The sequence below is a fragment of the Scomber scombrus genome, chromosome 17 (assembly GCF_963691925.1).
Source record: "Scomber scombrus chromosome 17, fScoSco1.1, whole genome shotgun sequence".
In the NCBI taxonomy this organism is placed as follows: domain Eukaryota; kingdom Metazoa; phylum Chordata; class Actinopteri; order Scombriformes; family Scombridae; genus Scomber; species Scomber scombrus.
In genome coordinates this window covers 11,322,907-11,467,085 of record NC_084986.1, presented here as the reverse complement: position 1 = coordinate 11,467,085, position 144,179 = coordinate 11,322,907, and the positions used below count along the sequence as shown (strand labels likewise).

General features: G+C 39.4%; 7 protein-coding genes and 1 long non-coding RNA gene across 11 annotated transcripts; 3 read left to right on the top strand and 5 right to left on the bottom strand.

Annotated features, from left to right (window-relative positions):
- Positions 1 to 2,977: 2,977 nt before the first annotated feature.
- Positions 2,978 to 10,210, bottom strand: LOC133997782 (uncharacterized). Its single transcript, XR_009927312.1, has 3 exons — positions 10,045 to 10,210; positions 5,621 to 5,822; positions 2,978 to 3,542 (listed from the first exon to the last, which is right to left on the bottom strand). It is a non-coding gene; the product is annotated as an uncharacterized LOC133997782 (long non-coding RNA).
- Positions 10,211 to 17,596: 7,386 nt separating this feature from the next.
- Positions 17,597 to 19,086, top strand: LOC133997605 (thyroxine 5-deiodinase-like). The gene has a single exon (XM_062437268.1). The coding sequence runs from the start codon at positions 17,615 to 17,617 to the stop codon at positions 18,419 to 18,421; it is 807 nt and encodes a 268-aa protein (XP_062293252.1). The 5' UTR covers positions 17,597 to 17,614; the 3' UTR covers positions 18,422 to 19,086.
- Positions 19,087 to 43,986: 24,900 nt separating this feature from the next.
- Positions 43,987 to 70,307, bottom strand: ppp2r5cb (protein phosphatase 2, regulatory subunit B', gamma b). Of its 3 annotated transcripts, none has more exons than XM_062436923.1 (16): positions 70,227 to 70,307; positions 69,632 to 69,691; positions 65,334 to 65,499; positions 52,667 to 52,866; positions 48,890 to 49,000; positions 48,678 to 48,770; positions 48,453 to 48,583; positions 48,291 to 48,350; positions 47,963 to 48,071; positions 47,777 to 47,830; positions 46,892 to 47,062; positions 46,636 to 46,763; positions 46,424 to 46,525; positions 45,819 to 45,891; positions 45,029 to 45,145; positions 43,987 to 44,131 (listed from the first exon to the last, which is right to left on the bottom strand). In XM_062436923.1, the coding sequence occupies exons 1-16, from the start codon at positions 70,251 to 70,253 to the stop codon at positions 43,997 to 43,999; spliced, it is 1,737 nt and encodes a 578-aa protein (XP_062292907.1). In that variant the 5' UTR covers positions 70,254 to 70,307; the 3' UTR covers positions 43,987 to 43,996. The 3 variants fall into 3 exon arrangements, with proteins under 3 accessions (XP_062292907.1, XP_062292908.1, XP_062292909.1); XM_062436924.1 differs by having other exon boundaries at positions 65,334 to 65,496; positions 70,227 to 70,306; XM_062436925.1 differs by lacking the exons at positions 65,334 to 65,499; positions 69,632 to 69,691; positions 70,227 to 70,307 and adding an exon at positions 57,485 to 57,645.
- Positions 70,308 to 72,833: 2,526 nt separating this feature from the next.
- hsp90aa1.2 (heat shock protein 90, alpha (cytosolic), class A member 1, tandem duplicate 2) lies at positions 72,834 to 79,225 on the bottom strand. The gene is made up of 11 exons (XM_062437211.1): positions 79,059 to 79,225; positions 76,775 to 76,924; positions 76,316 to 76,682; positions 76,065 to 76,198; positions 75,473 to 75,808; positions 75,211 to 75,376; positions 74,823 to 75,013; positions 74,252 to 74,399; positions 73,894 to 74,162; positions 73,430 to 73,763; positions 72,834 to 73,284 (listed from the first exon to the last, which is right to left on the bottom strand). Exons 2-11 carry the CDS (start codon positions 76,922 to 76,924, stop codon positions 73,172 to 73,174), a joined length of 2,208 nt encoding a protein of 735 aa, XP_062293195.1. The 5' UTR covers positions 79,059 to 79,225; the 3' UTR covers positions 72,834 to 73,171.
- A 354-nt stretch (positions 79,226 to 79,579) lies between these two features.
- Positions 79,580 to 84,630, bottom strand: hsp90aa1.1 (heat shock protein 90, alpha (cytosolic), class A member 1, tandem duplicate 1). The gene is made up of 11 exons (XM_062437212.1): positions 84,593 to 84,630; positions 83,078 to 83,227; positions 82,605 to 82,971; positions 82,357 to 82,490; positions 81,923 to 82,228; positions 81,665 to 81,830; positions 81,311 to 81,501; positions 80,916 to 81,063; positions 80,540 to 80,808; positions 80,098 to 80,431; positions 79,580 to 79,981 (listed from the first exon to the last, which is right to left on the bottom strand). Exons 2-11 carry the CDS (start codon positions 83,225 to 83,227, stop codon positions 79,872 to 79,874), a joined length of 2,175 nt encoding a protein of 724 aa, XP_062293196.1. The 5' UTR covers positions 84,593 to 84,630; the 3' UTR covers positions 79,580 to 79,871.
- A 2,948-nt stretch (positions 84,631 to 87,578) lies between these two features.
- On the top strand, positions 87,579 to 94,824 carry wdr20b (WD repeat domain 20b). Its single transcript, XM_062437498.1, has 4 exons — positions 87,579 to 87,835; positions 91,024 to 91,206; positions 91,308 to 92,735; positions 93,017 to 94,824. Exons 1-4 carry the CDS (start codon positions 87,587 to 87,589, stop codon positions 93,071 to 93,073), a joined length of 1,917 nt encoding a protein of 638 aa, XP_062293482.1. The 5' UTR covers positions 87,579 to 87,586; the 3' UTR covers positions 93,074 to 94,824.
- A 4,480-nt stretch (positions 94,825 to 99,304) lies between these two features.
- On the bottom strand, positions 99,305 to 102,769 carry mgat2 (alpha-1,6-mannosyl-glycoprotein 2-beta-N-acetylglucosaminyltransferase). Of its 2 annotated transcripts, none has more exons than XM_062437513.1 (2): positions 102,581 to 102,769; positions 99,305 to 101,128 (listed from the first exon to the last, which is right to left on the bottom strand). In XM_062437513.1, exon 2 carries the CDS (start codon positions 100,873 to 100,875, stop codon positions 99,466 to 99,468), a length of 1,410 nt encoding a protein of 469 aa, XP_062293497.1. In that variant the 5' UTR covers positions 100,876 to 101,128; positions 102,581 to 102,769; the 3' UTR covers positions 99,305 to 99,465. The 2 variants fall into 2 exon arrangements, with proteins under 2 accessions (XP_062293497.1, XP_062293498.1); XM_062437514.1 differs by having other exon boundaries at positions 102,524 to 102,581.
- A 3,395-nt stretch (positions 102,770 to 106,164) lies between these two features.
- Positions 106,165 to 107,243, top strand: rps29 (ribosomal protein S29). Its single transcript, XM_062437516.1, has 3 exons — positions 106,165 to 106,282; positions 106,729 to 106,828; positions 107,132 to 107,243. The coding sequence occupies exons 1-3, from the start codon at positions 106,221 to 106,223 to the stop codon at positions 107,138 to 107,140; spliced, it is 171 nt and encodes a 56-aa protein (XP_062293500.1). The 5' UTR covers positions 106,165 to 106,220; the 3' UTR covers positions 107,141 to 107,243.
- Positions 107,244 to 144,179: the final 36,936 nt, after the last annotated feature.

Below are 144,179 nucleotides of genomic sequence, written 5' to 3'. Positions count from 1 at the left end.
TCTCACAAGCAAGCAGCCAGACCTCCTGCACGCTCATTCACAAATCACACAACATCAACGGCTTACTGAACAACCATGAGCAAAAAGACAGAGCAAGAGAAGGTGTATCTGACCCACGTTTTCTGACATCATCTTCTGTCTGTCAATGAGATGAATGCCCAGTCCCAATTCCGCCCCTTGGCCTTACCACAGCCCTACCACTCCATTTTGTGTGCACCCACGTAGAGCAGGATGTCCCATTTCTGTTGAGGATCGAGGAGTAGTGGTCATTCAACCTTCCAAACAGAGTCCTGTCAGATGCAGGTTCCAAACAGCGTGGTAGACGGACTTTCCCAGAATCAATTGTGAACTGAGGCTGCTGGCCACTGTTGCGGGGAAAGTAGCCCATAAATATAAGTATATCTTTGCAAATAATCATCTAAAAAACTTAAAATCCATTAGAATATGTAAGGAACATACTGGGAACCTCTGTCAGGTACAAATTCATCGCTGGGGTGTTATGTTTGTGCCATCGTCAGCTACTGATGACAAAATGAGTGGTGTCCAATTTCCTAGTTAAAGATTTCAACCCCTACCCCTCGATTTGAAGCCAAACATAGTTTCTTTAAGAACAATGTGAAGCACAAACAGCTTAAACACACAGCTTTAACAAGTTAAACCTCTACTTTAGCTCAAATGATGATTGCTTTCCACATAAATTCACAATCCTACAGTACGTCTAGCCTAGATGTATCCTATGTATCCACAGTCCCCAATTGATGTACTGAAGGAGGACATGGCTAAGGCTAATGGGCTAAAATGCCATAGCGCATCTGACGTGCATCTTGCCAAGAATGCATCAAGTAGTGGCATAACCTAAATAAGAGGTTGCTCCTAACTGTGAAAGTGCTATGTGGGGGAAAACTATATAGCCTTTGACCTAAGCTTGTCACTATCCACAGAAATAAAACGTGTGGCATTCAGTGAACTCACTGTCACCTATCCACTGGGCTGTTACATGGTTGGATGAAGCTGCATGGTGACCTTTAAGAAGGAATAACATCATAAAAGGTTGGTTAACCCCCAAAGTGGTGATTAATGGTGTTCCGTTTGGTACATACTTGCAATATGTTTAAGTCTGGTGGTGAAGGGATACAAAAACAGGTAACAATGTACATACTGAGTTTTTTTTCCCCAAGACATTAGTCCATTAGTCTGCCTACCTGTGTATCATCATGCCTATTTTCTCTCCACATTCTGGGTATATTTATGTTCTACGTTATCTATGGGAGTTTATGCATACTCTGAATACTCTTTTTCTAACCCTTACTCGTGTGCTTATATCCCTTCCACCTCTGCTACTGCTCTGTGCCATCACTCACTTGATGAATCCTCATCCTTGTCCAGTGAGTCCAGGTACTAACATACTCTCTTTACCAGAGTCAGAATAGCGCTTGGTCATTTTGGCCAAGCATCCTTTGGACAGTAATAACATAACTGGAAGAGGTAGGTCTCCCATGGGATGAAACACAGCCCATAATTGTGGCCTTATGGCCCAGCTGGGACAAAGAAGATAAGTAGGTAAGTATATTTTGTGTTCCTCAGTGTTGTTATGATGCAGAGTTAAAACTTGAATAGGGCAATGCAGCTTAAAGAGAAAACGGTATGTTGCTTTCCTCGGATCCTAAACAGAAGTAAAACACTCTTGAAGGCCTAGTGCAAAAAATAGTTCAGTACAAAATTTATGTCACTGGCAAAGAGTTTGACACAGTTGGAGAGGCCCTCATCTCATATCATCCTGGTCTGACTGAGAAAGGCTCCCTCGCTGGATATGCTTGATGGAAAGCTAGTTTGAAGAATAAACTGGCAATCTATTGCACTCACCTAAGAAAGCTTTGGTGTCCTGAGATGACAATAAACTATCTCAAGCACAAACCAAAGGGCGACTGAAGCACTGCTTTAGGCGTTAAAAAAACATATCCTGCTAGGGAATCTGATAAGAGTCATGACAGTGTTAAAGTGGAGTTTTTTTCAGATGTTAAGAAGAACAACAGGAAGGGCATGAGAATGAAAATGGAAAATACATTTTGCATTTAAGAGACATGAAGTGGTTTGTGGCACATCAATGATAAAAGACTTTTCAGGCACGATGGCCAGCACTTGACCTGAGGTAATCGAGGCATGTGATTTATGAAATTCTACACACAAGGAGATGCATTATGAACACTGAAGCAGTCTGTTTGAAGTCTAACTGTTGAGCTCAGTTTGCCACGAATCTTAACATTTAGCAAAGTCTTATGAACTTAGATGCCCCTCCTTACATAAGATTATGAGAAAAAGTAATAAAATAATGACAAGGGACTTCTTATGGAATTATTCTGCCACTGTACAAATCTTTTTACTATTTGTTGTATTTGTATTATCTGTTGTTTTTTTTAAATAGTAGGACAAACAGGCAAAAACCTAGAGAGTACTGTGGCACACATGGCTTAAATAAACCTGCTTTCTGGAAAAAATACTGCATCATTGATCTAGCATTTGATTGAAGGAAAAATGGCTCTAATCAAACAACTCGGCCTGTTAATCCTCCTCGACTAGGATGATGACGCTGATTTGGGACGACAATGTGTCATCAAGGGACGCTGTGTACCTCAGTGAGGACCCAGAAAATCTTGTGTGAGAGTAGTGGTTATTATAATTACTGAGATTCAGTATGTCCAGTCTTTATTGTATGCTCTACAGTCTAGTTATTTAAATTACACAGACCGGTCAGCCAACTACTCAGATTTCAATATGGTAGTGATCTTAACAATATCAAAATGATGATTTCACTATGTGTCAATAACAAATTTCAGAATGAAACGGTAGGTAGATTAAATAATTTTATTACTTACACTTTAAAGAGCTGAATTGTTACATTAACAGACAGAATTAATCAGCAAATGCTTTGATTATACATTGATTGTTTCAGTTATTTTACAAATAAAAGCACCAAACATTTGCTGTTTCCAGATTTTCAAATGTCTATAGTTTGCAGAAACTGAGTGAAACATCCTAGCAGTGTCTTGTGACAGTCATCTGACAGTCTTTGCTGACTTTATCTTGACCTTTGAACTTGTCTCTTGCAGTTTCAAATTTCTCACTACAACTGATGAAATTACTGTGTGCAGATATTCTGTATAATATTCCCCGTACATATATTCAATGTGTTTATGTCATCTCATTTTGTTTATTTGGTGAATGTGCATTCTGCAGGCAGTGGATAACCCTCACCTAACCCTCAACCAAGGACCAATTGAGGAGACCAGTCAGAATATACATTTTCAAAAAGAAATGCAAGTGATAAACCAGACAACATCGGTATTGTCCTCACGTGCCAGATGGTGTTACAGTTGAGCTCATGTCTTGGTTTTACAATCCCATATTGTAATCGTCAATCATTGCTTGAGTAAGGGTAGGTGTAAACACTTCACTGGGGTCATTGGGTGGGCACCCTCCTTCTTTGGTTGATAGGCCCATGCAGCAACAGTACTTCAGGAGGATCAGTTGAGTCTGGGTTTCTTCTGTCAGTGATGGATAACATTGCATTAGTTGCTGTCATGTTGTTTGGCCTAATGTATGCTTTGAACCTAACTACCCTCCTGAACTCACATACATCATCAAAGTGTTTTGTAAGGTTGTCAAGGAGCTGGATGGCAACACTCTCCAAGAAAGCCAAGTCCTTAAAAAGAGACTTTATCAGTGAACTGTCGAGAATTACTGAATGGAGGGGTAGATTGGCCTCAGCACTACACCTTCTACCCATGGATGTAGAAAGACAACTAAGTACAGCATCACAGGCAGGGCCCAGTTCATCCCTATGAAATGGTAAATGGTAAATGGCCTGTACTTATATAGCGCCTTTCTAGTCTTTTCGACCACTCAAAGCGCTTTACAATACATTTCATTCACCCCATTCACACACATTCATACACTGATGGCAGGAGCCAGGGTGCCAACCTGCACATCAGGGGAAGCTAATCATTCATACACATTCATACACCATTGGCACAGCAACGGGAGCAATTTGGGGTTAAGTGTCTTGCCCAAGGACACATCGACATGTGGACTGGAGGAGCCGGGAATCGAACCGCCAATCTTCCAATTGGTGGACGACCGCTCTACCTCCTGAGCCACAGCCGCCACAGCTGAAAGTTGCTATGCTAGTGCTGTTCCTAGGGGGCTTGCTTCTACACCCCTTCCACAGATTATTCCTGGACATTCATCTTTGGTTTTGTGAACACGTTGCCTTGTTAAATATGCAGATTTTGTTTTTTAATAATGGAACTGGCACAGTATTTTCCCAACGTGTAGGGTTTGGGTGTGATTAATCTATTCTCTACTGAGAATACTGTAATGATGGCAGCAAGCCATTATAATTGTTTCAGAGCACGTGCACACATTTATGGGGCATTTATTATTAGAACATCTGCCTCCTTAGACTTGTAGAGTTCATCTCAGGTTGTATCTGTAATGGATTGTGTTTATTATACTATAGTGATAATGAGGCCAGCTTTATGGCTTTTCTTGATAATATTTGACCAATTGTACCTGCTGCTGTTACCGTACAGTGATATGACAGGAAGTACATAAGAAACTTCGCACTATGCAACTCTTGATTTTACCACTGTGGAGCACTCTCTATTGATGACAGTTTTTTGTTACAAAACAGATGTTTTAAAGGCCCTCCAGTGTTACATTAGGTTCCAACAGTAATGGATGTTTACTATTCACTGTCTTGATAACCTTAAAGTGCCTTTTCAAATAATGTTTTGATGTTAAAAAAGAGGGGTTTTCTGATTCTCTTTTTTTACTGCAAGAAGTTAATGATGGAGGTAAGAAAAATTCTAAACATGTTAAAATCCTGACAACAGTGCACTTTGGAGTCAATGGTAGTACAATATTGTCAGACCAAATACAAATATTTTGTGATGTGTGAAGAAATGTGTTTGTTTATTACCGCATTTGCTTCCTAACAAAATGTTGTAGATACAAGAGTAGGTATGATCAAGCAGAGGGACGTACAAAATACATAATTTAAATAAGAGAAATCAGCTTTCAAAAATAACATAACACATGCAACTTTTATACCTCAATAGTGTCAGAAAAAAGTGATGTCAGTTTAACTGATGACAATCAAATAAACTTTACATTAAAGAAAAGCTTTAAATGAATAGAAGAAAACCATATCGGTTTAACAAATAAACATTTAGTGTGTAAAACAATACAAAATTGTGAGTAAACATAATTTTAATATGTCCACCTGATGTATTTCTTCATGTAAATCCAACATGCTTTTTTTCAGTATGTGGCTAAAATTTAAAAAAGATCAGTAATCTACGAGTAATATTACAATTTTCGGAATGTACATTCTTGGCAACAGCATGCACCCACATGATATTAGTAAATGAAAATGATGACACATCAAAGAGGGACTTTTTACACTCAAACCAGCATTAAAGAAATGCAATTAAATACCGTATTGGCCTGAATTTAACACAACCTTAATTATAAGAGGATCTTCACTTTTTCCAACACCTCTTTTTTGGGAAAAAAATACTTCTTGAATAAAACTTACATCGTAATATAGTTACATACTCACACCCTATCCTGCCAGGCTCTTGAAAGCAGTCAAAAATGATTTTCTCCAGCAGTTAGTGTTTATAAGACTGCCTGTTTGTCTTTTTGAGCTCCTTTTCATCTGTGACAGTGGTATTTGGCAGCTTGACATTTTCTGCTTCTGCTGTGGAGACGTCGGAAGATGCTTTGGACTTGTTTTCACTCGTCATGAATTCATTTCCTCCCTTGCAGAAAAACACGTTACACAAGCTTTCAGAAACTCCTGCAGGTTAAACTGGATTAACAAAATACTAGGACTGACTGACTCTAGCACACTCACTATAAACAGACTTCAAGACATTCGCTAGCTTAGCAACATTAAGACCACAAACAATCCATTATGCAACACTCCATGTAGGTCTTGGTTTTGCACCAATACTTAATCCATTCAAAAAAGATCTGATGTGAACATGTATTCCTGGGGGAAAAAAACATCTTATAATCAGACCAACACAGTACTTACTAATGTATATATTTTTAAGTAAAATGAACAATTACAGCCAACAACGTTCAGCATCCTGCAAATTGTATTGTTTTACATTTCTACCAGCTGCTATATTGTAGGTATTCTACTTCATTGTCAAATTTGTTTCAATGTCTTCAAATATTTACAGCTCTGTGGACATGAATCTGCAGTGGCCTCTTCGGATTTAATTTATGAGAGAACCTGTCAAAGTAAACTAACTTTCAAAGCAGAGGCCGGTATACACAGACAGCATTGAAATATAGCTTCCTATGTCCAAATATCCTGTGTTTAGACAAGGGGGGCTCCTAAAGCTGGTAAATCCCAAAAATATATGGATGTATTAACACTTCATATGTGAATTATTGTAATGTTCTAGGCACTCGTCACATGTTACAACCATAGTTTCAGTGTAATGCTGACCACAACTTTATTTCACTGTGTTACAGTAAGTAAGTGTCAACTCAATTTAACAAACAAGCTAATATTGCATTGGGAAGAGGACGGGCCTTTCCTGTTTTTTATTAAATATATGTGGTTTTGTATTACCAATCAAAGATTTCCTAGTTCTGGCAATATACAAGGTCAATCATATACACATATTGGGGTAGCTCTGGCAGAATAATGGATCAGTCATTACTTTTTACAGCCTGTCTGGCTTAAATATGGGCCAGTTCTGGCAAAGCTGGCCTCCGGAGTAGGGGGGACTGCAGCCCAGTGCTGGCAGTGTCAGTTAGGTTTTAGCACCAGACTGGGACCAGCTTAGGTTAGGTCTGCCATTTTTGTTGGGGTGATTGCGGCACTATGCTAGCAATGTCGGTTCAGTTTCAGCAGCTGCACCCAGACGAGTGTACTTGAGCTGATCTGGGAACCATACTTGGTTTATTAATTTTGGTCAGAAACACATTTTTGTTTTGAGTTGTTTCATATTTTTTGTGCAATACTCTTTCTTGTTGAGTTAAATGGGATGATAATTACCACTTCCAGTAAATTTGAAGCTATAGTTAACCAGTTAACTTAGCCTAGCGTAAATACTTGAAGCACCTAGCCTGGCTCCATCCAAAAGAAACAAAATCAGCCAACCGGCAACTCTAAAGCTCAGTATCACTGTTATATCTCGTTTGTTCAAAAAGCAAAGTGTAAAAACAACACATTGTGGTTTTACAGGGGATTATTTATTAGCTGGGAGCAATAACCCTGGAGTGTTAGTGCCTACATCACATCCATCGAGACTCAGAAATCATTACAAACAACTGTTAAACTGTTGGTGTGACAATACTGTGGTTAAGGTCTGATTAGGTTTAGGCACAAATAAGCACTTGGTTACGGTTGGGGAAAGATCATGGTTTGGGTTCAAATTGTCAGTTAAATGATGAAAGTTACTAATTTTACTTCCTTAAAATTAGGCAACCTTTGTCATCATGGCAACATAAACACCACAACAAAAAAACAAAACAAAAAAAACATTCTGATTTGCATTTGGAAACATAACACTCGCGGTTGGAAATGGGAGGCGAACAGTGGTCTCCTGCAGCAAAGTCTATTTTCAGCCACCTATTTATCCAGCCATCCTTCCAACATGAAAATGTGTCCCTTGCATAGACATTATGAATGACGTCTGTCACTCAAAGCATAGACAAAATATATTTCCAATAGAAATACATTAGTTTCAAAGTCATGCTAAGTGTCATGAAAAAATGCGAAAATTCATGTCTATGTACACAAATCTATAGATTACATTTCGTGACTGTTTCACAAACTGTTGTGACAGTAAACTGTTATAAGCTTACAGTTTTGATAAGATTCTGCAAAGTAGTCTCCCACTTAACCTCTTAGCAAAGCACATTATGTTATTTATTTCACTTGACATCTCTCTTTATAAAGCAAGGAATCTCAACTGTCTGTCTGTATGTTTGTCCTTCATATGTCTAGAAAGTTCATTCGATCGTCTTTATACTTGGCAGATGTATAGCTGAGGACCCAATGAAGTGCAATGTTAAGGGTGAGGATGTTTGGATACGTAATAGGTTTAATTAATGTTTAAGTGAACAGAAAGCCACTCAGCTCTGTGTCTGAGTGCAGCAGGGGGCTGTTTGATAAAATCACCATCATATCACAACAGGTTGGGGCTTCTTGGATCAGTTAAACTGCCCGAGAAGTTTAGAGAAGAACAAGCATACACAGGAGAAAAATAGGAGGATGGAGGAAGTAAAACTAGCCACTAGGAGGACAGAGATGTTTGTTTGGCAGCGGAATAAACCAATGGAGGGTCATAAACTGGTTGTAGGGTTTAATCTGTTAAGTCTAACTGGTGAAGTTTCTGTCCTGATATAAAGTATTCAATTCAATTCAATTAATTCATCGTCGTTTTAATTGATACATTTCTCAATTGTTACATACATATGCAGTTCTTGAGAAATAATAAGCCCGTTCCGAAAGGCACGTTTTGAACAGGCACTGCTCTAGTGAAACAAATAAGATATAATCTGTTCATTAGTTACCTTTGGACAGAGACTGAAATGCTTTATGTTCATATGTTATGTATCATATTTAACAGACAGACTCTCGACAAGAAAGTGAACATTATTTCCGAATAAAATGACTCCCTTAAAAAATGATGTGATTTCAGTGTATGTCTGCATGTCTAGTGTGGTACAAAGCTATGGCTACATTATATAAATATGTAGGCCAAGGCAAATCTGTGCTGCTCTTAATCTAGACACACTATTTTTAAGATTGTTACTTCACATTCTTGCCTTTATTAGACAGCGAGACAAAAAACAGCACAAAAAACAGAGCACAGAGTGGATGAAAGTAAAAAAAAGTCCCAAGCCACCTCAAACACCAGATGTTAACAGTTCAGCATGGAGTAAAAGCAGCACTATATTTTGTATTTCTGCATTTTATGTTGAGAATTGGACCTTGTATTGTCACCAAAAATGTCAACAAGTAGCATGTGGGGTATGATTCTGTTGAAACTTGCCAGCTGTCTAACATTAAAGGGAATGACATGTGAATTCTGTTTTGGGGGATTCTTTACTCATTAATAGTTTTTTTTCCAAGTAGGTCAAATAAACACTCAATTCCAGGAAGACCTATTACAAGAAAGCCGCTGTTATCATGCCCTAATGACAAGCAGTCTTTGAAACACACTAAAAGATTGTCTTGGGGACTGTGGGGAGGAGGAAGAGGGGGGGTTGAACAAAACATGAGTGAAATTCCTGTCCAAATCAAAATCACATTAGTAGCCTTGCTGGATAAGAACTATGTGCTGTGACATTTGAGAATAGTGTCTCATTTTCACAACAATGGCGTATGGAACCTCGACTGAAGCACTGTGTTCCAGCTTTATCTGCTTAGTTTTGGTGGTGTTTTTGGCTGAAAAGTCAAAGGAGGCAGCGCGACTCATCTCTGAGCAAACTGATGACCGCGGCAAAGGAACACGGTGTAAAGCATACATATCTTCCGAGCACTGACTCTTTATCAATACAACAGATTAGTTGTTTTTCAGAGCTAAATGACCAGGCTGTGTGTGATGCCATAAAGAAAAGCCGCCCTCTCTAAAGACGTGCAATTTGGTGTATCAGCACTGTTCTCATGGACAAAGGACGCTGGTGATCCAAGGTGACGTATCAGTGTGCATCGAAGGCTCCATGCAGCCACAGCGGCCCAGACGGATTAGCCTGAGAGGGACTACATGACGGTTGCTTAGTAACTACAAACCTACTCAAATGCTTGACGAACATAGGGGACAGGGCTGTATTTTGACCATGAATAGTCACAAGTGCTTTTTATTGCAACATTACCTAACATTGAACTACATACAACATGATGTACAAAGGAGGTGACATACACATGATATATATGACATTACAATCACCTGGTAGCCATAAAAAAGAGTGTTGCAATCAGTGTGTGTGTGTGTGTGTGTGTGTGTGTCCTACCTGAGACGTGTGCATTCAATGACTCTCCAGTGGCCAGTGTACTAGTAGTGATTTCAGCTGGATCCCTGCCACTCTTAGTGCTTTGCTGCAGGCTCTGCCCGGGCTGTTTTTCCTATTCTGGGATGTCCTTGCATGACCCGCACTTTCATGCCAAAAACCGGGCTGCGTCTAATGAAAGTATGGTTCCAGCAGTTTATTTCAGGAAAAAAAGAATCTCTGAAAAAAAAACACAAAAAACAGAATCAAGGCTAGGGCCAGTGCCACTCTGCCAGTGCTTCATTAAGCCATACTTGTCAAGCCGGCGGTTGAGAATGGGAAAAGTAGCAGTAGCTGTGGGATTGTGGTGACAGACTAGGAGGTTTAAAGAGCAAGAGGTATTTACGCAATAATAAGGGAGCTTCTGTGGGTTTTTCCAAGAAAAGGAGACCTTCAATTCTTGTTTTTCAGAGGAAATAATGTGGTATAAGCGATAAGAAAAATCTTAATGAGCTACAAAACAATCTCTTTTTTATATATATACATTTTCTAATATCTTAATTAAGCCCTGTTTCAAACAAAAGTTCTAGGTACTTTGGACACAGAGGAACTAATACATTTGAAACTGTAAGTCCCTCTTGTGCAGTCTCATTTATGTTTCCACTGTATCTGAGGAACCAAGTAGATCATGGAAAATTAGACCCATTAGGAATTTTAAAAATTACAGTCATGCTTGAACCAAAACACAGCATTCACACATGAGGGAAAAAAAACAACAACATGTTCTGCGTATTTACTGCTGCGTGAATTGGATGTAATAAATGAATGAAAAAGAGAAATGCAGAGGAGGATAATGAAACTAAGAGCGTTTGTCTTCACAGTAAATCATCATCTGGGTGTTTGATGGCTATTTATTTGTGCTGTAGAACACAACAGCTGTGAACCAATCAGAATACAGCATTTTATTTCTCTCATTCACTGCTTTGTTCTCGCAACTGCCGCTCCCTCTCTTCATTCACTCTGTAGCTCAGTTGATCACCACTGTTCTCTTTCTCTCTCAGCTTGCTCACATTCTTTTTCTCTCTTTTTAAAAAGAGTCGGGAAGCCCACAACAAAGTCTTCTTTTAACTTTATCAAACAAAGAGAAATGGGTGCGTAGGTGCTCAAGTGGTTAGAGTGCGTGCCATATACGCAGCCAACCCCCGTTCGAATCCCGGTCAGAGATCCTTTGCTGCATGTTACTTAATTAAGACTCTGGTTCCTGTGATGGAAATGCAGATAGAGGACCTGAGTTCCTCAAGAGATTCTTAATATCTTGGGAAAGCTTCTGAGGTCGAAACGCAGCTTTATATGGTTTGTATGTTATTGTTGTAGGTATGCACATTCATGCTGTATTAATTAGACCCAAATAAAATTATACCATGATCACCTGACATCTTACTGTTAAAAACTGGAAAAAACTGGATGGTGAAGGTGTTTGTTAGTAGGGGTGGCGGTTGAAGGGTGGTAGCATAATCTAAGCAGTGAAAGTCAAGGTAAGTCAGAGTCCTATTCATCCTGCCACATTTGTAATCATGCTTAGTATGTACTAAGGAATCCAGCGGTCAAAGTGTGTTTTTGAGTGTTTCAGTGCTGACTTATACAACATACAACATATGAGCTTTTGGAAGTATTCCTGGGATGACCTTTTTGACTATTTGGTCACACGAGATTGACACCGAGCTGATCTTAGCATAGCTCTAACGATTATGAGAAAATCAGATTCAGCTCGAGAAACTGACCCTGGCCAGGAATTCTCCACGAGCCAGCACACATGCTCTTTTCTTCCTGTAGCCTGGGTGTAAACAACTGAAAGACGCCAGTGGTCTAATCCAGATCACAGCAGCCGTTTAATAGACTGGTGTGGCGAGACCAAATTCACAGGAACTCCTGATTATAGAGTGCAAAGCGTCTAAATGGTTTCTCTATTACAGACTAAGATCAGGCGCTTTGTACTTGATGGGCAACGTTTCGCACTTTTATGGTAAACCCCTTGTTTGGCATCATTTCAAAGATGTTAAAGACAAATTACACATATAAGTAGCATTTAATATCATGCATGAAAAGAAACTGCTCTTGGTGCTTCTCACTAAGCTTATTTTATTGTTTTATCTTTCAACATTCAGGATCTTCAAAGTGTGGATCTTACATCATCCACACAGCTCAAAGAAAACATTTTTTCAGTTTATTCAGCGGTCATGGATGCATCAAACACTGACAGCAATTAGATCAATGCATTCACTCTGTAACAAGTGTTTAAATTAATCAAGCCGTTTTATTACAGCTGTAATATGCAAAGCTTTTGTACACAGAACATGCGTCATCTTATCAAAGTCATGTTAAAGTCAATGAAATGAAAAATACATTTTCTCAGTTTTAATCACGTGTACCTATGTTTGATTTTTCCTTTATCTTTTGTTACATGCTAAATATATGTCAAAAATCTGTATCACAGTAATTTTACATTAAAATCCATCTTTTCTCTTCCTGTATAACAGTTTCAAATGTTCAGTGACTCATCCTGCGGTCAGGAACGTTTACAAAGGATCATCCAGTCAAATGTGACTTTGGGCAAGTAACTAGCCACGCTGGTTTTATAAAACCACACTTAACTGTTTGTGGATCGCAGTAGCTGACAGAGCAATATGGATAGAAAGAGATGTGTGTGATCAGTGGGCAAACATTTTGTTTTCATTTCCAAAACAATGTGGTGGCTGAGGTGTAATTCATTCATCTTTAACCTGTCCCCCACCTGATCTAACAACAGGTAAAGGAGGCGTGTGTGGAGCCAGTCCCCTGTGGCTGTTTCTCTCTGTAGTATGGACGGGTGGATCGATACTTAAATACTTACAAACTTCTTATTTGGTATTGATTGATTTAAAAAATATCAATAATAAAATTATATAAATACAAAATGTGGTTGGTTCCAAACATGTTCAGTAGTTTTGTATAATATTTGTGCCAATAAACACTATTGCACCTGCACTAGTCAAAAGCATATCCATGTACAGTAACACCATTATCAATTATGGTGGAGGTATGTAAAATTCATCGTTTATTAAATTAAATGGTATGAAAGTAATATTGAAAAATCACATACCTACTTAAGAAATGATCAGTATCAATATCAGTATTGTTAAAATTGTAACAAGTTAGTATCGGTGTCAGATCGAATTTAAAAATGTTGGTTTCGCCCATCCCCACACTGCAGATCTGTATCATACTTAACTGGGTAAGCCCCGCCGACTTTTAGTGGTCCTATCAAATGGGAAAGATTTGACTGGGAAATACATCCCAGTGCAGACTGGAATGATATGAATTAAGATTGCATGTCAAAGTTAGAATGATTGGTTTCATGAGACAGTATGTCATCAGATAGCTGGATTCAAGAGCCTGAGGGTGGTCCATTTGCTCATCAGCATCTGAGTCACTTCCATTTCAATAGAGAACATTCTGTTTGCCCTTCTTCAAAACCTTAATCACCAAATATAGTCTGTCTTTCGACTTGCACAACATATGTCAGATGAGCAAGAAAACATTTTACGGAGGTTTGGCACAAAGTTCTTATTTTCAGACGTCAGAAATGTTTTGTTCCACTCTGTCACAGGAAAAAAGTTAACGCACTTTGGCACACTAATTCATGACATAATGAAGAAAATCTAATGTATTTCATTTAGGAGAGTGCCCTTTTCTGTATGACATCAGTATATTGAATTACATTCTTATTTTCTCTTTTCCAAGTTATTAATGGTCAGAAGTGAATCCAGTGGGCCGATAGTCACATTGTTTTGATGAAAAGTATGCTGTAATCTAATTTAAAGCTCCTACATGGGACTTATTCTGTTAATTCTTACTGTATAACCATATATTCACATAATTGTACTGTGAAATGACAGAAACATTTGCCATGACATAAAACAGGATATGAATAAAAAGTATTGTACACACAGTGTTTTTTGTTAAATGTGTCATACTGGGTGGCTTTCCAGCTTCTGTTTCTGTGTAATGCATGATTAACTTCCTGATGCGGTGTCTCTTTGGATAAATAGTGCAAATTGATGGCGTTTTGCGGTGTATAGCACCTGGCATCTCACTACTTTATTTACTAAACAAACCAGCTTCACGTTGTTGCACATCTGGTTTGTCATGGCCATTTCTCATCAGGTTATCTGCTGTTCTCTTTAGAGTTTTTCAGGCACCATCAGAGGCCTCCTGAATCACAGCTGCTAAACAGTTCCAGGTGCCTCCTATCAGCCCGGACGTCTGTGTTGTGAGTACAGGTGTAGTTCTCAGAAAAAAATTCAATTTAAATGTAAGGAGAATTCTGGTTTATTACAACTTGAATCTTATTTACTTGGACAGGACCATCAGTTTCATCTAACATAATAACACCATATTCACCAAGCCTAAGTGCTGAGATTTAAAGGAAACACAAGCAGCCAGATAATCAAACAGATGTTAAACAAACCTGCAGGTTTGCCACATTTATTTGCAAGATGAAAGAGTGAAATTATGATCCAAACTGTCCGTTGCAAACATCTGTTGCAGGTTACAGCCCGTCTTCCTGGTTCAACTTTGAAATATTTTCCTTAGTTGTGTACAAACACAGTTTCCCTGTGAACTGAGGGATTAGTAGTGACATTGCAGGTGTGTTCACTTTTGGTTTCATCTGCAGAAAGGTGGTTCAGATCAGGGCACAGATCCAATCTGCTGCTAGTGGAACGAGTATCAGCCATCGCATGCTGATATACTGTACATTAAATATAGTGTCCTCGTCAATGCAGTTACACTGTAAAATTCAGTGTTTACACTATTGGTTACATTCATACAGCCATGGCAGGCTGCCAACTCAGTTTTTAATGACACAGCAAAGCCTGGCCTCATGTTGACTTAAGTATTCAAATGAGTTCTGTGCAGTAAAGTTTACCAGATGTTACATTTGCAAAAAGAGGAAACTGGAACTTTTTAAGCTGCCCTGAGTTGAGGAATCAGATTCTAGTATTGGGAAAGAAATGTTTTATCGTTACAGATGACTAAACTTTTGTTTTTTCTGGTCTGCTGGGCACTTGTGTTAGTTCCCAGATCTCAGCAATTACTTAACTGGAAATCAGACACAAGTGGTAAGATTTATTCTCAGGAGGAGTTGTTGTGTTAATCTTCACTGGTGTGCTGTGTAGTTTCTCAGCTATGTGGGAACTGTATGGTCTTCTTTTTCCACTCCTCACTCGAGTTCTCACATGACATAACAGTTGATTTCAAGCAGCTGAAATCTGACTAATCTTATGATTTATCTTTCTGCAGAAAATTTCATATTTCAAGGAATCTCGCAGAGGCAAACCAACAGTGAGATAATGCATAAAGCCAAAGTGTTTTTTAAAAATAAATCATAACAACTGATTCAGCAAGACAGACAAGAAACCTGTTTTGCTTCCTCACTGTGTTCCAGGTTATTTCTTCGTCTTGTCATTCAACTCACACTGTCTCATATGCAGAAGGTTTTCGTGTCTGATTTGAGTGTACTGATGAATCAATTTGTGGCACATTTACATAAGGCTCAGACATTTTTATGTATGAGAGGACTACAGCGCCTCTCCGACTATCCTTATTTTTTCTGCAAGGTGATGAAGGACCTCTTCAAGCTTCTGCCTCCTCTCTTTTCTCCATCTTTTGCTGCCTCCAGATGCCACTTTCCTCACTTATATAAATCATCTCTCCTCTTCATTGTCCTGCGCTTTGCATCTCCCATCCATCTCTGCGGTGGTTCACCCTGTAAGTATTACCTCTGCCGACTCCTAGGGTCTCCCGGTGTGCACAGCATCTCCTCCATCTCTCTGCATCATTCTGACGAAATGTGTCTGCTGATTTCAAAGCACTGATTGTGAGAATGTTATTCACTGCAAACAAAAATATCTGTGGCAGCGACTCATTTTCTGATCACGATGTGTTCTATATTTCCATCTGTTTGTTAGAGGAGGTGGATGACATGCAACACATATGGAGAGAGGGTAGTGATAGGAGGAAAGACAGAGGAAGGAGGGGATGAAGAGAAGTGGCACAGTAGTGAAGGAGGACAGGGGGCAGGGGTGGAGGTTGGGGGTGTTATAGATGATCTACAACACGCTGGCATGGTTATGGCATCAGAGAAACAGATCCAAACGTCACATGGACCCCACCTCGGCGCTCTGACACCTGTGACAATGTGGAACATTTGGAAATGATGAGACTGCAAGCTATAGCCAAAGGTTAAGATCACACTTTGCTTATTGACAGATGTAAACTGCAATCTCTTTGTATCTTAGTAGACAGAATGAGCCTTAAAAAGAAGAACACAGTAATAACACAGTAATAATTTTTTTTTAAATTCACTTTTTATTAGCCACATACATCCCACTGAGGCCGAAAACATGTTTTGTGAGGAAGTCCTTGAAAGCCGCAGACATGATCATACAAAAAAAGACAAGGAGATAAACAAAACCAACAAAAACATTAAACTGAACTTGAAACAATTGACAAATTATTTATTTACAATAGATTGTCTCAAATTTAGCCATAACTATCAGATTCCTCAATTCAATTTAGTATTGAAACACATGTTAAACTCACCTGCAACTGGCTCCGGAACATTCATTGGAATCACTTGTGTGTTGTGTACACCTGCACAATTTAAGACAAATTCATTTTAAAAAGTCTTGCAATAAATGCTGCCTTTAAAAAAAAAAAAAAGCTTTTAATGCTTTCAGTGAGTTTATCAAAGGGGTGTTGAGAAGTACAAATTATTGGCCTAAATATACTCAGAATGGGTTTTTAAAAAACACATTTTAATAATTTCTAAATATTTACATTTTTAAGTGCTGTTGGCAGATTATACAACGCCAGGCTTTCTATCGTTTCTCATGTTGTGTTGAGTGTTCAGGGGCCCAACCAGAGCAGAATGACTCATCCAGCCTACAGTCTGTGTGAGTCCAGCTCCGTCTAGTGGCTGCACAGCTTCCTACACCCGCTACAAGAACTGAGTTCACAGACTGTGAATGAAGTAAAGTCAGATGTTTTTTTTCCCTTTCTGACTTTCATGACCAACCGTGCGTTCAGCTACAACCAATTAAAACTAATCCAAGTGTCTGACATTGATATAAAAAACATCCATCCACTGTCATGTTTTGTCGACACGTGGATTGAAGACGCTGTAATACAGACTGCTTCGAGCGTCTCTCTCTCTCTCTCTCTCTCTCTCTCTCTCTCTCTCTCTCTCTCTGTCCCTTCTCTCTCTCTCTCCCTATCTATCTCTTACTCCCTCTGTCCCTCTCTCTCTCCCTCTCTCTCTCTGGATCTTTGAAGCCCAGAGTTGACGGGAGGTAATCCCCACCATGTGAGTGGGCGGTGCGGGTACCGGAGGCGTGTTTTTTCTCTTTTTTTCCCCATTATTCAAATGCTGCTGTACCTATAAAAAGAGTGCCTACGTGCGTCAGATAGTTTTCTCCAATGGGTAAAGGTGACTAAATAAGCTACTAGTAGTCTCTCTCGCCGGCCCAGTCGCATCCTATCGGAAGGGGAAGAGATGATGCACGACTCTGGCGGTGTCCAAATGGCGAGGGCGCTGAAGCATGCAGCCCTGTGCCTGATGCTGCTGCCCCGGTTCCTCCTGGCCGCAGTCATGCTGTGGCTCCTGGATTTCTTGTGCATAAGGAAAAAAGTGTTGCTGCAAATGGGAGAGAGGCAGAACAGTCCTGACGACCCGCCGGTGTGCGTCTCTGACTCTAATAAGATGTTCACCTTGGAGTCCCTCAGGGCCGTGTGGTACGGCCAGAAATTGGACTTTCTCAAATCTGCGCACCTCGGGAGTGCTGCGCCCAACACTGAAGTGGTGCTGGTACAGGAGCGTAGGAGGGTCCGGATACTGGACTGCATGAAAGAGAAGAGACCGCTCATTCTTAACTTTGGCAGCTGCTCCTGACCGCCATTCATGACGCGCTTGGCGGCGTTTCAGCGCGTCGTGAGCCAGTACGCAGACATTGCGGACTTTTTAATAGTATATATCGAGGAGGCTCATCCATCGGACGGCTGGGTGAGCTCGGACGCTCCTTATCAGATCCCCAAGCACCGCTGCTTGGAGGACAGACTGAGTGCCGCTCAGCTGATGCTCACCGAGATGCCCGGGAGCAACGTCGTGGTGGATAATATGGACAACTCATCCAACGCTGCGTACGGAGCATACTTTGAGAGACTTTACATTGTGAGGGATGAAAGAGTGGTGTACCAGGGGGGCAGAGGTCCAGAGGGATACCGGATTTCTGAGCTCAGAAACTGGCTGGAGCAATACAGGAACGATCTGATGAATTCCCAAACAGCGGTGCTCCATGTGTAGTTGAAGATGCTGAACTGCCTGCTGCTCTGCTCATTCTGCTTAGGTGTCCAACCCACAGTGCAAAATATTCAGATGCTGCTATCAGATGTTCGCACATGGCACATTATGTTGTTTTCCTTGCGTAAAGATATTCAGGACTCTTTGACATAATGTTGAAGCCTAAAGGCTGTAGGCTGTTATGTTATGCTTGTCTTGACCTTAATTGATTGCTCATAGCGATTTTTTTTGTGTATGGAAAAAGTCAGGTGAAACTGGATTAACTAGTGATCACAATTTTTCTACAATACTGGTGTGTGTGTTTGTGTGTGTGTGTGTGTGTGTGTGTGTGTGTGTGTGTGTGTGTGTGTGTGTGTGTGTGTGTGTGTGTGTGTGTGTGTGTGTGTGTGTGTGTGTGTGTGCGTGTATGTGTGTGTGCGTGCGTGCGTGTGTGTGTGTGTGTGTGTGTATGTGTGTGTGTGTCAGGCTAATATCTCACTCTGGTGTTTCTGTGAAGTTCGGTTTTTAAAAGGCATAGCCAGAAAACCGGCACTGATGTTTCTGACACCGGGAGAGTGGGTTCATATTAGCAGGATGCCTTCCTCGACGATCGACTGCCAAACGATGTAATGTTGAAACGATGTAAATGAACAAATGTTTTTAATAAATGTCAGATCACACATTGATTTAGTGTTGACTCAAAAAAAAAACACTTAAAGATCTTCCTTTTATCATTTTTCCACCAGGTAATGCACGAGAAAAAAAAGGAGGAATTCACCTTTAAACTAATTTTTGTGGACACTTGTGAGTTTGCCCCCATATTTAATGACGCCATAACTGCTTCTTATGCACCTTTATCAGATGTTTGTCTACACTTGTATGTGATTGTTTATCTTACTGTTGTGATGTTTTTTGCAGACTTAACCCTTCTCTGACTGCTCTCCTCTAATCAGGCCAATTCAGGTCAAAGTGACCCACCGTCAGCACAGTAATTAATATTGTGTCCTCGTGGCTAATTAGTAAATATTTTACTATTAACTTACCCAGCCATGAAACATGAGAAATATGGGGCTTGATGTCACTTTTGCATGTGCAGGACAGAGGACAAGTCATGTTTATTTATACAGCTCTAAAGAAGTGGGCCAGTGAATGTGTGAAATGGTTAATCAGATGTGATCATGACTCATGAAAGCAATGTGATTATCAAGTGAAAAGCAGAGGTCAGAAAAAAGCCCCAGAAGAATTTCCAAATTTTACAAAAAGTCCTTTGAATTTTTTGGGGTAAGGGTGTTTTGAATGTAATGTCATTAACTTTATTGAATTTAAATGTAGCTTATTTGGCAGCTAATTTGAGGAATTGAGTCATTACTCATCCTTGTAGCTTGGTTTTCTGATTCCGAAGAGTGAAAACTGTATATTCTTGCCAAAAACAATATGAGGACTGCATCATGTGTGGAGGAAAGCACACTGTCAAAGAGTAGATCATGAACGTGCTTGTTAGAAAAACGTCTTTTTTGATCAAATGTTTTTTTTTATGTTAACACGGAGCCGTGACATTTTCTATAGAGAGATCAGTCTGAAGAAACAATGGAGAGTTGAGCTGATTAGGTGGTGTGATGCAGTGATCAAGGCGTTTCACATCTTTAATCTATCTATCTTTATCTCACTCACTTTCTCATTATTTCTGGAATCTCTCATTTTCACTCTCTTCCTTCATGCCTCTCTCTTACACACATATATATATATATACATGCACACACACACACACACACACACACAGGAATTCACTCGCGGACACATATAATTAGGATTAGAGAGCAATGTGATTACTGTAGATCCCACGTGGCCCAAGTCTCTTCTGTGTGGTTTAATGTATTCAGGTTTCTTCGTGCCTCAGTTGATTCTCATTATATCACCACATGCATGCACTGTATGGCTGCATGTCCTCATGCATAAATGTATCGTGCTGCAAGGGTGAACTGAGAGCAGGGGAACTTACATGCCCCCTCTCCTACCTTCCTGAAAACTCCTTCACTGTTTCTATGCCAAAAAAAAGAGAAGAAAAATAAGCGTCCCCGTTTAACCCTCCCCTTTCAAATCAATTGCATCCCTTCAGGCGCAAACATAGTGATAAAGTGATAAAAGAGGGCAGTCAATCAGTGACATCTGACTAAAGAGCTTTTAAAATTACAGTGGTGACCTGAGACTGACTGATAACATGAGAAGGGGGGATTGGGGGGAGCAAGCACAACGAACCTTTGACACTCTGCAAAAAACATCTGTCTTGACAGGTCATTTTATCGGAAACCTGCTTTCATCTCTCTTTGCACAAGGAAACATTCTCAAAAATGTTGTCGCTACCTTGATTTTGATTTTCAAGTCACCACTCCTTGTTTCAGGAATTTTACAGAGGTTTGTGTGTGTGTGTGTGTGTGTGTGTGTGTGTGTGTGTGTGTGTGTGTGTGTGTGTGTGTGTGTGTGTGTGTGTGTGTGTGTGTGTGTGTGTGTGTGTGTGTGTGTGGAAACCCTATCCAAATGTCCAACCCGTGTTCCCATTTGGTAAAAGGCTGATTTTTGGTTAAGTTAGATTAGTAGTGATTATGATTACTGTTATGGTAAGTCTCCAGCAAATGATTGTAAAATTATGAAATGTCTGTGTGTGTTTGTGTGTGTGTGCACGCGTTTGTCTTCACAACACACAAGAAAGAGGATTATTACACTCTATTTGCATTTGCAATAGAAACAGGTGAAATAATAAAAGAAAATCACAGTTTAGAATAGTGACACCTTTGGTACATGCAGTGCGGCATATATGAGCCATGTGGCCGTCAGACTGAGAGGCCAAACACTGATGATACAATACAATATGTGTTATGTGTTTTATTATATCATGGCACTGAGTCAAAAAACACGGTCTTCTAGGAAATAGCCTATTTTCAAGTAATGCTCTAGTATAAGAGCTCCTTCTGAAAATAGACAGAGATATAGTGTGTGTGTGTATGTGTGTGTGTGTGTGTGTGTGTGTGTGTGTGTGTGTGTGTGTGTGTGTGTGTGTGTGTGTGTGTGTGTGTGTGTGTGTGTGTGTGTGTGTGTGTGTGTGTGTGTTTGTGTGTTTGAAATGTGACCGACGTGCCTATTCGTTCTAGTCTTTGGTCCATGACAACTCTGCATGACAGATTTATCATAACCTCCCATTTATTTTACTTTCCTTCTTCCTTCTTTCTTTCATTCCTTCATTTTTTTTTATCTCCCTCTGTTTTTTCCTCATGTCTTTCTCTCATTTCTCCCTAATTTCATTTTCTTCTTCAACTTAGCTAATATCTTGAAAACAGATGTATAATAAAAGTTTTATAAATTCAACTTCTCTTCTCAACAATAAGACTTGAGCATATTTAACCTACTAATAATTAATTACATAGATGTAATTAAGTTAAAATAAGAGTTTTAAGGCATTTACTTGTAATAGAGTTTTTCTGCTCACATCATTATAACTTTTACATATTAAATTATCTGAGTACTTCTTTCATTATTCCCATTTAGAGTCAAGATGTCTCACTGTCCCAAAAGCATGTTTGATGTTTTTGCTATCATTATCTGTCAACAACTTTGTGTAATTTTGTTCAGCTGTGATAAGCTCCAATATCGTGAAATGTGATTTGATTCGGAACAAACTATTTCTTTGCTGTCTTGGCGGGCACACAACAGATTTCTCACTGAGGCACTTGCTGGTTAAATAAAGTTATTAACTGTTGGATAACAACCTTCTCCTCTCATAATCCTTCTTGTAGCGAGCTGAGAATTCCACAGAGGTTCAACCTGGGACTCACGATTTACAATCTCAATTAGCAGATGATTTTATCCCAAAGCAACGTACATCTGAGTGTCGATACAACACAAGCCAGGATCTAGAGAGGAAAGAACAACTTAAGTGCCATAAAGCTTAGTTTCAGTTCAAGACTTAATATCAAAACAAAAATAAAATATTACTGTCACTGCCTGAGGTAAGATGTTCTAGCCACAAATTGGTTTCTCTTTTAGACTCTCAGAGTGTAACATCTTTTGATTCAAAGTCCCATTGCATCCTATGCTGTTATGTTATGTTTACATAACATTATTTGTATTTAAAGCTGTACTTGTTAGTATTTTTATATAAACAATGGGCCTTTTGTAATATGAAACTAGCTAGTCACTCATAGTGACACACATTATTTTGCTCCATGTCTGTTGGATGTTTAAATAATCAATTGTTTGCTTATGCAATGTGTTCACTATAACAGAGTATAACACATATATCTGTGTTGTGTTTATTGCTACTGTCCCAAAAAGTGCCAAATCAGTAAGCTTATTTGGCATTTCTTTATAAAATATATAAGGTTGCAAAGGTTTACATGTGAAAGTATTGGATTTTTGTCATTTATTTTAATTTACTGTGTCCCATAGGTTGCATTTTGGATTTTTGTTTTATTGTATTTTGTTGTTGTTGTTTTTGCTAAACTTTGCCTCCATGACTCCACCCCCTGCATGCCAGATTACCTGCAGACCCCAAGAAGCCTATAGCAGTCACATTTTGGTGCACCCCTCACTGCTTTGACCCAATGCCCTAAGTATTGATCTGGCACGAGTAAGGGAGAAAAAAATCTGGTGGTGTGTGCTATTTGTGACAAGGTACTGCTCGGAAGGACATAAACTTCCTTGTTGAAATGATATCTCTTCATCAAACCAATCTCATGACCTTCCATTTAGCTGCAAGCCCTTGAAGTCATATGATGTAGAAAACAAGGTTTGTAACCATAGCAGAGTGTAACAGTGTGGAGAGTCGCTCTATGACACACTCTACAATTTTAAACACCCTGACCTCAGCAACCCACTGGGTAACTTTACAGTTTTATAACACCAGTTTTTGATTTGGTGCAAGACTGAAGAAAGGAAAGGCTTCAGAGACAGGTTCATCTTATTCACAAAGGAGAATAAATGTACATGAGGTATTATTTTGCAGGCTATACAGGCTCATCATTATAGAGGCTTCTATAGCTGTGAGACTCCATCAATACAACACACCTCTACCAGTACTGAACAGGACAGAATTTTATTAGAAATGAGTCTGAGCCTTGAGAGGCAGGCATATTAGATCCTGAGAGTAAAGTGTCACATAGAAATTTGGAAACAATATAATGTACCTTGTGAAAACAACATCTATTAATAATAAATGGGAAAGACGATGTTATGCTGTACACACAGCATAAGCAATAATAATAATATGATGGAAGAAACACAGCAACAGTGAAGAGTCATTTCCTGTGGAGAGTCGACCAGAGATTACAGTATGTTATGTGATTTTAATATAAGTTTATAAATGTGGTAAACTTCTATGTGTAGAAGTTACAGTTTTCAGTTTGTGACTGTTATTTGACTTTCTTTTTTTTAAATTGATAAGTTGTGATTCATGCATGTTGATATTAATTATAATAAACTTAAAAGATGAATAACAGAGAAATAATATGATCTACATTATTTAAATAATTTTAAAAAACAGGGTCAAGATAAAACGTTTCATATTGTTTTTAAGAAGTGAGGTGAAACAATCAATGGCTTTATTACACCGTCAACATGTTTACTGTTTGTTAAAAGGTGACCCCTGTCCCTATAATAAATAAATAACAATAATGCAAAATATGCACTTGGGTGGTTTCACTATTTAGCATCAACTACAAAATTGAATCTCTGTTATATTTTCCTTATGTCTTTAGTATACCATGTATGTAAAATGAGAGTAATAAATTCTTTTTTAAGTAACTGATGACAGACTAATGTCAGTCAGAAATGTATTGAAAGTCCTAAAGTAGCATATATCTTTTAGTCATTTTTTGTATGAAGTATATATAACTACAAGTGCAAGAATAAAGTTACATCAACTTAAGCATCTCTGATCCATGACAAAGAGGGTACATTATTCATGGTGAAAGGAGGTTGCTTTGGATAAAAGGTAAAATGTAATTAGAGTAAGAAGAAGCAGCAGGAGGCTAATGATGGAGACAATAATTTACGGATGGAAACTGGATGAATCATTCAGTTATCTTTTTTTATTTCTTGTCAGTCTGGCAGTTAGTCACTCTGCATATTACCTCAGCATGGCATCTGTATCCCGGTTGCCATGGCAATCCGGTTGCTATGAGATCAATTTATCTGGAGATCTGGTAGTTGCAGATGTCACTGGGTGCTTCTCTTAATAACAAAGCCTTGGTCAAATTACAGACAGTTAAGGCTCACACTAATTTCTTATACTGAACCCAACTGACAGCAGAGTAATAAAAACAAGCTTTCGTCATAGCTTGTTTTGACAGTTTTACTACTTTGACCTTTGACCTGTATTCCCCTTTTGACCCTTCTCCCCCATCACCTCCCTCCTCCTCCTTGTCAGGTGTGACACACTGACAGGTTTTCACTCCATTCACACACTTTAGACCTATGAAACAATAGGTAAAGCCAGTAAGTAAGAGGATGTCTTATTGTATATATTAATTCATAAAGGTTAAACAGCACTGACTGGTGTCGGCTCAGGGAGAGTGGTAGGGAGAGAAAACCACTTAGAGGTAACTATGGGCTATTAAAAATAGAAGATGGAGAAAAACTAATGAATGAACACAATAACTATTAAATACAATTGTAGTAGGGAGTGGAAATGGTCAAAAGATGTGGAGAATAAAGAATTGTAAAAATGCTAATCCTACACACAAACACACAGACAGATTTAGAGTTACATTAGATGTAAATGGGGTTTATGACACCAAAATAAGGTCCTGAGAGCATCAAAGGGTAAAGTGAAATAGTAGTTACCTGTACATAATTCCACTTTTATGAGTACGTGTGGAGCCCTCTAACGGGCTTCGATATGACATCTGATGACATCTGTTTGTGCTGAAAGATGAGGCTCTTGCTGTCCGCCAAGGCCTGCCTATAGGCCCACTGTACGAAACCAATAAATAAAAACACTCACCTTCACATTTTCAACTAACCCTGCAGTTGCCTGGATTACTGCTCTGCTACCACCACATTTTCGTTGCCATTTTTCCCCTAAGACTAGTCTGTATTGCCTACACACAGCTTTAATCTCAGACCACACTGATAAACATGGACGTGACCGGGCAGTAATGGCAGCAGGGTAGAGGCTCAAACTTGTGATTTAATGAGCAGGGCAACACCCTCTATTGTATAAAACTCATTGCTGTCTCTGGCAGGAAGAACATGCTCAATACCCCTGCCATGACAAAGTTCGAGATGGGGTGGTGGGAACAGCTGGGCAAGCTCGAGATGGCTCGTGCTGGCAGGTAACCTGTCGCAGGGCCTCTCCCCAGAGCAGTCACATCAGCAACGCCTCTGCTGCTGGTGCTGCTGGTGGTGTTGCTGGTGAGGAAGAGGCTGCTGGGTTTGGTCGCAATCCTTCAAAGTGGACAGGCCCAGCCACAGGTGCCTCTATCCCACCTGACAGGCACACACAGTGTGGCCACACTCAATGGCAAACACCTGGGACATGCAGAGGAAGACAGTGGCCATTGTCTGCCCCTCCACCACAAACTCAGATTTCTGGTGTGGACAGGTACAGGGATGCACAGGAAGGCCATATTGCTGGACCTTGCTACCGACTGGGATGCACCGAAATAGCAGGGGTCATAGAGGATGGCCGTCACTATGGCCCTCTTGGACGGGAGCAACAGCCGACCACCAGGCCAGAGGAAGGCGTAGGGGAAGAGCCATACCCTGACAGTATCCTCGATAGGTGGCACCCCCCTGTCCCTGTGCCAGCCCTCAAAAGAAGAGTACAGCCTGTTGGGCACAGCTGGGGCCTTGGCAGTGAAGTTGATGTTCAAAGTCATGGAGGACAGCAGCAGTGGCAATGAGGTCCCCATCTTCTCTGCGGCCAAGGCACACAGAAGGGCAGGTCGCCCAGAGGGACGAGGTGGGCTGCTGGTGGGTTGTCTTGGAAGAGGGAAGCAGAATCTTCTTCTTCTTGTCAGACCTGCCTCCTCATATGATCACGCTGTTCTAAATGTGGGAAAGAGGTCTTGGATGATTGTCAGAGATGTAAGAATGCCTCTTTTCAGATAGCAATTTTCCAAAAACAGTCTTTAATGGCCCATGAAGAGTAGAAGCAAATTACAAAACATAAAAATATTTATCACTTTCCCAAGTGATACCTAACAATGCAAATCGTTGTGTTTTATGTGATAATGATCTGTCCAATACAATGTTTTTTGTCCATGGTGCTCTAAGCATTAAAACTTTCCATTTGAAAAACTGTACAGCAACACAGAACTAACCCAGTTATTAAGCTCAATTAATTTACCTAGCTGCGGGCAGTTTCTGGGGAACTACTTAGTACTGTATAAATAGTCCAAAATTACAATAATGTACAATGAGTGATAGTTAGTCTTTTTTTATGTCATGGTTTAAAAACATTTTCTGACAATTATATAGAACATCTCATCAACACGGATAGCCTTGGATGCATTTTGACTAGCTACAGCTCTAATTCATGCTTATTTATAACAACTGCAGCCAAGACTCATGGATATTGCAGTGTTTAGACCAGACTGACAGGGAAAAGCATGATTATTCTGAAATAAAATAACAATATCTTTTAAAAATGGTTTTAGTAATATAAACCTCCCACCACCCCTAAGCCTGCTTAGAGAACAATGACCCTCAAAAATTACCAAAGATGTTGTAGCTATCATCACTCATTTTCCAGTTTGCTTGTTTGTTTGTTTTTTGCTAACTTTACTCGGCCCTTCTATGTGTTTATCCTGTACCTAATTTTACATTACCAGACCTGTCTCCACATTACAATTGTGATGTTCCAAGTGTGGAAAAGAGGTTTTGGATGATTTTCAGACATGCAAGAATGCCCCTTTTCAGATAGCAATTTTCCAAAAACAGTCTTTAATGGCCCATGAAGGGTAGAATCAAATCACAAAACATAAACATATTTATCACTTTCCCAAGTGATACCTAACAGTGCAAATCGTTGTGTTTTATGTGGTAATGATCTGTCTAATACAATGGAGGCAAAAATGTTTTTTGTCCATGGTGCTCTAAGCATTAAAACTTTCCATTTGAAAAACTCAACAGCAGCAGAAAACTACACTAGTTATTAAGCTTTATCCATTTGCCTAGCTGTGGGCAGTTTCAGGGGAATTACTTAATACTGTATAAATAGTCCAAAATGGCAATAACGTACAATCAGTTCTATGAAGTTTGTCTTTTTTTAACGTAATGGTATCAAAACATTTCTGGCAAATGTACAGAATGTCTCATCAACACAAATAGTTTTGGATTTGTTATTTTAGTGGTAAGCCCAAAATGAAATCATGATAATAATTTTTTCATTTTATTTTATTCTCAGACTTTTCAGAAAAGTGTACATAAAGTTTTGGGGGAGAATAAAAGTGTATTACATATCCTTTAGTTTGCTTTATTCCTACCCTTTAAAGACAGAAATCTACAGAGTTAAATAATAGTTATTTACATAAAAGGTAAGTGGAGGGGGGGTGACTACCTAACATCTTCAGTTCACAGGATTTCTCATACTGTCACCCGTCTTTCATCATCTCACCCCTCAAACTTTAAGGTCACTTCATCAGTTTACAGTTTTGCGAAATGCAGTCTACATTTATTTTTTTTGTTTAAGAAAACAACAATATTCAAGTATTGTCCAAACTGTAGGGTAGGAATGAGGGTTTTTCTGTTTGTTTTATCATGTACCTCATTTTACATAGCCAGATTTGTCTCCACATTATAATTGTGCTGTTGCAAGTGTAGAAAAGAGGTTTTGAATGATTGTCAGACATGCAAGAATGCCCTTTTCTGGATAGCAATTTTCCAGAAACTATCTTAAATGGCCCATGAAGGGTAGAAACAAGGTCAAAAACAAAAATATTTATCACTTTCCAGGGGATACTTAACAGTGACCAAAAGACAATATTTTACCTCCTTTAGTCCTCAGCAACTGCTCATCTCTCAGCTTCAAACTTCAGTTTGCCTGTGTTGGTGCAGGAGTGCCAGCCTTTTCTGTCACCTGCTTCTTGGTGCTTCGAGTGATTATGGATGACAGCTCATGATAGCATCTGCTTGAGCTGGTCTTTGAAGTGTTTTCTGGGGTTCCTCAATTGTTCTTTCCTTTGCTGAGTTCGCCAAAGAAGACAGCCTTTGGCATTTGAGAGCTCTCCATCCTTGAGACTTGCCCTGCCCACTGCAGCAGGTGTTTCAGTATCATGGCTTTGATGCTTGGTAAATATGCTTTCTGTAACATCTCCTCATTGGAGCTGTATTCCTGCCACTTGATGGTGAGAATGGTGCATAGGCATCGTTGGTCGAAGCACTCTTGTAGACACACCTATTTTCTACACAAGACCCTTGTCTTTGCTCGTGGAGGGCACAGAGAGTGGTCTTGCCACAATCTCTTATCAAGGTGCCCAAAGGAGCTGTTGGCTTTTGATAGGTGGTTGTTTAGATCTTTGCTGGTTGTGGCATGGTTGGAATGACACTGCCCAGATATGTGAAGTGCTCCACTGCACTGAGCTAGGTGCCATTAATGGTGATGTATGGCAGACTGTAGGGTTTGCCAGGTGGAGGCTAGTACATCAGTGCCTCTCTTTTTCGGGCTCATTGTTAGGCCAAAAACCTTTGCCACCAATGCAAAGCAGTTAGCTATGCATTGTAGTGCCTCCTCTGTATGAGCGATCAATGTGCAGTCATCCACGAAAAAGGAGCTCCAGGACCAGCTGCTCCAGGGTCTTCATCTTGGCAAGCAGACGCTATCGGTTGAAGATGCTGGTGTTGGTACGGAAGTGGATGTAGATGCCATCTGCTGTGTTGTCCGTGGCTATGTTGTTCTTGGCTTTGCAGAACAGAATACTAAAGAATATGGAGAACAGTGTTGAGGGAAGTACACATCCCTTGTTGACACCATTGGAGATGGGAAAGCTGTTTGAGAGGAAGTCTGTTTGCTCGACCTGCCCCGACCAACACTTGTTTTCATATAATAATATTGTCTATATACCGACGAATAACATCAGGGTTGTTTTGTTGTTGTTTTTTTGCAGTAAGACTACAGCAGATGCCGCACAAACGTACACTGGTGGATCACGTGATATGAATATTGCCTTTAGTCTTACAGTTTCCTGGATTTTTTTGTACTGTCACCTCTTTTACTCTAACTTTAAGGCCTCTGCATCAAGTTACAGTGTTTGTGAAATGCAGTCTACATTTGGTTTGTCCTGATAAGAAGCGTTTCAGGAGACACCTATCCAATTACTGTCCAAACTGCAAGAAAGGAAGTTATCATGTACCTAATTTTACTTCACCAGACCTGTCTCCACATTATAATTGTGCTGTTCCAATTGTGGAAAAAAGGTTTTGGATGATTTTCAGACATGCAAGAATGGCCTTTTGGACAGCAAGTTTTCCAAAAATAATTTTTAATGGCCCGTGAAGGGTAGAACCAAATCACAAAACATAAAAATATTTATCACTTTCCAAGTGATACCTAACAGTGCAAATTGTTGTGTTTTATGTGGTAATGATCTGTCCAATAAAATGGAGACAAAAATGTTTTTGTCCATGGTGCTCAAGTATTAAAACTTTCCATTTGACAAACTCAGCGTCAACAGAAAACTACCCCAGTTATTAAGCTTAATCTATTTACCTAGCTGTGGGCAGGAACTACATAATACTGCATAAATAGTCAAAATGACAATGAATTACAATCTGTTCTTTGAAGAAATAATTGGAATAAAATCACCAATAACATAAACCTATAAGTGTGTTGCATTACCAGGTAGAAACTGGAAACTGAACACAGAAAGGTAAAAAAAAAAAAAAAAGACATTCTCAACTTCTTCCAATTCAAAATTTTAGGTATGTGGCTCACTTTGTGAGATTTATAATGAAAGAATGTTGGTAAAATTATGATTTTAGATAAGAACATGCTGGTTTTTGACATTTGTTAATTTGACATGGGGAGCAATTGAATACAGAGGTCTGCTGAAAATTGTTTATGCAATTATAGCTGCTTTTTTAGGTTACTTAGATTTATGGTCAAGGTCCCTCAAGGTAACCAATTTCATTAAAATGTCCTCACAAGTATAGTTGTGCAGCTTTGTGCAATTGAAATGAAGGAAAAGGAGACTGAGTGGTTAGGGTTCTGAGTCTACAGCAGGCTGAGTGGCGTCCCATTAGTGTTGACATTGTAGCTTGTGAACAGAGGCTGAGCTTCATTTAGTCATGTTAGCTGGTGATAGCCTTAGCACTGTGTTTATGGCATTATTAGACTCAATTGGCTTCACTTGGAGTGTAAATTAACCCATAACTGTCATTACCACACCCTCAACCCTGTTATGACATATGGCATCATATGAACATTATTTCTAACTTTTGAAATGCTATTACTAGACACAACATTAGACAAAAATGTTTTTACTAGAATTCAATCTGATACTGCTGTAGCTAAATTTAAGGAAGCAATTCCATCAGCATTGAATTCAATGCCAGGTCTCAATACAACAGAGTTAGTTGTGCTAACTTTAGTCCCTCCCAAATTGATTTCCTTGTTTATAGTGCCGCAGGCTTACAGCAAATGACTCTCAACTCCATTACCCCTTTATGATAGATGAAAATAAAAACAAAAGAGGTTAGCTCCATGGTATAACCAAACCCACAAATTAAAGCAAACATTTTCAAAATTTGAAAGGATATGGCATTTCACCAAACCAGAAGAATCTTGCTAAGTCTTGAAAAATAGTCTTAAAACGTATAGGTAGGCCCTGTAGTGCCAGAGCTGCCTATTACTCATTAAAAACACCCCTACCTTCCTTTTCAGCAAGAGTCGTAACTCCATTGATCCATGCAGTCATATAGATAGCAGTAGTAATAAGTTCATGAGCTTTTTTAATAATAAAACTATTAAAGACAAAATTCTTTAATATCCTCCTGATCCCAACATGCACCTATTTATCCCCAATCACAGGAACCCTAAAAACAGCTGTAAAACCTGACATATATTTAGACTGTTTTTCTCCAATCAACCTTCCTGAACTAGCTTCAATGATTTCTTCATCTAAACCATCCAAACTAGTCTGCTTAATAAAGCTTGCCCTTAGTTAGCATTTACTTACTATATGTGCTCAATCTGTCTTTAGTAACAGGCTATGTATCACAGTCCTTTAAACTACCTGTAATTAAACCACTTCTTAAAGAGCCTACTCTTGTTTCAGGCCAACCATAGACGTAGTCCAGATCTAACCTTCCTTTTCTCTCTAAGATCTTTGAGAAAGCAGTCTAAATTCAGATATGTGACATTCTGAATAACAATAGTTTGAGGATTTTCAGATAGGATTTAGAGCACATCACAGCACAGAGACAGCCCTGCTGAAAGTTACCAATCACCTCTTAATTGCATCGGACAAAGGACTCTCTGTACTGGTCTTTTTAAATCTTAGTGCTGCATTTGACACTACTGACCACCACATCCTATTACAGGCTTAAGCTGGTTTAAGTCCTGTCTATCAGATCAATTTTAGTTTGTACGCATTAACATGGAGTTCCACAAGGTTCAACACTTGGACCAATACTATTCACCTTATATATGCTTCCTTTAGTTAATAATATTCAGAAACACTATCAAATTTCATTGTTATGCAGATAATACCCAATTATATTTATTAGTGAAGCCATGAAACCAACTTAACTCAAAGCATGCCTTTAGGACATAAAGGACATACATTTTCTGCTACTAATCTCAGACAAAGCTGAAGTTATTGTGCTTGGCTCTAACACCACAGAAAAAAAACATTATCTAATGATATAGCTACTCTTGATGGCATTACCATGGCCTCCAGTGCCACTGTAAGGAATCTGGGTGTTATCTTTCTCAGAATATGTCCTTCAACTCTTACATGAAGCATATTTATTAAGGACTGCCTTTTTTCACCTACAGAAAAACTAAGTTATGCATGTGTTACTTCTAGGCTGGATTATTGAAATTTGTTATTATCAGACTACCCTAAAGACTCTCCAGCTGGTCCAGAATCGAGCTGCACGTGTATGTGACTAGAACTAGGAAAAGAGATCCTATTTCTCCCATATTTGCTTCTAAGCACAAGCTTCCTGTAAAATCCAAAATAGAATTTAAATCCTTCACCTCTCCTACCAAGCCATTCATTTTCAGGCACCATCACATCTTAAAGAGCTCATAGTACCCTATTACCCCACTAGAACACTGTACTCGCTGAAAACGGCTTATTTGTGGTTCCTAGAGTCCCCAAAAGTAGAATGGGAGGAAGGGCCTTCAATTGGGAGGCAGGCAACCTCTCTATGCTTAATAGTAGGTATAGTAGTAGTAGCTTAAAACTTTCCTTTTTGACAAAGCTTAGCCCTGTAGTTAGGACGGGCTCTAACTTGCCTTGAACCAGCCGCTAGTTCTGCTGCTCCAGGTCTAGACCACTGGGGGATGCACTGAGCTCCTCTCTCATCCTAACCCTTTTCATCTGTACATATTAATTTACCATTAATCATGTTACTAACTTGCCATCTTCCCTGTAGTTTTTTTGCATTCTCATTTCACAGGTTTCTATGGGTCATGGTCGTGGAGAGCCTGGTTATGGATCATGGGCTTTTTAGGATTGTAGTTGTGGAATCCATGCCGCCGTGGTCCTGCTTAACCCATGCCTGCTTTTATTATTATTTATATCTCTCTTTACTCTCTCACCCTCTGTCTTTCTCTGTCAAAACAACTGTTCAAGGCAGATGGCCACCCACCTAGAGCCCAGTTCTGCCCAAGGTTTCTTCTTGTTAAAAGGGAGTTTTTCCTTGCTGCTGTAACCAAGTGCTTGCTCATGGGGGAATGTTTAGTCTTTGTAAATTAAAGAGAGCGGTCTAGACTGAATCTATGGGAGAGGGGGCCTGAGATAACTTCTGTTATGTATAAAAAAATGTACTAGAATTGAAAATGTAATGTTTTTTCTTTTTACTATAATAAATTGGCGACAGACTTCTGGCTCAGTGATTACATCAGCCATGCTGCATGTATGCATCCAAATTCCCAATTGTTGAATGATTCTATTTTTAACACAATCAAACAACAATTGCCTCCAATTAGAACCTGTGGTGTAGCGCCTTTGAAGAGACAGCTGCAGAACCTATCCACCATTCATTTAAATCCTCATCATCCTCATCTCTTAGCTGCAGGTGCCAGGTCAACCACCAGTTAATGTTTGGATTCACAACATGGTGAAACTGGTGTTGTATTTACTGTGCAAATAGCATAATGGAGTGCACTATAGAAGCTGAGATTGTATATTTTTCCAATTGACATTGGATTCATCTCGCACATTGATTTGGCAGTGTTTGGAAAGATTTAGGTGGAATTGACAGCTACATCTGATCTATGGATGTTCTGTTGTACTGCTCATGGAAACACATGCATTGTCAAAGAAACTGCTGACCAAATACCAGACATGGTTTTTTCTTGAGGTGGTAGTCCAGCAAATAAACATCCTAAGATTGATATTTAAAGTTTAAATTAGTAAAAATTTATTTTACAGCACACATACAGATTTAACCACCAAAGTTCTGCATTCTTTCTCTAACTGGATTTAATTTTCAGCTTCTGATGACTTTTTTCCTGGAGGTCCTTGAAAATCTGTTTATCTTGCCTATCTAGCAATGCTGTTGACGTAACTTTTTTCAGTTTGTTCACCTCCTTTAGGGGGACTCAGGACAAATATATCCAACGGGCCCCCATACTGTACCAGTGGTCTATTGGTAAACGTTGTCCAGTTGTCCTCGATTCAACCCCCCTTGGATAACCATGACCTGGATGACTAAAAATCTTTACAGGCATGCATTGGAACATAACATCATATATGCTCAATGGAGCTATCAACATAAAGGCCATGAGGCCATAAGGCCACAGTACAGAGTGTGCACACCTGAGGCTTTAGAGCACAGATGTACTTGTTTTTTAACAAAGTGTTCACATGGACATGGTGGCCATGTATCCTGTATTATGTTAGTGCAATGACACAGCACGATGATGTTGATGAAGATGCACATGAACATGAACAAACAAAATCGCAATTGCAACAATAGCAGGAGTCTTGGACGCTTGTCTGTCAGGATCTCAACATTAACACTGACTGTACATAGTATACCTCTTAAGTGTCACCTTTATGTTCACAAAGCCAAAGTTCTCAGGGAGGATGTACAGTGTTAGCCATTAATTATCCAGCCTATTTGTGGATATATGTCCTAATCCTCCAGGTACTACTCCTGCCTCATGCATTGCAGCCGCTTGTCAACATGTTGGGGGAAAAACAATATTGTGAGCCTACCCAGCCTCATTTATCAAACATAATTTTATTTTAACCTTCTGGCCTCTTTTCTGACCAATCTGATATACAAAATCAGTAAAAAAAAAAAAAATTTTTTTTTTTTTTTTTTTTTTTTAAAATTAAAAATAAATTTTAAAATAAATTTTAAAAAAGGAAAAAGAAAAAGAAAAAAAGAAAAAAGAAAAAAGAAAAAAGAAAAAAGAAAAAAAGAAAAGAAAAGAAAAGAAAAGAAAAGAAAAGAAAAGAAAAGAAAAGAAAAGAAAAGAAAAGAAAAGAAAAAGTAACAAATAAAAAAAATAAAAAAAGATGTTTTACTCATTTATTTTCATGTCAACAAGCTCTTCAGACCTCAGATGCACCTTAAAGTTGCAACAATGAAAATCAAAAACAGGAACCCTCCCTCCCTGTAACTCTAGTACCTGCTCTGACTCAGCTATTACTCAGCCGTGTCCTCACATCCTCCTCCAACTCATCTCACAAGACTCCTGAGGTAACCTGAGGGAACATTTTTTCATGAGTGTTTTTTCCAAGTCCACAAAATATGCGTGCAGGCAGGTGTTGCAAATGACCTTGCCCTGTAAATTATCTTGAGAGGGTAGAGAGCTGGTGCAATCAGGACAGGAGTCCACATCCTTCCTCCTAAAACTGGGGGTCAACACCCGGCCGGATTATCCCTCCCAGCAGCTTGGTCAGAAACGACAACAAAATCAATAAAGAGTTCAGATTTTACTGTTTTTGTATGAGACAGTCTGAGCCTCACTAAATCAGCTTGACCCCACTTGACTGCCAGAGATCAGGCTAACATTTCAATTAGATCCAGCAGAGGAGGCTTCGCTCTCTGATGCTCTATCAATGGAGTGCATCTGTTAAAAGATCTCGTGTGGCTGGCATGACTTTCATGGACAAAATCATATCTCAGTTGCAGAATGTACTCAGTGTAATCATGTTTGTCATTTCTACTAGCTTGCATGCTTGTTCCTATTTATAACATTTGTATTCACAGAAATGGATGATGAACTGAATTGAAAATGTTTGTTTACATCCAGCAATAATGTATGGGAGCTCATGCTGATAACAGGCCTGATAATGAGCTTGCAATAGGGTCTGTTTGCACTTTAAGGACACCAGTATACATGAACGTGTATGTTTTAAACAAACATTGCAATCTATAGATTTTAGTCTATAGAAAACTGTACATAGATACAACCTGCTTAGCATACCACTTGTTACCTGCAAAACACACACAGCCCACGAATGCATCCATGCACATGCTAAGAAAATTCATTCACCCATGTTGTTTCAAGTCTCTCATCTGAACATCCCTCCTGCGAAAGGTTGCCTCCATCAATTTCTGCACATCCGTCTATCGTTCAGCCAAATGGAAAAAGAGCATAAGAGTGTGAAAGACCTGTGTGTGTGCGTGCGTGTGTGTGTGTGTGTGTGTGTGTGTGTGTGTGCATGTGTGTCTTGCTGCTCTTCTGCTTCTCTCAATCCCTCAGTCTTCCTTGTCTTATTTCCAAATACAAGCTAGTAGTCTGCCCTCTGTTTTCTAGCCTTTGTGTTTCTCAAGTGTGTTCTGACCTTGTGCAGTGAGAGGAGCAAGGCTCCAGACGGTCAGGTAAGGATGCCGCTTCCACCCTGCTCTGGTTAATCTGCCCCACATATAGTCAGACAATTACCTGTGTCCCTTGTACAGACCAAATGCTTATGTGTCTGCATGGCTTCAACAGACAATGGGGTTGTCCCCAGGTGCCCCAGATACTGCAAGATAATGAAGGTTTTTGTGTGTGTATGTACCAGGCAGTCACAGTAAAGGAGCGTCCTGGTACGGCTCTATTGTGCCCAGGCTGACAGGCAGCGGGATTACTTCTGAAGTAGTTACCACAGCTTTATCTCGCAAATGCACGTACATGTGCACACACATGCACGTAGAGCAAACTGGCACACACACAAACACAGTTTTTTGGGGAATGGACTAATAATGTCCACAGTTTTTACACTTACTGCATATTGTTCAGTTTTTAACACAAAAATGATCAAGAAAAACTGGCATTCAGGGTTGGATGTTTCTTTTTGATCCAAAACCAAAGCTTGTAACCCTATCTGACCCGAGCTGGAAATGCTGTTCTGCTGGATTATTATGCAATGATCTTAGCCTTAAACTTCTAAGTCCTTTTTTTGAAATATGTTATGTTTATTCTTAAAGGTGCACATGCATAACAATGCTGAAATTATGATAAGATCAAATTAAAATCAGCACTCCACAATATATTGTGTGCACAAGATAACTTGTGATCAAAACCATAAATACGACAGGCTTCTAACTAAGTATTACTGGTATCTTAATTATAGAGTAATTTGCTGTTAATAATTCGTTTTGTTCAACTAAAGACTAAGAAAACCAGAAAATATTCACATTTATGAAGCTGGAATCTGTGGATCTTTTGACATTTTTCCTTAGAAATTATTCAAACGATTAATCAATTATCAAAATTGTGGCAGATTAATGTTCTGTTGATTGATGATCTAAAATCAAGAATATGTTGTAAAGTAAAAAAATAAAGTAAGAATAAGCCTGAGGGTAATACTTGAAATGTTCATCGGTATCATCTTTAAACTCTGATGTGAAATGCCATGAAAAACCTCCACATTGATTCTCCACATCAACTTTACAAACAGCAGGACAATTATAGAATCAGATTCTCATCCTGGGTTAACTTTAAACACACATTCAAATGTATGGTGCTGTTGGGCTTCCACTACTGAAAAAATAAATCAGTTTCAGCTTTTCTGATGATACTATTTTACTGCATCTTTTCTTTCCAGAGCAACTTCATTCACAAGTCACTGTGTTAAGTTCACATGTGAGCAAATTGAGCAGCACTTCCTCCAAGCCTTGTGCAGAAATTATATTTCCTCTGTTGTCTCTGACAGTTTCGACTACCTCTGAATTTTGCCCTCCTCAACTTTATTCCCACGCTGCCAGCATCGAGCTGTCTGTGGAAAGTGGAATTGACATGACATGACACAGTCAAACATAGATATGTGGAACATCATTGCCCTTAATGTCCTTACTTAATCTTCACAGTCATTCATGTCTGCAATCAATCCCTCCCCAGGTGATTGCATCTCAAGATTTTGAAGCATCAAAGGTCTTGACAGTGATTGATCATTTCTCTCAGGATTCTTGTGACATCTGCAACTCTGCAGGAAACAACTATAAAGAAAAAAATAAAACATAAACTGTTCCACAAATATTAAAATAAACATGCACACTTTATATAATTAATTTCAAAGTGATTTAGAAATACTCCCAGTCTAAATCTGCGCATTATTGGTAGGTCAAATTACAGAATGAAGGTAAAACCTATGCACTTTAGACTAATTATTAATCCACTTGATTACAAGTCAACCCTGTAGCTTCTCTTCATTTACTATCTACTAAATTTTTTCTACTTTTGTGTAACTTCATTTCTGCATTTCTCATGAGGAAAATACTTCGTTTTGAGCTTCATTTTTTGAGCCGTAAAGTGTAATTTATCTAACTTTGTCTTGTCGTGTCCCCCTGTAAGGAAGTTAGCCTTGTTTAAGCTGGATGATACTAAAGGGAAGGCATCTCTATTCTCCAGGATTCTGGGCTGCTCCTGGGCCTGATCCCAAGTCCCCGGCTTTGATGCTGATGACTTTGAAGCAGAGTGTCAGGCATCAAAGAAACAGGGACTGGGCTGTACCCCAACACCGCGTTCCTCAAGGGAGAACGGTTGAAGACCAGGGTGCGACTCTGGTGACACTGCTCGAGAGAACGTAGGTGCTCGTAAGATAAAGATACAGGAGAATGAGAAGAAGTAACATTTCTGCAGCCCTGCATCTCAGAGCCCCCAGGGTGGCGTGATGAGTCACTTTCTGGCTTCCAGTTCCCCCCAACCACACAAACACACACTCACACAGACCAAGACAGAGCCAGGTCCACACAGATGTACCCGCACCTCGCTTCAGAGTAAAGTAAAGCTTTTCCTAAAATCTGATTGGATGTAGTTACAATGGGGGTTGACGCTCAAAACTTTTGAGCACTGTTTCCATGGCGATAGGTTCTGACATCTCCTGTCGTGATGAGATGGGTTTTTTTTTTTTTTTTAGGTTGCAAGAACCAGGGGGGAGTCGCTCAGCAAGATTTTAACACTGACAGTCAAAGAAGGCTGTCAGCAGCACACCATATTTCAAGTAGAGCGGTACAGCACAAAAACAGTGAACCCGAGTGACCTCATCTCAGAGCAGAGAGATATACAGACTCTTTTAACCACCCACAAAAACCACTGACGTATTTTCAGTGACGCATCAGGCCCAGAGCAATATTTCTTTTTAGATAATTGGGATACAATGTGTTGATAATGAGGCAAATGGGTTTTTTTGTAGGAGATAATATGCAGTCTCATTAGGGCAGTAATTACATTTACAGACAAAGGCTACTATGCTACAATATTTTGCTCATTCGCAGGTAATAAAGAAATGCATGTTTGACCCTGGAAATACGTTGTGTGAAATATGATGAGGGTGAATCCATGAGATTAAAAACACAGTAATGAAACATTAATGAGATCAACGAACCACATACAGATCACTAATTGATGCAATGCTTCTTACAGCGTGTCATCATCATTGTCACAGCAGCCCCAACATTTGCATGTGAGAGATCGACAAGTGTGTTTGTTTTCTAAATCTAAATCCCCGCGAGTTCATGTGGGTTCAAGCGCAGATCCCAGCAGGGGTGCTAGACACAAGAGGGTGGGCGAGTGCCAAAGCTCACTGTTGTCTTCAAATGAATGGGAGAACTTAAGTGACGTCAGACAAGCCAATTTAAATTACCGTACAATAGACCATATCTTCACCCTCAGCACCCTCATTGACAACCACACGAACAGAAAACAAAAGCAAATTATTCTCCTGGTTTGGCAATAAAAATGTCTGTTTCCCATGCCAATAAAGCCCTTCTGAATTGAATTGAAATGGCTGATGGCAGCACCTAGCAACATCTCCTGCAGAGAAGCAAGCAATGTCCTTCACATTATGATTGTATGAAAGACAACTTTTGACTGTGACTATTTAAAACACAATATCAATGCCAGTTTAGTCAGTAATTATTAATGTGCCCTAATTCAGTATTGCAACATAAAATGATGCTTTTTTCTAATAATGGTGTTACATGGTCAAATAAATTCTTATTAGACCTCTACTGTGTTAATAATCAGTATATATACATATCAAATAACATTCAATTTAAACAATTATTTTTAATAATACAAATGAAAGAGCTAATGAAAATACCAAAATTGCAGTCCAACTCAACACTGCAGTGATTAGCTATATGTGTGATTAGGGTAAGCCTCTTGAATCATCTGTCTCAAGTTTCAAATGTTAAATGTTTACCAGTTTTGTCCAGCAGGTGGCAGCAAAGCCTTTTTATTTCAGTTTGTCAGATTTAGGTTCGTCAAACACAATACTTTAAGGATTAGGATATTTGGTTCCTTATACAACTGTTTAATTACTAATGAGTAATAAGTTAACAATGCAAGTTTCAAAAAATAATGTTACATAATATAATTAATTTTAATGCCTGTGCTCGAATTATAAGACTAAAAGGTGAAGGAAGAAGCTGTCCAAATGTATGCTAATGCTGCCATGTTATCTGTTTACAAATGTCAGAATTTTAAATGTTAAAGTGTAACTTAATAATGTTTCAGATTTAAAGGCAGGACTAAAAGTGTGAGTTATTTTGCTTTATGGGAGGTGATAAAGTGAAACTGATTTAACTGATTTTTTCGGACTCTTTTTCTTAAGAGTTGACGTTGTTGATGTGGACCAGACTTTGTATCCTTTGTTCATTCTTGACACTTGTAACTTAATAATTTTCTTCAAAATAAGAGACTGTGTTGGTTGCTAACAGCATCATTAGCTTCACAGGTGGAGGCACGGTGAAGAGATAACATGCTAATATTTACCACAAGAACAGCTGCAGTGTCTTTTTTTAATGAGCATTTCTCCTTTTTGCTTTTTTAGATTTTTTTTTGACATTTTTGCCTTTATTAGAGAGGAAACAAGAGGAAAGAGAGACGCATATGACACGTAACAAGGGTCCCTGGCAGGAATTGAACAAGGGACATTGCAGCTATGTGTCATGTGCAGTAACCATTCAGCTACCTGGGGAATCCAGCATTACTCCTTTTCTAAACTGCCACCTCTCCTATGTGTTATGGAAACTGATGTTCATGCTAACCTGACAAGTGGCAACATGTCACCTCTATAGAGAGAAACATATGGCTGTTTGATTAGAACCCCTCTAACAGGTCTTTGGGGCAGGAGGTGGGATGGTGTCCACCAAACAGAGCTGTAAGGAAAAAACGAAAAAACAGACAGCTTGAAAGAGACAAATGACAAAGGTTGTTGTTGTTTTTTAGGATGAAAATATAAAACTCACATGTTCTCTTTATTTGCTGTATATAGATAGATGTACACCACTGGAGATTTGGATAAAAGCACACACAAAAAGCTCATGTATGTAGGATCTCAACACATGTCCGGAGGTGGAAATGGAAAAAAACGGAAAAGATGTTGGATTACAAATAGATTTTTAAAAAAACTATCCAAATTCTATACGGTTTCTAAATGCACATAGTCACATGTGTTAAAGTCTGTGCCACATATCAACTGTCTGCAGTTGCTAATAACCTCTGTATTCTGTACATGGGGGTATTTTGTACAAAATATGAAATCTACCATTTAATAATAATAATAGTTATAACATAAAGTACAAGTACATTATATGTACAATATTAGATGAAGCCATTTAGTATGAGACATATACTAAAGGACACTTGCAATAATCATCCTTTTCAAAGAAAAAGAAAACAAAGCTTATGTGAAATGAAAAAAGCTCCAAAGAAGCCAATATTAAAGCCATTTCAAGAAGAAGAACAGTCACCAATGGGACACCTGCAGCAACCGACAATCAGAGGATGCAGATTACTGAAGGGATGGAGTCGGGTTTTTTTTCTTTTGTCAAATCCACTGCAAAAGTCTTGGTGAATGTTGTTCTTCAAGATAAACATAGAGAAAACATAACGACGTGGCTGCAGTATTATTTACAATTTGCACATTCAGTTGAAACACTGACAAGAGGTTCTGCAAGCGAAAGAAGGATAAAAACCACAACAGAAAAATAACTTGCAAGCATCCAGAAGCAGATCAGACACGTTATGTCCAAAATGACAAGCCCTGCACAGTAGTAGGCTTTTAATTGGAGGAGTAGGGGGCAGGAGTGGGGTAGGGTGGGGGGGGGCAGAGGGAGACAAACAATGTTATAAATCTTAAATGGAATGAGACAGTGGGGCCACAGAATGGAAAGTTACAATGGGAGGTAACTTCCTCTCCTGCGGAGGCTCGTTGTTATCAACAGGCACCCAGGCGAGGTGACCTCACACACCAAGACAGACAGCATCACGGATTTCTATTCTTTACTATTTTGGTTTTTTTCAGTTGTGTTTCTGTTTTCTTTCAAGTTTAATCAGGAAGTGCTTCGTTGCTGAAGTGGCTGGGGCAACCACTCTGCTTCTCCTCTCGAGCTTTTCACTACAAACCGACTTTGTAGCTTCAACAAGGCATGTGCTGGAGTCTTGGACATGTCTTATTTTTTATGGAAACTGGATGTTACGATTTCAAACACTCTGCTGTTTAAGTCACCGCTGCTACTCGATTCTCACTGGAGCAAATATCCCCTTAGACTATAAAAGGCACTGTGAAAAGAAAGGCTCATGTTGGACCTCTTCTAACCAAACACACCTCCTCGATGAAGCAGTCAAATCTCTAACAAGTGTTTTATAAATAAAAGGGTCTTGCTTGAGAAGAGTAGAAAAAGCGATCGCTATCAGCACAGTTCTCGTAGATTCTGCCCCGGTCTGACTTCTCTCCAGTCACGTTGCGTAAATCCCAGACAAGCAACTAGATCTCTCTGAGCTCTCCTGAGCCTCACATGAATGACAGTGACTTGTACTGAATGCTAATGACCATGTTTAACACACTCCTACAAAGTCTGGATGTACACAGGCAAACAAACATAAATCCCACAATCCCATTTCATGTCACCAGGGTGGCAAACCAGGCTTAACCCGTACTCAATGAAACGACCGACCGCTGTTTAAGCCACTGACACACACCGCAACCTGTGTTAACTTATTGCCTAAACAATTAAAAAGATAATTTTTTAAGGAAAGGAACTAAATTGAAGTTGGCACCGAACTAGGTTTCTACAAAGGATCTGTTCGATTTAATTAAAAAAAAACCTGAACCTCTATCAGGCCAGCACTTTGATGAACACAACTGTGCTGTAATGCTTTTAATCTGGACACACGCTACCAGCGAGTCCTAGATGACACAGGATGATCAATGAATCTTCACAGCGAATGGAAAATGAACAGCAAGCTCCAAACCGGACAGTTATACTGATAGGAAGTGCGTTTCCCTCCGAGAGGAGCTCCTAATATACTATGTAGGAAATAATATAAACAGCTGTCTAGTTTCAATGCTATGAGAAAAATAGCCAATATTAAATATATAGAAACAACTGACATTTTCTCATCAATGAATGTTTTTGTTGTTTTTAAATTAAACCTTTTTAAAGTCCTCTGTAGGGGTTACAGCTGGGGGCTCATATTATTTGTACAAGCACCTGACATCTATAAAGAAGAGGCAAGAAGAGAAGACAGCTCACACACAGAAAAGAACACCTGAGAGAGATGACCAGAAGGGGGCAGCATAGCCCCCCCGAAAAAACACAAACAAGTTGAGAGGACAGAAGAGAGTAAAAAGAGGGGTGGGGCGGGGTTGGGGGTGGGGGGGACACGTTCGGGGCACGGTGCATGTCGTGGTCATGCAGGACCGTCCAGCACCACACACATCTCTGCTGGACAAACAGCAACGTGAGGGAAAGGGACAGTGTGACGGGGTGGGGGTGTCAGTAAGGACAGAGCACCGCTTGTCCTGACAGGCTTAGATGTGCGGCTTTAGACATTTTCTGTGTCAGGTGGAGGTGGGACTGTTCAGTTCTGTGTTGTGCTGGACTGCACTGAGATACCAGAGTTCGGTTGTGCTGGCCTCTGCGGGCCTGTGTGGTTCCATTGTGGATGCTGCTGCTGCTGGTTTACGGTGGATCTGGGGTGGTCTCTTAGTGACCGTCGTGCGTTGTCATAATTTCCTCGGCTCTCCGGTGCAACTCCAGAGCTGTGACAGTGGAGATGTCCTTGGGGAGCTCCGATTTCCTCCGCATCAATGGGCGCTCTCTACGCTGATTTCTCTCGATCTAAGCACATAGAGGAAGTGGGACAGACGGGATGAATAACATGCAGCACATGCAACTTCTGCACAGTACAGTACTGCGTATGATAAGGAAATAATTGCATGGCATGAATAAAAACCAACGTGAGAAAAAATCATTATGCGACATTCAAACTGTGCAAAGGAACACATTTATTTGCAAAGGTGAGCAAATTATTTTGAGGCAAAAAGACGTAATCCTTAAATTTTTCTGCTCTGTCATTTGTTCCACTTAAAGGATGGTAGACAGCTTGGCTGGTACTTTGTGAATTGGAAGACCCATGTGTGTTAGCGCTGAATAAGCATCTTGGCAGAATCAATTATTCAAAGGGCAGAGTGGAGGAGACTGCTTTTCATCCAAATGTGTAACAAGACCTGAAATATCCTGAAATGTGTCAGCTACAAAAGACACTTAACTTGGGAAAAATCGTTTAAAGCCTTATTACATAGTGTGATTATTAAAAAAAACATAAGTAAACTTTAAAATAAAAATGTACATAATTGACTTAAAACTAAAATATCAATCAGTAGATATAAAATTGGCCTACAATAATTTGTAGTAAGGGATATTTAAACTTAGAACACCATAAAACATCTGTAAGAGGGCACAAAGACACAATTTAAGCTGTTTTGTAAGCACTTCATCAAATTAGAGACATGATGCAGCTTCCAATATTTATTATAGACAAATCTTCATTGTGTTAGAAAGACTTCTGATGTGTAAACTGAAGCAAAAATATATAAAAATAAAAGTAAAGATGTCTTCTCCTCGATTAACAAAAGATGTTAGTGGGCAAGCGTCTTTACACACAGCCCTCACAACACCTACCTCATACAAACATGCATATTTACTGCTATCTGACACAGATTCTCCATGCCTTACCTGTGTGGCCTCCTCCTCTACTGTTTTCTTTAGCAAGTTGACGTCTTCTAGCAGTGGCCCGTCCGTCTCCATGTCCATCGGACTGCCTGAGCCTATCGAGTCGACGTACACCAGAAACTGCAAGAGGACAAGAGAAGAGGAGGAAAGGTTATAAAGTATCATTGATATGACTTTTCTAGCATGTACAGAATTTAAGGACCATTTAGCTGGTTTTCTACCTTATCTCTTCGATAAGCTATTTGAATTAAGGATATAATGTGAAAAATGCCTGCAGTCCACTGTCACTGGGCCACAGCTGCAAAATCTGTTGTTCCTGTGGCACCAGCGCCGTCTTTTGGCATGTACAGTGACATAGTTGGGGGCAAGGAAGATCTACAGGCTATTTCAGCTTGGATTTCTAGTCTCATCTGGATAGCCAGCTTGCTTGCATTGCAAACTAGCTATGTTTCCAACAGTGAAGATGGCATTGCAAAATATGAGTGCAGAGGATGTTGTGGACAAGGATTCATTTTGCAGTGTTTTGACTGACTCGGATATTTATCCCTATTTTTTCGAGCCAGAGTGGGTTTAAAGTGTCAGAACCTCACACGCAATGCATCCTGGTACATGTAGGGCACCGCCATTAAAGCTCCACAAGCAGGACATTTGAGCTTTCTCAGTCAATATCACACAAAAGGATTTAATTGCTTTAATTGACTGCATTTATCACCACCACTGATTGGACATGCACAGAAAACATGGCAGATAAGCACTGGCCAAGTAGGAATTGTGTTAAAATCTCTTTGCTCACCTGCGGGTTTGACTTTGCTAGATTCTCAATCTTGATCCATGCCTCTTCTCTCTCTTTCCATTTGGCTTTCTCTCTGAGACACAAAACAAAACAGGACACAGTCATTAGAGGCAGCTTCAAAAGGAAACAATTACTCCAAGATACAGTGCCATCATGCATCTGTTATAACGAAAGCATTTCAGGAGTTTGTGGTCCAGTTTACTCAGTCGGTGTACTCATTTTCTTTAAGCATGTTTTATGTGTTTGGTCATTTTTTCCATTTCCCAGTGGGACATGTGTAACAGTGTAAGACCAAGATTAACACCAACAAGAAGACTAAGACAACAATAAGACCAAGAGAGGCATAGCTACACTGGAAATAAGATGTGCTATCTCATTGTCAGGCAAGAAATGAGAGCAAACAAAACAACAAATTAGGTCCTGGCATGCAAGGTCCATCATTAACAGATAAGGACATGGAAGGAAGTGTTTTTTCCATTTATTTTTTGATATTTAAGCTCTAACAACAAACCAATAATGTGTTTTATGTCACAAAAAGACAAAAACACAGAATGTAAACACATACAAACATATCAGTTAGCAGCACCAACAGATCTGTGTCTTACTTGCTTTTCTCTGCCCTGAACTGTTGGGTGCAGTCATCAAACAGCTTCTGGTTCATCTCCATAAAGAGCTTCAGAGCGTTGTAGATCAATCCGTGGATCGTCCTGCAAACACACACAAACACACACACATTACCACGGGTCACTTGATTTATGTACTTGGTATCATCACAACCCATCATCAGACAGAGAATGAACAAGTGTTGTTGACTCACTTGTTCCAGTGGGTCTTGGAGTTGCGGTAGAGGGCTGGGAACATGATGGGCAGGATCTTAGCAGCGTTGTCACTGATCAGACTCATGATGTACTCATTGTTCCAGTAGTACAGAGCTCGCTCTGCCACCTGACAGCACATTATAACAAGGTTACATGTGTACACAGAAAACTTTTAATGGAAAAAAAAGAAATACTCAGATACCAAGATTACTGCTGCACATGTTTACAACAAACATACTATATAATATGTCAGACCTGAAAGTGTGGGCTGGACACGCATTTGGCCAGCTGTCTGAAGAGGGGCTCCATAACTTTGACGAACTCTGAAGGCTCAATGACGTCCAGGATCTCCTCCAGTTCATTGAGAAACATAACTTCTTTTGGACTGTGGGTCTTTGGCCAGTACTTTAACAAAGCCATCACCGTCTGCACACACAGGACAACAGGCTTATTTAAGAACAATATTTGTCCCAACTGTTGATAATAGAAGCTAACTTTTTAAAGAAAAGTTTAGTTATTTACTGCACAGGAAGCAAATCTTTCTATAAATCTTTCTTTTAATCACATTTTATCTTTTAATTAAAATGATTCAGTTGCATTTCCTCTGGGCTTCATTAAGATTTGAATAAAGAACCACGCAGGCAATCCTAAAGAAATAAAAGAATCAAGAGTGAATGAAGAATAAAAGAGTGCTCTGTCTGACAGAGCAGCACCAACAGTGAGTGCTCAGTCTGTCTCTGTGGCCACTGGCTAGACAGGGATTTTATATTGGTTTATATGAAACATTACCATGCAGAAACCTTCATCAGGTCATGTGGGAAAGTCTATTCATGAGGGCTTGGAAGAAAGCATTTTGACGCTAAAACACACTTACTACGACCAACATTTTAATTTTCAGATTTGAATGAATATGGGACACTAATGTAAAGCTAAAAAAAAAACCTCATATACAACATATTTCTGGTGGTCACCAAAATATACTGCACATGAGCAGTTGAAAAGTCATAGTACAACTCAGCATACTAATGAAATATCAAAGAGTAGACGCAGACATTAACTAATCTAGAGCAGGTGGGATGTTTAGGTATAATTCAATCAACAATATTAATAACATAACAACATCAATAAATCTAATCTTACCGGTTCTGTGAGGGTGCTATCCTTCTCTAAGAACTGTACCACACAGTAGGCCAGCTGAGAGAGAGAAAGACAACATAATGTTACCACTTCCAACACAACTGCAGCATTATAAACACTGATGTTAAATCGTCTTGTTTATTGCAGAGAAAAGTGTGACATGATATTTCAGACTGACAGAGTGGTTACCTGTGGGTGATAAACGCTAAGAGATTTGACTTTGTGTAAAGGCAGCAGAACTTTCAGCAGGAAAATCTTGTGCTCTTCTTTCAATGGTAATGCAAATCCATTGATTATACTGTAAAGAGAGAGGAGGCTATTAGGAAAATCGGTGGTACAGTTATACTTATGAGCTTGACTCAAACTCACTCTAGAAACACCAGAAAGGTAAAACAAGGACTATACCTATTTATATCAATACAAGTGTCAAATTAATCTTTTTACAACTGCAAACTGTATTCAGATACACATAAAGCAAAAATATATTTTGTGGTTTCACCTCTCAGGAAAACCTTACCTGCCTAATATTTCCAGTAATTCAGCTATTCCATTATGATGTTCAGTCTCATAAATGAACCTGAAAAACAGCAACAGCAGAAACATGATAGTAGTACTTTAAACAAAATACCGTCCATCAGTCACAAACACACTCATGTACACAACTTAACCACGCGCTTACCTATAAAATATGTTGTTAATCTGTTTCCTAATGTATGCTCGCAGGCCCAGGAACTTGCCATATATGCGATGCAGAGTAGTCTTTAAAAAATCTCTTTCCCTTGGGTCTTCACTGTCGAACAGTTCTAGGAGCTGTGCATAAAAAAAGGTTATTAAGACATCAAATAGAAAGAACATCTTAGGTTTTTATCATTATATATTATAACATTTATTACAATGTCTTTACCTGCATTACAAACTTCTGGTCAATATACTTTTTGGCTACGTTTGGTTGAAAGTCAGGCGACTCTAAGAACCGTAGGAAGAATTCATAGACGAGCTGTGAAAGAAAAGCAGATGTTTAAAAACTCAAGAGTAACAGGATTTATAATCATCAGCTTGTAGACAACAAGCAATATTTTTTCGAAGAGCGTGAGTGTATGTGTGTGTGCTGTGCACCTGTAGATGTGGCCATGCAGCCTCTAGCGTGGGCTCATCTTCCTCTGGGTCAAACTCAGCACCCGTGGGGTTTGATGATGGCGGCAACGCCCTAAACATATTCACAGCAAACTGTGGACAGACAGAGAAAGGCAGATCAATCCACTGATGATTCACAGATTTTCAGTATTCATGATATCATGCTTCAAATACAGACACAGATGTAAAGAAATATAAAATATACATAACAGAAAATTCTCTTTAGTCTGTTAACCAACAACTCAATGTGCCTCAAAAAGGGAGAAAAGAAATCAAGTAATCTGACAACATTTACTGTGGCTTAACATGAAGACTTCAGAGTTCATTTTACTGATGAAATCCAAAGAAACAAATTCCAAACAAATGAAGATCAATGAGACCAATAAAAAGAATAAACTATTTGAAATACAACAATGTTAACATGAAAATACAAAATACAAAATTCTGCCTCCATCAACCAGTCAACCATGTCTGTCCATAATATTTGTAGCAAAGACTTTTAATGAACTTAATAAAAAGGTATTTAGTGTATTTTACTTGTATGTATAAACCAATAAAGCGGATTCTGATTAAACACACAATTGTAGCCATGACAGTAGATGATGCTTCAGATATAGATGTTGCTCCAAATAAGCTACTAAGTCTAAAAAATGCATGCTTCACACTCATCTTCAACCTGGTAAATAGTAAATGGACTGTACTTATATAGTGCTTTTTCTAGTCTTTCGACCATTAAAGTGCTTTTACACTACATGTCACATTCACACACACGATTCATACACTGATGGTAGCGGCTGCCATGCAAGGTGCCAACCTGCTCATCAGGAGGAAGCTGACTTTCACTCATACATTCATACACCATTAGCTCAGGCATCAGGAGCAATCTTGGGGTTAAATATCTTTCCCAAGGACGATCCGCTCTACCACCTGAGCCACAGTCGCTCCAATACGGCAGCACTCAAGATCTCTACAATCACCACAGTTTTAAGGTGGACACCAAGATTAGTGTGACTAGTTCAGGATCTGACCAAAAGGGCCATCTGGTCACAATCTCCCCCTCTGTTCCTGAGTTGAATAATGGTCATGAAAGTGTTTTTGAAGAACATTATAATGTCATAGTCAATTTTTACCTTTGACCTTTTGGATATAAAATGTAATCACTTCATAAATTTATACTATTTCAACTTTGTGTAAAACTTCACCATAATCAGTGTATAAATTCTTGACTGATTGTAATCGGTGGACGTTTGTGACAAATTTAAAATTCCCTCCAGGTGTTCATGAGATATCACATTCACAAGGATGGGACGGACAAACATATACCGCACAAAAAAACGTCTTAATGTATGTCCGGCTATTGTTGCTCTCAACAGGTGACTGAGCATCCTAAGTGTGTATTTTAGTGAACACACCTCCTTTTACCCACAATCTGTATTGACATACAAACACCTTTTCTATAGTGCACAGAAACAGCTGCTATTGCCAAACCCTTGTAAATATTAGCTCTGGCTGTAAAGGTTGTCTACTCTACCTGTCACTTTGACAACCAACGCTTGCTTCGAAAACAAATCTGACAGCTGAAATAATGAAGCTGATGGAGAAACTCTGAAATCCATCAGCCGCAGTATTTGACAAGCAAAGTTGTTCATCATCAATCACTTATCACACAATATTATCTCTAATAATCAAAAAGCTGTGTGAGGCAATTAATTATCAAACAAACCTCATTGCAATTCTGTTGAGGACTGAATCAAAATGGACTAAATTAGTTATGCTGGCTGTTTTCCTACAGTACAATAGTAATAAATACTGGTACAATGTTCTGCTGCCTATGCAAACTGCTTCATCATCAGATTTTAGTTTGTCAAATTTACATTTACCTTATCTTAACCCATCTTAATAATCTGTCTTTAAAGTGTTAAATAAGAAAAATATATTATTTTCTTAAAATGAAACAAGAAAGAATGGTGCCACTTGCAATACCATTCCTCTGTCTGAGAAGGATCCATCTATTTTCCCTCCAAATCTCACTTTCCAGAAAGCGCCTCCAGCGTTTAGCTGGCCAGAGGTCAAAACACACTCACTCACCATCATGTTTATATTCTTAGTAGAAACCATTTCTTTCTTCCCCCCCAGAGAGAGACGGGACTAACAACAACTGCTGTCGTGTCATCCAAAGTTCTGCGAAAATATTGTTTCTAAAGCTTCAACGCTGAGGCATCAAACATGTCCTGAAAGTGCTCATGGGTGGAAATAATGTGTACAGCCTTAACATAAGAATACACTCTCTATGGCTATAGAGGAGTTTGTCATGTCAATCTCCACACTTTGATGATGAAAGCCATCAGTGGACTTCAAAGAGTCCTTGTCTTTAAGGGGGCAAGGGGAAGGGGCTGCCTGGAATAAGGGCATATTTTCATGCTGATTTGGCAGCTCGGTTGCATTTTCTGCTGCATTGATCAAATAAAGCCACGACAAGGAGGATGGGGGTAAATTTGCACCTTGATCAGCTGCAGTTTACCATGTGGCATTGAGGCAGGGCTTTGATTAACATCAAAGGCTTTTTTAAATTTGGCTTGGGAGAGCGTACCTGGCACCGTGAACACATCCAGGCCACAACCTGAGAGGGACCAATCTCTAATAAATATACAGTAGGAGCTGAATTACAGCCAAAAGCCCCACTGAATGGGACTGTTTCAGCAATCTTCAGGCAAACACCACTAAGTGACCACTTTAGGGAAACAAAAATAAATGGATCACTTGCTGGCTTATCAATGATTGAAAGAATAACAGAGTTAAGTTTTTGTGACATGGATCTTTGGGTTGAAACTGAGGTCAGTGGTGCTCATGTGAGTTTCCTATGACTCAGTCAAGAGCCAAAAAAAGTCTAAATAGGTCCAAAAACAGAATTGAATTAATTTAGTGATGTACATTGGAGGCTTCAAAGCTTCCAAGAACTGAACGGACGATAAAAGAAAACTCATCTCACCTCAGTAAGACATGACAACTCATGAAAATGTAACTGAGGAATTTATGCACGTTAAAATAAGACACTAGTAGAAATGCACAATATGTTTCATGGAGTTTTATAATATTTATATTATTATATCAAATAGGCTAACCCCTGCATCATAAGCCCATTTCATCCATTATGACGACTATGGCTGCTAACTTACTTATTTACCTTTCATTTGTAGGCTAACAGCAATAGTATGAATAATGGCACAAGAACTTTGAGAAATCACGGCTATTTTGGGAATGTTTAATGCACATTTTATGATGCTATCTGATATGCAATGACACAAAAATCCCATCATGATAGTGCTCTATGCAGGGCCAAAGAGAAACTTGCAAATGATGATTTTTATTATCAACTCGTCAATAAATGTTAAATTCTATACGATTCTTGCTTTTACTACGTTTAGATGAAAAAGTGCTGCATTGAAAAATGTACTTCATTCATTAATAAGAAGATATGTATGTGAGTTAAATCCCTAGACAGAAAACAAAAACAAACTATCAGATATTTGAGCACCTGCCTAAAAAAATCAATGATATAAAGATATTTTTGAGAATTTAAACTGATTGCAAAGTCATGTAATGGGGTATTGAAACCAACACGTAACCACAGGGTGTAATAAATAAAAGAGGCCACATGTTGCTTTAGAGAGCTGTTGTTGTTGTTGTTGTTGTTGTTGTTGTTGTTGTTGTTGTTGTTGTTGTCGTTGTTGTGCTCATTCACAAAAATATTATACTGACCATGTGAACCACCTCTGGGTAGATGGGTTCGGTGATGACATTCCTGTTGTGGGTAATGTACTCCACCATCTCGCTCAGCGCCGCCCGTTTCACCTCCTTCCATTTCAGGTCGCTCAGTGGGTCCGACACAAAATCGAAGAGTACGCAGCACTGCCGCAACTTCTGGATGAAGAGCTTCTCCTGCTCTGCAGGGGGAACATCTAGCAGACAGACAGAAAGGGAAGGAAGGTGGGAATTAACAGGTCAGCCATGTGTGAAGATTAATTTTTGTTCTCCTTCATCAATGAACAGACACAAACTCTTCATAGGACAGAATATTAATCCTTCATATCGCCTGAGAGAGCAGCTGTGCAATTATTCACTCAAGGTGATAGCTTTGTCTGTGAAGCCGCCATGGAACAACATGTTATTATCACACACTGTGAACTGGCAAAACAATCACTCACTGATCAAGTATCAAGTACATCACATCATCCGACTGGCAGCTGAAAGGTTATAGCTACAATGAAGAAGTAAAGTCTCAGGGCTAAAAAAGGGAATTGTTGCTTCTTTATTTTAAGCACTTTAAAAGGACAAGTCGTTCAAAAAATTTCCCGAAACACCATACAAGACTAAAACAAAAACAAAACTATGATCGAGAGAAAAAGTAATGCAACAGAATGAGTCACAGAAAAATCACAGAAGTTAGTTCAAGCTTACTTGAGCGTTTTTAAACAATGCAGTAGTGTATTTAGATTACTAAATCTCTGCTCCACTAGTGCAGTTAAGGACTTGTATGGTTTGAATCTTGGTTCATTACTACAGTAATCATTGTCATAAATCAGTATTAAAATCTTTTTCTTTTTTCTTCCCCCATCCTCTCTCTAGAATAGCCACTGATAATTTGTTTCAAAGCTTCGCGAGGTATTTGGGTTCATTATAGCTTGACTTCACTTGAAGACTTCATAAATCAATATAGTCTTCTTTTTTTTTTTTGGGTAACTTGTGCAAAATTACTGTCAATGAGCCAACATCTGTTCTGTGCCAGCGTGCATGCATCATTATCACAGCTGTGTCATATAAATCAACCGACGCCAAGTTTTAAAAAATCTGCAAAATACAGAGATTTACCTGGCAGTGATGGGCTGAATCAGCATTGTGTGAGCTAATTTGGCAACAGACAGATGTTCATTTATATGTAAAAGTTATTCTATTTCTAATTATATAAACAAATCATTAATACTATAATAATAGCGTGTTAGATAGGTTTTGAGCAAAGGAGCATTTTTCTGCAACTCTCAGATTCTTTGATAGTCAGAGTCAACAGCAAGGAGCACAGCAGCTAAATAAAGATGCACCAGAGATTTTTGTTCAGCACTTTGGAACAGTTACAAGTCTACTCCCACAGGACCTGAAGGGCTTTCCCAAGTTGTACATCAAAATGTTTCAGAGCCATATTCAGGTTTAAGGCCATGTGGTGTTTCATAAACAAGTAAAAGAACTTTAAACGTATGTGCGCTCTCTCTCTCTCTCTCTCTCTCTCTTTCTCTCTGGTTCTTGTCAAAGCTCAGGCAGCAGCAGAGTCTGACTGAAATCAGTCTATGTATTGCTCCAAGAGAGATGTAATAATCATACACACAGCAATGGGACATGCCGACACAAACTGTTAGAAATGACACAAGCTGTAGAGAAACAGCTTGTCCTGTAAATAATGTTTCATTAGTTTGTCAGATTGTTTCGATACAAAATGTTCCCTCAAAACCAAAAAGCATTGCGACGGTGCTCATTAGTGACTTAACACAAAATGTCACCTTTATAAAGCACACCTGTGGGGCAGCATTAATTCGTTCGTCACATCTATGATTTTTGAGCCAGTCTCGTCTCCACATTAACAATCTACATGTGTACATCACCATGGTGACCCTAGGCAGAGACAGGACTTTGGACCAGGGGGGTGACCGCTGCTTAATCAGAGATGCATGCAAGCTGCTTCTGTGCTGGAGTCATACGCGGCTGATTTGCTCAGACAAACAGACCTCGTAAAAAATGTGGAGAATACAGACAAAAATAAACAAAATAAACACCAAATGAATCAACACCTTTTCTACAGCACAACATTTATTTAAAAGATGCAAAAAGTTGATTTTGGTGTCTTCAGGTAATCCATTTTCTGTAGTGAAACATGATGTTCTTGCTACATTTAAGAAAAGATAATATATTCACTGGAGGAGTACATCACACAACCCCAACTATACAGAAAGCTTGCACGAAACTTTAACCACAAACAAACCACCAGCAACAAACCAAAAACAACCACCCTGTATTCATCAGTTCTTCTACAGGTACTAATACTTAACGTGGGAACAGATACTTACATATTTACAGATATAGTTTGAACACTCCAGTTATCAGAAACATAATACAGAAAAATAACAAGTCTCTTGCTGATATTATGGGTAAAGTTTTGTTGACTATTTAAAAATAATGAGACAAAGTATCAGCTATCAGATTTATCTCAAAACATGCAAAATTGCAATGAAGAAATTGCAGACACAAAAATGTCTAATTATTAGATTTGCAGCATTTTCAGAGCAGCCCTCTTTTGCATATTGCATGTACGGCATACAGAAGCAGCTGGTGAAAGGTGTAATTACTCAGCACTGGTATGGAAATAATCAATTTAAGTCAATTCGTAGAGATCCTGCACTGTTGGTTGTCCAGACTCCCACACAGGCTGGAACCTGAACCTGGGTCTGGCGGCACCATCAGATGGACTTTCCCTACTCCTCTACGTTTTTGAGTCACAGCAGATCAGCGCTGCTAAGTATTCACAACACTGTAACCTGTGTGCTACCTGTAAATGATGTCATTTATACTTTTTGATTTCTTTAACCACAAATATTATACATGGATCACTCCCAAAAAAATACTAGAGTTTCTTGAGGTGGTGGTTGAGGTGTAACATTACTTATTCTTACTGAGCTTAAATCAGCCGTTAGAACTTCTTCAGGGTTTGCTTGTGAAGTATAATACCTCGAAAAAAATGGAGGAGTCAAGCCAACTTCTTATAAAACACTTTTGTGGCTATATACAGACTCTGTGAAGAATAGTGAGAATACTCTAAGTAGCTCTGCAGTAACATCAGTCCCTCTATCCAGTCTACTAGCCACAAACAAAATCTAATCGACTGCATCAAAAGGTCAAACAGCTGGCAATTTGCTTTACTCCTGAGCTTCGGCTACCACATCCGCAGAGAACCCTAATGGGGATCTGTTCAATGTTTCTGTGCTGTGTTTATGTAAGAAACACTGAATTATATATTCTTCTATTCTGTGTTCTTTTCCAAGAAGCTGCATTTTTTTTGTAAACTGTGGAGCAGCTGCAACAGGAGTCACATAACAATTTTTGGGGGAAAACTTCCTACTTCCTTCGGCGTCAATTACTGTGTTATCGGCCCTGCCTGCTCCCTCTTTAGCAGCTCTGTAATGTCAAACTGGACACACACACACACACACACACACACACACACACACACACACACACACACACACACACACACACACACACACACACACACACACACACACACACACACACACACACACACACACACACACACACACACAGAGGAAGCTCTTCAAGTTTATTAAGTAATCGAAGGATAATAGGTCATTTTAAGTTAAATCCAGGACCTCATCTCATCCCCTGAGTGTCAATAGGTCTACCAGCTCCAGTTACACAACAGCACTAGGGTTTCTGAACAGACCTAAAATATTAAGAGACATGCTGTGCCACTGAAGACTACACACACAGGCTTCTCTGCATGGATGGGAAAATAACCTTTACTCATCTGAAGGCTCCAGCTTGCACACAGGAAACCGGTTGCGGACAAAAAAGATTGCTCCGAGGTACAAATCCTGAATCACACAATGTTAAGTTTGGCACCGGTAGAAACTGCTTTGTACATACTAAAACCAATATAAATGTATAAATGTTGACAGGCATCTATCAGCTGATATTTGGCCACCATAAATCAAATTATTTTAATCATCATGTAGTATTTAACACCTCACAAGTCACAACATAAGACTAACATTTTGGTGCTAGTAGCGAGTGTCTGTTACAAATGCTTCATGTTTGCATGTACATGTTGCAAGTTTGATTGCAGAAAATAATAATGCAATATACAAAAGAAAGATTAGCCTTGAACTGGTGACACTGCAGCATTTATACAGGAAGCTTTCGTCTAGTGATAGTTTCTGTTTTCCCTGCTTAGTCTGATACAGTTTAAAATGCTGCATGTCTGTGTGCTGAGACAGTAACTCAGAAGCCTGCTGGACATCCAGCAAAAAAACAAGTAGTAGTATTTCATCTTGTCAAGTGACACCAGATACTCAGGTACAGCACAATACAGACACAAACACACCAACAACAAGCTTTGACCTCACTTCCTATGACATCAGCAGTCTTGATGGGGGGATGGGAGACTCAAAAACTAGCACTCCTTACTCTCTCGCCCTCCCTCCTTCCCTGCTGAGGCTAAACTATGCGATGCCTTCGCAAAAAAACCTTCCTCGTTTGACACACAAACACAATCCCGCACTTCCTCTTCCAAAACTACTCCTGCCACCAACCGGTAAGAGGATAAGCACACTCAGTCTTTTGCAGGAACTTTTTCAGAAAAGTCAGCTGACGCAAAGATTTCCTGCTCTCTACGGCGTTATGATTCGCAGCTGCAGTTACTGAATGGCAACAACATTCTTGCCCATCTCCCCCTTGAAACACACACACACACACACACACACAGCAGTACAGGAGGCAAATTTCCTACTCTCTCACCTCTAAAATGCATGAGGGCCACAGGCTGGAAAGGCCCATTGGAGCTCGGTGCATCCAGAACCATCCCACTGGCAGCTCTAGTACATGCCAACATCAGTGAGCTGAGGCAGGAGACAGGGGAGAAGAGGGCAGCCCAGGCTAAGGCGAGGAGCCAGCCTCCATTTTAGCACGAACACTCAGAGCAGAAAATGAAGCTCCCCTGCTGCTGGAGGGAACCAGCTAGTTAGTGATGTCATCCCCCACAGCAGCCGCCTGGTTGGCTGGCCGCACTCACATGGGCTGGCTGTCAGAATAAATAAACATGAGGGAAGGGATTGGCTGGTGGGCTGAAGGGGGGAAGGGGGTGGGTTTGTTGCTGTGACTGGAGCAAGAGACAGCTACATCTGTCGAGAGTTTAAAAAAAAAAAAAAAAACTACAGATCTGGACGACTCGATCGGTTCAGCTCGTCAAGAAAAGTATAGAAATAAAAAGGAGGAGGAAATAAACACTGCTGACCAACATGCAGGCTGTTTGTCATTTCTCATTCACAGCTTTACACCCAGCAACAAACCTCAAAGCCACTCTCGAAATAACAACTTTGAACACTCAAGAGCAACGCAAGTTTAATATGTTGAAAATAACACATCTATAACCACAAGTCTTAAACATGTAAGCCACATGAAAAAGTGCAGACAGTGATGAGAATTTCACTTTAATATAAAAAAAGCACCTGAACGTAACAGGTGAGCTAGAAACCTACTGCTTAGTTTGTGCAAGATAACAGACTGTCTGACACTGCTCATCAGATAAAAGCCCTTTTTTTTTTTTAACTTCTACAACCGTCTGTGTCTGTGCATATGTGCTTGTGTTTTTTTTGCATGACAGATGGCTCTCAGCCTGAGCCCAGGTGTATGTGACAGAAACAGGAAGGCAGGAAGTCTCAATGTGAGCAACACAGGATGTGCATATGCAGTGAGCAGCACTCTGTCTGTCTCCACAGCGCTGGGGACAAAACCTTGCACTGTAAGGGCTGTACAGGAAAAGGGCGAATCTACAGTCATGCAGACAGCTCAAGGCAATAAAATGAGACTTTTGTCTGATTAAACAAGTCCTTCAAATAGAGATAAGACATATTCATAAATAAATATCAAGCAAGTAACAAGATAATTCTTGCATTGCTCTACAAATCCTTTAACCATTGCACCCAGTTAGGCAGAAGGGTTGAGTCATAATGTGCATCTAGACATTGCACAGTCATGGCAAACTACATAAAATCACTTAATCACCAAACCCCAAGTGTACACTATGTGCCATCATGCTGCAAGGATGGTGAGAAGTAGGGGCAGAGGCACAATGGTTTCCACGAATGCCTTCTGCCTCTTCAACTTAGTAAGTTTATCTGTGTAGTACAGTTCAACAACAAGGCAATTTAAACTGCTTTACATTTAAAAAAGGCATCAAGACGATGTAAAAGCAACATGAGGTACATAAAAAGGCATTTAAATACAATTAAAAAGAGTCAAATTAAAATAAAGACAAGCTAAAATAGAAAGTTACAGTGTAGTAAGGTATTAATCTAAAGGCAGCGGCAAACAGAAAAGTCTTCAGCCTTGATTTAAAAGAACTTGAGAGTTTAAGCAGACGTGCATTTTTCTGGGAGTTTGTTCCAGTTATGTGGTGCACAAAAACTGAACGCTGCTTTTCCATGTTTAGTTTTGACTCTGGGGACAGAAAGCAGAGCTGTCCCAGATGACCTGAGAGGCCAGGATAGTTCATAACACAGCAGAAGATCAGATATGTATTTTGGCCCTAAACCAATCAGAGTTTCATACACCAAACAGCAGTACTTATTAATAAATCAATTCTTTGAGCAGTCTTTTTACATGGATAAACAGCTAAATCTTTTTTGCACAAAAGACGTTGCTGTACAATCATAGCGATGCGATTCAGGTCCAACCTCCTCCATGTGAACACCAACTTTATGTAATATGTTTGGGAATAATAAAAAAAAAAAGCTCTATCTGCTGCGTCTTTAGAGAGCACATCTGTTGTATCACGTAAGAACGTGTCACAGCTCCTCCCTGTGGTTTGTACTTCTGCTTTGGAGGTGTTGGTGCGGTTCGATAGGAGATATAACATTAGCCTGGAGCATCTAACTCTGCCTGTGTCGGCTAGTATAGCTGCTAATCCCCTACTAAGCGTTAATTTCTCATATATATGCATGATATAGATTGAGTGCAGAACTGGGCTTTATTTTTTAGTTAGTCTACACTTGAAATCATAAAAACTGATGCTAGAGCTAACCTTTCCTTGAAATTGTGGACTTCAAACTTTAAAAAATAAAATAAAATCTAGACAAGAGAAAGAGAAAGAGAAAGTCTGACTGTCTGACTGACTGACTGACTGACTGACTGTTAACACTGAGGGTCTAGTCAGAGTGTATAAAGGGCTCTTTTCTTGTCATTCTGCTACCGAGTCATGAGGCAACCCCCAATCTGAAGATCTGTTGTTCTGACCAAGACAAGACAACGCTAAACACACCCACTCATTACAGATACTCTCCAAATGCTTCTTTGGCACGTGCATTCATCAGGCTTGAGCTTTTCGCTGTGTCTGTGCTATTTCTGGCAGTGGAGAGAGAGTGAACTAATGAGGCATCATGAGTCTGTCCGGGATGGGATGGAGAGCTTGCTTGTGTTATAGCTTTAAAGCTTTCTCTAAATTCACTGTTGGGTGCTTCATGTAAGTAAAAAGGGTCTGCTGATCTTCACGTCGCAATGCCGTGGTTTGCTGTAATACGCCGTAAGGCTCGAATCTATTTGGAGGAACAGACCCATCTTCACAGTTGAGGGGACACGCTCTTTTAAACGGCAGCAGGAATTTAATTTCTCCTTTAGCAGCTTCCAAGGACAAAAATGTAGCTGTAACTGTATTTTAGATTCATTTTTATTCATCTGCTTACTTATGAGTGATTTATTCAAATTAGTGAAGTCATGTTCATTATTGCTGCTCTGTATTACTTTAACATAGAGTGAAGAAATAAAGGGGCAGCTCAGATTCTCAGCTGCTATTGCTAATTTCATGTTGAGACTCGGCCAATCACAATCAAAAATGTAAAATGTGTTCAAGTACAAACACCTGTGACCACATGACTGCTGGCAGAATACACTCACTAGAAATTAACACAAATGGTGCCACTGTGTTACTAACGGACAGTTTATCATAATTGTAGCCACTTTTAATTTGGGTGATTCTAGCTAGTGGCAAGAGGGTTGGACTGTGTGTGTCTGTGTCTGTAAATGAATATGTATTAGTTTTCATATACAGTGGCCTATTGTGGATTACAGATTAACTACCTCCTTACCTATCATGCAATTTTAAACTGATAGCTGTGCTTTCAACTCTCTACAATCAGACAAAAATGAGAGTGAGATTAACACAAAAATCTTCTTGGGTGGGTACAAACCTTCCTCAGCAGGCCAAGCAGATAATGGGACTAATGCATGAAATGTTTTGGGTTAATTTACGAAATCTTTCCTTTTATTCAGTCTGATGAATGCCACCTGTTCATAAGGGGATGCACCTTACTTACTACGTATTCATCATTAGCATAATTGACAACTCTTCAACTGCAATATACGGCTAAATATAGATATGTTTCACTTCAATTGTGTAAAATTTTCATTCACAAAAATTGTGTAAAAAGAATTTCACACCACGGATTTTCAAGTCCTGCTGCCAGAAGTCAGCAGACAAAATCACAACAAATTCGCCAGTGCCAGTGTCAGTATTCAAGTGTACAAGTGACCTGAAAAAGTTACAAAATAGTTATAGCTGAACTACAACGATGCATCATTACAGCAGCGCTGTACTGTGACAGAAATAAATATGGAATATGTAGTCTGATATGAAGTTAGATACTAAAAACGTCTTGCTATAGCACAGTGGCCCATGACTAATATGAGAGGCAGTCAAGTGGGAAGTGACAGTCACAGAGATATTAGACGAGAGAATATTAAAGCATTCAGTAGGTGGTGTTACACTGTTGTAACAGGACAGAAACCTGCATTAAGATGCGGAGGAAACAGTTGTAAGTGAGAGAATTTTTCTAACAAGTATTAAAATGTGCTGAAATATGCCAATAAAAATCATAACATCTCCAAAACATCTCACAGTAAATTGGCAAAACATGATGATGATGATAATACAGTGAACAGAATATTAATTATACATTAGGTTTGTCTTAATTATATATTTTACTTGAGTTAATTTCACTATCATATTTTAACACCATCTTCAATCAAATTAAGGCAAAATTATTTCAGGTCAAATTAGTGTTTTTTTCAGTGGAAAATGGCACACTGTCTCTACAAGACTGGACGACTTGAAAATGTCGATTTTACCAAAGAAAACATTTTAAATATGATGAAATTGGTACAATGTCACAAATTCTCTTGAAGTTCTTGTAACATGCAAGAATGAATCTGTCAGTACAGAAAGTTCTTGCATGAAGCTCAGTGAATTTGCATTTGAAATGCTGTTACTTTAACATTTGCATCTCTTTTGATTTTTTATGACTGCTGTTTTTCATTTTATGTGTATATCTATGAGCAGAATCATGCAACAAAAAAGAAAAAGTCTTTACTGTCCTAAAATCACTGCACGTAATTTCCTGCATCTAAAGCTTAATTAAAACTTGTGAGTTTTGTTTATTTATTTTTTTTTTATATTTTTATGTAAGATGTGTGACTGGGGAATTCACTCTCATAAGGGTGTAGAAGGCTTTTCCTCTACCACAAACACCTGTGTGCTGTAGAGGAAATCCTTCCCTAAAACCTGCTGGAGGAGGATGTGGATCTTCCTCATCTTGCTTTCTGTATCTGTCGACTGTATTAAAATAAATATCTGTGTCAGTGATCTTAACAGTGTTCCTGTATAAGAGGTTTGCCGATGCTGATACCGTTGCCTTGACATACTGGTTTGATACACGTTAAGCAAAAGCGATCACACGCTCACTGTTTCAAGCAAACAACGTTGCACACTCTTTTTGTCATGTTGTGTAATCTGTAGTGCCTGATGCAATATGGAGATTGTTTCCTGAAATCTTTAGTATTTCTTGAAATGACAGCTGCAGTAGAAACTACCTTTTTTTTTTTATATCTTTCTCTTGGTGGGAAACATGTCGGCAAATTCTACATGTTGATTGGCCTATTAAACTTCTACACACAACCACTATGAAATAATCTGCAAAAACGTATTAACAATATTAATAAGAAACTATTTCACCTCCCCCAATTAGTTTTGTTTGTTTTGTATAACCATAATATCAGGTGCAGGTTATATCATTACTGTCTACAAAATGTTTGGTTCTACTGAACCAACATTAACTCAAATATTTCCCACTCTAACCAGCAGATGGCAACAAACCCTGAGAGAAGGAGAGATGCTTCATGCAGGATAGCTCATGCTTTAAATGAGAACACATACAGAGGCAACAACTGTTGTTCTGAGCTTCTTGGCAAACACGTTTACACTTATAATTAGACAAACAGGCAGCTGTGGTGCATATACCTCCTGTTTATAAACTGCAGTCAAGACAATCTCCAACAACCACTTATTCAAAACACACATTTCTTGATTTATGTATTTTGGTCGTCCCTTTTGACAAACATATAGGCAAAAGCAGCAGCTCACTATAGGTGGCCTTCAACAGGAAGCATTTAAACTGCTGTGCTACTGTGTGCTTGGACATTTAAAATTAGCTCCAGAGAAGCAACACATAAAGACTTTGTATCGGGGGCAGCTTCAAGGGAATAGCCTGCTTACGGTCAGGGTTTTTCAGTCTCGCCTCAACCTTGTGGCTCTGCAGGACAGGCTCTCGGACATGTGTTTCCATCAGGAGGTGGTGAACATGCCTGGAATGAAAACAGGCCAAGCAAGGAGCCTGTTTGGACAGGACTAAGTGATAACATCTACCGGGCCACTTTGGGATAATGTTTTGCAGAATGTTATCGAAGCTCTCAATAGGGTGTATGTGAAGTGAGCAGCTTTATCAGAAATGAAGGTGCACTTATTAGTTTCTTGACACAGTACGTGGGTAATGGCTAAGATAATATTACTGGTACATATAAAATAAACTCCTTCATGTGTTTGTTAATTCTAATCTCACAGAAAAGTCTAAATGGTGAACAAATGGCACACAATAACAAAACTGCAGCTGTTGCTTAAAGTCCCAGATAGTTACTCCACTTTGTCCTATTACTCAAGTCCTGCAAAGACAGAAATAACATTTGTAAACTCTCCCAAAAGAGGAATTCTGCCTTTGCTCTAGTGTGTAATAGCCAGATGCTCACTGACTGCAAGGCAAGTATTCAGACTTAAAGAGTGAGAAGAAAAACAAAACCAAGCCATTCTTTTCTAGGAAAAAGTATTTATATATAAGTATTATGAATGCAATCCACCTCTTTACGAAACAAGATGATATTCAACAGAAATCTGGTTTATGACAGCTCCATACTCTTCATAATAATTTAATTTGTATCGCACTTTTCATTCAGAGAGAAACTTGAAGTACTACAGTATCAGTAACCCACAACATAAAATCAGAAGAATGTATTTTCCTCTGAAGCCAGGCAAAACCTACCAACATCAAAACTTTCTCAGAGCTCTTGTTTAGCTTATTAAAATGTATGATCAAGATGGGAAAGTTCAGTTTCCTCCTAAAAGGCTTTTAACTTTCTTCAATGACAACACTAGATTGATTTTTTCCTCCATTTCTCTTATGTTTTGATCATTTCCAGACACAGAAATGTTTCGACTTCATATTTTGCACTGATAAGCAACCTTTTATTGCATTGCACAGAGCAATTGTCTCTCTTGCCATCTTTTTTTTTTTCCACCACCAGCGCCAGAATCATTTTTTTAAACGTGTATTTGTACATTTAATAAATAACTTTTAAGGCAGTTATGTAGTTGTTGTTTTTTTTCAGTACAACACCAAGGCAGATAACTATTTTCAATACGCTGGGGAAAGGCCGGGGACAGCGTTGTTCTGTGTATTCATGCATGCAGACAAACAAACATGCATGGACAATACACCCAGAGGCTTAACAGCAGTGACCACTTCTTGATTTTCCATCTGATGCTATGCTGGCACTGGGCTTTGACATTAAACGTCAGTATTTTTGCAAAGATCTGCCCAAAAATACAACCTTTTCTACCAGGGGGACGAGGGGCACAGGAAAAGTAGAATAGCTGACAGACATTTCTTATCTAGTCACTGGCAACATCCTGAAACACAAGGACCATGGAATTAAAGCTTTATCTCTGGATTACCACTAAATATAGACGCTTGGGTTAAATCCAGCGCAAAGTCCATGCCATGTACGTCCTCTGTTTGTTTCCATGTATTGCATAATGTCATACTCGCCTCAGCTATTAAAATTAGGGTGATGCAGCAGGGGGGATGTTTGTGGACGTTCAGCATGGACACAGTGAGTGAATAACTGAGTGTGTATTTGTAAGCATTCACGTCTGTGAACTCTCTGCTTATCTGTGTCAAGATTACAGGCATTTCTTACATATTACAACACAAGCAGGCAACCCATGTCTTTATTTACCCCGTACAAAAGGAACATTATGCTCTATATAAAGCTTCTGGGTAATTTATGATATTAAATTCAGGCTTCAAAATGTTTTTAATTCATCATTTTTGCCAATAAAGTTTATTAAATGTATCTACATGGTACTTTTGTATATGTATATACTGTATGTGTATACAGCAGCTCCAAAACCAACTCTGGAGTACTGGGTAGTTAGGTCATTATGTGATTAGGTGAAAGGATTTTGGGTTGTTGTACAGGTAAATACCTTTGAAGGCAGGCAGTTTCTGCAGCTCCCTGTTGTTGCTCAAGCTGAAGCGAGAGGAGCTCTGCCTCTTGTCCTTTTTGACAGGTGTCTGGGAACCTGGCTGCTTCCCCTTTAGCAGCTGAGTGGTAGGAGGAACACTGTTGCTAGTCTTCCTGTTAGAGCCCTGCTAAAAGAACAGAGAAACCGCATGTAAGTTACAGTGATGCAGAACAAGCACATGCGTGACAGGCTCTATAGTGGTGCACAAAGTGTGAAAGACAGGGCGATTACCTCCTTAGGAATCTGATAGAAGTGCAAGACTGTAACCACCAACAAAGCACTCTGAATACCATATGTTAGATGGGTACGTCATCTTTTACTCAACAAGATAGTCTCTTTTATCATGTATCTAAGGTCACAACTCACACGGATACTATATATAGTAATACATTTGTGAGCTATAATTTGACACTGAAAAAAATCTAACTATTAGGGTTTTCTTAGCTTCAAATCACACACCCCAGGTGTGGGTCAACAGATGTGATAAAAGCCAGATCTGGGTCTACAGAATGTGTCAAGTTTCTCACAGCTGGCTCCACCTTCCTGGAGGGATCCACACACACACACACACACACACACACACACACACACACACACACACACACACACACACACACACACACACACACACACACACACACACACACACACACACACACACACACACACACACACACACACACACACAGCTGTGAGGCTGTATCAGTCTGAGTCACATGGGATTTATCAAATTCATTTAAGACCCAGCTCAAGTTGGCCACAGTCTGCAGAACTACAAGACAGGAGCTTAGAAACTGGGCCACGAGCAAGCTGTCTAGTGAAGTGACCTACACTAAATATTCATGTAATACAAAGATAACTCTTCTTCTGGTCAGCTCATGAACCCCAGTGAAGCAGAATCTGTCATCTATGATTTTCTAATGAGGCCCTCCTATGTATTATATACATATGCTCTACTACGAGACAAAAGGAGAGGCACGGGAGTGACACAACAACAGCTCACAGTGCAGCAATTTCAATTAGACACAAGGTTGTTGCATTAGTAGATCTGTTGCATGGATGCTGACACACCGCAGCGAGCAGGATTATTACTCAAAAGGTGGACACAACTTAGGGAAACAAAGAATTCATTAGGTTGACTGGGTTCAAATCTCTTGACTCAGTCTGGCTAATAATGGTTTCATCTTAACTGGGATCCAAAATTAGGAAACTGATATCCTATTTAAGATTTAATATTGACAAGTGTGTAATTTTATGTTACAAAGCACTAGACTGTGAAAAACAGCAGCCACTGAAATCATATTATAAAAGTTTTATGAAACTACAATAAAAAACTAAAAAACAGGTGGTAAACAGACCGTACAGCATGAATATTATGTCTGTAGTAAGCTAAAAGAGCACCTTTTGCTTTTCAAACAGCTGTCTGCTCTCATTCCAGAAATGACAATGAAAAGCCTTCATTTCTTTAAAGAATGAAGGAAGTTGAAATATTTCCATAATGGCTCAGCGATGTTTAGACATACCGATTGTAGAGGTCAATGAGGAAGTCCGAGTTATTATCTGTGTTTGTTGAATTAGTTAACAAGTGCAATTTATCTTGGAAAAAAAGGGAAATTCATGACAGAGAGAGCAGACTATTTAATGTGCACCTGGCCCCGATGCACGCTGGTATTCTTATTCAAACACAGTATATGACCATACAACGCAATAATCTGACGCAATGATTCACACCAGATGCCTTTGCTCTTACACGACCAACACAGTGTTTAACACTTCAGAACGTGGAAACAGGGGGTCGCCTTTGACTTTTCCAGATGTGACCCAATCCATATGCAAGCAAAAACAATCGAAGGCAAGCTGACCACGTTACTGTTTTTTTCCCCCATTGATTTATTACACACCTTCACAGTTTAGGTAGATTAATGCATTGGATTTTGATACAAATGGTTTCCAAAAGGCAATTTTATTTCAAATCCCAATCCTGTGATGCTCAACACATTTTTTTGTTGACATTATGGCAGAGATATTGAATCTAGTGCTACAGCAAACAATTACACTCATTATCGATTGATTCTGCTGGTTATTTTTTCAATTAATTAATTGTGTAATCCATAAAATGTCTGCAAACATATAATAAAAAACTCTTGACATCCTCAAATACCTTGTTTTTTTCCTGACCAACAGTCCAAAACTCAACAATATTTGTATTACTATCCTCTATGACAAAGAAATGCTGCCACTCCTCATATATGGAGCTGCAACTAAAGGATGTTTGGCTTTTACGCTTGAAAATAGGGCTGGGTATCGATACTCGATATCTTTAAGGTATCAACCGAAATAAAGTGATTCCAAGTAGTATCGAAACGTCTCCCGTCAAACGATACCTGCAATCAATCCTTTTTGCACCCAGAGCTAGAAAATATGATTGTTTGTATAGACTTCTTCACAGCCAATCGACGCAAGCGTTCTTCAATTTAATGCGACGTGATTGTCTGAAAATCTTAATAATTTAAAGTCTTGACTTACAGTAATTAGATTTTTACATGCATTTGTGTAAAAATCTAATTATTTATATGTGGAGGAGTGCTAGCATTTTATGTCATTTAATGCTTCTATGCACTTGATGGGTATTAAATGAATTACTTCATTGGTATCAGTATCACTTTAAGGGTACTTGGACTGGTACTAAAATCATCATTTTTTAACGATACCCAGCCCTATTTGAAAAGTCACAGAAACAATCAATTATATAGTTCCTGATTAATCATTGCCCATTTTTGTGACGCAAAGACTACCAGTCTTCTTTGCCAGTGCATTATTTTTCATTTATGACATATTTTGTCAGATGTTGAAGACTGTTCTATTTCCCACATTGAACTGTCAACATAATAAATCATCTATTTTGAATCTATAACAATTGCACAATTGTTCAGATGAGGTCAATCTGGTTTCTGTGGAACTCTACTGATTGCCTCATGGATTATGGGTAGTAAAGTAGTTTAACAATAGCATTGTATGTACAAAGACTAGCACTGACACTAACTTCAAGTATGTTTAAATAAATATCATCAAGGAGCTGGAAAGTATAATAATATGAATAAACTGTATTATTTATGAGCTTAGTATGACCAGTCTATGATCCAAATGGAAGAGTGGTCTGATCAGCCGGTACCCGAAACTTCAAGTAATTTAGCACCAGGTTAACAACAAACGGCCGCATGAGTCATGAGAGTGCTACAATCCAGTCCTGTAAATGAACAGCTCCACTCACCAAGAGAGACAGGCTATCCAACCAAAGATCTGCAGCATGTTACCCTAGCACGAGATACTGATTTAGAAGGGTTCAGCTGTAATTCTACTTATTAAGTGGCCTTGCACAATTGGCTCATCAACCAAGCATATACATAAAACATCTAAACCTTTAATTATTTTCTTTTTTAATTTCTCTACTGCACAAAATTGCAAATGCCACCTCACCAGCGGGGCATACTAACATGTCTCACAATGGTCTGAACATCAATACTTGGTGACTTCTCTACAACAGACAATAAGAGCAGCTGTGATGATCAAGGAGACATAACCCGACATCACTATACCTCAAAACGTGACCGCACCAAATGAGTTATCCTATTAAATTATTCTGACCTCTCTGCTACTAAACCAATATGTTCAATAAATCATGAGGCCAAAATTGAAGCAAGCTTTTGTCCCTCCACTCCACGGTTGGTCTTCTGTTCTCACTACGCCCCTCGCCTCATTTGCTACTTGACAGGCGCACCCACCCAAGACACACACACTCACCACCTGTCACTATCACAGGAATGGGTCATACCAGGCAGGGCCCAGCACATGTCAACAGAAGTGAGGGTTCACTTGAGGGCTCTCTGTGGAAAAACTACAAGCAAGAGGAAGCACTGGAGCAAAAACTACAGCCTTGTACCAACACCCCTATCACTGTTTCAAATAAAATTACAAATATTAGCCATATCTTAAGCTAAATCACATATTTAAACTATGAAAAGTATGTGATACAATATTGTGTGGCCATATCACTCTTGATTTCTCTTCATATTTTGTATGGTTTACTGGTTTAAGGGCATTATCTGATCCCATCTAAGCATAGGCCTTTAACTGCAATGCATACTACTATAACGGGGCCCATTTATTTTCAAACAGATACTGTCATATGAACTTCTGTGTCAGACAAAGTCGTCCTGTCTTCCAGGAAATCTCTTAGAGGGTGTCCTGGGTTAGCCTACCTCATGCTCTGAATTCTCCTGCCCTCCACTCTTGCCAACTTTACCAGACTTAGGGGACTCCTGGAAAAGAAAAGAAAAAACTTTAAGTACTTAAAGTGAATGAGACATTAGCAGATAAGGAGGTTGACAACACATGTATGTAAGCAGACTACCAGTAAATGCTGACATGCTCAAATCCTAGCCAATTATAGCACGCCTGCTCACCTAATGTTAGTTTACTGTTTGACTGTCTGCTGCTAGCTAACGTTACTAAATATTCGGCAGCCGGATTTCACCTTTAATAATGAAACGAGAAATGAGTGCTTACAATTAAAGCTAAAAACACGCCCGTATCGTCCAGCAAAACGTATTCATTCAAGCTATATGCTGTGCTGTCTCACTTCTGGATAACGGTGCTTCATTTAAATGAACCGACTGCTAACATGTTGGCAGGATAACGGCTAAGTTAGCTGCTGCTGATAATTGCAAAGGTTGGCTAACATTAAACGTGATGGGACGCTAGGTTACTATCATTAAGTAAACTGAACTGCAACCCCCTTCTTAAAACTTTACCCACAACCTCTTTAAAATCCCTTTGGCGTATTCTGAAACTCACCTTGTCTTTTTTCGTTTTATTCGGCATTGTACACACACGTAGCCGCCCTTGCTCCCCTCTCGAATACTCCACACAACCAAAACCTTGACAACTCTCAGGGCACCACACACTGCAGGTCGTGTCTACATGGTAACGCTAGATATGTAAAACTCTCGCGAGGTTTTCTTGAGAATTTTTTATAACTTATCAAAATAATTATGTTTCATGATGCGACAACGCTTTTAATTATGGTCTTTTTAGATTCAAGGCACAAAAACACCTCATTTGGGTTAAGAAAATATCATATTTAGGGTAAAAATTATCACTCTCGCGAGATATTTCGCAAATCTAGGGTTACCATTTAGGCAGACTGCAAGGCGGTTCATCCTGTCCTCGGCGTGTGATTGGCTGCTGTCAGTCAGCTGACTCTTACGTCTCAGAATGACACACTCATCATTGGAAGGCACTAAGCGCCCCCTGCTGTTGACATGCGATATTACAACACAACCATGCAGTACCAGGGGTGTCAAACTCATTTTAGTTCAGGGGCCACATACAGCCCAATTTGAATAAATAAATAAATGTGACCGTAACTGCACTGATCTCATCAAATTCAAATCTCTTCTCAAAACCCACCTTTTTAAATCCGCTTTTAATGTTTGATAGTTTTGTTGTTTTCTTTTATTTGTTTTGTTTGATTCTGTAAAGCATCTTTGAGCATTGTTAAAAGCGCTCTATTAAATAAATGTAGTATTATTATTATTATTATTATTATTATTATTATTATTATTATTATTATTATTATTATTATTATTATATATTAAAACGTTACTATAATAAACTATCTATTTACTAAACAGATGAACAGCCTGAGATGTTTTAAGAAAAATGAGTGCAATTTAACCATATTATGTCTCTATTATTATGTTACTTACAATTATGTCTCTCTTTTACAGATTATTTTGCACAGAAGCTGATGATAGACAACATTTTGTACAATGTTCAATATATGAATGTTTCAAATATGACCACAATATTATATCATTATTATTACTATTATAAATATTATTATTATTATTATTATTGTTGTTGTTGTTGTTGTTGTTGTTGTTGTTATTGTTATTATTATTATTATTATTATTATTATTATTATTATTATTATAATTATTATTATTATTATTATTATTATTATTAGCAGAACAATTGAATTTTTTTTTTTTTTTTTTTCAATTTTCATACTTTGCAAAGTTATCCCGTGGGCTGAATTGGACCCTTTGGTGGGCCGGTTCTGGCACACCATATATTTGACACCCTTTAAATGGTGCATCCATGGTTTCAACACATAATATAGCAGCACATGAAACATGTTGGACTGGCTCTATTATAGACCCGATCCCAATCACTCTCTTGTCAGTTATCTCTAACTAAATTGTTTATTTTAAATACTAACACTATAATAACAATTCAAGATTCAAGATGTTTATTGTCACTTCGATTATACATGTGTGAAATAATTTGGCTGGGAGACTCCATTACAGTAAGAATAACTAAGTCTGTTCCTTGATGTTGTTGTATATCTCCTACATTCCTCTGTTAAACTTGCATATTAATTTATTGCAGCCATAATTAGGCCTACAGTTTCCTCTTTTTTTTTTTACAGTGACTGTTCCTCAAATTATATTAATTCACCCCAGTCCCCAGGCCTCCAAAAAGTCCAACAAGTATTTCCTGTATTTATCATAAGGCTAATACTGTATGTCCTGGTAATGTATTATGAATGCTTGCTCATTCACTGTCACACTGGCTTAATGGGGCTCTTGAACAGAATGGAGCCACTGTGTTCTCCTTACTAAAACAAGTCAAGTAGTCTGTTGTGAAAAAGGTCCATATGAATTGGTCTTGGATGCTATAAACTCAGTGACCTTTTTGGAATCTCAAAAACATTGCCTTTCTCCTCTTTTCATCATGATAGCACCTCTTTCTTTTACATTTTTTTGTGATACTTGTTTTGTGAGTCTGTGCCCACACTCTTGAGTGAATTGTAAGAGGATATAGGGGGTGATGTCCCTTAAAGAGATCCCCCTTTTCAGGAGTTGATTCATTTAACAGAAAAGAAAAGCAAAAGAAAGCTAGGTCATGTTACTATGGCTACAATCTTAGAAATGTCACAGTACTGTAATGTTTATGATCCATCAAACATGTTTTCCCATTTATGTCCTTGAATGTGTCTTTGGAACCATGAACTGTATATTAGCCAGTTTTTGGGTCAACCATGATGTTCCTGGTCAATTGTGAAGTGCCCTGTCGTGCTTAATGTAGACCCCACCAAAGAATATGTGTCTGATTTATTAAATGTATGCTCATTTCCTCTCAAGGACGTAATTAGTAATTACTTCCTGCTCATCGATCAATTGTCGTTACGCCCCATTCACACCAGTTTGAAGTTAATTACCTACAATTGACACTTATCTTTGACTAGAAATTAAAAACTCTCTTGTCGCAATTAACTACTCAGGGTAACAATAGCCAACTACTTTGTTATAAAATTATCAGATACTGTGTTATATTTCAGCTACTTTAAAGATCTTAGTACAAGTTAACAAATCATGACTGGTTAATAAGGTAAACCTTTATTTTATGGGTCCCACCGTTTCAAATAACAGTATCAATTTTCATATATTTACAGTTCAAGTAAGAACACACAAAGAACATTGGAATGTCAATAAATACAAAACAAATGCATTAATACAACTTAAGATACAAAAATGGACAACTGAACAAAAAAATATAAATGCTAAAAGGAATTAATCTGAACTGCAAATGGTCAGTGCGGGGGGGGGGGTAAAGTGAACTTGGTCAAAAAAGGGGTCGAGGGGCGACATTCCGGGCTCATTTACAACATTAAACTTAGATTTTTTTATTTTTTTATCACACAACTTTACTTTTTTAGCAGGCAATAAAAACATCTAGTCCACTTCCTCCATCCTGGATGTGTCATCATCGTCCCCTTCAAGAGGGGGCATGTCCTCAGTGGGAGCAGAGATAGTCTCATCTGGAGTCAGATCATCTTCATCAATACCTAGAAAAACAGAATGTGGATTGTGAGTCATTAAAGATGTTTTGCAGAGTAAAATTATCCTACTGAATAAGAATATCAGTATAGCATATTCAGACAGTTATAAGCATAGATAAAAATGCTATGACAGCTCTAATAGTATACCCACCAAGACCCAGCTTGATCATTCTGTAGATGCGATTGGAGTGAGTCTGGGGGTCATCCAAGGAGAATCCTGAGGACAGCAGGGCCGTCTCAAAGAGCAGGATGACCAGGTCTTTCACAGACTTATCGTTCTTGTCAGCCTCTGCTTTCTGCCTCAGGGTTTCTACGATGGGATGCTCAGGATTGATTTCAAGGTGCTTTTTAGCGGCCATATAGCCCATAGTGGAATTATCTCTCAGAGCCTGGGCTTTCATAATCCTTTCCATGTTGGCCGTCCAGCCATAAGTACTAGTGACGATGCAGCAGGGTGATGAGACAAGGCGGTTTGAGACGGTGACCTGTGGAGGTGAACAAATATTAATGCCATATTCTACCTTAAAATACCAACACTGGAATTTACACCATTACAAACTTAGTAATGATTATCTCAAGATTATCTAATGTGTCATGGGTAGTTTTTGTGCTCACCTTCTCAACCTTCTTCTCCAAGATGTCCTTCATGATCTTGCAGAGACTTTCAAACTGTGCCTTCTTTTCCTCCTGCTTCTTCTTCTCATCCTCATCCTCAGGCAGCTCCAGGCCTTCCTTGGTGACTGAAACCAGGTTCTTGCCCTCAAACTCCTTCAGCTGCTGGACGCAGTACTCGTCGATGGGCTCGATCATGTAAATGACCTCTAGGCCGGCTTTGCGAAGGCGCTCCACAAAGGCAGAGTTAGCCACCTGGTCCTTGGTCTCACCTGAAGAACAGCAACATCAGCTATCTCAGTTCACTTGATGTTAAAATTCTTTCATTTAAGTTTTGTCAGTTTATAGATAGCATCCTCACCTGTGATGTAGTAGATGTGTTTCTGGCTGTCCTTCATACGTGTCACATAGTCCTTGAGGGAAACCACCTCGTCTCCAGAGGCTGAGGTGTAGTATCGCAGCAGCTCAGACAGCTTCTTCCTGTTCTGAGAATCCTCATGTATGCCAAGCTGTAAAACAAAGAAAACATTCATATAACTGTCTGGCCAACATTATATCCTTGTTAACTAGTGCCTCCAATTAAACAGAAGGTGGCAGTAAATAGCTCCAAACAAGGCTCAAAGCTGCTTTTCATGGGGACAATATGGCCAAAGGATCAGACAGATGGCTACTGCGTACAAGGTCAGAGGAACAAACGATAATCATTAACTAAAATTCCAAACGTTCTTGTAAGGCTTTACATGTGTTAAAGTAAGTCTGTCAACTCCAACCTGCCAGGATTCTGACATTTTTCGAACATTTTTGGCTTAATCTGTATTGACATTTAACGAGTATTACAACTAAAGCATGAGGGCTTAATACACTGTGGCTGCCAAAAGTTTGAGAGTGAGAGAAGATTTTAAGCTTGCACAGTGCAAGGTGAGGGCACAGACCTTGATGTTCTTTGAGAACTGCTCGTAGTACTTCTTGTAGTTGTCCTTGTCCTCAGACAGCTCAGTGAAAAGCTCCAGGCACTTCTTGACCAGGTTCTTGCGGATGACCTTCAGGATCTTGCTCTGCTGCAGCATCTCTCTGGAGATGTTCAGGGGCAGATCCTCAGAGTCCACCACACCCTTGATGAAGTCTGACAGGAAGGATAAAGACAACATGGTCAGCAATTCACCAGAATTAAATTACCGAGATAATATGTTTGATATGTGAATGATATAAACTGATCATTTAATTGAGATTACTTCATTCATTTCTCGAAGCTACACACATGCCACATCTCTGTCTAAGCTCTTAGATTAGTAATAATTCCCCGTTGGGGTTAATACTCACTGAGGTACTCAGGGATGAGCTCATCGCAGTTGTCCATGATGAAGACCCTGCGTACGTATAGCTTGATGTTATTCTTCTTCTTCTTGTTCTCAAAGAGGTCAAAAGGAGCGCGTCGAGGCACAAAGAGCAGGGCGCGGAATTCCAGCTGTCCTTCTACTGAGAAGTGCTGCGGGAAAAAAACATGAGTGAGTCAGTTATTGATCTTGATTATATTACTTGATTTAAATATATCTGCTTTGGACAAAATATGCAAGAGACCAACCTTGACAGCCAGGTGGTCCTCCCAGTCATTGGTAAGACTCTTGTAGAACTCTCCATACTCCTCATTAGTGATGTCATCAGGGTTACGGGTCCACAGAGGTTTGGTCTTGTTCAGCTCCTCCTGATCGATGTACTTCTCCTTGATCTTCTTCTTCTTCTTCTTTTTGTCGCACTTGTCATGGTCATGGTCATGGTCGTGCTCGTCATCGGACCCTATGTCCTCAATCTCAGGCTTCTCCTCATCCTTGTCCTCTTCATCTTCCTTGTCTTTCTCCTTGTCCTTCTCCTCCTCCTCTGCCTCGTCATCACTCACCTCCTTGTCCCGCTCTTTCTCCACCTAAATTAAATTAAGTAATTAGTCACTGACCAAAAAAGAAACCAAAATGCCAGACTCCTGCCACCTGTAGTCCACAACTAAACCATACAGGTGAGAAATTCATCTTTTCGGATTATTCTATTAACATTAACTGATATGATTTAATTCAGAAGTCTACTGTGCAATTTAATGCCATATAACACAAAACTGTTGTGATTTAAAATGCAATTGTCCTATTGAGACACAATATCCATCATCAATTTCAATGAATACTCACAAAGAGAGTGATGGGGTAGCCAATGAACTGTGAGTGCTTCTTCACAATCTCTTTGACCCTTCGCTCCTCTACGTATTCTGTCTGGTCGTCTTTTAGGTGCAGGATGACCCTGGTGCCGCGTCCTATTGGCTCAGCTACATGATGAAAAAAGATGGGTCAGTGCATGTTACATATGACACCTCCTGGTATTCCTTTACCAGTAAAACTTAATTGTTAATTAGCTGCTAAGAAATGTTATTTACATTACTTACAGTTATCTACTTTGACTGTGAATGAGCCTCCTGCAGAGGACTCCCAGGCGTACTGCTCATCATCATTGTGCTTGGTGATGACTGTCACCTTCTCAGCCACCAGGTAGGCAGAGTAGAAACCAACGCCAAACTGCCCAATCATGGAAATGTCGGCTCCAGCCTGCAAAGCCTCCATGAAAGCCTTGGTGCCAGACTTGGCAATAGTTCCCAGGTTGTTGATGAGGTCAGCTTTGGTCATGCCGATACCTGTGTCAATCAGGGTCAGCGTGCGCTCCTCTTTGTTGGGAATGATTTCAATCTTGAGGTCTTTGCCAGAGTCCATCTTGGTTGGGTCAGTAAGACTCTCATAGCGGATTTTGTCCAGGGCCTGTAAAGGAAATTTTTAGGACATATTTAACAAAAATAAATAATTACTGCTAATAAAACACCATAAAACATTAAGGATAGAGACAAACTTACATCTGAAGAGTTGGAGATGAGCTCCCTCAGGAAGATCTCTTTGTTGGAATAGAAAGTGTTGATGATCAGGGACATCAGCTGAGCGATCTCAGCCTGGAATGCAAAGGTTTCAGCCTCTTCCTCCATCACTTGGTCGTGTGATTCAGGCATCTAAGCAGAGGGACAGTGCAAGCTTATCATCATGGAATATACACATATATATAATACGTTAGTCCTATCAGCTAACAGCAAGTTTCTCTAAAGTACAATGTATACAGGCCAACTAAATTATTGAATGAATATTAGAGAGCTATTTCCATTAAGACTGCAATGATTATTTTCCTTATTAGTAAATCTGATTATTATTTTCTTGATGGATTAAATAATTATTTGTCTATAAAACATCATAAAAGTGGTGATAAATGCTCATCACAATTTCACAGAGCCCAAGGTGATGACATCAGATTTCTTGTTTTATCCAGACAAAACTCCCACACCCAAAAATATTTTATTTACTATAATGTAAGTGAAGGAAAAGCGTCAAATTCTCACATTTGAGAAGCTGAAATACAACCTGAAATATAGAACCTGGAATAAAATGCTTGAAAACTGACTTAAACAATTAATCGATGATCAAAATAGCTGCAGGTTCCTTTTCTGTCAATCAACTAATCCATTAATCAAATCATCAATGCAGTGCTTATCTGTATTGCCACAAGAAATAATACAGCACACTTTCATGACACTCAAATTTGATCCAATATCTTAATTTATTCTTAATTTTCTGAAATGAGAGCCTGTGTGTGTGACAATGTTCAGCAAGGTGAGTCACTTCGCTGGCAGACCTACAACAAGCACTGCCAATCACCTTCAGGTAATGAGGGAGTAATAAAAGTGATACCCAACAATATAATGGAAGCAACATCGCCAGTCTCAAACACTTGACACAGTTTATTACATGGCTATTATGTTATACAATAAACTTGTGTATCCTTTAATATGGTCCATAACCTTTACATGCAATTCTTAAAACCCTCACCAAATCATCACTTGACAGTTAACATCCTCGCCAGATATCCAAGGGATATGTGTGCATGTATGGTTTGTGCAGACAGGTGGTGTGACAGACTGTCCGTTCCACCTGTCTATAATCCATCTTTGACAAATAAGACTAACCCCCTGCTTGCAGCTGCCCTTAGAGAAGTTACATAATATATTTTTTATTTATTTCAGGAAAGCTGCAAATACACAAAAATGATAAAGGCAGACAATGCAAAGTTAAAATGGATTTACCATAAATGTCTCACGCATTTAATTTTAATCAAGAGACCTCAGCAGAAATGGAAAACAGCCATTAAAAACTGTCTTCAGCCCACAAATGTGAATAAATGATGACAGTAGGCTAGTAAAACATATAAGTTAACTCTTCTGCCATTATAGACATGATTAGTTATTGGTTGATCAGCACGTGGCTTGAAATGCGTATCAGCATAATGAGCATAAATGACTCCACCTGCCGGTTTCCCAGGCGAAATGCAAGTTTCTAGAAGGTACCAGGAGGGCATCAGGACTCTAGCAGTTTCCATAGAAATCGAAAGCTTATATTCTTGTGAATGATCGTCTGCACTTCACAGATCTTGCGCTGGAAACACTGTGAGGTCCATCGCACGGACACAAAATCTGAGAAAAATATCTGCTTCGGAAATCAGATTAAGGTTCATTAGGAAGGAAGGCCTTAACATAATTCCTGTTTGACAAGTGCACTACCAATTAACCATGTGGTCTTTTTATCTGCTGTCTTTCAGCTTTGAGTAATGCAAGGTTAATGTGGGCAGGATGAGTTGCCAAGATAATCCTGGAAAAGTTTTGAAATGTGCAAATAAGGCTGAAATGCAAAACGAAGATCTATGACTCTGTGGCAACGTTATTTTCTTTATGTAAGTTAGTTTATTGTATGCTTTTAATGCAAATTAAAGGTGATGCACAAATTAAATGTATAGTTATTAAGTGTTATTAAATGTCATGAAATGGCATTGTAGTTATTGCACTGTCAAAATCTATAATTGTAATGAGATGTAACTGGTACAATGCATCTTTTGCCTCCACTAAAATCATCACAATTTACAGCTAGATAGTCAAAAATATTTAATAGTTTTGTTTTAAGACACACATTTAACTGGAAACGGATGTCACCGAGCTTTGTAACAGTTACGCTAACGTAGGCTATTAACCACGGATGCATGTCAAAATATATACATTATATCAGCTGACGTGTACCGTTATAAATACGATGTCATTCATTTACCTTGGTCCTTAATATAGCGAAAACTCCGATTTGAAATATATGGAAGTCGTTTCTGCAGCGTACGGGACCCAGCCACTAACACCTCCAGTAGACACCGGCGGATTCAGGGAAGCTAAACGGAGTTTATAACCTCTTCGAGTGTTCGAGAAATCCCGAGCTGAGCTTCCAGAACCATCTGGAATCTTCCTCGCTACAGCTCGGAGGTGGCCGCTGATAGGCCTGGCGCGCTGTCAATCGTGAGACGTGGACACGCCCCTCATGTAACACTTGGATTGGAGGGGGCGGGGCGGGGCTTAAATGTGACGAGTGAGGAAAGCACGCAGGTCGAGTGTGGAGTGAACCATGCGTTGTGTTCACTGAAAATTCTAGAACATAAAGTAGGAAGTTTATAAATTCGTGTTAATATATAATTATCATGCTCCACTTCCTATAGAATATAATCTTACAACCAATATTATGATATTATACATAAGTATGCAAGGATTACAAAGACTCAAGAGATTGCAGGTCTTATTCGTAAATATATTTTATTACAAATTTGAATGCTTTTCATAAAAAATGTTACAAAAAGACACATATATCAAATTTCCAGTGACTTTATATAACTCCCTTTGGTTTCCAGTAGTGTTACATAAGTAGCTGGTACAATGTACGCTAAACCACACTGTGGGCTACATTCATTTTGTTATCATAATACCCGTTAATATAACTGTTTAAGAAATTAAAGTTGTGTTAGAGTTAAATGTCTGTTTGAAGAAGCAATAACTTACAAAAATAAAAATTAAGAAAGCAGGAAAGAGTTAACTAAGTAGTTTAGTCAACTTCCTCCATTCTTGATGTGTCATCATCTCCTTCCAAAACTGGCATGTCTTCATCAGCAGGCTGAATGAGGTCTTCAACTGCAGAGTCATCATCATCAATGCCTGTGAATGAGAAATGCATTCATTAGTGACATTTTAGCATTTTATTAATGTAAATAATATTCAGACCACTTCCTGTAATGTCTGTAATGCCAACAGTCAGGGAGATGAAAACTTACCAAGACCCAGCTTGATCATTCTGTAGATGCGGTTGGCGTGTGTCTGTGGGTCCTCCAGTGTGAATCCTGAAGACAGCAGGGCAGTCTCGAACAGAAGGATGACCAGGTCCTTCACAGCCTTATCGTTCTTGTCAGCCTCTGCTTTCTGCCTCAGGGTCTCAATGATGGGGTGGACAGGATTGATCTCAAGGTGCTTCTTAGCTGTCATGTAGCCCATTGTGGAGTTATCTCTCAGAGCCTGAGACTTCATGATCCTTTCCATGTTGGCCGTCCAGCCATAAGTACTAGTGACGATGCAGCAAGGGGAAGAGACAAGGCGGTTGGAGACGGTGACCTGTCAAAAATGAATATTTGTGTTATTGTTATAATCAAAACACAACAAATCCAACTTTATTAGTGTATTCATATTGGATAAAAATAATATATTATTGAGTAATATTACCTTTTCAATCTTCTTGTCAAGGATGTCCTTCATGATCTTGCAAAGGTTCTCAAATGTATTTTTGAGTTCCTCCTGCTTCTTCTTCTCATCCTCATCCTCAGGCAGCTCCAGGCCTTCCTTGGTGACTGAAACCAGGTTCTTGCCATCATACTCCTTCAGCTGCTGGACGCAGTACTCATCAATGGGCTCGATCATGTAAATGACCTCTAGGCCGGCTTTGCGAAGGCGCTCCACAAAGGCAGAGTTAGCCACCTGGTCCTTGGTCTCACCTGTCAGCATAATTTAAATTTCATTGGATCAATATCTTCATTACTAAATAACTTTTTGAGAAAACATTTAGCAAAAGTCTGAGAAGCAAAAAAAAAATGAAACTAACCTGTGATGTAGTAGATGTGTTTCTGGTTTTCCTTCATACGTGAAACATATTCCTTCAGGGAAACCACCTCGTCTCCAGAGGCTGAGGTGTAGTATCGCAGCAGCTCAGACAGCTTCTTCCTGTTCTGAGAATCCTCATGGATGCCAAGCTGTAAAATGAAGAAAACATTCGTACAACTGTCAGCAACATGCAATTGCAAACAAAGTTGCTGTTGACATTTAATTCCAACAATTACATTATATCCTTGTTAACTAGTGCCTCCATTTAAACAGAAGATGGCAGTAAAGAGCTCCAAACAAGGCTAAATATTTAAAGTGAACCCAAATCTGAAATTCTAATCTTTCATCTGAAAGAATCAGGGTTAAATAAGAGGGAACTCAGGTGTATGAACTGACCTTAATGTTCTTTGAGAACTGCTCGTAGTACTTCTTGTAGTTGTCCTTGTCCTCAGACAGCTCAGTGAAAAGCTCCATGCACTTCTTGACCAGGTTCTTGCGGATGACCTTCAGGATCTTGCTCTGCTGCAGCATCTCTCTGGAGATGTTCAGGGGCAGATCCTCAGAGTCGACCACACCCTTGATGAAGTCTGACAGGAGACAATGAAGTCACACTTGTCAGCCATACACAGGATAAATGTAAAAACTCAATAATCTTATTAATAATGAGAGTGCATTAAATATATGGTCATTTATAGTTTCAAGGCAATTAATATCTTAACAATTCTCTTACGTATAAAATGGATTACTCACTGAGGTAATCTGGAATAAGCTCCTCGCAGTTGTCCATGATGAAGACCCTGCGCACGTACAGCTTGATGTTGTTTCTCTTTTTCTTGTTTTCAAAGAGGTCAAATGCAGCCCTCCTGGGCACAAAGAGCAAGGCACGAAACTCCAGCTGACCCTCCACTGAGAAATGCTGCAGAAAAAAGAGAGAGTTAGGAAATTAGAAGCTTTAAAATATGACGTTCTGCAAAGAGAGTTGGGTAATCATCAATAAATTTAGCTTACCTTGACAGCCAAGTGGTCCTCCCAGTCGTTGGTGAGACTCTTGTAGAACTCTCCATACTCCTCGTTGGTGATGTCATCAGGGTTACGGGTCCAGATGGGCTTGGTCTTGTTCAGCTCCTGAGCATCAATGTACTTTTCCTTGACCTTCTTCTTCCTCTTGTTCTTGCTTTCCTTTGTGTCCTCATCCTCATCAGAGCCTACATCTTCAATCTTAGGTTTGTCCTTGTCCTCAGCAGCATCTTTCTCAACTTCCTCCTCCTTATCTGCATCATCAAAGTCCACTTCTTTCTCCCTTGTCTTCTCCACCTTAAATATATATAATATATGAACAGGGATTGAGGATTTTTTGTGTTAAAGCATGCCAATAACATTGGTTGTTATTAGGTTTTAAGTTGGCAAATTCTTATTGCTAATGGGTGTTTATAAGGACTTACGTAAAGTGTAATAGGGTAGCCAATGAATTGTGAGTGCTTCTTCACGACTTCCTTGACGCGCTTCTCCTCACAGTATTCTGTCTGATCTTCTTTGAGATGTAGGATCACTTTTGTGCCTCTGCCAATGGACTCTCCTAAAAGTAGCAATACAATCAATCATGATAGTGTTGCCAAATAATTAATCAAACTGTATTCATCATGTCAAATATTGATTTGAGTGCTATAGTAATGAGTAGAATAAAACTTACCGGTGTCAATTTTGACTGTGAATGAGCCTCCAGCTGCAGACTCCCACACATACTGCTCGTCATCATTGTGCTTGGTGATAACTGTCACCTTCTCAGCCACCAGGTAGGCAGAGTAGAAACCAACACCAAACTGACCGATCATGGAGATGTCAGCTCCAGCCTGCAGAGCCTCCATGAAAGCCTTGGTGCCAGACTTGGCAATAGTTCCCAGGTTGTTGATCAGGTCAGCCTTGGTCATGCCAATACCTGTGTCAACCAGGGTCAGGGTGCGAGCATGCAGGTCTGGCGTGACTTCAATTTTCAGGTCCTTGCAGGACTCAAGTCTGCTAGGGTCTGTCAAGCTCTCGTATCTAATTTTGTCCAAGGCCTGTCAGAAAAGGATTCAGGTGTTAAAAGTGCTATTTGTCTGTTTACATTATGAGGGAACATAGGGGAGAAAGTGCTCAATTAAACTATTTATTTAGTTTACTTACATCTGAGGAGTTAGAGATGAGTTCTCTGAGGAAGATCTCTTTGTTTGAGTAGAAGGTGTTGATAATGAGGGACATCAGCTGAGCAATCTCAGCCTGGAAGGCAAAGGTCTCCATGTCCTCCTCCATGGTGTGTCCAGCGCTCTCAGGCATCTAAAGAGAAGCACATTTCATGTTATGTTTTTGGTTTTGAACAAGGGGTCTTTGCACACCTGTACACCGACAGCTGAGTCTGAGATAACGCAATGACATCAATTGGCTTGTGATTCTGTGTGTTAAATGCAGGCTTTTTTTTCATTTTCTGTGAGAAAGACTTGATGTAGGTAAACTGAATAAATGTATATGTGTTGACAGTATGTAGGAGCCAATTCTTGTTTTGAGCAAATGTTTAATGTTTTTATCATGAAAGGTTAAACAAAGATAAAGGATAAATGTTATAAGTATTAGCTAAGCTTTTATAATTTCTTGTACTTCTATTGTGCGCTGCGTGGGCATTTCATGCAACAACATTTTACCATATGTACTTGTACGCATATGTGACTAATAAAATCTCTTGAATCTCCCAATCTGAATTAATAATAATCTGTAATATATTTCAACATACAATTTTGCTCTAAAATAAAGTTTAAATTTATGCACCATGCTTTTTGGAATTGAGTTTTTGCTTTCATGTTATATTTGAACACTATTTTCCACCCTTGATATAGAGAGCCATATGGCTGAAGAGGGGAGTGGGGGGATGTTGCAATTATGGGACAAGACCAGCACATGTTCTCTCTGTCAATCAAAAGGCTTGCCAGTTGGGGAATGGGTGGAGTTCTGATCCTTTTCCCAACCCCCAGTGGCTTCAACATGTGTCATTTGACACCTTTATGTTAAAGGAAGGAATAGTGAGATACAAATCAAAGATGGAAGAAAAATGTGATTTGGTGTTTAACTGTAATACATCAATTATCTGCTGATTCTATTCATGAATGTGTATGTATTTAAAAGAGAACAGGTCTGACCATAGTCCTCAGTAAAACACATTTGTGACCAAATAGGCCCTATAAAGATTTGGATCCATATTATTCCATTGCATTAAAACACTACCTTTTTTTACTCTTTCTTTTTAAATATTTTTCTATGCCAAGATGTGAATCACCTATGTCTATATTTGTGCCAACCGGCTTCGCTTCTCATTCGCCATTGCTCTCACACCCAGGGTCACCCTCCATGCCATGTGCTCCTTGCATGCATGTTAGTCTTACAAAGATGGCAAAGGGAATATTCTGTCACACTACTGACTAACTGAGATCAAACATCTGAATTAAATATACTTTAATTTATGTTTGAGCTGTATCATTGAATTTTTTTAATGTAATCTATGAAATAGTGAATATTTGTGCCTCTCTTCCTATGTTATTATCATTCAGGCATCCAATTTACAATGAATTTTACTAATGCAATAATAATTGTTTCTTTTAAATTGCAATGCCGACACAGTGCTGTATTTGATTTGAGGTGTTCCAATCTTACCTTAAATTTATATTCAGTCTTCTGCCACTTCTTGAGGATAGTCGTCAAATGGGTCAATGACCTTGTCTTCTCTTCTTAAAAAGCTCCAAATCAGCGCTTTGCTGCTGCTGCTGCAGTCAGTAAGTCTCTCTTGGCGTGTTCAAGTGAGTGTCCTTTGACTCTATGCAGACCCCTCGAAACGTCAGTGTCTTTTTATACCTAAGGGGTAGTTTCTAGAAGTTCCCATTCAGAAGCTTCCAGAAGATACGTTCACTACAGTAAGGGGGGGTGCTAAAAAAGCCCAGAAAGGGGGTTGGCGAATGAAACACCAGAGCCCTAAATTTTATGTGCCCTTATAGGGCTGCGGAGTCACAAGGAGTGCTTGTCACTCAGGATGAGAGCTTTCCTGATAGCTTGTCTGGCTATTAGGCCCTATACTCCTCTGCAAGCGTCACAGCTGTGCATTGCATGTGCTATCAGCTGCTGTCGAGGTGTCCCATTGGACACACACAGACCATAGGGATTCCTATAGACAGCAGGCCCATGTCTTTTTTTGGCTGGAGAGATTGGGGTGATACTACACGTTTCACATATTTAAAGCAGTTTGAGAGACTGGTACAACTCATGCAGAATGATGTTCCAGGGTTAAAGGCCCAAAATTGCAAACGCTTGGACTCTAAAATGTCTAGATTTATATTGTGAGATAATCAGCAGCCCTGATAATCTGATGGCCACTGGGAGGGAAAGTAAAGTTGAGCAATATAGGTTCTCTGGGACTTGTAATTTTGAACTCTGAAAAGTCAAACAATCTTCTTGGGTATCACGTGTTAGAACAGGGAAACCTTGGGAATGCTTTTAAACAGTGAATAATAACTACACATCATTATGATTAGTAAGTTTGTAAAATATACGTTTCTGAGAGCTTTGAGAACCACGGCCAAAAGGAAGGTTGCAGACTCACAAACACACACAGCATTGATCGACCCCCTCACTGTCCATAAGATTTGCTATGTAGCATAAAGAACCTCAATATGAGACTACATTGTAAATACATCTTTTGTAAGATAGAAGACTAGAATTCTCTAGTCCAATGTAGCTGTTAGTGCCTTCAGTTGACCACAGGATGGCAGTGTATTACACTTGCCACAGATCTGTTACATAATCTAAACGTTTCCAGTTGATAGCAGACACTACTAGAAGCTGAATGTCCATGTAACTGTAGAAACATGGAGAACTGTCGCAATCACTGTAAGATGATATTTTCTAACATAGATAACCCCGTCAAATATTTTTCAAGAATAGATGGTGAGTACATGCATGTGCTAACTAAGCAGTGTAAAGAAATGTGCTCTTCAAAAGTTGGATGGTGGAAGTCTATATCCTGATCACAGCAAGTTCAGTCTCAGTGTTGGTCCTGTCTAGAACATGTTATTTTAAATCTTGTGTCCCGGTAGGTTTGAGTTATTTAACTGAAATCTACTAAGAGGTGTTTTTACATGATTATATCCACAGGTGGATGCATAACAAGTCACTTAAGTATCTCACAAAGGGCTGTAGTACATCATGCTATATGACCACAACTGCAGACAATTTATTTTACCCCATCTGCACCCTATCCACCCCCAGTAACTCTGCCACCATCCCCACTGATGGGACAAAATAATTCTACAAAGAGAATATTATAAGCACCAGACTGGTGTTTTTCAGTATTTTTGTCCACACAAAGGATAAAATGTGTATTACTGGAGTATTATCTCTGTGTAAAGAAAACAGTTTAAAAATGTCCAAAAATCATTGCTGCTTGGAACATGATATTTCTGGACTTGTTTGTACTTTCTACATACTAAATACCACATAGTGACCTGTTTATTTAATTGTATTTTTTTTTATTGCACAATCAAAAAGGCACAAGACATATTCAGAAGATTGCACGATTCAACAAAAGAAGAAAAAAAGACAAAAACGGAGCGAGCAAATAACAAAAAACAAAAACACTAAAGGTCAGTCAGGAATCAAGGTATTCATATAGGTACAGGGCTTTTTTCATTTTAAAACATTGTACATATTTTTAATAAAATGTTAACTCATTTAGATATGTGTCAAATATAGGTTGTTAAAATGACATTTGTGTATAAGATATTTTGCCAAAATAATTAAATTATTATTCTTAAATTCTATTTTTTTCCCCTTCAATTGGAGACCAGATTTTATATTTGCATAGGCTAAAATCCAAGTACTTTGACCATTATAGATTATCCAATATTTAAAAGCCTCCCAAAAGGTCCTGGTTAATCTACAACAGAAAAAAGGATATTCTACAGTTTCAATGAATTACAAAAAGTAGAGATATTTAAATGAACTTCTTTAGTCTTAGGTGGAACATGGGGAACACATTGAAGTGAGAGTACTCCTTTATAATTTATTATTGAACTATTGAATTGTATTATCATTAATTTCTTGTGTTGGTTATATCCCAGTATTAGGCTATAGACATATTACAATAGGATAGAAGTTTTCACATTATTCTTTCAGCTCATTTTAGAACCTAAACACAGATAGTGAAAAGTCGTAGATATATTCATTATACAATATAAATCCGTTCATAATATTTGAAGCCGATTTACATTTGAAGAATACTTTGTTTATTTTTCTAGTTGTGTCTCACATGACTTTACATTTCCCCGTACGCGTGACTTCTGTTCGCCAACAGGGAGCAACACACGGTCCTCCCTAAATGGTAACCCCAGACTTGGCTTCCTTTTAAATAGTATTTTCTCGCTATTTTATGCTGTGACAACGCTGAGATTACACTAAGGTTAAATCTAAGCACAAAAAACAAAGGTTATGGTTAGTGTGAGATCACGATTTGAAATATGTAGTAGATTAAATTGACTACTTCCGTACAAATCTCGCGATAGTTCCGCAAATCTAGGGTTACCATTTAGACAGGACCGTGACACATGCGCAGTGAGTAACATCCGGGGGGTCGGACAAGGATGAACGCCAATTTCCAAGATGGCGGCGGAGGGAGGAGGGAAGGAGATGAACGAAATTAAAACTCAATTCACCACACGGGAAGGTGTCTACAAACTCCTTACTCACTCCGAATACAGCCGCCCGAACAGGGTGCCTTTCAACTCGCAGGGCTCCAACCCCGTCAAGGTCTCCTTCGTCAATGTAAACGACCAGTCCGGCAACGGCGACAGGATCTGCTTCAATGTGGGCCGGGAGCTCTACTTTTATATCTACAAAGGCGTGAGGAAGGTAAACAAATACAGGCTGCAGCCGCGAAGCCCGCACCGACACGGAGCTCGGTTTGGCGTCTTTAAAACGTGTCGCACCCCGGCTGTCAACTCTCCCGGCGTCTGTCATTGAAGTGCGCAGATTGTCAAGACAAGGCCATGTAGCAGACCGAGCTAAGTTAGGAGCTAATTAGCATTCTCAGCTAACATCGCCACAGTGTTTTTTTTTTGTTTTTTTTGTTTTTTTGCCTTGGTGAAACGTGAAATGTACAGTTCAAAGTCTGCTTAGCATCTCGGTTTTTGCTTGAGTTGTCAGTCAGCGACATCAGATTTTTCCCAGTTGAATTGTATAATCTGAGAAATGTCTTGTCATGTCTTGTCTCATTGATGTGTTTTGTTTATTTTCTTCGCGTCGTGAAGACTTGACGTTAAAAAGTTGAGAGCAACACTATCTTTGGTCTTTTTTATATGAAACAATTGTTCACGTCGCCAATGAGCCTGAAAGTGAGGAGTGTTTTTGGTACATCGTGACGCAATGATGTGTGCACTCCACTGTCATGGGTCTTTAGATGTGATGCAATGTGATAGCACTGTTTAGTTGCTCACTATGATGATGATGATGATGATGATGTCATTGCAGTAGGCCAAGGTTTGGTCTTGTTTTTAGCAGGGATGGTGACTGGCAAGGGTGATCATGTTGATGATGTGGTTGTTCCTGAGGCAGCTACAGAATATACAATCTTAACAATGGCAGAGGAGTAGATGGTTATTTCTTAAAGTGGACTCGGTGGTCTCTCACAAGCTCACAGGAGAGTAGAAAGCATAGGAAGAAGTGTAGACAAAGATTCAAAACAGCCAAAGACATTATAAACACAGCATTTGATTTTTAAATAGGCTAATTAAACATGCAGCCGTTTATCAGTCAGTATTACCTGCATTTAGCTTATAGATAATATAATATTTTATTGCTAATAATTCCAGATTGTGACTTTTTGCGTGTGAATTTCAGTATTATTCAATACACAGTTTGGTTGTCAGGGTATCAATGGAATTAAATGATGCTTCCTATGCTTCTCCTAAAAAAATGTTGTCCCCATTAGAAATGTATTTTCATCTGGAGTGAAGTAGAGCCCTGATAGTTGAAGAATAAGAGCAGAAACGATTAATACTTGATTAAATGATCTATTAGGAGGTAAAAGTGAAAGACTTAAGCATGTATTCTTAGATCAGAGTAGTTTTTTAAATTGTCACCCTCATATGTAGATTGTACATACGGTTATCTGTTAAACGATGTACTAGTATGTACAAACCTAAACACATCACGGCAGTAAGAGTATAGCATAGAGGTGATGTGTTGGAGATTTGCTCTAATTGTAATAACAAGTGCCTGTTGACTGCAGCCCCTAATCTAACTAGCTCACTGTGACTACATCCTCTTTTACCTCTCATCCCTTTGCAATATCTTCCATTTGGTCAGCTGACAAAGCGCGTGAGGGAAAAATGTCTACATCTTGAAGTACACTTGAAGTCAAAGTATGAGTGAGCGTGGTCATTAACATCTAAGGCTTCATCGCAGCTCGAGTAGCACGGCAGAGAAAACTGTTAAGCTGTTATCTGTTAGATGAAAGTAAGAGCACCATTAAAGGAGTTGGAGAAGTCATGCTGGTTGATGGTGATTAGAATACAGGTTGGCCACAATAGTTGGTGGTTCAAGTCTGCCTTCTTATCTCAGTAGGTGAGGGAACACTAAATAACTATTGAGTCTGCTTGTCTCCTCCATAGATATATTTTAATTGGCTCCAATACTGACATTAGAGTTCCCCTGCTGAGTGGATGTTTAAAATGTAACTGTCATACATAGAGCCAGTAGTCTAGACTTAGCCTGTGTTTTAAATAATTGTGTGGAGTTTCATCGAACTTGGCTGGAAATATGCCACCCATCTCTCACAAAAGTGTACAGAGAAGATCTACACCCCGGCAGGTTTTGTGTTGTTAATATTTATACCTCTTTAGATTGTTGTCTCTTGTGGTAGCCAATAGGGCAACATTGTGGTACTTGACATGACAAAGTCTGCCAAACATCTTAATTTCATTAAGAGCCGGCTGGCTTACTGACATCTCTATAGTTGCATTCAATAAGCTTTCTCTATGCGTCCTTTCATGCACTCAAATAGACCACAAGAGATTTAGAACAATAAAGCATAAATCTGTCACAAATAACAATTAAGCACTGACCCAGTGCCAGATGCATTCCTGCCTTGTTAGCAGCTTTGTTCATCAGTCCTATATTGTCATTATTATTTTGGAGTGAATATAGTTTTAGTTAGGATTGTTGTACATTTGTCTTAAGTAATTAGACACAGTTTTCAGTGATGAATAGGGTTGAATTGGGGAGTTAACTTGCAGTAATAAAGTTATAATGAGATAATGAATGGTGGTCATCATGACTGACTGCACTCATTCGTTCTGTGATAGTTTACAAACTTGTGTCACATGCTAATGGAAAATAAACATTTGACAGACTTAACACCACATTTTAATTTCATGGAAAGTTCAGCATCACGCATGGTTGGTTTAAATCACCTGACCCTAACCACCTGTTGGAAGAAAAAGTTAACAGTTTACCTACATTAATCTGGCAATGTTGGGCTTCCTCCCCCTTTTTGAATAATGACTTCCCATGTGTCAGAATGAATAATTGTCATGCATCAGTAACCCTGGATAGCAGCCATTTGTGCTTTTGATATATCTGCCGCTAACAAGCATTGAGAGATTTTAACTTAGTATTTTTCTGTAGATGAAAAGTTTGTTTGACACCATTTTTGGTATTCCTGATGCTGAATAAGTTTTCCCCTGGACTGGTGGTGTTTTTGAGGCATGATATTTACCTAGACTCAAAGATAGATACATTCCTATGGCAGCTTTCCTGTATGAGAAATCCTTTAACTACTAAAAAAACTACTGTTTGAATAGCAGAAGTGAGGTGTTTTGTCTGATTTTAAAAGTACTGACACTTCATTTTTGTCTGATACAATTACTGGCTGAAATTAATAATAGTTGTGCTGATTCAACAAACACTGAGGAAACACTTTCCAGTTTTAGGGGTTGTTGGCTTGTTTTCATTGTTCAGAGGCCTTTTGAGGGGAAATAATTGGGCCCACAATCTTTCTCTGCATTTTTCTAATCGGTGTGTATTTCTTATCATTTTAGGCTGCTGATCTTAGTAAGCCCATAGACAAGAGGATATACAAAGGAACGCAGCCCACATGTCATGACTTCAACCCCATCACGGCTACAGCAGAGAGCGTCTCCTTGCTGGTGGGTTTCTCAGCGGGCCAGGTGCAGCTCATAGACCCAATAAAGAAGGAAACCAGCAAGCTCTTCAATGAAGAGGTGGGTTTCAGACAGTGTCTGATGTATTGTTATTTAAACCACCTAAAATATACTGAAGACAACTTATGTTTTCTCTCTGTTTCCCTTTCTCACCCCCTCAGAGGCTTATAGACAAGTCACGAGTAACATGCGTACGATGGGTTCCTGGTTCGGAGAGCCTGTTTTTGGTGGCTCATTCCAGTGGCAGCATGTATTTGTACAACGTGGAAAACACCTGTGGCACCACGGCACCTCATTACCAGCTCCTCAAGCAGGGTGAAAACTATGCTGTGCATACCTGCAAGAGCAAGTCAGCCCGCAACCCCTTACTGCGGTGGACAGTGGGTGAAGGGGCACTCAACGAGTTTGCTTTCTCCCCGGATGGAAAGTTTTTGGCTTGTGCGAGCCAGGATGGCTTCCTTCGGGTGTTTGGCTTTGATGCAGCAGAGCTCCATGGAACAATGAAGAGCTACTTTGGGGGCTTACTGTGCGTGTGTTGGAGCCCAGATGGACGGTATATTGTGGCAGGAGGGGAGGACGACCTAGTGACTGTGTGGTCGTTTTCAGACTGCAGGGTGATCGCACGGGGGCACGGTCACAAGTCGTGGGTTAGCGTGGTGGCATTTGACCACTGCACCACCAGTGTAGAAGACGGTGACCCCCCGGCTGAGTTCAGTGGTAGTGATGAGGAGTTCCATGAGCAGATTCACTTTGGTGCGGGCAGAGACAGAGCTAACAGCGCTCATTCTCGGCTTTCTAAGAGAAACTCTACAGACAGCAGGCCTGTTAGTGTGACCTACCGATTTGGTTCAGTGGGCCAGGATACTCAGCTGTGTCTGTGGGACCTTACTGAGGACATACTCTTCCCTCACCTTCCTTTGTCCCGTACTAGGACTCACACTAATGTTATGAGTGCCACAAGCCCTCCAGCCACTGGACAAACTACTACGACTACTACTGTAGCCACTTCCACCTCCACCACCACCACCACCACTACCACCACTAATCCTAGTGGCACCAATGGTAAGGACAGTGTGAGCAATAGTAGCACCAGTGGCAACCCAGCTAACTCCCTCCCAAGCACCCTGCCTCGGTCCAACAGCTTGCCACACTCCTCCAACCCAGCAGGGGGCAGCACCCCCAACAGTCACACAGTCAGCAGCAACAGCAGCAGCACCAAGGGCAACAGCATCATCGACAGTGCTTTCATTGCCACCGGCGTCAGCAAGTTTGCAACGCTGTCGTTACACGACTCGCGCAAGGAGCGCCACGAGAAGGACCATAAGAGAAACCACAGCATGGGTCACATCAGCAGCAAGAGCAGTGACAAGCTCAACCAGCTGAGCTCATCACGGACTGCAAAAACTGACGCAGCAAAGACTCTGGGCACTATGCTTTGCCCGCGCATGGAGGACGTGCCGCTGCTCGAGCCGCTGGTGTGCAAGAAAATCGCCCACGAGAGACTCACTGTGTTAATCTTCCTTGAGGACTGTCTGGTAACAGCCTGTCAGGAGGGTTTCGTTTGCACATGGGCTAGGCCCGGGAAAGTGGTGAGTGACAGGCCTCCCGAGGATACTGTCATGTGACACCTCTAAACTCACATTGTTTCCAGTACAGGCTTTTCATGCTGTATTTATAAGCTGTTAATGCCACCCTGTGCAGCCGAAGGTTTTGGTTATTTCATGATTTTTACTAAACCGTCAACATTTTCACGGTTAATAGCACATTTCCTCCAACAGTAAACTTCCAAGGCCCCATTATTCTGCCTGTTTGAGTACGCTCAAGATATACTGTTGTTTGTTATCAATGTGTGTTATCTGTCTCTCCGCAGGGATTGCTATCATCTCAAAACAACCCAGCCAACTCCCCCAGTGGAACAGTAGTATAGCCCCAGTGCAGGTGCTGCTAATGACAGCTCCATGCAACAGAGGCGGGGAAGACCGAGGCCGAGGCCCTGCAGCGCTTCTTCACACACTGTCACACACCACATGACCTCCAGCGTCACCTTCATTCTCATCACTAGTACCACCCAGATGCTCTCTTTGTGTTACTGCTCGTGTTCCGATTACTGATGTTGGCCAAACCAGGGTTAGAAACTCGACCCCTTTTGTCTCGGGGTGAAAAGGGTGCTATTGGAAGTAAGAGGGGCAAGCTTTATATCGTCCAGGAGGTTTATGGGAAAGGGTTGACTGGCTTATTGTTCCATCTGTGGTCATATCAAGTCACGTCTAGTCTGAAAATAATAAACTCTATAATCCAATCCTTTGTGCCTGTAGATCTTCAAAGACTAGACACAGCCTCTACTTAACCTTCTGTGTAGGTTTAATTCGGACTTTTTCCCCATTATGTTTCTTATTTAATGTATTCACCAACAAAGGGAATAAGATGAGGGATTATTTTGAAGCAACAGCATATCCCCCTAATGCCAAGTCTCTTTCATTTTTTACCTCCTGGGCGATCCCTCATGCAGCCACAATCTCCAACACCTGTTCAAGGGAGACTGCTTTTTACTTCCTTTACAAAGATTTTAATCACACTTAAAGTGTATTTGCACAGATTTAGTTTTTCTTCCAGTCTTGTTTTCATGTTTTGATTTGTTTTTTCTCATTTTGAGTTCATGATGGTGGAACACAAGAAAAATATTTTGAAGACAGCTTCGGAAGCACTTGGGCATACACCGTTTTGTTGCCCTCCGTCTCAACGCTGGATGCTGCAATCATAGTTTTTTATATGGAAAAAAAATCGTTTGCACTTAATAGTTTGTTAGAGGAGAATGGCTTTACATTTTTGGAGTGTGTAAGGACTCCTTGACAAGGTTGAACTATAAATAGAATTGAAAACCTTTGTATCTATTAAACATTTATTTTAATATTGTTTCAGATTAAATGGGCTCTGTATTATATGTAAATATTGTACTTCAATGATTTATGGGTGAAATGATCATTACATTAGTTCAAAGATCCTCATTTCAGAAAATAGAGATATTTCTAATACAGAAAATCTATACCTAATATTAAAACGAATCTTGAATATGCAGGTGAAGATGTTTTTCTGTTGTACATAAAGAGAATTCAGGTGTATTTTTATTAATGAAATGTTTGGTATAGGAGATGTCTATGAAAACCTCTTTATCTAACAGGTAGTGCTGAATGCTAGCTAGCCTGCCGCTGCAGATTCCTTTACATACATAGGCAGGTAGGCGCAAGACGCAGCGGTCTAATTCAGCCATCACTCCGAGCTCAGGTAAATCACAGGAAGACTAACGCTGGCATAGTCCCCCCCCCCCCCCCCCCCTCTTTCCTCTTCCTCCTCCTCACCTGTTAGCACTAGTCCCATCCATCAACATGTATGTGAATTCACTTTAACTAACAAACAAAACCCACTACCATGTTCTGCAGATGGGGCTTAAATCATTTGATTTCTGTTATTGTGAGTAATAATTACTGAACTGATGCTGAACTTGTAAACAAACATCTGACACTGTGTTGATTAGCGACTGATAATTTCAGCACTTTATGATGGTGCAAGTGCTTGAAGTGAGGGTGTTGCTGAAGCGCCCACATATAGGAAGACTGAGGATTTTAATAGTGGGAGCCTTTTTTTCCTTCATGTGACGCCTATTAAAACAGCTTTGACAGACTATAACGTTTCATCTGTGTCACTTATTACGTGTATAAACTCACTGCATGAATCCTTGTCTTCATGTAACCTAATGTGTGTGTGATCATTAAGTCTCAGTTTGGAATATATGTTCATGCTTCACAAGAAGCCTGAGTCAGCACACAACATGAATTTATTAGGTATCCCGCTGACAGAGCAGATGACCAAACACTGACTCATCACTCCACAGGCGGTCGTACATGAGTGTGGCACTTGTGCACACTGGTATCATATTTTACCTGTAATTTGATCACATGGGACTTTAAAGAAAAATGCTTCTCTCATAATCTGCTGGTAAATGTTTTTCAACAAGACTGTTATGAACTCAGAGAGAGAGATCGACACTGTTCATCCTGGTCATGTCCTGACATGATGAGTTATGGGAATAGAAATATAGGACCAGTCTAAAGTATATATCACAGTATGTGAACACAAATAATTAACAATTTGATTGTAAATACGGGTAAAATAAGGCGTTCATAAGTAGAAACTACAGGCTGCGTGCTTATATATAAATTGTTAGTCCTGGCAAGTGTAAACCGAGGTAAATAAGACACTAATTAACATATTGACATGATGTATTTATTTTTGCTTCATTAATATTAATTAGCTAAGTTATTCAAGGCATCACCTCTACTCTGGCTGAACGTAGGTGGAGCTATGGTGGGAAATACATGACATAATCACAGTCCATATAGTAATAAAAAGCAAAGGTGTAAGATAAAGGGTGTGATTTGTCCCGCCATGAACAAATAGGTGTAAGGAAACAAGGTAAGGGTTGGGGTTAGGAGCACATTTAGTTCAAGCTCACACAGTCCTGAGAAGAAGTTTTAATCAGACACAATAACCTTTTTTAAAAAAGGTGTTTTAATATAAATCATGAACAGTGTAGGTGCCAACGAGGAGAGTGAGGAGGCCATCATCAGGCTTTTTTCATGGAAGTAGGACAGTAGGAAAAGCAAAGGTGTGAATAATAAAATCAATGATGGCAGAATTCCATTTAGCTGCAACCGTGTTTTTAAGGGTTGTGGTATTGAGCATGCTGCCTCGCTGTCACTGTCATGGCTTCCTGGAACTCTTAAATAGCTGAGAGTCATCCTCAATGTTTATAATTAGGAACACCTGTGGTTTTCCTATTATGTCAAATGCAAATGTCTGTTGTGCAAAGGGCTTATGTAGCAAAATCAACATTTACACACAGTCTTGTGAGCAGATCTGAACAGGCAATACGTGGGCAAGGACCACTGGTGTGCAGGGCTATTAGGAGCTATTGAAACAGAACTATTTTCAGTGTCAATTTAGTTTATTTTTACATCCTTAACTGTACTGTTATATCATAAATCCAACCTAGGCAACTAACATGTAATGGAATGTATTTTCATTATTCATTATTAAAGGAGAATAACATTATAAATGTATGAAGCCCTTTTGAACTTATATAAAGTCTTGGTCTGGATTTTTAACTCCCAAGTCCCACATGGATGTGCCAGTCTGTACATGAAGTCTAATTATCGTTTGGGTTACAGCTACACAGTAGAGGGCAGTGTTGCTCAGACAAATGAGAACTTTACTATTCTTCATAACCATTAAGATGACTAACACCTTTAAAAGCAATCACTTAATCAAATGGGGAAAACTATACATGTCTTTACATGTGTATCCTGTTGTCTATCTGACTCTCTTTTTACATTCTCATACTACATTCTACTACTGCATATATATTTTATATTTCAAGTGGGGAATAAAACCGCTCCTCCATAATTTATGAGTCCATCTTAGAAGAAACGTGAGCACTCACAGCCATTAAACCAGCAGCTTGTGGCATTAGTGCGAAGGAAGGGGTTGGAAGTGTGATCGGCAGGCTGCAGAGGCCTGATCGTCCTGTCAGGGTGTGACTCACCAGCTGACGGGCGATGACTGACTGTCTGAACCTGCTCTGGGCTGTACACATCAATGCTGTATTAACCCTGAGCAGGTATCAGACAGGATTGGTGCTCAGTAGATGTCTCACATTAAAAAAACATGTCACACTGACTATAACATGTGTGCTCTCATGTTGTTTTCACTCTTTTATGACATTCAAGTCCTACCCACTCTCATCTGCCCAGACATTTGAATAGTAATCAAAACCCTAGCATACGGTAAGAGCTTTGGAAAACAGCTACATTCATCTTGTGTCCCTCGGGGAAAAACGGTCCCACTTGATAGGAACTCAATAGATTGAGAGAGAATCCTGTTGTTTCTGTAAGGCCCGCTTTAATCATCATCTGATGCAATTCCCTTCTTGTCTGCATGCCTCCACATATTGACCCAGAGCTCTGTTTACCTAGCAATGTGTGTGCAATGGCTATGAATGATTAATACAGTCTCTCAGAGCGGCAAGCCTGACAGTTCAAGATAATGGACAGAGAAAATGAATGTGTAAGTTTAAAAATAGATGTAAGACTTGTAAATAACACTGGAACCCAAGCCTCATGTTTAAATTGGCTTTAATGGCAGCAGGAGCCCAGATTCCACTGATTAGGTCATTATCAATGCAGCAACTAGTGAGCAATTTAGATGTGCACATGAACAGCTGTGTTTCTGGAAATTAGGAAGTATAGGTGCAGGGTGTTTTTTGTGCATGTGTTTAGATATGGGATGTCAAAACCTCCAGCCAAACCTTAAGGAAGTGATTATGGCATTCATGTTTAACCTCCTCATGTAATTATTGTATTTTGGTCTGAGAATTTCAAATCTTCTAATTGAATACCCATCTTGTCACTGTCAAGTCAAGCTGCATGATTTACACCATATAAAAATATATATTTTTACTGCCTGCTCCAATTATGTTATTCCGCACTTGAGGTAAAGAGGTGAATAGGAAGAAAAAAATCAACATTTTCTACTGTAATAATAATTAATTCGGAGGAATGATAAGGCCTGTGGCTACCTCAAGGCACAACACAATTCCAATTATAACATTTAAATTATGACAGTAGCTTATCTATTCATCTTGCTCATGGGTTTGGTTGTTACATAGAGGTAGCTCTTACGTTCACTTTATCTTATATTGAAATTATTACTCTTGTCTTATTTGTGATTTTAAGCTTAAAATTTGTTTCATCAGTCTGTTTTGCTGCTATGTGGTATAAGTGTGGTTTTTATGTTCACTTTTCCATTCACCTATGAAACTGAATGGAGAGCTTTCAGTGGAAACAGTACAGCACACGTTCAAAGGCCTTGGCATCAGTTAACCATTAGTCACCAAGAATCAGGAGCACAGTGCCACTTCCTCCGATTCTCAATTCTATTCTAAGCTGTGTATCCCTTGAGGAGCAGGCCCAATTATTGGGCCTGTACTGTGGGGGCCGCTGCACAATTTGACAGTCACATGAACTCAGCACAGCAGCCCAGAGTCAAATGTCTTCACACTGAATTCACACATAGGAAATAAAACTAGCTTAAGAGCAGATGATGTTTGTCACAAAGGAAGCTTTGTCTGACCATCAGTGATGTTGTCTTAGTGAACAACTATGCTAAGAATGTATGTCTTACATTAAGCATTTCATATATAATTCAGTGTTTGGGAATTTTATGTTGAGAGCTGGGACTCTGAAAAGCCTCCAGCAGTCTGTATTTTATATGAACTGTACAGAAAGTCCAGTCAGCGATAAGTTTGCAGCAGTTATTCCAGATTTTGAACAGTGTGCAAAACATTGCCGGAGGGGGGAAGGGGGAAATCAATGCAGCCTGAGAGAAGCCACCAAGCTGGGTCCTCAGCAGAAACCATCGATACTGAGCTGTGGTCTAAGCACTTAAAATGTAAATGCATCTTCAATAGCAACAACAGGAATGAGAAAGTTGTACCAGTGTCTTGGGATCTCTCCAGGTGCATCGTGTGCATTTATCTGTGAAATCAACATCTCTGCACAAAGATACAGTGGCCTGAATCACCTTATTTTACACCAAGCCGGACAGTGATGCACTGCAACACAGTAAAATGAGCAACCTGCACTGGCTATACATTGACCATTGCTGTGTACCTTAAGTGACATTGTTTCTGCAGTCAAACGATTAATGAGACACCTCTGTGGTCTCTAGAAACCTGTTGAAGATAAACTAAGTTAGAGATTATTTAAATGGAACAAGGTGTCTCTCAAAGGATCTCCTTTGATCTCAGCAAATTTGTGCGATATAAATATCTTCAAATAAATTATGCATGCAGAGTGGGAATGCTAAGTCCACAGATTCACCAGATTTGACTGCCCCAAAGATAACTTGCCTGTTCTTCCCAATTTACCACTATTGAGAGATGTTCTACATTTTTGGCAACTTGAATGAATCAGATATGCTTTAATCTGAGCCTTGTGAGAGAAAACACAACAATATATTGTTTAGTATATTTTTGTTAATTACATCTTACAAAACAAAATAGACTTGCCAAGAATCACTTAAATAAATTCAATGTAAAGACATATTTGTGTTAGAGAAGCCAAAAATCCAACATTCGTCTTTATTTGGAACAGTTCAAGAAAACAGGCAATACGAAGAATAGTTCATAAAGACTTACTTTTAAAAGGCTTTTTTCTTTATAGAGGATGCATAAAAGACAATAATATATAATGGTAGCAATTAAGGTCACTGTAATCGAACATAACTCTTGCAGAGTTCATGGTCCCTGATATCTCCCCAGCCTCCGTTTTTCACATGTGGGGCCACACCTCCGGCCCCGTTGGCTGGCAGTCTCTTAGCAATCAGGAGGTTCTTTGGGAACAGCTGGTTCCCACTGCTCTGCAGGATGTTTTCTATTTTAGTTTTCTGGCTTATTGGCATGCAAGAAACCTTCTTGTGGTGCATGCCACAGTCCCCGGCATGGAAAATCCGTGGTGCCTCACTCACCATGACCTTCCAGTAAGAGGGCAGGCAGGACACGGTCAGGTGCTGTAAGGACCAGTCCCAGTTGTAGTCATCATAAGTGCAAAACGTGTCGGTGCATTGGATGAGCTTCTGATACGTCTCTCGACTGAGAGCCATCCCCATGTTGTGTTCAGTGGACTTCCAGGCCTTTACCTCCACTTTGTTTGCTTTGCTTGAGTAGCCGATGTGGCTGTAGCTCCCCAGCGAAAGGATGTCACAGTCAGAGCACTGCTCCCTTTTGAGAGCCGACATCAGCTTTAAGAGATGGATAAAGTCCGGAGACAAGAAGTGGTCCTCCTCTATCAGCAGGACCAGGCCCTTATGGTCCTTCAGAACTTGAACTCTGTCCCATACAAAGTGCAACTTCCACCACCAGTGGTGCTTGGTCTGGGAGAACTTGGCCTCACGGTAGTGGCCGAATGAGTCAGGGTATTCTGCATTGATGCATCCCAGCTTTAAGGCGTCTTTTTTGGGAATGTCTCTGGGGCAGTCCTTGGGGTCATTTCCGGGGAACTCCTGGGTGTACAGCTGGATGCTGAAAGGGAAGAAAATCTGAAGTACCTGACAGAAGTCAACAGAGGCCACTACTTTATTAATCTCAGGAGACCAGTAGTCATGGCTGAATATCAGCAGTATGCTTTCTATACCTCTAGCCTTCCGCAAACTGTCCACTAACAGTTTAAGGTAGTCCGGTCTGTTATGGACCTGAACTACTACAACTAAATCATTCTTCTGTCGTGCTGCCTTAAACTTCTCCTCGTTTCTTATTGTCTGATCAAAGTTAAGCTGGAAGACAATACCACGGTAGACTAAAGTAGTGTTGTCTACATCTGGTTTGGGTACTTTCTCTTTATCCTTTAGTTTTTCGGGGTGTGTCTCATTTGCTTGTATAACACCTGGAGGTGGAGCAGGTGCCCGGCTGACACCAGGTGTGACTTGCATCTGGATATGGTTATTGATGCTACTACTGCTGCTACTAATGCTGCTGCTTCTCCTCACCGTCTCCACTTCCTTGGGGAATGCTCCACTGTCGTTTTTCTTCTGCCTTCCACTGCTCCAGAAAGCTAGGCCACAGATGACAACCACCAGAGTCAGTATCACCACCTTCCTCTTGTAGATTCGGAATCTCATGATAGGGGGGTCAGCCTCTCGCAAAAGGGAGAGATTGTAGAGAAAATGAAAGCGCAGATTTGCGATTGTGATGGTGTGCTTTGTGCCTGGGAGCAAGCCTGACTAAAAAGAAGCTGCTATGAGGCTAATTATTGGCAAAATGAACTGTTGTTGTAAACATGGATCCCACTGGAATGTCATTGGTGGCGGATGAATATTCCATAAGGCATGACGGTTGCTGGGAGGCAGCAGGGAAGCAGTGTGCATGAACCACCTGAATGAAAAATAAATCAGTACATAAAGTTAGATGCATCACAGCAGGAGGTAGAGCTAGGTATTATGACTGAAGTCACTATCATAATTTTAATACGCAGTATATCACAATATGGAAAATATATGTCTGTTCAAGCCAATGAGACGTGTTCATAAGACAAAACATATAAATCAAAAACCTAAACGCAAGAGTGAACACTCATTCTTAACCTCAGGAAAAGCAATTTCACCATTTTTCTTTTTCAACATTCACTTATTAGTGCTATACAGAGGCCCATACTTTATGTAGGTCACATGATGACAAATGAACGCCATGAAAACTGAGTGCTCTCCATTCACTGATGAAGACTGAGAGATGACGTTGAATTAATTGCAGCCTGCTCACAATCATTAACATGGACAGCAGAAATTTACCCTGTTAAGATCATGATTATATGATTCTTCTTACATTTTTATAAATAATAAAAACATCTAATCGTTATGGAATTGCATATACAATAATAACCAAAATTTCATTTCACATATCCGGCTCTCAAAAATAAAATAATAGACACCGAGATTGACTAATAAATGCTTCACTCTGGGCCTTTGCTTAAGTTATATTGTCAGTATTGATTATTGATGTATGCTTTTATTTTCTTCTGCATAAATCTTAACTGTCTGCTTTCCAAAATTGATTAAAATGGCCTTCTGTCTGATCATATCTGCTTTGTTTGTTATCAAATTAGATTTTTTTTTTTTTTAAAGATAGGAGACCCTGAGTGTGGCAGGGACATGTGAGTCTTATCCGTCTGTGATACTAAAAATGAACACAAAAAAGTCAACATGAAGGTGACAGTATTTTAGTTATAGTCGTTCATAGTCGATTTTGCTGACACAGCTATGCAACCTACAGCTTGGTATCTCATACATTTTCATTGTGCATGTCCTTATACATGGCTTATTTCTTGTTGAATGGTTTTGATACCAGATCAAGAGTCAGATCTGCAGATCAGAAAAGCTACTGACGACTTAAAAACTGCATTTTAACCAAATTTAGACACAATTTATTCCGCTGATGTGTCTACTCGTGTAAATATACTCTATTTTCGCTTGAAGCTTACCATTGTTAGTTTTTTTTCTGTCCTGAACTGGCCGCTGTCAGCCACACACAAACACATACATACATACATACATACAGCCAGCAGCAGGCAGCTTTAATAGATGTTTAACATGAGATACAGTCACCGTTATTTTCACCCACTGATAATAATAGCGAATAAAACGACCCCGTAAAGGCGACTGAAAACAACAGCTTAAATGAAAAAGCAAAACATCCGTGACAATGCTAGTAGTTAAGTTAGCAACGCCTCGGCTAACTAGCAACTTAAGCAGAGAAGGAAGAAAAAAAAAACACCTCGTCAACAACAGCGTCCATTGCGAAAACACAGCGACCATGTTAAGCAGCACTCACCTAAAACCGGAGCGGCCGTGCAGTCTTCCCGACGAGAGATCTCAGTACGGTGGCGTCCCGTTTTCCTCCATACCTTCTAGCAGGCTGCATGCAGACAACTATCTGTAAAAAAAAAAAAAGAAAAAAAAAGAAAACCCAAATACAGAACCGCTGCCTGCCGCTGTCCCACAATGCATCGGTCCAGCGGGGGGCACCCGAGGCACCTTAAATATCCCTGCTGCTGTCAGGCCCTCCTCCGGTTCATCGTGATAGGCCGAGATGGAGTTATTTACTATACCTTTAAGTATAAGTTCATAACACGGCTTTAAATTCAAATAGAAATATGTGCGTGTGAAAATTATATGTGTGTGTTCTGTCGTAGGCTACTTTTGGGGACAGATAAGAGACAAAAGCTGTGTCCCCAATTAGGAAAAAGGCTGATTTTTGGGGGCATTGGTTAAGGTTAGGGTAATATAGGTTTAGGAAAGTAATGGTGATGGTTAGGGTTGGGATAAGTCTCCAAGAAATGAGTGGAAGTCTAATGTCCCCAAAAGTGACAGTGGTCTGATATGTGTGAACGAACTGTCATAGGCTACTTTTGGGGACAGATAAGAGATAAAAGCTGTGTTCACTCTATGGTTCACATCTAGGGAAAGGCTGATTTTTGAGGGCAGTGGTCAAGGTTGGGGTAATGGTTAGGCTTAGGGGAGTAGTGGTGATGGTTAGGGTTAAGGTTTGGGTAAGTCTCCAGTCCAGAAAATGAATGTAACTCTATGTACTGTCATAGAGTATGTTTGGGGACACAATTAAGACTTGGGGACAGCTTGTGCAATTGGGAACAAAAGCTGTGTCCTCATTTGGGAAAAAGCCGATTTTTGGGTCAGTGGTTATGGTTAGGGTTAAGGTTTAGGTAAGTCTCCAGAAAATGAATGTAAGTCTCTGTAATGTCCCCAAAAGTGACCATGGTCTGATGTGTGTGTGTGTGTGTGTGTGTGTGTGTGTGTGTGTGTGTGTGTGTGTGTGTGTGTGTGTGTGTGTGTGTGTGTGTGTGTGTGTGTGTGTGTGTGTGTGTGTGTGTGTGTAAGAAAAGGCTATATTCATGGTTGTGCTCACAACATACCCTTCCCACACTGCTCCTGTTGTTAGTTAAAAAAAACAACCCAGCTAATCAGCTTCATTTAAGGTATGAAGGAACATTGAATCTCACATTTTCAGAAGAATGTCAAAAAACAAAAACAAAATAAGACTTATTTTTGCACCGCACTGACATTTAACTTAATTTAGTGCTTTCATATTTGGATGAGTCATGAATCACTCTTTTGTCCTTAGAGTGTGTATAATGTATTGTATAAGAGAGGGAACACATAACTATTTTCCACAGAACCCTGAATGGCTACGCTGTTTCTGAGTTGAATGTAGATTTTAAATTATTATTATTATTTATTCTAGTTTAAAATGCAAAATGTGCAATACAGTCATTACTGTATACTTGAACAGGCTGCATGTACTGTGCATAACCACCTATGTAAAGTAACGTCACTTTTTTCTCATCTCAGCACTCTGTGCACTCCTCACTCCTTTGCACTATTTGAATCCTGTTTACAGTTCACAGAAATGGTTTCACCTGCATATAGACATTCCTTGTGTATATTCCTGAATATTGTTGTATTGTTATTATGTGTAAGAATATTAGGAACCATTCAAATATATTCAAATGTCTTGTATGTGTAAACATAACCGGCCAATAAACATGATACATGTTACAATGCTGTTTGGTTTATAAAATGACAGAAAATTGTGAAAAATGTCCATCACTGTTTCAAATATGTTTATTTTATTGTCACAGAAGTCTAAAGAAACCAGAAAATATTTACATTTGAGATGCTGGAATCTGAAGATTTGGATATTTCTTTCTTAAAAAGTGACTCAAAATTATTAATCGATTGTCAAAATAGTTGGTGATGACTTTAATAGTTGACAACTAATCAATTAATCAACTAATTCTTGCAGCTTTAGATAGATAGATAGATAGATAGATAGATAGATAGATAGATAGATAGATAGATAGATAGATAGATAGATAGATAGATAGATAGATAGATAGATAGATAGATAGATAGATAGATAGATAGATAGATAGATACACTTTTTTTGGTGAAAACAAAACGTGTGCTTTTTCTTTATCATTTTCAAATTGTAGTTTTTTCCCTTAAAATGCATTTTCTTTGGCAGTTCAGCAATATATTTTGATATGAAGCTAGTGTATCCACTATAATACCATTCTGAAATCCCCACGTTTTTTTCCCTAATCATATCAGAAAAGAGAATGCAAATGTCACACTTGGAAAAGAAATGGCAGATATAAAAGTGTCCCTTGTGCGAAATCCCCCTATAGTTTATGTGCATTTCCTAATGTGGGACAGTTCAGAATTGAATCTGGGACGCTCGTCAGGAGACTGAAAAGGCTGAATTGCATGTCTTAATTCATACAGTAAAACCATATTTGGTCAGTAACACTCAAGGCCAAAGTGCATGCCCATATTTGTTCCTTTCAGTAGTAATAATGTTGTGTTGTCACAGATTGTATGGTGATGTATTAAATTATTTATTATGTATGAATATCACTAATAATATATTTTTCCAACCTAAAATAAGTTAATTGAGCATTACAAGACTAAGACCGTGAATAACTATTAATATTGCATAGCCCATGTAATGAGCTTAAATGCGTATTTCACCAATTGAACAATAAATATGACGGTCCCACAGTTCATTTTCTAAAGAGGGATAATGAAAAATGAACTGAAATAAAAAATGTTTTGATCACATTATAGCATATTTTGAGGCATGAATATATCATAGACACAATCTGATGACTATTGGCAACATTGAGGAAGATGCACTAGGGTTAATATAGTTAATGAAACTAAGACTAAAACTAAAAGCAGCAGTGAAAAAATAATTTTGTTAACTGAAATAAAAATAACACCCAAAAACCAAAACTAAATAAAGACTACAATGAACAATGCAAACAAACTAAAACTAAACAGAATTGCTGATAAAATCAGCTTCATTCTTGGCATTGCCTTTGATTTAGCTCCAGGTGATAATTAGTGAGCTCTGCTGTGGGTTGAGCATCATTACTGGTTAAAGAATAAAATCACAAAATGGCTTTGCACAATATGGTACCTTTAATAAACAATGACTTGGTAAACCATATTTGGTGTAATGCTTTCTTCCATCCTTTTCAGCTTCTACAAATCAAGGCTTTCCTCCTAATACCTGAAAAACTATGAAAAAACTAAACAAAAACTAGTCCATTCCTCTAAATAAAAATTAATCACTTGTTAAACTAAACTAAAACTAAACTGAAATTTAAAAAAACAAACAAACTGAAAAACTAAATAAAAATAAAAAACTAATGAAAAATTAAAAACTACAATAACCCTGAGATGCACTGAGCATGTCCCACATTACAATAGTAGCAGGGCTCTTCCTGTGTGGCGCCACTTTGAGGCTGTACCGCTACATGCTGCTGTTTTTCCTGCCACGAGAGGGCGCCAAACGCTGACTCTACAACCGGAAGACGGCTTCGGAGAGCTTCATCTGCGCACGCGTGTCACTCTTTCTTCCTTTCCGACGCTCGAGCGAGAGAGACAAGATGGGCCACCAGCAGCTCTATTGGAGTCACCCCAGAAAATTCGGACAGGGATCCCGATCCTGGTCAGTCCTGCTCTGAATGTAACATTTGTCGATATATGTTGCTAAAGCGGGTCCGTTTGGAGGGTTTCGCGGCGGCTCAGACTTAGTAATTTAGCACCAAACCAGCACCGCATGGAGACTGCTCCCGAGCTAATATGGCGGTGTAGGATGAGCCTTGCTAGCTGTTAGCTCCAGTATTAGCTGCTCAGTATTTTCAAGTCCAAAAATACTCAAACTAAATGTCCACGAAGCTGATTACATGTTCATAGTGATTTCTGGAGTTTGTTAGAGTACACTTAGCTGCGCTGTTTCATGTTTAGTGAAATGTTTTTGCTGTTTAATGTGTCTGTAGTGTAGTGCATAGATGAATGATGCTCTGATAGCCGTGTTTGTGTGTGTACACTTTTCACCCATAACTAATTTTTTCACGCGCAAACTAAACTAACTTCCTCTTTTTCTTTTCTCAGCCGAGTATGCTCGAACAGACACGGTCTGATCCGTAAATACGGGCTCAACATGTGCCGCCAGTGCTTCAGGCAGTACGCTAAAGACATCGGTTTTGTCAAGGTAAGCACAACTATTCATTTTTGGCTTATTTCAGTGGTGATTAACTTAAATGTCTGTCTATAAGTTAAGTCAACAGTGTATGAGTGCACAACGGATGAAGTGCCTGAACACAATTTAAGCATCTTTGTTAATTGTATCTCCTTAATTGTAATTTTAATTATCAGCAATTGTTCTCTTTAAATTTAATGTAAGATCACATTTATTGAATGTTATGTCACTATACTGGTGAATGTCAGTTTGAACAGTAAAGTTGATGGCATATCCCCATCTACTCATAACTAATACTTATTTTATTTCACACAGCTGGACTAGATGTCCTATGCCGACACGTCCTCATTGGGTCCAAGAGATCTTTGGAAGGCCGGCCAAGATGGGATAATTTAGCACTGCAAATAAATGTGTTTTTTTTGTCCAAGCTGAATGTTCTGTGTGTTCATTTCATGCACTGTTTGACACATTATATAGGATAGATTTAGTTAGTGATATGCAGGGAAGATGAGAAATGGAAACTATGAAGTGAAAAACAATCTAAACATGAAACACATTCTGGGAAATGATGCACATATTTTCTTCTCCGGATAAAACCCTTTATGGGAATGTATGTATAATGATCATGGTCAAATAATGGTTTCTGAACTCTGTCACCTGGTGAAATATTTTCACACGGTTTCACATGTGGTATTAAAAAGAAGTTTATAAGATATAGGGCATGTGCTGTTTGAAATGTGGACTACAACAACCATCACTTGGTGGTGCCATTTAATTGGGTCATTTTGAAGTTATAAACTGGATTCTGCTTCAACTTTTTACAATCATGTTCTGAACAATACAAATACTTTAAATATAACACAAGTCATGCAGTAAATATACAAGATCACTCTTCAATATTTGACAATCAGCTAAAAACTAGATCAGTCTGTAGTTTATGGTATTGCTCTACATATTCAACACATGAGACTTGTCAGTCCAATACAGTGTAAAAGGGAATGCATGATAACCAAACTAATGTTAAGGAAGGAATTTACTTCACAGCTATCTGTTCCTTATAATTCAATTTTTTATTGCCATATGTGGTTCCAGCACTTTTTGGTTAAAATACACAGGAAACAAATGGAAAAGCTGCTCTAATGCCACACTGTTTGAGAGAAGCTTTCAGAAGCATTAGCCATATCTGTCTGCTGCTGGACTAGCACAGTGAGGTAAATTATTTAAGATGGAGACTCATTAGGATGTATTTTGTGATAATGAACAAACTTTGAAGGGGCATTTCAGATACATTTAGCAAGAAATCTGTATTGCCATAACTCCCTGCAGCAGTACATCTTAAATGACACTTCTGTAAAGAGCAACTGATGTCTCTTTGCAGCTGTAAACATTTAATTTCTAAGTCAGCATGCATTCACATGAAAATACATGTCCCTCTTACATCCAATAATTGGCAACATGCTGAGTTATGGAGCCTGTTCATAACATACACAAGATGATGAGTCCCCTGTAGCGTGGCTAATTGCTTAGTGCTTTGTGACTTTGGCCACCAAACTTTGGAAATTGAAAAACAGCAGCCAGTCACCTTGACGTGTGGGATTGTATGCAGATCCACACTGGCCAGGATTTACTGAAGTAATTGTTTTCTTGTCCTCTGTCTTTGAAACAGAGGGTTAATGTGAAGCACTAGATGGCAGCAACACTTCACATTCTTGTTTCAAGGCCAGTGACAATGAAAACACTTAACAATGCTGCATGCATCCAGGTATTCTTCTGCATTCAGCATATGTGAGGTAACCAGACCTTTTACCCTGTCTCAGTTATAGAAACTTAATTTGAGGTCTTGTCGGTCTCCAACTGCATAGCTAATGTAAGGTTTTAGGCAAGTTGAAAAAATGAGCTCTTCCAGACAGGTTGATAAAAAACATAATATATTTTAGTCAGGTAGACATGCTGTTTCTTGTATTTAAGGGGGAAAAAAACTTTTCACTTTGATTCATGCAGAATCTACAGCACATATTTAGATTACACCTTGCACTTTGATGATATATCAGCCGGAGGTTTGGGATTGGTCTTATTTAATCTAAGGCAACACATAAATCATGCTTGGTGAAATCCTGTTTATCATAAATAACAGATCTCTTTGTGCTCAGCAGGATTAAGATGAAACTGCAATGATTTCAGTGGAGAACTTGGAATGTGGCAAAAAAAAAAGATCATAGCAAAGTGAAGGTTATATGTTTTATTATATAATTTTAGCACGTGAGCACGCTGTATGGAAATGATAAGATGTATGAAAAGGAAGGAAAGTGCAAAATTCCAGTAGTTGAAAGTCCAACTTACATTCAAAACCTCAACTAATGTCAGCAGCAATGTACACACATAGTCAAACAAAGTAATCAAAACATGAAATATGTAACTGCAGGCTCTACTTAACACTTTAAACCTAACACATTATCAAATATGCAAGGGGTTGATTGTGGGCGTCATTGTCCAATTAAAACACTCACATGGATGCACATTAAAATCTGCAAAGCTCAGGTGCATTGTGCATAAAATGTGTTTGTATTGTATAAGAAATTCATGCATAATAGAAGCTTTGTGTGAAGTTGGTGTGCAGGAATGCTGCTTTTCACAGGTGTGTAGATGCTGCTGTGTGGACGGAGGGAGCTGAACACACAAGTGCTGCATGTTGCATCAGTCCTCTGTAGAGGTGGGTGGAAGGTGTTGTCTTTGATGTTCACTTCCTTTTTTTTCAGCAGTGCGTTAATGCTTTTGTTATGCTGCCTCTTCAGCACGCCGGTGCTGAGGCGAACAGACTGATAGGACACACTGGGAAGTCTGTTCTGCCTGAGCCTCTTGTTCAGTACCTCTTGGGCGGTCAGATCATCAAGGACTGATCTTCTGACCATTTTACTCTGCTCGCCACCAGACGCTTGTACTCTCCTTTTTATTCCCAATCATCTTTTTTTTATTTTTTATTTCGTAGCTGCATTCATTGATTTGTGGCAACTTGGATGCAGAATAACTTCACAGCCAGCTCACAGTCAAGCTGTCTTGTTGCCTTACAAAGTCGCTACAGCGAATCTGTTCTCAAACACGAATATTTACACATCCAGTAGACATGGAGCAACATTAGCATTAATTTTAAATTCTGCTTCTGGCTGCCTGGCAAATATAAGTTTTATATTGACTCTCCTTTTGGCTTGAGCTTGAAAGTATACCAAGGTCTTTAGCTGCTAAATGTTAAAGTTTCTTCAGTAGCTGGTTACCAGTTTTAGGCCTACATTTGGTTCACTGAAAATAGCTGCCTGCTGCTGGAAAAGGGTCTAGTGAGAGCGAACATACAGTATAGTTTGTTTTCTGTAGTTTGAATCAGTGGATGAGTGGACAAACATGATGCGTTTTCCCATTGTTTCAGTTTCTTTTCTTACATATGAATTCAAGCAAACCAAAATGCATCTCTACAAGCCCAGAGAGGACCACACTGACTCTTCATCAAATGTTCCACACCCGTGTATGATTGCTGTCTTCAGATCTGTCCAAAGTAATTGCATCAAGGGTGATAATTAGACAGGAAGCAGGTCTGATATTGCCCTTAGACTCAACTATTCAGTACATGTGTAAAACCCAAACAATGTGCTAATAGAGGCTAAAAACTCAGTAAAGCTTCAGATTTGTGTGATAACCCTTTTCATTGCCAGTTGCCAAAAATGTATAGTGCGACTATGAGATATTCAAATACAGATGAGGGTTAAACTGCATAGAAAGCTAAAATGCAGGCTTCAAGAGAGAATAAAAGAAAAAAAAACTATGAACAACTCACAACATTTATTGACATCTTGTAAACAACATTGTTCATTCCTCTTCACTTCATTGACACGATAAGACCACTGCTTCTTCATCAGCTGTCAGTGCCTGTGTGCTGATGTGCACTGCGAGGAAGTCTGCTGCTGCTCTGAGAGTACACAGTTTGGTGGGAGTGGTAGTCAGCCGTGTGCTCCCATTTTATCATCCCTAAGTGACAAATATGCTGCAGTGATGATGTACATGTGGGGAAAATCAATTGTTTGTGGTTCTGGAAGACTCTGTGCGCTAATGTATGTTTGTCAAGCTTGTACAGTGCATGCTCCCTTTTAAATATATTATTGTGTGCACACTTTGTGGTTACAACCACGTCTTAATGTTGAAAGCAAACCTAAATAAAACAAATCAGAAGGGAGCTCTCCTTTGATAGCTTGGGAACCAAAGTCCCGTCGCAGCTCTGACTGACTGCCAAGCACATTGCTGAGGTCTCCAATCCATCTCCTAGATTATAGAAAATAAGTGAATTGAAAATGTTACAGCACACTGTTGGCATGGAAACATTCCTCTGGGTTTACCTGCTTTCAATTGAGGCACTTCTCGCTGTAAGGTTCCTCAAAAGGGCTGTGAGCAAACACACGGCTCATTCATGTTCCCCCTCAATTTCGACTGAGTGGGATCGGTGTTGACTGAGTGATGGCGGAAAAAGAAAAGAAGTGGAGCAGCCAGAGACAGAAATAACAAATAGAAAGATTAATTGAAAAAAGGGAGCAACAGTAAAGCCAGAAGTGTTTAGGCTTTCTGTGAAATTATGCAGCGACTAAGAGGCTATGATGTAAGCAGCTCTAAGTATTGATAATTGCCGGATGTTTTGTGCATGATAGACTAATTTCCTTTAGGCAACAGTAGCTGGAGAGGTTAAGAAAATAGTCCTCAGTATTCCATTTATTATTTTAGTAGAGAACAGCGATATCTACAGCCGCACAAATTACCAGATTATAGTGTCTTCTTGGACCTTTTCCCCCTGCCTTTTTTCATATTCCCATGAGAAGTGAGCTGAACACTACACTGAGCTTTAATACAGCCCAGTATAAAGCACCTGGCTGACTCAATTGTTCCAGTCAAACAGGGCCTAATTCTCAAACCACCACGGAATAAGCATTTTCTGGCTGCAAAGCCTCAATTTAGGATTCGAAGACTTCAGCAAACATTCATTTCTCTGTAGATTCCAGGGGCAATGAAGACTCAGAAATTGCACAGGCAATATCCATGACGCAGACCTTATTACAGTCGACTGTGTGGTCCGTATCACACAACAAAGAGATCTCTAGTCTAGATTCTTCAAGCTGATGTCACATAAAATGATAAAATGTGAGTAACATCAGACACTCATGAAAGACTCACAGCCAAAGCATTTGCCTGCTTTAGAGCTGACATGTCACAGCAGGAAACGCACAGATGTAATTAATAACTTTAATGATGCTGCTTTCCATTTGGGTGTGCTAGTTCCAGGGTCCTGCTGCATTTTGGCTCATTGGCATACAGGGGCATTTAAATGGAGCAGAGCCATCGTTAGTGTTATTAGTTACACCTGTACAAGTCTCAGATGAAGAGGTGAAGAGTTTAATCCGACTCTGCCAGGTTTACATGACACAAAAACTCCATATGTGTCCTCAGACTGCTGGTTGTCACGTGGTTAGGACATACACATTTTTAAATGTGCAATAAATTATTCAGACAGTCTTCTGTCTGAGACTATACAGCATGATGATGTCAGGCTGAAAGAAATGATAGAATAATCTAGAAGGAAAATTTATGAGGCACAGAAATACAAAATATGTGGGAAAGTTATATGGGAAAAATTTAAAGGGACAACTTTACTTTGTGTTGTGAATATATCTTGAATAACATGTTGCACACAATTTGCCCACTTTCTAGAGTTTACCAATTAAAAAATGGTAATGCTTTAGATTTGTCTGTATGTAAGCTCAGTTAGCAGGTTTATGGGTATTTTTTTAAGTAACAGGTACCTATTCTAAGATTAATGGGTGCATATGACTTACTAAGCAACAATCCAGTGTATAGTAGGAATTTAAATGTAACATATACTGGAAGTATTTTTAACCAGTTTGACCATCACTGAGCAACAAAGCTGGAAGTTTAGGAGAAGGTGATAGGGTGATGTATGATGAATCTGTAGCACTTTATGGTTCTGCTGTGAATGATTTAAAAATGACCATATTACAAACACTGCAGGGATACAGATAACTAGAAAAATGATACTGTAAATTGGGAATAATTATGATGTATATTGTGGGCAGCAATCTAAAGCACTACTTTAAAAAATAGATTATTGGCCCATGAAGCTTAAAAAGCTATACTGTACAAACATAACACTGACACGCTGCATATGAATACCCAAGTCTCTCACCTTAAGGATGATATGAGGTCATGAGGATATGGAACGTCTCACAAATGTCTGAAATGTCAGGCTGATGATCTGCAATTACACCTCTTAGTAACTCTTTAATTTCACAGCTGAAGTAATAAATGCAGAGCCAAAAATGAAAAATGTGTTTCTTACCAAATATGACAAATTGAAAAAGTATGCTGTGTAAGGCTGTTTGGTATTCAACATGTACTGTGTTGGTTTTCATAACTAATAAATTCTGTTCTTTGGAGGTTGTGGGCACATTTTCGCCACATGAATGGAAGATCTCATTCATGACAACATATTTGCATAGATGCCACTAATCCCAATTCAAATCCTACTTTACAACACTGTGAATGCAAATATTCCTTAAACTGAGATTGTCCTGTATGACATTGACCCTCAAAAGTCAAATTGCAGTCAATGAATCAGTCTGCTCTCCAGCCATCCAGTGAAAAGATGCTGCAAAATCCAAACATACCTTTGGGGGCAGTGTTGCACCACAGGTGAGAGTAGCACAGAGAGGAGGCAGGCATGGTGCTCTGGAGGGTGAGGTGACAGGAGGTGTTGTGCTGCTCTCTGGGGAGGAGCTCTCCAGATGCAAGGGGAAGCGAAAGGAAAAGAGATGCAGAATAGGAAGAACCAGCCTCGATCAGACTGTCAGCCTGGGGCTTGTCAAATTGAATACGCCATGCTATTTGAAGTAAAGAGTACAGCTGGAACAGAAAAGAGAAGCCAGCATAGGGCAGGCACAGCGGGAGAGCAGCCTTTGCTAAACAAAAAGACAACTCAAAGAGTGAACACATAACATGTTCCAACAGATAGCCCTGATCTTTGCTCTGAGGTCGACATCTCCCACTGTCTTTATATATGTGATGTTGGTGGCGGCCTGCGAACATAAAAGGGAGAGGAAAAAGAGTGAATGAATGCTATTTCTTTTTTTGGTGCTAAAATCAGTCATCGACATGACAAAAAAGCAGGTCAATCAACTTCAGACTCTGCTTTGGTAGATTCACTGAACACGAAGGCAGAGGTTACTTGTTGTTTCAGTGTTTGACTGGCCTGCCATATGTGGCTTAGCACAGCACAGTGCTCAGGGGCAGCGGAAAAAAATATGACTCATAAATGGAAAAGATCAAATAGTGGCATTTAACAATCCGCAAAGAAATGGTGTCACGGAGGACCTCGTCTTTCAGCTTCTCCTCGGGCTAAGAGGATGTGATGTTCTGTCAGCATTGTAATTTATTTCTCACACAGGTCACGGATGGGCAATCACACCATATATTTTACTTTACTGGTTGGTCTTTTGCTGTAATCCCCAATCACGGTCATGCATGTATACAGTGTATATTCACCGAACTAAAGGTGTGAATATAGTTGTATTCATGTACTTTATGCCTCAAAGGGACCAGACATGACCATAACCCTTTATGCAAAATGGAAATATCTGCACATAACCACGTCTGTCAATCTCTTTTGTACAGTGGTTTTGATGTTAACCTTTGAATTCGCAATGCTTGGCCTGAATATGACCCATGATAACAGTTTTCATTGCTCACATTTATGAATCTCTCTCGGCAGCCTAGGTGGAATTGAATATTTAACATGATTTGCATGAACATTATATTGAAGTGCATATTAAAGAAGCAGGATATCTTCAGTATACAGTTGATGCCAGACGCAGGGAAAGATGACAGGCGAAGAGAACAAAGTGATGGATCGATATGTGATCTCTATGTCTGCATCTCCAGTAAACATTTTGTTATGCGCTGCTGCAGAATTGCTGTGTCTGAATTGTAAATTCCTTAATTGCTGGATATGATAAACAGATGTTGAAGAAGAAGTGAACAGCTGCCACCCACTGATCTTATTAGTAGTTGCTAATTCTTTCCACTGTGCCTCTAGTCGTGAAATGTCTGTGTCTTTGCCATCCAGTTGATGGTTGATCTGTCTGTTCACACGTCAGTGCTCGCACTTCTAATCCAGGAGAGAAAATGAACTGTCACGCATGTTTGATTGTTAAAAGTGGCTGCTGGTTTCCGTGACAACACTTCTGCTGATTATTAGTTGGGTTTGGAGTAATAGGCAGGCGAGACTTTTTCATCCAAACCTTTTTTTTCCCCCCCTTCCCCGTTTTAAATATTTGAAGGAGGTAATTCAGATGGAGGAGGATTCACTGAGCGACAATGTGACAGATGCAGCTCTATTTTTTAGGATGAATGTGCGTATGATGCAGCCAGAGAGGATCAGAGAGAGCAGTTTGAAAAACCCAGCAGCTCAGATTGGGGCACAGAGAGCAGGCTTTCCTGCTTACTCCAGTTCCAGCCCTACTTACTTTTTTTTTTTATTATTAACCCCACTCCTACCATAACCATTAGGCCTTTGGCTATTACGCACAACATCTCTGTGGACCGACCAACATGTCAGAAAATGACAGGCATTAAATATGACACACAGTCCTTATGCCATCATTGCAGAGAGGGCCATTTTCCTCTTGAGTGATCAGGGCCGGCTCTAGCACATTTGGTGCCCTAGGAGAGCTTAACCCCCGCAATCCCCCCGAAAAATTAAATAGATAAAAAAATGAATTCATGTGCAGCAATGGTTCTGAAGACACATACATGCCTTTTATTTGTTACAGTATTTACAAAAACAAATACAATTATAATATATGAATAAAACAAATTAACAAAAAACAAGACGGAAATCATAATTAAACAATATAGAATTTGAAGTATAATTATAATTCAAATACAACTTTTAATATAACAGAAATGTGCTGATTGATTGGAAACATTCAAACCGAAAGATTCATGAATACTATCTAACATAAATACAAATGAACCTTCAAAATGTGTGGATTATTTTGAATTGCGCCCCTGATAGCTTTTTCCTTTCATCTTGATGAATGCCCCCCACCATGTCGGGGTCTGTGAGGGAAACTGAGGATGGTGCAGAGTGGATATTTTTTAACAAACAGGTCTAATGCAGCATTTGAGTCATCAAACTTTCTCCCACCTGTGCTTTCAGAAAACCACAACAAACCAGAGCGTCTTAGTATCCAGGTAAACAGGAAGATGAATATTGTTAAGAGATAGATACGACGGCGTATTAGGGCCATACTGTATATGTCAAAAAAAAAAAAAAGACTGACCTGGAGGAGGGGGGGTAATATTTCGAGAAAAAAAACTGGTTGGTGTTTTATTCTGCCAAGGAAACCACCTCACTCTGCACCACTGGAGAAAAGTCACTTGTGCCTTATGCCTGCCGTGGAAAAACTGATCTAATTGTATTTTTAAGTTGGGTTTAGCAATAAGTAGATACTTGTGTAACTGAGCGTAAATAGGTTATAAAAATTAAAACACAGAGGCTCCGCTGCTTGAACAGGACGGCCACACATTTATTACTTCACTTTTCTGATCACACATCAATTGCTGCACATCCACATACACTCACTTCCGTTATACGTGACACTTGCCTGGTCTTTTGTTCAGTTTTGTTTAATAGCATTTTACTGTGTCATGTAGTTAGTGTTATCTGTGTTCAGAGTGTATATGAGTAGGATTATTGTTGGAATAAAATCAATTATCCAGCCAAGTTAAACCTGTGAGCCTGTAAAGATGTAGGCTGGAAAATGCTTATTGTATTTCCCAGCAATTGTTAGACTGTAAATCATTCAGTAAACAAAGTTAAAGGTGTAATGTGATGTTTTCAATTAGTTAAACTTAGTAAGAGCAATCTATAGGGAATGTAAGAGAGCTTTACTTTACGTATGTGTAGCATTGTGTATGACATGTTTAAAGTTTGTGAAGTCCATTGAGAACTTGAAAGCAGGACTGTAAACTGAAGCTATTACAGTTCACAGAGATTGTAGAGCTGATGCAAACTGAATTAATGCCACAATGGTATAATAATTGTTAACAACCGTTTTAAACATGTTTTGCAGAGGTGACCCCTGTGAATAAATGTGTTGAAACAGTTTGGACCCAGAGCTTAATTTTGAATCTTCAACATATACAGCATCTACTCCAGTACAGGGAAAATGTGTAGCCTATCCTGACCATCTCAACTCAACTCAACCTTTATTTATCACATAGGCCTACACATTGCCCAACACCACTATCCCTCCATTGTGCAAAGAAATACATACATACAAGAATAAATACCATAATTACAGATTGAAAAGAGATGTGTTTAAATAACAGCCGCGTCCCTGAGTCTGCAATAGGTGGAAATGGAAAATGAACATGAAATAACAAACTGAATATAATGGTAACTGCATGTTAGTGCTGTTCTAGGTTGTCATATTGATTTTAGTTGTTTGTTTGTTTGTTGGGTGGTCAGTATGGCACCTTTAGTCTAACGCTGTATTATAAAATGTAAAAACATCAACCTGGCCTTGAGTACAAACATTAAGCTCCATATGAAGGAAAATCAGAGAATTATTTTTTCACATTATACATGTTAGAAAATTATTGCTAAAAATATGTGGAAAGCCTGTGAACTATGTGGTACTAACTGTGGAGTTAGAGTGCTAAACTGTCTCTTTTTTTTTTGGTGGGCCTGAAATGGTTGCTCGGTGACGTAGAGGGGAGTGCACGTAGTCATGGTAACTATTTTTACACCGACAGACTTTAATCAGAGACAACTGGCATTCATAATAATCCTCTGTTACTGGTGAATGGGGCCATTTTCAGTCAACGTTAGTGCTCAAGGAGTTATTTCAAACCCAGCTTAATTGGTCATTTAAATTTACATTTTTACTTAAAGTCCACATTTACCTACAAATATGCCAAATTAAAGAGGTGCTCCTATGATTTATGATTGATCTATGCATAGGTTGAAGCAGTACTGCTTTGTTTAAAGCTGCATTTGAAATCCAGATCAACAAGCGTACGTTGTGGAATTCTGTCTTCCTTATACTGTCTCTGCATGAACTGCCATTTTGACCTTTCAGCACTCACCGCCAATTATGTTTTGTTTTTTTAAGTGAAAGCCTCCATTTATAGATACCTGTGTTAAGAGGATGCCTTTCCTGCAGTCAGCCTGACAGAAATAATACCTAAGCCTTTGAAAGCTGTAATTTCAATACTAATAACACGTTCTTGTGAAGAACAGTTCTTCAGATAGGAGGTTATGTAAACTTAAATTATGTATTATTCCAAACTATAATATACTGTACAGTCTGCGCATATTTATTCCCAGAAATTGCTTTATGTTCCTTTTACAGTAACTTTAGATATATTTTCCTAGACTTCAGGGATCTCAAGAGGTTAAATTGCTTGGTTACAGAAAAATGATTCCTTGACAACAGCAATGAAAAGTACAGGATTAAGAAGTCACGCAGAAAAGGATAGTATAGTACATTGTTGTTTGGTGCTAAGTTATGTCTTTCCCAGTAGATTCACTGTCTGCTCGCCTGCGGCAACATGACTTGCCAGCTCTGTGCTGTGAGCTGCTGCTGCACTGGGATCCTCTCTTCCTTTATTGATTCCAGCCTGTCCGCCCACCAGAGGATCCAATACCGTCTAACATGACGCAGAGTCCACATATTTAGAGGCCGGATGGTACAGTATCAGCAGACCAAACTCTGATTAGCGTGATAGAGAGTGATAGGGATCAGTTAGAGACATGTTACAATTGATTAGGTATGTGTGTAAGCAGATTGAGAGATCAATGGGGAAGGGTCAATAGAAATTATAAACGTTTAACAAGCATCAATGACTGACCCCAAGAGCTGTTATGGATTGGCCATTATTATAGCTTATGTGGAAAAACAAAACTCCAATGAGTACTGTCACTTCAGGTAAGAAAAAACTAAAAAGCTTAAATATACTCTATGCATAAGAATAACGAAGAAGGCACCAGAAGGCACCTCAATGAGCTAGCATCAGCAGCTATAAAACCTGAATGTATCTCATATTCTCACATATTAGAATTTTGGTTTTAATTTCTGTCATTTTTTAAGTAGTCACAGTAACTTAAAGTCCCCCTCCAGCCAAAAATGTGTTTTTCTTTTTGTTCATACAGTTGGATGTTTGAGCTTCACTGTGCAGAATGATGTATGTGTAGTTTGACACTTAAAGGCTGTTTTTCACATTCATCTGCTGGAAGTGAAAAGTTTCTCTCTGAAAATCTGAATTTACTCAATACTGAGCAACATTTCCTGATCTTTTCAGCTCCTTTAACCACACAGTCACAGAGTAGTGAGGTCACACAACGAAGAGGTGGAACCTGACTGATTCTGGCAATTGAAACCTTTATTTTCTGAAATTTTAGGGCCAATAATGCAAAAAACAAACAAACAAACAAAAACTATGGAAAATGATAATAACGTGAAAGAATAGTTTAATTTCAGATAAAACCATCAACTGTATATGAATATGGACGTCATGACAGCTCCCCAAAAGTGAAGCCAAAATCTCGATTGAGCCACCTTAGTGCGCAGACTTTGGCTCCAAATGGTGTTGCACAAGCAAGATGGCAGCTACTGCAAAGTAGGGAATTTGGCTTCATTTCTTCATTGGAGTAGGAGTTGGAGACACACCATAAATATTTATATACAGTCAATGGATATAACCTTATAATTCCACTGTCCTGTAATACTGCCATCACTACACACTAATACATCACTATGTGATGTAGTGAAGTATCTGATTCACTTATTTCTTCGACTACATATAATTGTATAGACCGATATCTTCATTAGCTAATTTACATATTACTTGTGTAATGTTGGCATCTCATCATTCACTTTCTTTTTCTACCACAGCCTGCTCTACATCATTACACTTGGATTTGGAGTGGTACTCAATCAAGCCTCAGGATGTTAATAAAATATGCTGATAACCACGATGAGATGAATAATGGCAGGAGTCAAGTATGATTTCCAGCCTCCCCGTGGAGAGCGTGTGCAGCCTACGCGTCGCTCTGGGAGAGGATCACACGGTGCTGCCTGGCTATCAGGGCTACCGTACGGTGGCTGTGATGGTGGCGATGTAAGGGAAGGCAGGCTTGGTGCACCACATGATAAGGTTTCTACACCGCCGTGGACAGCATTGGGGGATTGTGGGAGAGCGCTTATCAGTCTGTGTCAGGGTCTATCAGCATCTGTCATGTTTACTCCTCAGGTGTGCTGGCTGCTGGCTGACTGCTCTGCCAAGGCTCCTTCATATCAGCCAGCTGAGAGCTAACCGGGAGCACAAGCAGAAACCCACCCACTGCTGCTGCAGACCAAACCCTCTCTATTACTTCCTCTCTCTCTGTCTCTCTCTTTCTCTCTCTCTCTCTTTCTCTCTCTCTCTCTCTCTCTCTCTCTCTCTCTCTCTCTCTCTCTCTCTCTCTCTCTCTCTCTCTCTCTCTCTCTCTCTCTCTCTCTTCTCTCTCTCTGTCTATATATATATATATACATACATATATACACCTCTTTCTTAAACAAAGTTTTCTTGTTACATTACCCGTTCCTTACAGCCTCATCATTCTGTATCTTGCTTTGCACTATGTAACCTCTATTCATCTGTCTTGGAGTTGAAATGTGGGGAATCATCACTTAACAGAATATCAACAGACAAGGCCAAAAAAAGACCTTGAGTTATACAACGCATGTTGTCTTTTTTTTCCTGTCAAATGGAACAGCATTATCACCAGTCAGTCCATTTCCTTTAGTTGCAGTTCACAATTGGTACTCTGCTCTCTCAGAAAGAAAGAAAGAAAAAGGATGACATGTTCTTAACCAAATGTAAATTTTGCTGTTGCATTAAAACATTGCATACTAGATGTGTGTTGAGAGAGACACACTCACACACAGAGAAAGGTGAGAGAAAAAGTTCAAGCAAGAGAGAACGAGAGATTTGAGGGAGATTGTCAAAATGTCACAGGTGGAAATGTCAGCAGTGAGGTGGAGAGGAGTCAAACTGGGCGAGAGCAGGAGGTTGAAACCATAATTAGTGTCTCTGAGTCACAGCGAGTGGCCCTGTGTGATGTCACCGGCTCCCCGTCCTCTGTATCTGCTGCTGAGGACAAGCGCAGGGACTAGCACTCCCTGACCTCTGGCCTTTCTGAGGAACATGCTGTACTCACTTCTGTTTAACTGCTGCACAGCCTCCAGTCTCCAGCTCTGCCTGTGTCAGCTATAATGACCTCATCACTTTTTGTGGGGTCACACTCATGCCCGCCCTGACTGTCGATGTGTGTGTGCGTGTGTGTGCATGTGCCCCCTTTTCCAGCGTACATCTCTCTTATCTCTGTCGGAGCACGGGCAACTGCTGCATGACTGACAGCAGAATGTAGCGAATACCGTCTGTCTGACCATCTTGCCGGCAAATCAATGTAACATTGGAGCAAATCAGAGCAGCATATGAGAAGTGGCCTCTGTACATTCATCTTCTGTGAGGCAGACGACCGTGGTCTGTGTCATGCTGTTTTCTCCTCACTGTGGTATCACCGGGAGACAGGCAGCCAACCACTGTGGAGGAGTGTGCTTGGGAATGACAAACACCCACTTGATCTCATGAACTTGCATAACAAATGGATCTCAGAGCCATGGACATGGTCAGGGCCATGAGAGATAAAAGGTTGAGTAATTCAGACAGCTCACACAAACAAAACAGCGACGAACTCCCGAAACTGTGAAGAAATTGTGAATAATCATAAATGCACGGATGCAGGATTCAGATGTCATCATGCTGTGGCAGGCAAGGCAAGTGTATGTGTATAAAACCTTTTGAACACAAAGGCAACTTAATGTGCTTCACATAAGGCATAGAGCTACATTTTTTTTAAAAACAGACACAGTTAATCACTTAATGAATGATGTAAACGAGGAAACAAACAGTCTACCCACAAAATGTTATGCCAACTGATGTCTAACCGACGCAACATCGGCTAGGCACATGAATACTATTTCCAAAAAACCTCACAAACACCACACATATTTTTTTATATGTATGCATTATATAAATAAAGCAAAGTATTATTTGGTCCCCAACAACATTTATTTTTGAAGTTCAGTTAAATCTTAAAATCCTACAGTGGCCTTCTGTTTAGATAGCAGGTTGCTTTTGATAGTTTCCTAGCAACCAGTTTACACTAGGATTACTAAAACTGTGTCCTAAATCATTCCCTCGCTCACTCCATTACTGCTCTCCACATAATAAACCCTCACTAGTCTCATCTACAGTAAGCAGTGAATTGAGATTTCATACCATTTCCCACCCAGAATTTGGACCCTCACTTGAAATGGCGGAGGCTAAATGTAGTGCGCTATACGTATAGTAAGTAGGGATTGATTATAGACAAAAACCAAATTACTAACCAATGGTGTTTTTCCAGTACTGAACCATAAGTAGACTTGTAGCTTTTGTCCTGGGTTCTGCTTCTGTTGTCGCTGTTCTGGAGCCGCTTTGAAGACAGGATCTGGGAGCTAAAATTTGGCTCCCTTCAAGAGGTAGTACCAAGTCAAGTTCCAGGTGCTTGCGGTGGAATAGGGAGGGGTGATGGAGCTCGCACTCGCATGGCTGTTGTTCACGATTGGTCAAACAGGTGTGTCGCCACATCTCAAATACAGCAAACACAACCAGAGCTAAGGTGGCTGCGGCTCAGGAGGTAGAGCCATATATCCACTAATTGGAAGATTGGCTGCTCCAGTCCACATGTCGAACTCCCAATTGCTCAAATTGGTTCCATCGGCATGTGAGTGCTGATGAGCAGGCTGGCACCTTGCATGGAATCCTCTGCCATCAGTGTATGAACATGTATGTAAATGGGTGAATGTGACATGTATTGTAAAGCGCTTTGAGTGGTTGGAAGTCTAAAAAGGCGCTTTTCAAATGCAGTCCATTTACCATTTACAATAACATAGGAGTAACCATTTCACATCTGTGTGTACATCGGCAAGGACTTATTAAACTAAAGACCTTTCAGTAATTCAATGATGTATATCTGAAGCTAGCGCCTTTTCAATGACGTGCATCCACTCCTTCCCAGTTAGTAAAATACAATGGAAAAGCAAGGCAGAACCGATCACATTTTCCCTACAAGTTCTCAAAGGTTCTGGTTAACAGAAGCTTCTGGTTAAGGGTTGTTAATCCCAGTAATGGAAAAACTCCATAAGACAAGCAACTTTAATCAATATCTTTTATGATACCAATGTATCAAATGACAACGTGTAATGTCAGAGGCGTTGCTCGCAGTGATGAACTCAGAGAGTAATCATCCGACTTTGCAGCATACCGTAGCTTTACAGAGGTTCATAGCAAGTTCAGCTTTTTGTTAAGGTGTCCGGCCTGCAGCTTTTGGTACTCTCTCAGCAAGTAGCTATTTTTCAGTAAAAAAGCTCTAAAAACTCACTGTACACTACCTGCTCAACACCAAACACACACACAGTTGGCGACAGGCTGATGAACATAGTGGAGCATTTAGGAGCTAAGGAGTCAGATATTTCCTCAGGAGTAAAAGGAGTGAATGACTTACATTCTCAAGGTGGCCTGAAACATGACTGAATGATAATGTTTCTCTGTTGCTGCTGGATATGTAAATAGGCAACTGTTTAGTAACAAGGGCAACATATCTTAAAATACACCAGTGTTCACAACTTGTGTCGCTGCTCCCTAAAAAACTGTAATTGTAATGTTTTAATGGTGCAAACCAATTTTGTGAATCACTAGTTTAAAACTAGCTAGCTGTCACTAAGAACATAAGAAGAACTTTACATATGATGCATTTCCAAATAGCTGTTGTAACCCAACACAGAACAGTAAGCAGAGCAATCCCTGACAACTTTAGAGGTCTGGTGGGTTGCAACTCAAAAGGAGATCAGAGATTAATTTTGGCTCTGCAGGAGTGTTACAGTTTCAAGATGAATCCTTTGACACAGGAGTGATGAGAAATAAAATCTGGTGTAAATACAAAAGGTTTTCTGTGGCAATTGTTCCACCAGCGTTTGGCACACAGCGTGCCAGGATCCGCTGATTGTGTTTGTAATGTGCCATGTTAAACAGATGGGACAAAATGGAGGGAACGGCAGAGTGCTTATGAGTCTGACCTAGAGATGCATTTCAACAGAAAAAGGCAGTCAGGGAGACTGAGCAAAAATACCATCCAACTGGGGCTGAAAATAAGAAGGCTCTTCTGTCTGTCTGTAATTCTCACATTGTTCAGCCTCTCATGAAATTATTAAGTCCAAAATCCTGCACTGCAAGGATTTCTCTGTCTTGCTCCCACTCTCTCTCCTGATCAGTCTAGCAAAACATGATATATAGAGATGGTCTCCAAGCTCATCTGTCATTTAAAAAAGACACTGTCCTGATTCCACCTGGCTGGGAAATGCACTCTGTTCTGCATTCATTTAATCTCTGCCCTGCCCCGGACACCCTGCACAAGGCCCTTTTCTTTAGGACAGAGCCCTAAAAAACATTATTATTTATTATCAGAACAAATAGGTGACAATCATTAATAATATTGCACATTCTTTTTGCTAGAAAGACCAATCTGTTGCCTGTCTCAGGATAACATTTTTTTATGCAGTCCTGCCCTCAGAAAGTTTGCCAAGAAACATTTAGCATAGGTCGTCTGTTGTTGGCACGAGCTAGCAGAGTAGCATGCCAACCACAGGCTTGTTGGCATGGCGTTATCACTCACCCTTATCCCAAGTCCTCAGTCACACAACGCCTGTGTTTGATCAGGATGTCACTGGCCTCCCAAACAGATGATAGTAGCCCTACATTGTATTACCTTTTTTGTTTTGCTTTGGAGGATAACACTTTCACCGTCACTTTTGTGCTCCTCAGTTGCACTCATTTTTTCCCTCTTTACTGGAGAACATCCACTTTCACATCCACTTTCTTCCCTGGTAGCTATGGGCCAGTAGCTCCAATAATTGCAGTTGGAAATGGGGTTGTACTTTGAGGGGCAAGCCAAAAACTGCAGACTGACTGACTGTTGTTGCATTTGTTTCTGCGGTGTGATAGGCTGTTAGATCTATCATTACCAAGTAAAAAATGTCCAAAGTTTATCATCATTATCGACATATATTTGATCGCAGTCCCCTATTAAAATCGATTTATCGCCCAGCCTTACTGCACACCCCGATAGAAACATAATGGACAAAGCTTACTTGGTGCTTTAAATGAATGTTGCACTGGGGCACAGCTGTCATAGCAAATCACAGTAACACTCAGCAGGCTTCTTTGCCCCAGCTCAAAGAACAGCAAGAGCTCCCTTCATTTATCCTTACTCCATCTCAAGCTCCACAGTGCAGGAAACAAAATAGGACCAGCCGTCGAAGCAGAATTATCCATGACTGACTGAGTCACAGAGTCACTGACTGAGTGAAGAAGTTACACTATTGGTTGGACGGCTGAGTGTTTCCCAATCAGCCCCAAAAGCTATGTTTATGTTATGACCCAGTGTCTCTGGTATGAGGGTGTATATGGCAAAAATGATGTCATTGCATTGTTCGCGTCAAGTGCAAAGGCTCCTTGAATAGCCACGGTGCTTGGTTGTGCACCTCTGAATTCTTCTAGGCTGATTCTGGTGGAGCTGGGATGTCTGTCTCAGTTCATCAAACATCGACAAGCTGACAAGGGACAATAGTTACAGAACACAGATGCAATGTTTGGCGGCACATTGGTGTTGACTACTGTTGCCTGGCAGCCTACTATCCTTTACTTCCACTCTTTGTATTGTAGCTCATTTCATGTGTATTTATAGTACATGTGTTCTCTTTTACTTATTGTCAGAAAGTGACCACATAACAAAAAAGTAAAATAACAAAACTCTTTCAATGTCAAGATACACAGAACAAAGTGAACAAAGGCTGGAAATGGTAACAAAGAACACTTGTTTACTTCTTACTATTCACAGAATATTTTGTTTGTTTGCCCACTGGTGTTTCAGAGAAGACTGCAATGAACAACACGTTGAGCAAAGCTTGAGAGTGAGAATGAGAATTTTAAAAATGCACTTTTACCAAACAAAGCATCTCACATGGAGGCTCCAAAACTGAGAGCAAGATCCCACAGAAGGACACGGTTGCATATCAATTGTTAATATGCCACTGAAATAATGAAATAATACATAACAAATAAAAATAACCTTAATCTTAACTCAGCCCTTCTTTCATTATAACCATATAGTCTTCACCCAAAATCTACTTTAATGTTGCCTATTCTTTTTCTTGTGTGTGCAGCACCTTGAGTTACAACTACTGTACGAAACGTGCTGATAAAATAAACTGAAACTTGTGTAAAAACAAACATCTTAAAAATGCTGACAATGTCCATGTCTGATGGTAACCAGGCAATGTACAAATAAAAAGCCCTCTAGCATTTCAAACACGGTTCAGTCATATACTAGGTTTTGACCTAGTCTTGTCATTATGCATCTGGTACATTTAAAGTGGCCTCATTTAAAGTAGCTGATGTTATATTACGGTGTACATGTGAGTGTGTGCATATTATGACAATGAGAGAGAGCAAAACAAAGGAGAATATGTTCCCCACTGTGGACTTCAGTGTATTTAAAATGCACATGTGTTACAGTTGGAGGAAAGCTTACAGGGCAAGTACAGTGTGCACAAATGCTCTTGGCAAACCTACAAATAGATAGGCTGATATTGCGCTGTCTTTTTATTTATTCATAAATGTCAGGATCATCATGCGGCAATGACAAAAGGTTCTGAGAATTGCAAGTCTTCTTTGTAAGAGCAATTTAAAAGGAGGCATCCCAGGTAGGGCCCATTCCCCCATCTCCACTCCAAATATCTTTGGTTATCTGTGTTTGTCCTCACCTCTATCTTTTCTTCAGCCTTTCCATATCAATCACTGTTTTATGTACACTTCATCAAAGCCGCTTCAGGGCAAAATAGCAACTCAAAATGTCCGTAGAGGCAGCAGTTTGATTTCTGACATAGATCCAAACCAAGTGGGAGAGTCTTGTTTTCCTGCTTGAAACAATCTGCATTAATCCTGTACTCCCATGGAGTGCTATAGCCAAGGTGAAGACGTGTTCCACTCCCTGACCAAATAACCATTGTACAAAATTGAAACCTACCAGCCGTGGACTTTGAGATAGCTGCAAATTAGTTAGGGGATTTGCTGATATTTATGTTTTATAATATCAGCCACATAACACAGGTTGTTAAATTAAACCTGATTTGGATGCAGACTCTGTTGCTACTGCTAATTGTGTTTTAACTGTTATTAGATGGGGTTTTTTTGCTCACAGTGGTGGCTGGAAGTTTTACTGTAAACTTGGGAGTCACAGCAACCAGTGAGAGAAACTAGTAAATAAGCACATAAAAGTAAATAGGAGCATACTAGTAAAACAGTGTGCAGGATCTGTTAAGCTGTGAACCATGTAAAATTAAACCCAAAACAGCACAGAATAATGTTTTATGACCTCATTAACTCCCTTTAGCAGGTTTTATTTATAATTGCAATGTGGCACCCTTTAAAGCCTATTATAATGTGTCCCAACAGCAAGTGAGTGTCCGACTATCACATTGCATCACCTGACATCAGATGATCGCTGTCCACACTGAATCCGTTAAATATGCTCCTCTGTTACATGGTGTTAATATAACATCGAGTCCCTAAGTTTGGTTATGCTTTCCTCTTTGTGCATTCTTGGTTACTTCCTGTTTTATTTTGTATTCACCTTTGACTCTCGTTTCAGGGATCTTCACTTCCTGTCCTCCTGTGTTCCCTGTCGCGTGTTATTACCTGCTTCTCCCTGATTAGTGTCACCTGTGTCCAAATATCCCACCTTCTCTTGTGTATTTAGTCTATGTGCTCCCCTATGTCTCTGCCAGTTCGTCTCTTCAGTTTACTGTGAGCGTCCCAGCCTTTTTCCTGTGCGAGCTTCTTCAGTATATAACCCAGTTTAGTTTTTTGACCCTACCTTCCGCCTTTTGTGATTTTGATACCCCTGCCTTACCTGACTGCTTTTCCTTGTACCAAACCTGCCTTACCATTAAAGCTTGTTGGATTGGAACTGTTCTTGAGTTGAGTCCTGCTCTTGAGTCCTCATTTGTTGTTAGTCTTAACAGTTAAGACTTGCATTTTGGATTTGAGACTAAATAAGATTTGTGACGGCCCTGGGCCTCCATGGTAGAGGGGATGGTCTGCCTTGCCTGTTACTCCTGTGTTTCTCTCTTCCCCTAGATGGTCTGGTCCCTCCCTCCTCATCAAGTGATTGAGATCACCTGTTGGGAGCCTTTTTAAATCCTGGAGTGCCAAGATGTCTCTCTCTCACTCTCTGGCACCCCTGGAAGGCTGGTGCCTTTCAGACTCCTTATGTTTGGTTTTGTTTGTTTGGTTGTGTTACGAAGTAGCCTTGGTTCATGTTATTTTTGATGTTACAACTATTGTTTGATTCAATTTTGTTAACTTTAATAAATTACTTTCATTTGAGCTCTTGTCGTGTGGTCCTCCCTGCTTTGTTGTGCTCTTAAACGAGCTGGGCATAACAGATTTAGTTATTTTGTGTGTACTTTTATTTTGTTGTTTGGCTGCAATTAGCCCCCCACACCTCCCACTTCCCCCAGGTTCTCATCAGCAGTTGGAATTAGGTATATGCACAGTGTAAACAAAATACAATATAAACATAAACAGCAATAAATAATGTCTTAAAACTACATTTCTAAAACATAAACCCTCTTCAAGATAGGGCCTCACAATTAGCTAATAATGCAGGACCTACCTTAATTGCTATTGTACTTTGGAGGTGCAAATTCTCAAACAAAATCTCAAGTGATCACATTATGTACAGTCAACTGACACACAGTGAACATAAAGCTTTTGGGGCCCCATGTGTAAGCCATTTAGTTTGTAATATAATGTTCACCTGTAGACATTTTCACCCCATGTTTCATCTTAGCCCAGATGAAAGAGCATATGAAGCAAGGACAGTTAATTAGTTTCTTCTGTAATGTATACAATGCCCATATTATACCCTTCCAGCAGAATATTTGATTACAGCATGAGGTGTATCCAACTGTTTATTGCAATGCAAAGTTATACTGGACACTGTGCAAATGCTATGCTGATAAAGAGAACAGGCCTACACATGTGATTTGGTGTTTAACTTTAAAATGTAAAGTTTGAGAGTCTTCTGCTTTTAATGTGTGATTATAAACAGCTGGCAGAAGAAGCAAAGACTTGAAGCATTTTTAAGTTTCTTAAGAAGGAATATTGATCCGTGGTTTGCCACAAGATTCTTATTTTATTTTTGTGTCTTACGTTTTACTGACATTGCTGATCTTCCAGTGTCAGTGATTTTCAAGGGATTTATTTGTGTTCACTTTTTCAGAGGTCTGTACTTTCATCCACTCAAACTGAGGAAGAACTTTTTATGGCAACACTCCCTTTTATTTGTTGTGAGGCTTGTTCGATTTCAGTTTCAGTTAATCCCTTGTCCTTGTTCCTTGGCTGAGCCAGAAGAACTTTCTCCTTTTATATCATAAAATTCATCAGAAAGGTTGCTCACTGAGGCAAGAAAAGACATCAAGAGAAGAAAATGGACTAATGTGGGACTGAAAGATGCTCAAATATCAGCACTCTGTAGCTACTTTTAGCTACATGTATATGACTGTTCTGTGGATACTAAATCTTCTAAATCTTTTAAAGGTTTCATCTTCCATTTATGTAACCATAAATGTGGTATTTAGTGTAGCAGTTACAAATTGCTAAGTGCTGGATTAAGGTAAAAGTTGTATTTCAAATGTCCACTGTCAAGCTAACATCACTTATTAACTTCAGTGTCTCCATCTGATAAGAGCTACTAAAACAAAGTTGAAATAAAGCTTCATAGCAATAGCTTTAGGAATCATTAAGTATTAAATATCATTAAGTAAAAGCAGGAGTTTACATTTAAAAAAATTCTTATGGCTGCATTACTGACATTTACTGAGACAACTGCCTAATTAGCAACCTCTGCTTGTGAAATATGGATTCCATCAACTTGTGTATGCTAACTTTCAGGTTGAATTATTTAAATTATAAGAAGAAACTTGTGCTATTGGAAGCCCAAACCTAACCTCACCTGCTTTTTTGTTAATAATAGAAGAAACCGCTACAATGGGCCACTCAGTGGTGTGCAGTCAGGGGCAGCAAGGCTAGCCCTGTCAAAAAGGGGTTTTTTACTGTTTTTTCCATAATTAAAAGGTCATTCTGAAATGTATCTGGAGTCAATTACTTGTTCAGTATGCAACTTTATCCAGAAAACGAATGGTTATATTTTGTGGAGATCAAATCTCCTATGTCCTATAAACGCATCACAGCTCCTTTCCTCTGCTGGGGCCAGCAGTAGTTGCATTGCTAGCCTCTGATCGAGCTGGACCCTGCTATTGGGTGCGTAACGTTGAGTGACCGTATCATCAGCCAATAAAATTTTGATGTGTTATTGACAGAACCAAGGCCGTAGCCAGGATTTTTCAAATACCGAGGTCAAAAATGAGACTACAATTTATATGATTGTTTGGTTTAATCCATGATGTATTTATACTGCTTTCTTGCTGTGCATTTCTCAATTATGGTCATTCTTGTGGTCCAGTTCTTATCATTTCCAATTGTGCAACTTAAATCAACTCCTATTTCAGTATTCTACAACTTCCATGGTTGTATATTTAAAAATTATAACTGTAATATATTATTTTCTTTGTTTGTTCTTAAAATGTGGAATGGAGCACGGCCTGCTGGGAAAGGGAGAAAAGGGCTCGTCCAATGAATGAACAGTTTGCAAAATCGGGTCAAATCCAATTCACAAATGTAGACAACATATTTCTGGCGATTTCAAGGCTTCACTCCACCGCTGGCTATAGCCGGATACTTTCGTTTTGACATGGCAGGGGAATCTTCAAGTACGTGTCACATGACGGTCCGTTGACGCAAGGATAATTGTCTCGTCGGCTATTTTCACTTCACAATTAAACAAAACTTCAAGAAAAAAATACCGAGGACATGACCTCGGTGTCCTCAATGGTAGCTACGGCCATGGACAGAACGCCCCAAGTCAAGCAGAGTCTCTAGTGCTGGCCTGGGCGTCGTCATTCAAATGAGCTTGGCTGATTGGCCCATGGGCAGGTGCGTGATGACGCACTGTCTGTTATTCTGAAAAGGTGATGGCGGTTGATTTAACAGCAAGATCGGTAGATAAAGATATGATTGCGGACCTGCTTCGGGTGCCTTTTTCATCATGAAGGATCGCAGGATGGATTTCATCTACAAGTAATCAGTGAGTGCTAGTTTTTTTTACTTTCTCTGGACCAGATTGGTGCTGCTGTTGGTCTTTGTGAAGTAAATTTAGAACCGTTTTTGGAGCATGTTTGTGTCTGTTATAGAAATTGATTTTATTTTTGAAGTGATTTAGAAGTTTCCTCTAAGAGCAGTCGGGCAGTATGTGCTGTATTTGATGTTGTGTCACATGGTATGTGCATTGTAAAGTGGGCAGTGACCTAAGGGAAGATGATCTGATGGTGATGCTGCACATTGGTGTCTTGATGCGTTGCGGATGTTGATCAGCTGTCATGTTGTTGTCGATTAAGTACTGTTGCATAATAGGGGCCTTACATTGGATTCGCAATGTGTATGTACTGTAGGACATAGGCCTATATGTGTGCGGCTGCTCTGTTGGCTGTATCAGCATACAATTCTTTCTTTTGGGGGGGGATTTTGGTGCTGGCCCTGCCTGAAATACCACCGCACGCCACTGGGGCCACTAGATAAAAAAAAGGAGGAATGTAGCATGCATTGCCAGTAGCATTTGTAAGTGGTGCTGTAACGAGTAGATACCCTATATAACCCCTGATCACAATTCATTCAGTTAAAAAAAAAGAAGTCAAGATTGCATGCTTAGCATCATGTTATGTTGTCCCATGACAACAGCCCTGGCCTTTTCCTGCAGTTGTTTCAGAGCAAGAATATGTCTGGTAGCTTCTGCTAATGCCTGTATGCACATGTCCCTAGAGTCAGTTGCTAAATGTCCCACACAGGTTAAGTGTTCACATTATAGGCAACCAAGAATATCTTTAAATACCCCTCTTAGTAGAAAATGAATAATTCACCAGCTCTGGACCTAAGGGTGTTATTTATTATCAAGATTAGGGCGACAACATGGAGTTTATGATTTATGAGTGCTGGGGTCAGGGGTACACTGTCACTGCATCTTTCCTCAGCATGGATGGAACCATTTAACTATGCTTGAGACACATGATACACATGAGCAGAAGCCGACTGGTCAGCACCATCTTCATTATGCTGTCAGAGATCAGTGTGAGAGCCGACTCAAACAAGCTAAGACCAATTATTTAGATTAATTCGATACACCCATCCCAACCTCATTCAGCTCGCAGCATCTGCTTAGGCTCAAGGAAATGATGATGTACGAGGCGTAATTTAGCCTTGAGAGGGAGAGAGAGAGAGAAATCACTGTGGCTGATTGTGTCCAAATGGAATTCAGATGAACTGAGCTTATTAAGAGGTAAAGGGGATGGGAATGTACAGGTAAGAGGTTTATCAGCATTAATAAATGCTATGGCCATATCCTCTGCAAGCTCTATCTATCAGAGGAGAGCCAGGGGGGCTTTCAGTCACCCAAATGAACTTTACATCATCTGCGCATGCGAATGATTGGAGATATTACATCTGCTCATTTCTGGGAGTTAGTGCTGCTTTATGAGAGTATTTCACAGCAGTTGATGAGGAACATGTTGTATGGGTGTCCTCTTATAGTGCTGTTGTTATGGTGAATTGACAGTGATGCTTCTGAATCGACTTCAATGATGCATCCCTGTTGAGTTTGCCTGGCAAAACGCTGTAGAAATTGGGAAAAGGCACAAAACAGTAGCAACAGTGGTCCAAATGTCATTATTACTTATGAATTACACCACAGCTCATTTTAGAAGCAATGAAATCTTAAATGGGGTTATAGGAACATTATCACCACTGTGTATCGCTGAGCTTTATAAAGTAATGGATTTAAATGGAAACTCACTGCTAGTCCTAATGAAGCATAAAAAGCATTCCCAGTTTACACAGAGAGAGGGAGAGTGGGAAGGAGGGGTGAAATGATAAAAGAGGAAGGGATGTCTGTTGTCATAAGTTTGTGGAATGGAAGACCATTGAGAGCAAATGTTTGTTTTTCTGTTTTTTGTATCTGAATGAATATCATCAGGATCATTAAGGTTACGTTTGGTTTGGATGAGAAGAAGAACACAGGCTGTGGAGATGAAAATGGAAGATGACTCGAAAACCTACATTTTTTTTTTTTTTTTTAAACATATCTTTATTGGTTTTTACATTCATACAACAACATAGAACACTTAAAACATATGGCAGTAATACAAATAATAATGAAAATACTAATAGAATACAGAAAAAGTAAATAAATAATTTTCCATAATAAAATAAATAATTAAAAAGGGATCAATTAAATAGACAAATTGGTCAGAGAAATTACTGAGCAATAAATAATAAATACATAAATAAAAAAATAATCATATAAAATGGTAATGATAATAAATTATTATTAATAATAATATTCTTAATATAGGTTACATCATACACTCCTATCAACACATTAAATATTTTTATTATCTCATTCTCCCATTGCCTCCTCCAAATCTCCACCTTTCAACAGTTCCAAAAATATCTTCCAAATGTCATAGAATTCAGACGCCCTCTTTCTAACAATATAGGTCAGCTTCTCAAGAGCCAAACTTGATGTTAAGTTATTCAACCATTGGGTAAAAGAGGGGCCATTAACATTCTTCCAACATAATGCAATACAGCGTTTGGCCTGCAGTAAACAAAGATCAACCATTTTTCTTTCTTTGCCGGATAAATTACAGTCCTCTGGATAAATGCCTAAAATACATAACTTAGGGCATAGGGGTACAGGGGAAGTAGTGATTTGAGAGATATACTTTAATATTGGGCTCCAAAACTTTTGAATCTCTTCACATTTCCATAAACAATGAAATAATGTGCCCTGGTGGTTTTTACACTTATAACAAAGATCAGGTATATTAGGATCAAATTTATTTAATTGTACAGGGGAAATATATATTCGCATTATCCAATTAAATTGTATCATTCTCAATCGAGTGTTGATGGTTTGAGTATGTGTTTTTAAACATATTTTACCCCATTCACTGAGTGAAATGTCTTCTTGTAAGTCACGTATCCACTCCCGCCTCTTACTATCAGAGTTTTCCTTATGGTTTTCAACCAGCATATTATAAAACCGGGAGACCAGCCTTTTCCCAAAACAGCTTTTTGTAATATGTGTTTCTAAGGTGGATAATGGAGGTTGTTGCACCGAGTTGTTTAAATGTGCCAGAATAAAACTTCGAAGTTGTAAATACTTAAAGAAGTGTTTCTGTGGTATATCAAACTTTGCTTTTAACTCATTGAATGACATTAGAGTAAAATCATCATATACATCCTGCAATTCTACTATGCCCTTGTTCATCCACGTTTTAAAACCCAAGTCATTCTTTGCCGGGGCGAAGTTAGCATTCCCCCAGATCGGGGCGAAACAGGATAATCCTGGAGAGTCACACAACAGTTTTTGTACCACATGCCAAACAATAATGGTGTTTTTTACAAAAGGATTAGTAGTATCTTTCTTCAATGTTTTAAAAGAAGCTGAATATAGATAGCTATTCAATGACAAACCTTTTGAGGACCGTTTTTCAATTTCTAACCAGGGCATGAAAACATCTTTAGAGAACCAAAACATTGTGGCCCTCAACTGAGCAGCCCAATAGTACCATTCTAGATTTGGCAGCTGTAGCCCCCCCCTATCATAAGGTAGATATAGAAGGGAGAGTCTGAGTCTTGGCTTCCTATTGTTCCAGATGAAATTGGAAAGAAGCTTTCTGGTCTTGAGAAAAAAAGAAGGAGGAGGGGCTAGTGGAATTGATTGAAAGATAAATAAAAATTTTGGTAGTATAGTCATCTTTACTATGTTTATTCTTCCCAATATAGAAAGAGGTAATGTTGTCCATCTCGTGATCTCTTCTGACACACCCTGTAACATGGGCTCATAATTGGCTGAACTAAGATTATTTATTTTAGGGGTTATTTTGATGCCCAAGTACTTAAATCCCTCTGTGGCATTCACAAATGGATGTGACACTAAAGGTTTCTTCCTCTCATTTCCATTTAAAAACATAATAGATGACTTTTCTTTGTTCACTTTAAACCCAGAGATACTCCCAAATTGACCAAACAACTCTAAGAGAGATGGTATTGATTCTGCAAGTTGAGATAAGAATATAATAGTATCATCAGCGTACATTGCTGTATTGTGTTCTAAGTCCCCAATCTTAATACCATGAATTAAGGGGTGTGATCTGATCGCTATTGCTAATCGTTCCATGGCTATTACAAAAAGAAGAGGTGAAATTGGTGACCCTTGCCTTGTACCTCGAAATAACTCAAAAGGCTGAGAGATGAGATAGTTAGTAGATACCATTGCAGAGGAGTCAACAAATAAAATTTCGACCCATCTACAAAAGTAATCACCAAATCCAAACCGCCCAAGCAACTCGAGTAGATAGGGCCATTCAACTCGGTCGAACGCCTTTTCGGCGTCGACTGATAATATTGCAGTGTCAGGGGACTCTTCACACTCGTGAATTATGTTAAGAACTCTCCTCACATTGTGGAACCCCTGCCGCTTTTGCACAAAACCATTCTGGTCTCCATGTATAATGGCTGGTAGAACCCCTTCCAGTCTCATGGCTAAAACCTTAGCAATAATCTTTGCATCTGAATTTAAAAGTGATATGGGTCTATAAGAACCGCGTTCGGTTGGCACTTTGCCTGGTTTTAGAATAAGAGTGATCAGAGCACTACGTAACGAAACGGGGAGGGAACCTGTTTTAAAGGATTCAAAATAAACATCTAATAACGGGGCTATTAATTTTGTTTTAAATAATTTGTAAATATCTATCGGAAGCCCATCTGGACCCGAAGCTTTACCTCCTCTCATGTTTGTAATGGCGTTAGAAATGTCATTCAAATTTAATTCCCTCTCTAGTTCAGTTTTTGTACTCTCAGAAATACAGGGAATGACCAATCCATCGAGGAAATTGTTTTGGTTTACCAGGTCTCGAGGGTTGTCAGAATTATAAAGGGTTTTATAATATGAGACAAAGGTGTTATTGATTTCTGTGGGATCTGTAGTTAATTCTCCTTGTTCATTCCTAATTGTATTGATGGCTCTGTCAGATTCAATTTTCTTAATCTGCCAGGCTAGCAGTTTACCTGGCTTTTCGCCCTGATCATAAAAAGTTTGTTTCAGTCTTATTATACCATCCTCAGCCTTAAGCATGGAGAGCTCCTCATATTTTGCTTTAAGGGTCAGTAATTCTTGTTTTTTTTGTGTCGAATTATCTATGCTAACCTCTCTCTCTAATTCTCTAATTTTTGAGTCTAATTCATTCATATTCTGTTTGAATTTGTTAAATTTAGAGCTGGTGAAGCTTATCATTTGCCCTCTAATATATGCTTTAAAAGCTTCCCATCTAATGGTTGCAGATGTTTGATTCGTATTTATAGAGAAGTAGAGATCAATATGTTCTCCTACAAATTTTATAAAGTCAGAATCTTGTAACCATTTAGGGTGTAATCGCCACTTGGTTGGATGTCTATACACTTGTTCGACGTTGTAAAATAGTGAGGTTGGGGCATGATCAGATAAAACAATACTATCATATACACAATTTGTTATACTAGGTAGCAGAGATGAGGAAATTAAAAAATAATCTATTCGGGAGTGGGTTTTAAATACTGCCGAGTAGCATGAGAATTCTCTTTTGTTGGGGTTTTGATTTCTCCAAGGATCACAAAGGTTCAGGTCTTTCATATATTGTTGAATTTTCTTTCTTGTTTGGGAATGGGATGTATCTATCCCTGCAGAGCGATCCAGTTTCGGGTCTAAAGCACAATTTAAGTCACCTGCCAATATTATCTTACCAGGGAGGGTGGCCAAAAGCAAAAATAAATTCTCAAAAAATGATGGGTTATCATCGTTTGGGCCATATATATTAACCAAATTAATACTTTCTCTCAAGAGAGTCCCTTGAACCACCAAATATCTACCAGTTTTATCATAAATAGTGTTATTTATTTGAAAAGGCACCGAATTATGAATTAACACCATAACCCCTCTCGAATGAGAAGGGAAACAGGATGCTACTACTTTGCCTGGCCATCTCCTACGTACTTTCACTAAGTCCTCTCTGAGTAAATGAGTTTCCTGGATAAACACTATTGATGACTTAAGTTGTTTAAGCCTGGTAATTACCTGTTTTAATTTAGTCAACTTTACCATCCCTCTAACATTCCATGAAGTGAATTTAAAATTCTTATTTGCAGTCATCTAATCTTACTAATACACCAGATTGTACAGCATAGAATCATCTTTTAGTTGTTGGTAAACCTGATGAGCATCTCTGTGACATTTTGGGAGTGTACCTGTAGAATACCACATGATGTGAAAGAAAGCAAAAAAAAAAGCAAAAAAAAAAAAAAACAAAAACAAAAAAAACAAAAAAACACTTAAACCCTGCCATGAACAATACCCCTTAGCTGTCAACCTGAACAAGACAGTCCTTTCCCCACCCTCCCCCTGACCTTGGGGTGCAGTTAAGTGCACACACTGATCCAGTGTAAACAAGGGAGCAGTTAGACCAAACCAAGCAGTCCTAATAACAGACCGAACAACATAAACAGGACAATTGTGTCCCCTGGCAAAAAAAAAAAAAAAAAAATATATATATATATATGTATATATATATATACACAAACAAGTATGTTCACCTAGTCTTTCTTGCAGCTTAACTTCCATTCGGGAAGGCCGACAGTACACTGAATAACCACTTTTCAAAAAACAAAACAAAACGAGTGACAGCCCACTTAAAAAGGGCGCGTGGTAGTATCTGTAGAAATAGTAAATAAAAAGCGTATTTACATCTGAGGAGACTGAGGGAATAATACAATTATGTAGCCTATACAAAACAGAAAAGTCTCCACAGAAAAAAGAGAATAAACAGCATTCACGTGTGTGTGTTACTGGCCCATAAAGCCATCAATAACAAGCTATAGCTGTTATAGGTGGATAATAAAGGATTCAGCAGTTCATTTTAGTTCACCTGTGAGTCCTCTGTGTTCTGTAACCCTTTGATGAATTTTTCAGCATCTGCTGGGGTTTCAAACTCACGTGTTTGTCCATCAGACGACACTCGTAGCTTGGCTGGGTAAATTATTCCGTACCGTATGTTCATCGACCTCAGCTGCTGTTTCACCTGGTCGAAACCCCTCCTGCGACGGTGGAGCTCCGCCGAAAGATCCGGGAAGAACATGATCACTTGACCGGCGTAGATAACTTTGCCTTTGGCCCTGGAAGCTCGCATCACACGGACTTTATCCTGGAAGTTTAAAAACTTCACGATGATGACCCTCGGTGTGGTCGATCGATTAGGTTGCGTCCGGCCGGGCAACCTGTGTGCTCTTTCAATGAGAGGTGGACTCGGGAATGTTGCTGGTCCCAGCACTTCGGGGAGCCACTTCTCCAGGAAAGCTACCGCGTCGTTTCCTTCCATCTTCTCCGGCACGTTAACTATCCGTAGGTTTGAACGACGCGAGCGGTTTTCGAGCTCGTCAAGTTTGTTTGTGAGGAGAGACACCTGTTTAGCTAGCGCGTCAGCCTTGCCTTTCTCTGAGTTGACTGTGTCTTCTACGGTGCTAATGCGCACTTCTGCTTCATCCATGCGCGTCGAGAAGTCCTGCACGTCCCTCTTAACGTCTTGAATGGCTTTAAGGACCACATCAATCTTTGTGGAAAAGTCATTTCTGATCCCATCGAGTATCTGAATGACGTCCATGTTTTGGGCCGATCCAGTGTCCACGTAGTCCTCACGAGGCAGTCGCACGAGGCTAGCATCACACTCTGAGTTAGCTAAGCTAATAGCATCTGAGACGTCGTCTTCTTCACACTGAGAAAGGTGTGCTTTAGATTTGTTTTTTTTCGGCATATTGTCGCGGGTATGCAGTATCAAGTCGCCACGAATGAAAGTTATCACTGTTTGTGCAGTTAAAGGAAAGTTTACAGGATTTTTCAAGAATATAGCCAGGAGCTCACAAAAAGACGTCTGCTCAGTTCAGCGCCATAACCACGCCCCTCGAAAACCTACATTTAATCTTGTTACATGTTCTTTGTAATCAGATGCATGTATCCATTATTCCTCATATTTGTGTTTGTAAACTAACCCATGGATTTGTTGATGATAAAGAAAGACCTCATTATTGCTTGGACTGCCAGAGGACAAAAAAATACACCGAAAATGCCCTCTAAGGTCCCCCCACAGCATGATAAAAGACTCTTTAAGGTGACAGCTTGGAAGGATGTGCCATCCTATTCAGTGGAGGAAAGTGTGATTGTGCCCTGTAAAGAATGCCCAAATGGGAGAAAACACAATGTGTTTCCCAAAGTCTAACATACTGAAGTGCAGAATTGGGTGCCCTTTAAGTGAAAAAAAGTGCCCGGTAGGGTGCACTGTATGGGAGAATATTATTGTGAAGTACCCTTACAGTGAGGAACATGAGATACTGTGCAGTCTAAGATGCGCTTATGATGGAGTAAACTGGTTATTATGATAGAAATAATGCATGTAATATGTAGGCTGACCACTAAAATAAACACCCTTAACCCTTACACATTGTTCAGGGTTTAATTTTTCTACATTTGATTTTAGCTAGAAATTTGATGATTGTTTGGGTCAGTGCAGTCTAAGCTGTAACTTGATCCTACAACAATTTGTGAGGTAGGTCACATAGCAAGGCTTTATTCACTAAGAATAAGTGTGTGGATTAAATTGTATTAAGGATTATGCGTTACTAATGTATGTAAACTGTTGTTATGTGTGGCACTGTAGTGGCAGTGTTGCGTTTTTATTTGTAACCAACTGTGAGAGGATTTGAACAGGATTGGGAGGAATCCTCAGTCTTTCTCTGAATCACTGATCAGGGGAATTTTTCTAGTTTTCCCCTTGTTTCCCTCAGCATGTTTTTCAGTGCTGGGGTTTGGTTTTGTTAGTTTGTTATTTAGTCTAGTTTTCAGTTTGGTTTGGTTAAACTATAGGTCTAGATTATTTTCAGTTTTTAATAGTTTAGGTGTAAATTTGTTTGGTGCTTTGTTTTGAGTATTCCCTGCTGATTCAAAAATAAAACTTTGTTTAATTGTGAATTCTGATATATATTGTGGTCTCTAGTTTAGCCTGTATGTTAGAGGGACCTTAACAACTGTCCAGAACTCTGTAACATGCTAAACATTGTGCAAGTTGGATAATAACTAGTAGGCTAGATCTGTGCTTAGTTGCGTCTATACTAAATATTTGGTACAAACTGGAAATCAGCCTTGTGGTGCAGTAAAATCTTTGAGGAAATCATTAGAGTATTATTTATTCAAAATGTGTTTACAACCCTTTAGCTTGGATTAACTTGTATTTGTAGAGAGGGCAATTAGCGTTGGGTTACCCTATGATTACAGAATGCCAAGAGGAGACTGAACAGTGAAGACTATACAAAGGGATCTGCAAAATGCAGCTAGAGGCAGGGAGGGTGGAGATGAGAGATAAAGGTACGTTTGCATTAGCAATTACAGGGATGCCCAATAGAACTTAAATTACTGGCTAGGCATGTTTAAAAGTTTTAAAAATGTATCCTTTCATGAAATATGGAAGAGAACCCTCCGAGTAACTCTGCTAACGGAAAAGAGAGGAGTAAAAACAACTTCCTTGGTCGGGGTAAACAAAAATCCTCTACTTGTACAGTTCTAGTGTTGTATGTCACTGCCTTTCCACCCCAAGGAACTGGAAAGGTGTGACAAATGACAGAGCTGCCCAATCTTTCAAGGATGTTTTCCAATTTCATGGCATGGAGGAAGACAGTATTGTCACTGAACTTAAGGTGTTCCACTCTTCCTGTGCTCCTCAGCAATGTCCAAGCTATGCTTATGTGCCCTAAAGAGAAGAATGTGGACACAGTCTTCCCAAAGCTGCCAAAACTCTTCCAAATAAATGCTTCTAGCGCTCATTCTCCAAATTGAAGCTGATCAAGACCCAGCTTGGAAATAGGTATGGAGAAGGAAGGCTCTCAGATATTCCTCTGTTGTCCTTAGATAGGGACGTCCCAGCTGACTATAACGAGGTCATGAACATTTAAAAACTCATGGCCAAAAGAATTATCCTTATTTTCAAAATGTTAATAATATCCATGTACACTACAGATGTGTTTGAGAAATAAAAAAAATCAGTGGTTAAAAAGAGAATCCTTTGTATTTCAGAAATATTTTCCTTATATTACATATATTCTATAAAATGTTAATCTTATTGTTGATGTAGCCTTTTTACCAAACATGCATTGCTGTTCTCTGCTAATGGGCCTCCACTGAATGAGGTGCCCTTTATATTTTTTCACCCCTGCCCCTCAGACAGCCTGAGACCACTATTGCAAGGACCCAGACCCCTAAAAGTCATGCATTATACTGTTTCTGCAACACAGATCTATATGCACTCTTAATGTGGCTTTGTACTACACATGAAAGGTTCTTTTGTTGGTATCTGCATGAATGTTTGTCTAGTGGAAGGAAGAGGAGGAAAGGCATCGGAGAGCACAAGCAAAGATATGTCACCTTTTATGGCACAAATGCATACCCCGTTGTTCTGTTTACCAAGAAAAAACCTTCCAAACCTTTTCATGTTTAAATTAGATGAGATATATAGATCTAAAGTTTAATTAGATTAAGGTAAAGGTAAACATACTGCTGCTGTGGTAGAAATCAACCAAAATGTCATGACAAAAGCTACTTTTGAAGACTTTATTTAGCTAAAAGTCTGTGTTTGTTCCCATGTTTTCCACATGTCTGTATGCACATGCTGGACTCCACTCCGAGCTATAGATTCCTGACTTTGTGGTCGCCAGGATGCAGCCATGTGTTATGCTTGCTAATGAAGCTGAGGGATGAGAAGAAAGAAACCTTGTTTACTCAATGGAGATAACAACAGCTCAATCACCTACCTGACCTGAATGCTTAATTGGTATCATTATTAAACTGGGGACAACTAAAAGAAGATAAGTTTCCCATTTGCATAGCAGACCGGAGATGATAACTGACGCTGCATGTCACCTGTAGACAAGGAACTTCAATCATTGTAAAGGCTAGATTTATAGTTTGCTTACTTTATGAGAGAGAGCAGAAGGATTTTAATCTTCTTACTTCCCTGTTAAAAGAGCTGACAACACATGCATACATATATCACAGATTTAATACGAACATGGCATCCTTACCATATGTTAATCAAACACTGCACAATCCAGCAGCTCAGGACTGTCTGGAAGTCTGTCCTGTGGATCTGCAAACCCGGTCAACCTTCAGTGAGGCTGTTGTAGTGGACACCAGCTGATCTGAGCTAATCCATTTATCAGAACAGAGCTGAATCTGTGATATTGCCTTCTGTTGAGTGCTGTGACAGGTGACATCTGATGTGCATGCATGCATTGCCTGACTGCACGGCGGCCAGCTTAAGTGAAATGTCACTTTTACAGTGGGCCTGATTGCATATGCCTCTCCGAATGACACCGACCCAACCGGAACTCACTGGAGGCTTCTCTGGATAGATATTAATTTCACTCAGATGTGGCCACAGAGGGCCTGAGTGCATGATTGGATGAATGCACACAGTCACACATATCTACCCGCAAAAGCGCAGTTTGAGCCCTTGCTCGGTATTTCATTATCGCTATGGCTTTCTTGCCAATACCTATGCGCTGACATTCGCTCCTGGAATGAAATGCCACTTCCCCTTTTTATTTGCATGGTGATTATAACACATGTGTGTTTGGTTCGGTGTCTGTACATTACGTCCATTTCCTTCTCCACAAAAGACAAGCACATACATTTTACATGCATGGAAATGACTGGTCTCGACCAGCTTCCTAGTCAGGCAGTAGTTGAATAAGTAAGTAATGAATGTGTGAAATGTGACAGGCAGCCAATTTTACACTCTTCTCTGTGATCAAACAAATCCATTTTATGGCCAGTGTGTGTCTATATTTCTGGTAATAACTGTAAATGCGATTCATGAGCCAGCCTGCTATCTACATTGCATAATGTCCCTCAGACTTTCGCAAACAGTTCAACCCCAATGGAAAATATAAGTGTAAGGGTCACTCAGAAAACTATTCCCAATGTGGAGTTTTTGAGGGAACTATACTGTTAATAAGTTTACACACTCACTCAGGCCGACTCTCAATTTAAGACAGTAAATATGGTAAATAATTTCATTCTGTTTTTGAAAATGAAAGTGACATTTTTGCAAATGCGCATCCTCACTGTCTTGCGCAAAGTTACATAAGAAGATCGATGTATGGTAAATAGGAAGCCATAGCTAGTAGTCAGTTAGCTTAGCTTAACATAAAGTACAAGGTAACAAAATCCTCCTACCAGCACCTCTCAAGCTAACTATTTCACAAGATAGAAAGTGTTACTTAATGAGCTTTAAGGGTGCTGTAGCTGAAGCTTGTAGCTTTATTTTTAACAGACATGTTATCAATCTTCTGATCTAACCCTGAGCAAGAAAGCGATTAAGTACCTCAAAATTTCAAACTATTCCTTGACAGAACTCAAACATAACACTCCTTGTTGCAACCATAAAGGTCTTCAGTTTCTCTTGTGATTACAAATCACACAAAGAGACAAAAGACACCTTTCATAAACGAGACCGGAAACAGCACATATTCTTATTTCTTCAATCATATGCAGGCCTTCAGAGCACCCACTCAGTAGTAATGGTTGGAACCAGATGAAGCCATATTATAGCCATAAATTGGTCCAGATACAAGTGTCTTTGGAGTCTTTGTTTCATCAGGGGGTTCAGGACAGGAGGGCAGAGGGGGTAGATCTTAGGTTGTTTTATTGATGTGCTCATTACGGTCAGTTCTACCAACTGTACATGGTTCCAGCCGAACAAACTCACTCCTGCAACTCCAAATTGGCATGTATGAAACAAGAAAATAGATTGTATCCATTACCTTGCCTCCGCAGTGTGCATTTTGCATGTCATTA

Coding starts and splice junctions, on each gene's coding strand:
- hsp90aa1.1 (XM_062437212.1), bottom strand. CDS start 83,227: ATGCCTGAGAGCGCTGGACACACCATGGAGGAGGACATGGAGACCTTT. Junction 81,831..81,922: donor AGGACCACTTGGCTGTCAAG/GTAAGCTAAATT, acceptor TTTTTTCTGCAG/CATTTCTCAGTGGAGGGTCA. Junction 79,982..80,097: donor AATGATCAAGCTGGGTCTTG/GTAAGTTTTCAT, acceptor TCTCATTCACAG/GCATTGATGATGATGACTCT.
- rps29 (XM_062437516.1), top strand. CDS start 106,221: ATGGGCCACCAGCAGCTCTATTGGAGTCACCCCAGAAAATTCGGACAG. Junction 106,283..106,728: donor GGACAGGGATCCCGATCCTG/GTCAGTCCTGCT, acceptor TTCTTTTCTCAG/CCGAGTATGCTCGAACAGAC.
- ppp2r5cb (XM_062436923.1), bottom strand. CDS start 70,253: ATGCCGAATAAAACGAAAAAAGACAAG. Junction 48,072..48,290: donor TTACTGGAAATATTAGGCAG/GTAAGGTTTTCC, acceptor CTCTCTTTACAG/TATAATCAATGGATTTGCAT. Junction 45,892..46,423: donor TTCAGGGCAGAGAAAAGCAA/GTAAGACACAGA, acceptor TTTGTGTCTCAG/AGAGAAAGCCAAATGGAAAG.
- mgat2 (XM_062437513.1), bottom strand. CDS start 100,875: ATGAGATTCCGAATCTACAAGAGGAAGGTGGTGATACTGACTCTGGTG.
- hsp90aa1.2 (XM_062437211.1), bottom strand. CDS start 76,924: ATGCCTGAATCACACGACCAAGTGATGGAGGAAGAGGCTGAAACCTTT. Junction 74,400..74,822: donor AGTTCTCAAAGAACATCAAG/GTCTGTGCCCTC, acceptor TTTGTTTTACAG/CTTGGCATACATGAGGATTC. Junction 74,163..74,251: donor ACACATCTACTACATCACAG/GTGAGGATGCTA, acceptor GCTGTTCTTCAG/GTGAGACCAAGGACCAGGTG.
- wdr20b (XM_062437498.1), top strand. CDS start 87,587: ATGGCGGCGGAGGGAGGAGGGAAGGAGATGAACGAAATTAAAACTCAA. Junction 91,207..91,307: donor GCAAGCTCTTCAATGAAGAG/GTGGGTTTCAGA, acceptor TCACCCCCTCAG/AGGCTTATAGACAAGTCACG. Junction 92,736..93,016: donor GGGCTAGGCCCGGGAAAGTG/GTGAGTGACAGG, acceptor GTCTCTCCGCAG/GGATTGCTATCATCTCAAAA.